General features: G+C 37.8%; 1 protein-coding gene across 1 annotated transcript; it reads right to left on the bottom strand.

Moving 5' to 3' along the window:
• Positions 1–12446: 12446 nt before the first annotated feature.
• Positions 12447–106719, bottom strand: Gda (guanine deaminase). Its single transcript, XM_027940113.3, has 14 exons — positions 106597–106719; positions 55607–55695; positions 48729–48900; positions 42827–42914; positions 40675–40780; positions 36330–36357; positions 34097–34204; positions 31701–31808; positions 29939–30036; positions 27006–27073; positions 19511–19657; positions 16049–16179; positions 13355–13382; positions 12447–12517 (listed from the first exon to the last, which is right to left on the bottom strand). The coding sequence occupies exons 1-14, from the start codon at positions 106717–106719 to the stop codon at positions 12447–12449; spliced, it is 1365 nt and encodes a 454-aa protein (XP_027795914.2).
• Between the last annotated feature and the right edge of the window lie 37460 nt (positions 106720–144179).

Raw genomic sequence — 144179 nt, forward strand, 5'->3', positions numbered from 1 at the left:
TTCCAATTTGACTGTGGGGGGTGGGTAACTGGGAATAAAACCAGGGGCGCTTAAAGACTGAGATACATTCCCAGACCTTTTTATTTTTTTATTTTGAGACAGGGTAGCTCAGAGCCTTCATAAGCTGCTGAGGTTGGCTTTGAACTTCTGGTCCTCTTGCCTCTGCCTCCCAAGCTGCTGGGGTTATAGGCCTGAACCACCCCACCAGGCCATTATCCACATTTTATTGTATAGTTTAAAACTTTATTTATTAATTCATAATTAAAACTATAAATTTTAGCAGTGTGCAATATGCATGCCTGTGATGCCAGAGACTGGGGAGGCTGAGGCAGGAGAGTTGGAAGTTTGACACCAGCCTCAGCATCTTAGGAAGACTCAGCAATGTAGCGAGAAACTCTCTCAAAATAAAAGGACTGGGAATGTAGCCCAGTGGTAAAGTGCCTCTGAGTTGAATACCCAGTACAAAACAATTTTAAAAAATGTGTATTTGTATTCTACTGAGTTCTAGAATACATTTAATTCAACTTCTTTCATTCTATGGGCTTGATCCTTTTTGAGGTAAGACTAATTAGTCCACGGTAGTCTTTTTAAGCATTGGCCACTAGGTGGTGCACTGGTTAAACTTTAGCTCCACCTCCCAGGACAGCTGGAGATCTCACCTTGCCCCTGAGAAATGCCAATTTCTATATCTTGTGCCAAAAGGAGAATTCCATTCAGTTGTATTGAATCTGGAATTTGGTTCGCATGGAACTCTTTCTTCTTTCAATCCGATCAATAATTTGGTAATGATCTGTGTTGTCCTATAATGAAATGAATTCCTCATCCCTGAAGGTGGCCAAGCAGAGGCTGGACACCATTTGGCAAACAAGTTGGAAACAGAAAGACCATTTATCCCTAAATACATTCATGCTTATTTTCCAAAAACAAAGACATTCTCTTACATAACCAGAGTTCAATGATCAATACAAACTATGCCCTGAGAACCACATCATACCCCCCGTCTGTTTCTGTAGGACCCACTAAGAATGCTTTTAAATAAGTAAAAATTATGTAATATATGACAATTAAGTAAAATCCAAATTTCAATGTTCATAAATTGAATTTTTCAGAACACAGCATGCAATCTGTGCAGACATTGTCCATGCTTACTTTCATGCTGTAAATGAAGAGGTGAGTAGTTGCCTCAGAGCTTTCCGAAGTTCTCTCATTTGGTCTATGGAGCCAAAAACTGACTCTTTGACCCTTTACAAAGAGTTTTCAGATCTCTGATCTAATCTCCAAACTATTAAAATCCTGCCAATTGTCCTGCTACTGTCCTTTATTTGGTCTAGAATTCAACCTAGTTTCTTCACTTCTGTAGATCTCAGTTTCCTCTTTCGTGAAGTTATGACATATATAGTTCCTTCCCATTCGATTTTTGTGAAGCTTAAATAAGTTGATTAAATACATCTTCTAGAATAATGCTTAGCATACAGAATAAAACACATTAAGTGCTGGCTATTAGCATTACTTCAATCTTAGTTTTACTTTTCATTTTAAATATATACATATAAACACACACACACACACACATATATATATATATAAACAATATGTATTCTCACTACAAAATATAAATACTACAAATGCAAAAGAGAAGGCTGTGAAATGGGGGTTACCCTCAGCTCTCCAGAAGTAACTGCTTTGGAAAACAATAAACAGCTTCATAGCAGGACATGAAGGGGTCCTGTCACGTGCCCTGTTGTTTCCAATCTTTTGTTGTTAAAATCACACAAAAAAATTCTTGTGTTTCTGTATGGAATAAATTCCTCAAAGTACAGTTCTGGGGCGAAGGACTGGAATGTCTTTGTTTTTGAGAGTTGTTACCAAATTTCTTCTCAGAGATGATTCCAATTTACAGTCTCACTAGCAATATGTAAGGGTGCTTGTTTCATTCAAATATGAATTCTTATTTTAGGGGTTGATAAACTTTTATTTTAATGTCAATGCCTATTTTTATTAGTGAAGATAAACTTCATTTACTATGCAGAGTCAATTGTGGGGTTGGAGATGTGGCTCAGTGGTAAAGCACTTGTCTAGCATGTACAAGGTCCTGGGTTTGATGCTCGACAGCGTGTACATACACACACACACACACACACACACACACACACTATCTCTCTCTCTCTCTCTCTCCAAAAGTCAATTGTATTTCCTCTGTGAACACTCTGTTCCTATCTTTTGATCAATTTTTAAGAACAATTGGACATTTTCTGATGATTTACAGACTTTAGAGTTTAAGAAAATTACTCCACCTGTGATGTGAGTTGTATTTTTTCCCATGTTGTCACCTTTGCTTATGATGTTTTAAAATCATGGGAACTTTAATATAAAGAATGTTAACATAATATTTTATGAGCTGTTCCAAACTGGCATCAAGTTGTATGTTGATAAGTATCTTGGCTCTGTTCCCTTCTTTGGGGGTCTGTGGCTGGATGATTCTTTACTGGAATCATTACCAGGTAGGTAGCGGAGGGGAGTCTAAGAACTTGGGCTTTGGTCTTGATATGCTGGGCTGCAATCTTGCATTTGCTGGCTCCATCTTCTTTATCTATAGAATAGGAAATGAAAGGTGGCAAAATATGCCAAATATGCCTCTTTGGCCTAAGGATTATTTTGAGTTGAGGTCACTTGAAAAAACAGCAAATGCAGGGGGAGGCTGTTTCTGAATTCCCCAAATCTGCGTGAAGATGGAATTTCTCAAAGGAACTTGATTGCCACCAAGCCCCTCTCCAGGAGTTTCTTTTCTCTGATTCTCCACAGAGATCTACCCCTGTGCCTATTTCTGTATGCAGGTTAAACCTGCTCACTCACCTCGCCCACTGATGGCTCCATACAGCACAGTCAATGGGAAATAATCCTGAATTCAAATGTCCTATGGACCCAGTGCCTCCAGCAAACCTACTCAGTTTGTTTGAGTCCTGAATTCAAATTTTAGGAAGAGAAAATTGATTGGTCCAACTTAGACCAGGTACTCCCACGTGGTCAATAATCTATGTTGATGAGAGACTGGGGTCCCACACAGTGCAGTGTAATCTCTCTAATCTGAGCATGAGAAACGATGGGAAAGCCAAGGGCGAGGCGTGGGCAACATGGAGACTGTAAGTAGCACATTTTGTAAGGGACAGTTGAGCTATGATTACCTGATGGTAGTGGAGGCCATGCAAGGTTTTTTTCCCCTATAACTTTATGAACTTATAACATTTAGAAATGTTTAAACCACAAGGAATCTCCTACACAGAATAATTAACCTAAAAATTACAAAGAAACTAATGGTTGAAAAATTCAGCTTCTCTAAAATAGCCTATGAATTTAGAATTAAACTAATAAAAATATTATCAAGTTTAGCTAGGGGTGTTGGTGTTCTTTAAAATTGGATTTTTTTTGCATTGTCTTTAAAACAAGTTAAAACTTATTGATGTAAATATTAAGTAACTTTTACAGAGTTCTAACAAATATTTACAGTCAAAATTTACAGTCTTTATTGTGTCAAAGCTTTTCATCTAGTTGTGTCAAACTTCAATTATGATATAAATTTAGTAGAACTTTTATTTTGATAAAGTACTGATGCATTTTAATTTTAGGAGAAATAAATGTGAAATTATATGTTCATTATATTAAAACCATCTGTATTTGAAAAATACTATCTTAGGCAATAAAAACAAATGTAGCATCAATTAAATAAAATAATTTAAACTAAAAATAAATAACCCAAAATTTATTCTTTTTTTCCCCCAAAATTATTCGTAAGAGAGAAAAGTCACCTGTCTTGCTGGGGTGGGCAACGTCTGAGGTATCCCTGCTGCAAACCTGAATCAAACCTGGGGGTGCCCTGATGCCCTGAGCCCTCACAGTTTAACCTGCCTTCTTCCTTAGGCAACTGATGATTCCAGGATCCCTGATACTCTTGGGCTTCTGCCCAGAGCTGCATGTGGAAAAACAGGGTTCTCTTCAGGAAAGCTGGAATTTAAACTCTGCTTGAGCCAAGGTTGTCGATTGTGACCATTTTCTTAGCTCACAGAACTGTCAGTTGGCAGAGCTGACAGCCAACTTCTTTGGGCTTGGCTCCTCATAACTGATAATCTGTCTTTGATGAAGGAAGTAGTTCTTTCTGCCATCTTCTGATGTAAATGGCTGATATTTTTGTATACTTTGGGGAGTGTCCTCTCTTTCCCTGAGAAAACGCCCTCCATGATTGATTTTCTGTGAAGCTGCATGACATTCTTGATGTAGCTCAAGTAGCATTTGAAGTTTCAGCTGAAACGTTTTTGAAGCTCATTTTCAAAGTACGAATTTTTACTTGTTCATATGATTGTTCAGGCTGGAAACTTTTTATCTGACCCATCAGCTCTTTATTCATTTGATTTCCTTTACATAATTTAAAAAGTGCCCTCATTTTACTCCTTTAGGCCATGGAATCAGAATCTCCAAGGATCAGGGCCTGGATGCCTTCATTGTGAACCTTGCTGACTTTCACGGCGACTGTTCAGTCTGCCTCATTCTTACCTTACATTATTAGAGGTGGTCTTCTCAATGACTGACTGTTGCTCATGCTGAATGTTCTGCTTGGAATAGCTTTTTGTGAGTCTTGCATAAAAAATAAATTCCTGTTCTTCTTCTAAGTATACCTTGAAAATGGTCACAGTGTCCTTTGACCTCTATAATCCTGTCCCCACAAATACTCAACACACTCTAGTTTCCCCATGTAAGCACCCTTAGCCCTCTGTATATTGGTCATAAATCCAATATATTCACTTACCTACTTATGCCCCCTCACATATCATCCCAAATCCCGAGTTCCTCAGAGAAATGGATGTTATTTTTAACCTCCAGAACTGATCTGTGTCTGATATCTATTGTGCACTTGATAAAAGTTGCATTAGTGGATATTTTTTTAAATTTACCAATCTCATGATTAGCAAATTAAATATGATTCAGTAGGGCATTATTTTGTACTTTCTGTATGAATAGATTTCTAGCTTAAAAGAAAAAAAGTACCTATTTTTAAATTTGAAATTGTGCCAAGACATAAAAAACAACAGAAAACAGCCATGTACATCTCAGGGCAACCTGATGGATTAATTACAATTTATTTTGGATTCAATTATGCCATGTTAAATAGTCTACAGCACCACAAAACAACATTAAATGAAGATTTTATGTGCATTTATATTGACTTCTTTATTTAATCAGGGCAATAATTTTATAGGAAAAATGAGAATTTTGTTTGACTTTCTACATGGTAAATATTCCCCCTGTAAGTTACAATAAAAAAATCCATCTACAAGAGATTGCCAAATTGTCCTGGATGACATAAGAAATCTCTTACTAAGCTTAAACAAATAACTTAAACTCCACATATTTATTTTACTCCCATGATTCTGAGCCACCACCCTGAGATTTTACTGGATGACACCATGTCATTTCAATAGGTCAGGACATGTATATGATACTGGAAGTTTTGTGTTGTGTTTATACAAATTAGCCCAAAATACATAAGTTGCCACACCCGATTCATCTTTCATAGTTCTGCTAAGAAGAAAGTGGTTATGAATTGAAAGAAGAGCCTGTGCTGGTTTTTCTGAGCCTCTTAATTTCTGCTCTGAAATAACAAAAGCTTCCCAGACCTTCCTCTGTTTATGTGATTTAATCAAGGTTTTCAAGCACTTTAGGAGCACAAAGCCAATCTACATTTGTTCCCTAGCTCAGGTGTGGATAGATCCAACTTTTGCTGAATGAAGAAGAAACCAAGAAAGCACCAAGGCTGTTAAGCCTCTCAAGTGCTTCAGGATAGGAAATTTAGAAATTAAAAAGTAAGACCTCCTTCCTTGGAGTTTTATGGGTTGTGACTTTATTTTATTTAGTTATGCAAAAGTGATCTGGAGATTGTTCAAGATTAAAAGGAGAAAAGCTAATTTCACAATGAAATTCAAAGTTCCAGTTTCTGAGCAAATCTATGAGAATTTCTTGTCATTGGACAGAAGGATTCTTTTTTCCAGGGCTTTATTTCTCTTATGTTTGATTTTACTGTTAACGACTTTGGATTCTCTTTCTACTGAGAGATGTCTTGTTTACTTTCATCAGGGCTAGGCAGAATCTAGGCAAAAGGAGAGGAACCAGGTGTTCAGCAAAGTTCCATGTGATTGCTCTATATTTTTTGTCTTTTTTTGCATTGTGGGGGGAACGTTTATTTATTTTCTGGTTATCTCTGAAGATCTTCCCAGTAAAACTTTTGCCATAGAGAATGCTTTCAGTTCCCTATTTACATTCCCACTTTAAAACACAGATTCAACAACTATGGAAGTACAACGATTTTTTAAGTTTGATACATTCGATGTAATTTTACAATGATGGTGTACATGAGGGATAGAGTTGGGAATAATAAGGAATAATTTTTAATTAATGAAGAAAACGTGTATTGCTCTTTAAAAATGTTGTCTTCTCCATTTAAAGGACAGAGATTACTTACTTTATCCTATTTTGAAACAAAACAAAACAAAACCTTTGCTTTTATTGGTGACAGTAACTTATGTGTTCTGTTTCATTGACAGAGCGATCTCTTCATGGACTTATAAAACACCCTACTGCAAGACCTGTTCTGCTAATACCAGGGATTAGTTTTATGTCTAAATCTTATTTTATTGAAATCCTGAATTTAATACCATGCAATAATTTGTACATGTCTATTAATTACCTGTTACAGAACATTATGCCCATATTGTACAAACTGGACACAGAAATATTCTGCATGTGAAATTTTCCTTCTAGGAATTTTGACTAAATTGATCTTTAGGAAAAAAACAAATGCTAAAGAAGTTGTTTGAAGCAGGTTCACCCCGCCCACTGCATTTGGGGCTGCAGTTTCTACCAGTGGCATGAATCTGGTGAGAAATAAACAATCACACAAGTTAAATGCAGCCACTTTAACTACTCACAGATAGGTAACAAAGAACAACAGATTCTTAGAATTTGAGGTAAGCTAGTCCCCCAAGGCTCAGGAAAGCTGCCCAGGGCAAATGGAGTCTTGTCTGCATTGAGCCCACATTGCACCACAGCTAAAGGACCTCAAGATCATACTGTGCTCTGGGCTTTATGACTGAGGGAAGTGGACTCACTGGGGTAGAGCATTGCAGGAAATCTTAATGTACAACAGATGGAACAGCTTGGGCTGCTCCTCCTTATTGCTAATGCTTTCTACATTCTCAGTAGTTATTCCGAAAATGATAAGCAAGGAAAAGGGAGAAAGCTGGGTCACCAAAGGCACCAGGGGACTTGTTGCTCAGCTAGGAGTCGATTTATAGAACAAATCTACAATTATATAATTCACGTTACAGATAAAAAATAATGAACATATAATAGATTTAAAAAGGCATTTACAAACATTTTTATTTATAAGGAGATCCTTAATGTTGTTTGATTTATATTAAAAAAATAAGCTGATAAAAATATTTCTGGGGCTGTAGCTCAGTTTGTACAGCGTTCGCCTAGCATGTGGAGGCACTGGGTTCCATCCTCAGCACCACATAAAAACAATAAATAAAATAAAGGTATCATGTCTATCTACAACTAAAAAAATATTTTAAAAAATTACTTCTTAAAGTATGTTTGTTTCTCTTTGGTCTACATTCATTTTTTAAGATCTACCAAATAGCAAGCACTCTCTGTGACTGGGTCAGGTGCTATCTTAAGTGCTGTCTATGTGTCATTTTATTTAATCCTCATGATCCAAAGACAAGCACTCATGATCCCAGTGTCACAGAGGAAAATATGAAGCCACTGAAACTGAAAGTGATTTGTCTACCACCCAGTGAGGCCACGCCATTGCTTAGACTCAAATATAGCTTGAAAGACATTGGAACACTGCTTCCAAAAAGCTGCGTGTAGTGATTCATTGGAGGTTCAAGAAACCAGTTTGGAGAGTCACCATCATCATTAAAAAAAAATAATAATAACAAAATAAAATTAAATAGAATAAAAAAGTACTGAAAATAGACCAGGGCACCACATATTTAAAAATTTGTTTTAAATATATAATAATATACATATTTGTGCACTGCTTCTTGACTTAAAAAAAATTACCTTTCTTACTCTGGGTTGTGACTTTGAAATATGAAAAATAAGCTATGCTGATATCAAAAGCAACAGCAATCTGATTCTAAAGGGATGAACATTAAAGTTTAATTTTCAAAAGTTGTATATATGAATTATCCATAGAATGGAAGACATATGTTGGCCCACAGCTAAATATTCTATTCATTTTTAAAATCCAAGCTAAAAAGAGAAAAACATATTATAAGAGTAACCTTCTTCTATCAGACCGATAGAACTCACAACAAAAATAGAACAGAGAGAACCCACAACAACAAAAAATAACGTAAACACAAAATCTCATTTATTTTTTTCTGAAGCACAAAGGAGATCACTCAGCACAATAACAATAAGCAAATCATACAAATACTGTGGGGAAAACTGTCCCCATGACTACATATATATTTATATATATTCTTAAGAGCAGTGATCAGGAGTTTAACAACAAGGTAAAGTGGTTTTCACTGAAGAATGCTTTCTGACAGGCTTCTGGATAGGAAAGGGACAGGCAAATCACTTTCCATATAACAAGTGAGCTAAGAATGACGTCTGTTACCCAAGCCACTTGAACTCCACGGACTGTGAAAGCCTTTTTCAAATTTGTGTTTAATTTCATCAATGGCCTGCTTTACGTTTGCATTTCCCTAAATTTGAACTAGATCCACAAACCAACCCCTCAGCCCTCTGTGTCTCACACTCCAGACTATTGGAGGTAGAAGGGGATGAGGTTGGGTGTGAAAGAGTCAGAATGATCAATGTCAGGGTTTTCTAAGAGTGTCCTTTCTTTTCCAGTCTTTGGATACATCTTCAATCTTTTTGTGTATTTCCTTGATGTCTTCAGGAACATTATAAAGTCTGAGGTCCAAAGTTGTACCTAAAGTAGCTACTAGATCTGAAATTGCAAACATCTCCCATAAGTCTTACAAATAATAATAAAAAATAAAAAAAACCCAACCCAACCAAAAAATTATTAAACTCATAACAATTCCTACAATTTAAAAGTAATTTCAAGTCATTGCCCATAACACACTTCTTAGTCCACCTTTTAATGCCTGAGAACACTCTTTTTTAAGTGTGTGAATGTTTCCAGCAACAACATCCACTTAAAAAAAAATGGACAACAATAAAAAAGATGTCCAATAGGTTCCAGAAGCATCCATTTCTGGATATCTTCCATGTGTACCACAAGGTAGAAATGATACAATGTGCTTTGGAGTTTGCCTTAAAAGCTTTCCATACGGCTGGTTCTAGGGTGAAGAGCTTTAAAAATAGGAAAAGTCTGGTAGGGAGTGAAGATTCAAAGTCCTTTGCTAGATCTCACACCCATTATGCTTCCTACGATCTCAGTTGCCAATAGGGATATTCAAGGGCACACTTCAAAATCAGCCAAGCATACAGGGAAGTATTTTCTACCATTCCCCTTCCTTTAATTTGCAGACTTCTCACTAGAAAAGAGATTCAGTGGGGTTCAATGCTCACAGAATCAACTTAGAAAAATCTCCTGGCACAACAGGAAACCCTCTTGGATTGTAAAACCTCTGACAATTCAATTAGAGAAACAGCAAAAAGGAGTAGCAACCTCCTTGGTCTCAGTTGATGGCTAGGACAATCTGTCACTTCCTATTTTTTTCTTTCACATGTTTCCCTCTCGTTTGAAGATCAAATTTACCTCAGCTGATTCTCCTACTTTTTGTTTTGGTTGCACACATATTTTGTAAATGTATGATAGAAGATGCTTTTAAATATGCTTTTACCTTTTGAAATACATTTCATGGAATAGACCATGAAAATGGGGCAAATGGTGCAGGATTGGGCTGGGGGACATCAAGCTTTTAATTCTTTCTTTCCTGTCAGAGAGCAAACCATTCCAACATAAAGGGACAAACAGGACTGGCTTGGAAGAGTGCCTCTCCACAATTCAGAAAGTCAACTCACATTAGGCAAAGGCAACATTCCAAAGTGCAAAACATCTGGCCCCATGTATGGCTAAGGCCTGAAGTACTGAAAAAAAGCATATGTAACATTCAGGAACATTGCACTCGGGGAAATAAAACACATAAGTTATAAGGGATGCAGAGATCAAAGTCCATGTAAACATTTCAACACATTCTATTTTACTAGAAAAGTTATTCAGGTCTTAATAATACTACCAGGGCTAAGTTGAATGGTTGCATGTGGCCACTATTCCTGCTTCTGATACTATTACATTACTGTTTGTGAATCCTGAATCTATATGAAAACTGACTTCAACATCAAAATGTACACCCTTAAAGGAATATAAAATGTAGGATCTTGCAAAGGCTGGAAGCAGCTCTCCACTATTAGAAGGACTTTCACCTCATCTGAGTTCCTAAGCCCATATTGTGTAATCAAGTTTCCTTGGCAGAGACTGAGTGAGCAGGGAGCATCTGCCAACATTGTAGAGAAATGGGGATAAGTTTTGTGGAGCATCTTTGATGTTGCTCAGGAATCAGAAATACTAGAAATACACACAGAGAGTAGTAATTGGATTTACCGAGTTACTTAATATCCCACAAAACAAACTTTTTGTTAAAAAGATCAAGAATTTGTTCCATGTTTAAATGTAGCATACATACAATTAAATCTAAAAAGGGGGGTTGGGTTGTGGCTCAGTGGTAGAGTGATTTCCTAGCATGTGTGAGGCACTGGGTTTGATACTCAGCACCACATTTGATAAATAAAATAAAATAAACAAAATAAAGTTAATTTTTTTTTTAACTCTAAAAGAGTTTCTACCACTGGGGAAAAAAACTGGGCAAATTACTGCTGAATTAAGATGAATATGTAAAAGTAATATTTATGCTATAGAAAAATCATGTTCTTAGTTTTGTAGGTATGGAATTAGTTATATAAAGTTTTCTAATGCAAGGTAGCATGAAGGAGTCACACTGGAGCCCCAGGAATGAATGTCATGTTGAGAAATCTGTTCCCTTTCCTGGTTTATTTATAATATTTGGAATAAATTTTAAAAATATAGGTTTTAAATAAGACTCAGTAATTTTAAGGTTTTATCATAAGATTACAATTTGTTTTAATTCTGAGTTTGGGGAAAGGACACTGTATAATTAGGAGCATATAATGCTCTTCACTTTGTTTAATATTCCTAGATGCCTTGTATATATCAGCTCCTGTTCACAGAAACCTTACGTGGGACATCTACACATTTTTCATTATCATAAAGTTCTAATGTCCTGAAAATTATAAGTAATCAAATGGATAATTGGATTAAGATTAGAAAATGGAGTGTTTTCAATATGTAGGGTTTTAAAATATTTTTAATAATATTTCTTTAATGAGATTTGTCCTTCATTTTAAAATTCTAGCAGATTGACATCTGAGTATGAAATTTTCAGCAACTGTGGGATATGGTTGGGTAGAATAGGCCATTGCAAAGAAATCTGTCCTGTTAGTATCAATAGCTAATGGACACCCAGTACTTGCCCTGATTTATTAAAAATTCCATTCTACACAACAATGGTGTATGGAATTTGTTTCTCTTCTAATAAAATGGAAGCAATGATAACATCACACAGGTATAAATTAAGATGATTTTAAAGTGCACCAAAATACAGTTATTTATGCCATGTAGTTATATAATATTCCTAAGAGACTTTAAATCTTTAATACTTAACTTCTGTCAAACACTTTGAAGCACAGAACTATATTTAAAAAGCATATGGCATTCAATTCCTGACATCCATCCCTAAAGAAGGCAAAGCACAACAAGAACACATCTGTGAAACGCAGATTCCATTAAGTGCAAATTTCCAAAACACAAGGTCAATCTAGAAACACATTTTAAAATTCAGTAAGTTTATGCTCAGCATATAATTTTCAAAGACAATCTGAAGTGATTTTTTTTCCAACATTTGTTCACTGTCTAATTTTTGTTCCCTCATAAAAATATGGTCACTGGTTAATTTTTAGTTCCATAATTTTCATACTTGTTAGCTCAAAATATCTAACCTTATAGGAATATCTTTGCTCTCCACGTTTCCACATAGGAAAAAGATTTCACTTCAATCTCATAATAGACATAACTGCCAGCAATAATATCCCCTTCTGTTTGAGCTTGAAGTAAACCTGAACAGGTCAAAAGGGAGATATTTTCATGAAATTATGAAACCTCCCAACCAGAGTTGGGAATTACTGCACTTCCTTCAAGCAGTTTACCAAGTGAATACTGTAACTAGACACAGAAAGAGATAGTCATCCCAAGAACAAGGTACTGATTGTGACTTTCCAACCACGCCTGGGCACAAGGGAGACGCAGAGTCATGTCATCCCAGGAGAACTTCTTACACTGAGCTGGAAAATGGAACCACCTGCTTGCCACCCACATAAACCTCCTCAATATTTCGATCATCTCCTGAAAGAAAAATCAAAGAATCAATTTATAAAGTGGTTTGTGTCAGTAATTATTTTAATTGCCATGGAGAGATTTAAAACAAAATATTTGCAAGAAAGGAAACACAAAAAAGCTGATTTCTTTTTTTTTTTTTTTTTTACCCTCTCAGATTGCTTATAATCTGGTCAGGATAACATGGATCAGCAGAAGATGCCATAGCTAATTTGAGATTAGAGTCTGGATTCTGCACTCAAGGTGGAAATCACATGAATCGACCCCCATCCCCATCCTTTTAGCTCAAGTGCTTGGTTATTCATTTCCAGGCCCAGTTGAAAAAGAAACCGTTATCTTAATAGTGCATGGTGAAATGAACAATTTGCAGAAACTGAGATCCACATGAAATAACATGTGTCTCTCCCATCTCAAGTTCACTCAGTACTGAGCTCACTCAGTGGAAGGAACATCAGAGAAGAATCTTCTGCATTATCGTTTCTCTCAGTGAATGGAATTGAACATGAGTACACTGGAAACACATGTGGGGAGGGTCTAGTAGACCACAAGGTAGGACGGAATGTGGGTACAGATGAGGGTAAGAGGTTTACACATGGGATTTCTTCCTCTATGGGCTTTCATTCTCAGCTTGGGATTTGTGACTGTATGTTCTAGTGGGTCATGTGTATTTTGAACAGTACTTTAAATATTGTACTACAAACGGACTTGATGCTGAGGAGTATTTAAAAAATAAATCAAGGCAAATTAACACAGATAACATTTAAAATATGTTATAACAAACACAGAGAGCCATACCCAAGAAAAAGACAAAAGACTTATTTAGCGTAGAGATGTATATCTACCTACCTAGATAGAGGAACTTCTGGATAACAGCCTAAAATGGAAAATAAAGGTAATAAGAAATAGTATTTTGTACATTTCATAAAGGAAATTAATAGGAAATAGTGTTTGGTAAAGCCCAGAAATTGAAATGTATTTCTCAAAAGTGAACTACTATTAATTAAAAAGAAATTGTCTATTAATTCTATTATTTAAACTTCTATTAATTAAAATAAATTGTCTTTTCAGATAAAAAGAAAAGCATCAAATAAATAAAATACACAACCTGTTGTCTACTAATAAATGTTTGTTTACTGCTAGAAAGTTCTTGGGATATAACCTTCAATTATTTGAAGGAAAAGCATTATATAAATTAAAGAAATTAATCTAGTGAAATGATTCAAATATTTTAAGAGGTGTATGAAATAAGAAAAATGACTAGATGAATGGGATTAAGCCCTATTCCCAGAAAGTCCCTCTACTAAAAAAGTAAAAAAAAAGTAATATGAAAATAATGATGGACTCAGGATACATTTCCCCAGAATCAAAGGCAGGAAGGTCACTGTGACCTTCCTCTCACCCTTCTCCCCTGAAGCAGATCCTAAGACCTTCAAGTCAGAGGTGCCCTCCTACTACCCAGAGGGAAGGAGCATCCTTGACAAAGGATCACAGAGAAGACAGTACAAACAGGCCCTGTTTGCCCCCAGTTTGGTACCATTAGAGAATGCTCTTTTCCCAATTTTCCGTTCTTCATCAAACCTAGCACTCAGGTTAACCAGCTTCTTTGGGTCGTCATTTCATTATGAAGGCTCTCGTGCCATAAATAAATTTGTATGCTTTTTTTTGGTTGATCTGTCTTTTGTTATAGGAAACTCAAGTCTTGATCCTAAGATGGCAGAGGAAAGATCTTTTTTCTCCCCAATAACAAATGATATAAGCTTCAAATAATCCAACATTTTTCTTTTAAAAACTTGAATATATTTATTTTCACATTTACTTTCATAAGTAGATCAATTTATAAATGATAGTAGTTAATTCTTTTCTAAAAACTATCTTATAAACAATAATTATTAAACTAAGATGGATTTGTTTATTATATTAATAAGAAAAGATTTTATAAGAAGAACAAAACTCATTTTCTTATATAATTAAGAAAATTGTCAAACCAAAAAGCTTCTTTACAGCAAAGGAAACAATCAAGAACTTGAAAATAGAGCTTAGAGAATGGGAGAAAATCTTTACCACATGCACCTCAGATAGGAGCATTAATCTCCATGATATATGAAAAATTCAAAAAATGTAACACCAAAGCCAATAACCCAATCAATAAGTGGGAAAAGGGAACTGAATAGACACAAGAAGAAGAAAAGCAATTGGTCAACAAATATATGAGAAAATCTTCAACATTTCTAGCAATTAGAGAAATGCAAATCAAATTACATTGAGGTTTCATCTCACTCCAGTCAGAATGTCAATCATCAAGAATACAAGCAACAATAAATGTTGGCAAGGATGTGGGGGGAAAGTTCACTCATACATTGCTGGTGGAATTGCAAATTGGTACAACCACTCTGGAAAGAAGTATGGAGATTCCTCAGAAAATTTGGAATGAAACCACCATTTGACCCAGTTATCCCACTCCTCGGTTTATACCCTAAGGACTTAAAATCAGCATACTACATTGACACAACCACAGCAATGTTTAGAGCAGCTCAATTCATGATAGCTAAACTATGAAACCAAGCTAGGTACTCTTCAACAGATAGATTAAAAAAAAACGTGGTATATATACACAATGAAATATTAGCCATAAAAAATAATGAAATTATGGCATTTGCCATTAAATGGATGGAACTGGAGAATATCATGCTGAGTGAAATAAGCCAGTCCTCCCAAAAACCAAAGGCTGATATTCGTATGCTAATTCACAATAAGGTGGGGTGGTTAGGGAAGAATAGAAGTCCATTGGATTAGACCAAGGGGAATGAAGGGAAGGAAGGGGAAATGGGAATGGGAATAGGAAAGATAGTAGAATGAATTGGACATTACTATCCTATGTGCATATATGATTAAATGACCAATGTAATTCTACATCATGCACAACCAGAAGAATGAGAAGTCAAACTCCATATATGTATGTCAAAATATATTCTACTATAATATATAACTAATTAGAACAAATTTTTAAAAAGAGAAAGAAAAAGAAAATTGACAGAGCATAGTGTCAAGAGCCCAATTTCTGGTGGTCAGAAAGTCTTCCCAGTTGAATCCAAATACTGCATATTAATTACTGGTCATGAGTCCTATGTAAATCACGTAACTTTCCCTCAGCCTCACTGTCCCTATAATTAGTATGATAATATGAATAGTACCCATTTCTCTTGGAGTTGTTCTGCTAATTAAATAAAATTATGTATGAAAGGGCTTAATCCCATGCCTACCTAGCACATATCAAGTGTTCAATTAATACTAGTTATGTATGGCTGCTTATAGAAAAATATACCCAAATACACTAACACATTCAAATGCAAATATTTTGCTAATTATAATTATTCTTAACATTGCTATCATAAATTGAACATTATCAAAGGCATCAACCTTCCCTTTAAGATTCTCCTCAACTCCATTAAATTGTTTCAGTTTCTATTTACTTTTCTACAAGGAAGCTATTTTGACTTCTTTATGAAATAAATGTCTTTTGATTAACTTTGTCTTACTTACCTCAGAAATATCACCAGCAAAATCCCCATAAAACATATCAATGGGAGAGTCAGATGCTTTGGGGTTGATCAGAAGGGCATCAAATTCTTTGCCCACTTCAAAGTTTCCAATCTCACTCTCCAGCCCCAGGGCTGCAGAAGAAAACAAGTTTAAACCCAGTCAGTACTGCAAGCCATCAGACCATGCTAATGTCTCGGTTTGCAGGGATAGAATCTGCCAAAATATCACTAGGAAAAAAATGAATAATCAATAGTGAGGCAGAAAAGTGCTCTCATTCCAGTAGGACCCAAGACTTCCACTTACAAGAAGCAGAGTAAGAAAGCAAAATGTGAAAATAAAAATGGTTCCCCCCAATCATAATTCTGAAGTTGTCATTCAATTTCAGCTCTATCAGTGCCAGCTGGCCTGTGCTTTTTATTTATGGCTCTAAGAATAGGCACGATACCTATGAATACCTAAGAATTGGCATAATACTGATCTTCTTCCCTTCTCTTTCCCCCCCAAAGTTCCAACTCCTTTCCTTGTCTTTTTTTTGTTCTTTATGTTCCATGAAACAGCTAACAAGATCTATTATTATGGTAGTGAAATGAACCTCTAATAAATAAAAAATAATTATTCTTTTGTGTATTCGCCAATGCAGGTCTCTCTACCGTAACTTCATGCCTTTGAATAGAAAACAACTCACTTCTCAAAGTGAACAGATCCTCATAACTCAAAAGACACAATGATTTGAAAACAGACCAATCTCTTTGTAACCTCAAAGCTTTTTCTGGTTGCCCAAGAAGAATGATTTTCTAAAATAAGGCATAGGTCAATAACATCTATTGACTCCGCTCATCTCAAGCTATAATTCATGTACTAGGATTATTAAGTGCCAAGGAAGAACATTTCTCATTTCTATGATTTAGTTTCAGAAGATGGAGGTAGTTGGATTTCATGATCAGTGAACATGTTGACTCTAAATCTCCTTAAAGCCTATAACATGAGCAAAGATATACACTGAGGTAGCAAATGGCACATACATACAAGGAAGGTTAACTGGGGTGCAGCATTGTCTACTTTAATTTTTACATGTGTTTTTAGCATTTTGTCACTGGCGTCATGTCGTCTGCTGTGGAAATCGTGGATAGATCTTCCCTGCTAGGCAAAATCTGATATGTGATATTTCTGTGCACAAAAATCCAGAACACTTGGCAATTCTCAAAGCACTTCCATGTTTTTAAAAGATTAAAGGACAACTTTTCTCAAAGAAAAGAATTCTTTAGATTTAGTATTAAGAGAGGAGTGTGAAAATAATTAGAAATATTAAAAGCAATTGGTGACTTCTATTAATTGTCAGGGGAAGGTCTGAATATGATAGAAAATCAGTAAAATTTTTTTCCTCTTTCACTGTTTATACACCATTCTTTTTGTCCTTGGCAAAGAAGCATAACAAGTATGAGTTTTCAATGGCTGTATGCAACATAAACTTGTTGTGTGTTTAATAGGCCAGAAAACCAGTTACAGTTGCCAGGGTCCATACAAGTTTGATAAAGTAACTGGGCTAGTCATTAGAACACAAAGAGTTCAGGGAGGAATTAACCCAAAAAGACACACTTGCTTCTGAAGAATTTATAAACAGTACATTCAGATTGTTGCATTTGGACCCAGCTGGGTTGGTGAGCAACTCAAATGCATTCCAGGAAATGTAATTTTTCTGTCTTTGGAGCGAATGTTGGCTCTGTGAAGATGGTTAAGACACATTTTTTTTTTTTTTGTACTGAGGATTGAATTCAGGGGCACTTTACCACTGAACCACATCCCTAGCCCTTTTTTGTATTTAATTTCAAGACAGGGTCTCACTGAGTTGCTTAGAGCCTTGCTAAGTTGCTGAGGCTGACTTTGAATTCTTGGTCCTTCTGTCTCAGCCTCCCAAGCTGCTGGGATTACAGGCGTGCGCCATGGCGGCCAGCTTGCTTACACACAATTTGATCTTCATGAGTGTGAGTGTCACGGCTGTGGCAGAGCTGGGAATATGCCACAGGGATTTACTCATCCCATTTCACCCAGACCATAGTAGAGACACAAGCTAAGGAGAAGAAATTCCGTAACAGTAAGCCCAGTGGCCCAGAAACACAGTTTTAAAAGCTACATTGTGCGGCAGAAAGGATTTGGTAGGCATTCCATGATGGCTTGTTTAGAACAGGATCCTGATGGGGCAATCACAGACAGCCTAGAGTAAAAAGGCACCACTTAAATTCAGCTAATTTGTACCATGAAAATAGATGGTAGAATAACTCAAACTCAGGTGTGCAAATACAATGATGGTGCAGGTGAGAGGGTATCACGTTTAAAAGAATGGGTGGCTTGAAACTGGGAATTTTAGAAAATGAAACCTCAAGGCTTAGAGAACTGCAAAGAAGAGAACCATTACTTGTTTTTCTTAAAATGTTCTTTAGGGCACTCATTATAGTAATTGAACCTTCAAAGAAGAACTGAGAAATTGCTCTTCCCAGGGTTCTCCTGGCCTTGATCTCCATCCATGTCTAAGGCTGGGGGAATCTATTGTAAATCTATATCTCTAAATCCTTATCTATATATTTTAATTTCTCACCAGCTATCTCTGATTTATACTATTTTCATTATCATCCATTCAAATTACACTATATTTCTAAAGTGACTTAAATTATGATTTCTATTTTTTTCATAAAAATATTGTTACACATGAGAACGAAGAAAAGCTAATGAATATTTGTATATCAACCAACTATTTTTTTTACATCTTTTTCCTCTTAAAGAGACTTTGAGTAATTAGCATACTTAAATATATAAACCAAGCACATGGTCTAGGTGGGAATTAGTATAGGCAGTTATAGTGGAGAGTAGAAGCAAATATCTGAAATTTGGCATTCGATTTTCTGGATTCAATCATGGCATGTTATAGCTTGACAGCTGTGTAAGCCTGCACAATTTCCTTGTTCATAAAATGGAATTAACAGCAGTGTTATGAAGGTACCATAACAACATAGTAAGGTGTGTTGCATAGTGTCTGTCATGGGTCTGAGCTCAGCAAGTCTTGGCTATGGCTTAGCATATGGCTATTATTATTAGTATATGGTTATTATTATTACTCAGGCCAAGAGAAGAAAGTACTTGACTCAATGGAACAATGGATTATTTTAAAGAACCAGAATGCATGTGACCAATGCAAATATCCACTAAAGTGACCAATTTATCATAATTTATGACAATTGTGTATCAAACATCTATTCTGCCAGATAATGAACTCATCGAAAAACTGAGTTCTCCACCATATACCTGAACCTATATTTTGCTGGCTAAAAGCTGGCTATGCCCTGTGAGATGTGACAGTATGTGTATTGGATTCCCCTGATTCCACTATTATGCACCTTAACACTCCATTCAAGGACACGGATTCGCACGGTTGTATGTTGTGTGAGAGAGAAATAAAATAGTCATTACCTTGGCTTCCTCCAAGAGTGGCTAGTCTGAAGACTTCTCTGAGGCTGAGGCTTTTCTCGTTTACCTTATTAATTAAAAGGATATTGGAAACCATCACTGCTCTTCTGATGGCATCAAGCATGGATGAGGAATAACCACCAGCCACATCTGTGGTAGGCAAAACAAAGCCCAGACAGTAACTTTATGAGGATAAACAGAATAATAGATGTATAAGGTTGTCTTTTGCTTTTAGTGATATAGTCCATATTTAATTAAAGAAAGGTCTTATCCATAGAGATGCAAATCAACATTGATAAGAATTAGAATTTTCTATTAGGTTCCTGGAGCTGTTGCCACAAACTGCCACATATTTTATGGCTTAGCACAGCAGAAATTTCTTCTCTCGTAGTTTCAGAGTTCAAAAGTCTGAAATCACAGTGTTGGCAGGGCTGTTACACCTACAGAAGCTCTAGGGAAGAATCATTCCTTGCTTTTTCCTGTTTATGGTGGCTCCTGGCATTTTGGTTTACAGCAGTAGAACTCCAGTCTCTGCCTCCACCTTCAAATAGTCCTCCTCCCTCTGTTTTCTGTCTCTCTCCTTTTCTGCACTGATCATTGGATTTAGGACCCACTGCACTTCAGAATGACTTCATCTTGAGACCTTTACCTTAATTACAACTATAAAGACCTTTATAAGATCATATTTATAGGTTTTGGTAGACATTTGGGGCCACAGTTCAGCCCACTTCGATACCCAAATTATTAATAAAGGTAACAGAAACATCTCTGAATATTCTCTGAACTCTCACAAAAACTGTTCAAATACGCCTGCATAGTTGTAAAGATGATTTACATGTGATTTAAAACAAGTTCACAGTTTTATATTCAAAAACCTCGTCCTAACTTTATGCTAGTCCAGATGAGAACTTCAGGAAATTAGATAAAGTTACTTCTTTAAGATAATTTGGCAGAAAGAGTGTTAGAATAAACATATATTTTGGGAAATTAGTATAATAAAAAGCAATGCTGATTCAGATAGCTTTATATATTGGTTGGCATCATTAAATGAGGAAAAAGATTTTTAGTGGCTTAAATGAAATCTCTAATCATAATTCAATTGAAACACTATCTTTGAAAGAAACATATATAGAAGTTATTAAGTGAGTTCATATAAACATCAAGCGAGTTAGCAAGTTTTATTAGAGTAAAATACATTTATAGCTAATAAAATATACTTTATATCTTAAGGGTTCCTTCTGTCATTTCTAGGTAGACATATATAATTGTTAATGCCTATATATACTGCAAAGATCAAAAGTAATTGCCTATTTAATAGTAATTATAGATTGCAGCTCAATTTCATGTTCAACTGTCTTACTTGTCCTTAGGTAAACTTGTAAGGAATTTTTTTTTAGAAAATGCTTTTCTTTTACCAGAACAGTATTTCCAAAGGATCACTCAATTCCCTGAAAAGTTTTATTATATCCATTTAACTTATTCATCCATGTTAATAGACAGTACTCTTCAATTTTGTACATTACATGTTAATTGGAAATAAATTAATTAATTTCAAATAAAGAAAATCAATGCCAAATACCTAATATTAGTCAAATAGTATTCAATTGTTAGTCTATGTCAAGAATCTTTCTAAGAAGATCACATATTAACTTATTTTTCCTCAAAGCAATCTTACAAGGTGTCTACTATCATCAACTCCATTTTAGAGACAAATACCAAAGCACAGTGACAAGGTAACTTGCCACTAGGTCAAGGTGGCTAGCTTTGCCAGCCAGTGGCAGAGAAATTGGACCCAGCTTGTTCTTAATATGTACATAGTACTCCCTCTGCAGAGCCGAGGTTCCCAAACCTGGATCTTTGTTAACTTCTAGACAGATCTCTTGAAACCCCATTGTGAAACTGCTCACTCAGGATCTATGTATCAAGATTAAACTCAGGAATCTGTATACTTTATTTATTTTTTAAATTGATGGGCAAAAGTTGTATATATTTATGGTGTGACTTTTTTGTCTTATTTTTATTTTGCAATGATGGGGACCACATTCAGGGCCTCAGGCATGCTAGGCAAGCACTGTACCACTGGAGATGCTTCTTCAGCACCTTCCAGATGCCCAGGTATGTGCTCTGAGAAAGAGGAACAATAAAAGAATCAAAGCCTGGGCTTTTGCAAAGTGAACACAAAGAGGGATCAGAAGCCATTTTTCCAGTGATGTCCACTGGCATCCAAGCAGGGTAAATCAGGGAGGGAATAATGGGTCTTGAGAAAGCATGGAATCTGGATTGGGTTCCACAAAGAGATCAAAGAACGAGTGCTTTGGGAGTAATGGAAAAAACCAAGTCAGGATGGGTAATCATCACTGCAAAATGAAACACTGCTACATGCAGGTCATTTGTTTTAATGAATTTATATGTATTGTTTATGTAAACTTGTTGTATACTTTCAAATTTTTCTTTCATATTACTGTTTTGGGGTTATTTACTATGTTTGCTTTGACTTCCATGCATCTTTCCTATTTTAGACAGGAAGCATTCTGCATAATTCTGCCAGTAGTTATCTTTAATATAGATCGAGGATTCCTAATCAAAAGATATAAAATTTCAAATGCTCCAAAACATGATGACACCACAGTGGAAAATTCCACACCTGACCTCATAAGATGAGCTGCTGTCCAAAATGCAGGAACACTAAAAATAGTGTCTAAAATTACATTCAGTCTATGTATATAAATTATAAATGAAACATAAATAAATTTTGTGTTTAGATTTGAGTCCCTTACCCAACGTATTTCATTATACATATGCAAATATTTCCAATTTTTAAAAATCTGAAATCCAAAATACTTCTGTTCCCAAATATTTTGGATAAAGGCTACTCAACCTGTATTTTTATATTGCAAAGTCAAAATCAAAATATGATATGCAACTCACTTTTTTCTGAGACGAGAAGTTTTATACACTTATAATTTGGCTGCCACTTGCCAAGTACATCTTACACAGACGCTACAACTTGGGTTTTGTTAACAAAATCAGAAGACAGAAGAATTTTTAGTACTTAGGAAGTTATTTCTTGCAGAGCATATATTATTTAAATTTCTATAACATTGAAGACATACAAATCATATAAAGAAAATATAAAATCAAAACTGAAGGATCTGACGCTCAGTTTCAAAAACAAGTATGTATTCAGGACCCAGGAGCCTCTTTCTGATTTATGTTGCCATTCTGATAGTTTTTTAATATACATTACTTTTAACATCATACACGTTGAGATGAATTTTGGGCTTTTGCTTTTATTTTTTTAAAATCATTTCCACATTTTAATCTTATTTCTACTTTAACTGATAACAGCTTTACTATAAATTTTATTGTTCTATTTCTTTCTCACATAATGGCACTTCATTTTGGCCCACCAATAAATAAATGGTATAGATTTTTTACCTAATACTAGTCAACAAGTATTCAATTGTTAGTCTATGTCAAGAATCTAAGAAGATCACATATTAACTTTTTATTTTTTCCTCAAAGCAATCTTACAAGGTGTCTACTATCATCAACTCCATTTTAGAGACAAATACCAAAGCAAATTGACAAGGTAACTTGCCACTAGGTCAAGGTGTCTAGACTCGCCAGACAGTGGCAGAGAAATTGGACCCAGTTGTTCTTAATATGTACATTGTTCTATTTCTTTCCCACATAATGGCACTTCATTTTGGCCCACCAATAAATAAATGGTATAGATTTTCTAGTTATTTTTTTCAAGGGGTTCAGAGAGATTACTTTCCAAGGCTTTGTCCAGCTGAGAATTTTGTTGCCTTCACATATGAAGGAGAATTCGCCAGATATAATATTTTCGGCTAATGACTGCTTCACCCCCATATTCATTTTTGACTTTGGTTTTGTGTGTGCTAGCAAAAAACATTTGAATGAAAATTGTTTTAATTGTTTTGTTGACAACTGAATTTTTCACCCTACATCAATGTTTCCGGAAGTGTTTTTGTTCTTTGTAATTAAAATATTGTGCAACAACATGCTCAGGTATAATTTAACATAAAATGGGGCAAGCACTTACAACATAGCTCCTTCTTAAGCTCAAAAAAAATATCCTTTAAGATTTATTATTTGTTCCATTGACTCCAGGACCTCCATCAGAAGGCCCCTGTGTTGGCACTATGCCTTCTGCCCTCCTCATGGATCATCCTCTAACACCCTCTTCTGATCTTTGCTCCATTTTATTCCCCACATCATTGAATTCGTTTTTTGCAACAATTCTGTTTCTTATATCCGCCTACATAATTGGTTTGTTCTTGCTTTAATAGAGATATAATTAAGATATTATAAAATGCATAGTACTTGGATATCCAGTTCAATAAATATTAACAGTTATACACAGTTTTAACTACCTTTCCAAAAAAAAACAAGATATCCATCATTTCCACTACTCCAGCAAATTCCCTATGGCCTTTTCTAGTTAATTCTCCTAACATCACCTCCAACACTTAGGACCACTTCCTGATTTCTGTGAACACAGGTTAGTTCTGTTGGTCCCTGGATTTTATACATATGAAATCATACAGTATGTGCTTGTTTTATCTTTTTTTTCACTTAAGATATTTTTGAGATGTACTCACGTTTTGTATGTATAAGTAACTTGTTTTTTAACTTCTGAGTAATATTCCATTATGTGAATATACCACAGTTTGCTTTTATCTATCCTCCTGTTGACAGATGCTTGGATTATTTCAAAGTGGCAGCTTTTATGAATACAGCAGGTATAAACATTCTTATACAACTCTTTTTGAAAACATGTTTGTTCATTTCTCCAGGATAAATATCCAAGAGTGAAATTCCTGGGTTATATGTAGATGTATATTTAACCTTATAAGAAACTGTAAAACGCTCTTCAAAATGATTATACCATTTACCATCTCTCCAGCAGTGTGAGTTCACATGCTTGTATTTCAATTTTTTTGTTTTCTTTTTCCACTTTGAAAATTTGTATTTTCATCACCATTTGCTATATTTTCATAGTGTCATGTCTTTTTAAACTCTAAGGATGATGACAATTTTTAGAGATTTTCTTCTGGATCAGAAGTAGATCATTATTAGATGTTTGCTCTCATTCCTAAACTGCCTTTTCTTGTTTTGCAATGCTTTTTTTGACAGGCTTCCTGCAGGTTTTTAATATTTGAGCAAGTCAAGATTTGCTCATATTTGTTATAGACACAGTGCACAAACTGTTCTTGGGCTTCCTCTCTATTCACAGTATGAGGCTAAATATCTCCCAAACTCTATAAACAAAGGGCAAATTGATAACATAAACATCATGTCTAGGAAATAGTGGATCCCTAGGTGGCTATGGCGATAAAGACTGTAAAAATGAAACAACATTCTCCAAGCTAATACACTAATATGTCACATTTAAGCAAACATTTGATCAATATGTTTGCCAGAATGTTCCCTATGCTTTTTCAGCCACAGTGATACAACCCAGTAAAGAACTGAAGAAACTGCATGATGAATTTAAATCATGGGAATTTTCCTAGAAAAATTGAGAGCAATACCTACCTGATTTTTTATGTCTGCTAAATTTTTCATATTAACTAACTGTAGTGGGTAGCAAACTCTTGGCCATTTTTTCCCCTAACCTTTAAAACTTTCCTGTGAAAATAAAGAAACTAAATCACTTCCTTTAACATCAGTGATGATATCCCAATGTTATCCCAATCTTAATAATTTACGACTTAAATTAGAATTTTTAAAAATCCTAACTACTTTGATTCTATATAAAACTGGAAAAAAATCTCTAATTTAACATACCTTTCTTGATAATTTTAACAAAATAATAATGAATATTATTGTGTTTTTCTAATTAGTTGCTTGATGTAAAATATCTCATTGTAATAAACTAGAACTTGAGTTGTTGCAGAAAATGGTGAGAACTACCAATTTCAATATGCATGCAGCCTCACGTTCTGAAATATCAAGAAGACAAAAGCATCAGGAACACAAAAGAAAGACAAGTACAACATAAGTTCACTCATAATGTGGAATCCAAAAAAAAAACTTGACCTAATAGAAGCTGAGGATAGAATGGTGGGTACCAGAAGCTGGGGAGAGTAGTAGGGAAGGAGATGTGGGAATAGGTTAATGAGTAGGTACAAAGCTACTATTAGGAGAAATAAGTTCTGGTGTGCTGTTGCACAGTAAGGTGACCATAGATAATGATAATGTACTATATATTTCCAAAAGGCTGAAAGAAAGGATTTTGAATATTTTCACCATAAAGAAATGATAACTATTTCAGAAGACAGATATGCTTATCCTAATTTAAATATCATACAATATATATCACAGTACACCCCATTAATATGTACCATTTTATGTGTCTACTTTAAAAGTTTTAGAAAAATAACCTCTTGTGCCCAATTTCATCTTCCTTTAAAAAATTTTTAGTTCAGTCATACACAGTAATAAAAGAAGGCTCACAGTGGATGCCTAGACGTTTAGGCTGACTCTCATTTTCTAAGTGAGCAGCAGTGCACACACTCAGGAAAAACAATTAAAATGCATTGTAAAGAAAGAGTGCATTGCTAACCCAGCTGCCACGTAGAATGTCCTTCAGCTGGGTGAGCATCAGACTACCTGTCGAAAACCAGGAGTCCCATTTTGGCCAAACAAGGGTTAAAAGCAAAGCTGGTTCTTATAGTGTCTCAGAATTCTCAAAGTTGACAAAGATGGAATCTGACCTTGCTCACTATGGCAAAGTCAAATACATTTTCTTATGAGACAGTATTTGATGATGAAGTTACTGAAAACACACACACACACACACACACAAATCCAATCTTATAATAACCTTATAAAAACCTAGCCAGAAGGACAAAACAATAAGGGCGGGGGAAATAAAGAACCTTTAAAATACTTTAGAAGCAATGGTCCTTTATCGCCTAACCTCTAAACCACAAACAGGGTTAATGGCTTTCAGGGTTTAGTGTCATAGAAACATCTCTCTTCACAGACAAGTTCCCATTACTTCCAACCTCACTATTCAGTTAGATACTTTTAACAAAATAATAATGAATATTATTGTGTTTTTCTAATTAGTTGCTTGATGTAAAATATCTCATTGTAATAAACTAGAACTTGAGTTGTTGCAGAAAATGGTGAGAACTATCAATTTCAATATGCATGCAGCCTCACGTTCTGAAATATCAAGAAGACTACCAATCAAATTCATGTTTCTTAAACATAAAACTGTTATCTGCAAATTAGTTGCATCAAAAGTTTTTTTTAAAGAGAGAGAGAGAGAGAATCTTTAATATTTATTTATTTATTGTTAGTTTTCGGTGGACACAACATCTTTGTATGTGGTGCTGAGGATGGAACCCGGGCCGCACGCATGCCAGGCGAGCACGCTACCGCTTGAGCCACATCCCCAGCCCATCAAAAGTTATTTGCTGATTGACCAATGCCACAGTTTCACCAGTGAAATACTGACCTGTCCCCAGCCCTATCTTCACTTCATGTTTCAGGACCTCAAGCACATTGAGAAAGCCACTGCTGAGTCTGTGGAGAGAGAAGATTTCAGAGGAGATTCATGCGATTCCAACAATGGAAGGTCACTTAATAATAATGAAAAGCGATATCACTGAAAATGGCGTTTCCCATTGGATCATCTCTCATGCTGACACAAATACACAGTCAAACCAGGCCATCTGAGTCCTGGAGTACAAAGCATCATCAAGAGCTGAAGTTAATCTCAGGAAGATACAAAGCATCAAGAGATAAAGGGAAAGTGGAGAATCACTTATATGAAAAGAATAAATGAAGAAGTTAAACCTTACAATGAGTCCAAAAGTCTTATCAATATTAAATTTGGTGGTGGTGGTGGGAGAGGGGCGGGGGGACAAGGATTGCTCAGGATTGAACCCAGTGGCACTTTACCACTGAGCTACACCCCCAGCCTTTTTTAATTTTTATTTTGAGAAAGGGCTTCACAAAATTGCCAAGGGTGGCCTCAAACTTGCCATCTTCCTGCCTTAGTTTCTCAGCCATCTGGGATTAAAGGTGTGCACCCCTGCAACTGGCTCTTAAGTATTTTTTAACTGACCCACTCATCTATATTAGGAAATAGAAATTATAAAGCACTGCCCTTCCTCTACTTGCAGAACAATTTGTAACCCTGAATAAGCAGTGATTCATATTAAGGCTCAGAAAACAAGACCCCAAAGAAGCAACCTCAAAAATCAAAATCTTCCTCTGACCTAATCCTGACCCCTTTCTTCTCCACAAGACAATCCATAGAAACTAGAATTTTTTAGGCCTAGAGGGTGTAAATCATTGGATCCATGGCACTAAAACAGAAACTAAAATTTCTCTTTCCAAAAGTGAATCAGAAGCTAGAACCCCCGTTCTTCAAAGTAAGCCATAAAGCCTAGAAATATTACTCTTCCCCTGCTTTTTTCTTTTGAAGCTGGCCATGGAGAAATTGTCTGACCTGCTTTGTTCGATAGAAGGTCATAAGACCCTCACTTCAGAAAGGATCCTGCCCCATACCTGGGAGGGAAAAAATACTACACAGAGAAGCCAAGAAGAATCTGCCCAGCAGAGTTCACTGGGTTTCCCACTCAGCCTCTTAGCATTAGATCAAATCCTTTTTGTCCAATTATGTTCCTAAATGGCTGTCCGTGCTTCATCAAATCAAAGCATAAAAATAGAGAAAGTTCTCTATATCTTTTGATTTTTTTTATTCTAAAACATTCCATGCATGTAAAACTTTGCTTAAATAAATTTGTTAAATTTGTCTCTCTTTTGTTATGGAGGGTCGGATATGACTCTCATGATAGGTGAGAAAAAGTATTACCCCATTACTCTCCTTCACTCTCAAGATAAATGACAGGTGGGAACAACTAGAAAAGGGTTGCAGTCTGGTGAATCTGGGTCTGAAATTTCAAATGCTGCCTCTGAGGGTGCAGCAACTAGGAGAGACAGTTTCTGGGCTGAATTGTGGACCTCATGACTCTGAGCTTAATAGATGTGCTGCCTGTCTAATAAGAGAAACTAAAGCACATCCTTAGAAGTCCAAGAAGATGCAAAGGCCAAACTAGTCTGCTCAAAAATGCACATTCCAAAACTCCAGTAAACACACAATAAACCTCTCAAATTTGTTGGAGAATGGTATTTAAGCAAAAATGTTTCCTTCAGAAATTTAACTTCACATCCAAATTTGCAAAACTGGATGAGTTTCCATTTAGAGTATGTTGTGCAGTGCATTCAAACACGGGATGGTAATTCTTCTCATATGGGGTCACTAGACCATAATTTAGGTTACAGAGGAAAGATGCTCTACCATGTGACTATATCTGAAAACTCCTCAAAACAGTCCAGAAAAATGTCCTGTGGCTCTAAGTCCCCTTCACATACTGCCACTGACACATACTTGTGCCATTTGCGAAGTCCCTAAGCTTCCAACTGCCAACACCTCCAGCCCTTGCCAAGGAACTTCTCCTACTAGTAAAGTCCTCTCTGCCCTTGTTTGGGGACGGTCAGAAGTTCCAGGGAGTTAATGGTTCTTCACCCCCATTAGCAGCCCTCTCCCAATCACTATTGTTTATATACTCACTCCCTGAGATTTCTTAAAGAATTAAACTTCAGGAGCCCATAGTGATAACTCGCTTGATGATGCATTCCTTACTGACTTCCTCTTGTATTACTTCTATAATGGTACTCTCTAAGATCACTTCTTAAATAAACTTGTGCAAGCATGGATTTTTCACCTAGTATCCATTGGTCCCCATCGTAGGATCTATTAATTTACTGAAAATGATGCAACATTTTTATGTTTATGTTTTTTTCCCCAGAGATACAAGCCAGAAGTCATCTGAATCACTTATGAATTCATAATCTTTCAAAAGGTTAAGACCATGTTATAAAAATATTTTATATTCTAGGGAATGACAAAAGGAAAAGGTCCCTCCTGGGCTGCCCTATGTGAGCCAGTACCCTGTCAGATCCAGCACACTGTGGAACATTGGCTTCTACTGCACTGCACTTCCTCCTGACTCCAGAGCTCCAAAATGTGGCAACACTGCCTCCCTGGAGCACTGACTGCCATGTGCATTCTTACAGTCCCCGGCTCTAAATCCTGAATTTCTGTTGTATTTCCCATTATTCATTTTTTGTGCACATTTCAGAGATTTTAGGAGATGTGTTTTCAAATTCATACTCTGCAAAAAAAGTCCTCTTTTATATATTCTTCTTTTCCTCCACTACAATATAGGCAAATGTCCATTTATCTAGTTCCTGTCCCACTAAAACATAAATATAAGACAGATCCTGGAGGAATGAATGACTGAGAGAACAAAGGCTTTTTTGACTGCCGAAATGCAACATGCACATTCATAATCTTGCAAGCAATTATTGCCTACTCACGATAAATTAGAATTGGGACAATGTGAGATGGATGCTCCTCGTTCATTGAAGATGTTAAGTTCTTCTGCAGAAAGGTAGCAGCCATGCGCCATCACTGTCTGGAGAGAAGATTGTCCTACATGGAGTTTATCATTCAAAAATGCTTACATCAGTATTGACGCAAAACAAGATAGTATAGGGAGAAACAGAAACTGTGACTGGTGGTCACCACCTTTATAAGAACAGTTGCAACTGTACAAAATCCCTAGGTATAAATCTTAGACTTCAGAAAAGGCCTGTAAAACATTGTAATACAAAAGTCTCAGCAAATTCATGAATTTCACTAGCATTTCTTTTGGTTGATCCATAAAATAATGAGGGTTTATAGAGATGATGTACAGCATAGAGTGTCCAACCAATTTGAGGAATTATGATTCTATTATTTCTACTCTAGAAAATTGTCAAACTGCTGCTTTCTTTTCTAAATCTATGTGGTGAGCTACCTATAGAGCTATATTCACCAGAACTTTCTAGAAGTAAGTTTTCCCTCCTCAGCACATGAAAGCTGTGAAAGTTACCCTGCAAAAAATTGTTCTTTATTTCTTTTCAGTTTTAATATAGGCAACTATCTTGATACCATCAAATAATTTTTAACTCACCAATTTTACATTTTTCATAAAAATTAGGGGAATGTACTATCTAATAAGCATTAATTCAGAAGGCAAAATTGGTCCAAGAAAGCAGGTACCGAACACATATGAAATATCTTTCGATTTTCAGTCTTGGAAATATTTGTGTGTTTTCTTGAAAGACTTTACTCTCAAGATTATATTTTTCCACAGTATAAAACCTATATCTAAATAGCTTTCTCCTTTGGGAGGCATGGTACAGTGACCACAGAATTATAATTTAAATAAAACTTTCTCAACCTCTGTGCAAATAAAATTAACATGCAAATTGAAGTTTAATTTATTAATTATATGGAAATATATGTAAAGAAGGATGAAAATTATAATGTAGCATTTACATGATTTATGCAGAGTGTTAACCTTTTGAATCATCTCCATTCACATAGTAACAAAGAAATTATTTGCTGCAATAAACTCTACCTGCAGTTTGTATATTTGCTTGAAGGTCAAGGCCAAAGGGTATATTATTGTAATGAGGTCTCTAGTCACTCATATTAACTTTAATTAATTATTAAATTAATACATACTCATTTTTTTCAAATCTCAGAACTTTAAAATAACAAGTAGAAAGCTCTGCTTTCTCCCTCAGGAAGAATCATTTTCAACATTCAATATGTGTCTTCCAGCTAGTCTTTTCCAGGTGAGAATCTATTCCTTAATACACCCACATGCATCAAACTGGATTGCACATTCTTCCTTGTAAGCCTGGACACTTCATTCTTCGTGGATGTTGAACAAAATTCTAATTATATATGTTCTATAATGCAACCAATGCCCTCCTGATAACCCCTTTTAAAACTTTCATATGTAAATTAATATCCCTATTCATATTTCTTACACAAAGGATCCTTAGAAATGCATCTGCTGACTTAAAGAAAGGCACATTTACATCCTAATGGAGCTGTACAAGTGTCCTTGGACCAATGACATTCCCACCCTCGAACGAAGCCTTTAAATTTATCTACTGAGAGGAAGCTTCACGTCCATATTTAGCTACACACACACACACACACACAGACACACACACACTAGGTTTTACTCTGGTTTGGTAAATGTGTGCATTTACTTAGATTGCACCATGATACAGCATTTACCTTATTTGTCAGAAGATTGTTTCTATCATAAACATCTGTGTAGTGTTTATAATTGGGATATAAGTTTTTCACAGCTTCAACTTCATCACAATTTTCACTTATATGGCTCTAAAAGAAAAAAAATAATATTTTCATTTTTTTCCAGAAAAATAATAGAAATTCTATTTCCTGCCTCAAAATGGTGTGCTGGTTTCTACTTACTGTATAAGGAACCTTATCAATGGACAACAAAGACTGTGCATGAGTTTTATTTAAAACAATTATATGCATCATATACACCAATATATGACAAATGGAATAGCATGAACATGGTGTGTGTGTGTGTGTGTGTATGTGTGTGTGTGTGTGTGTGTGTGTGTGTTTGTGCATGCACATGTGTCATCTCAAGGCAAATTTTTCCAATCAAGTCTTTTCAAATTCCAAACTGTAGCAAGAAAAAAATGCAAAGATCTCCTTTAAGACAGTCAAGAGCCTTGCTGCTTATACTAATTTTTCTCTTCTGGTGTTGACTTTTAAGCAAGAGTTCAACAGCATGGTTCACTCATAAGAAAATTGAGAGTTGAGTTTTAGCCCAACGTCTGACCCTGATTATGTGTCTTAGGGCAAGTCAGTTCTTTTCTTTGAGTCTCTATTTTCTCATCTCTTAAGGAAAAACTCTAGATGAGTGATTTTCCAAATTCTTTTAGCTGTGAATATTTTAGTCAGGTTTTATGTTTGACAATCCATAGCAATCCATTATGTGGAAGGCATAAACAGGTTCAGAACGAAGCAGCATTGGGACCCTGGGACCCTGACTCCAATCTGTCTCCTTTGTTGGCTTTCTGAATGAGTTCTGCAGCAGAAAACAGTTTGGAAATAACTGAGCTGGACAATCCTGCAGTCATCGAGAAAAAGTCAATAAGAATTCAAAGCAAGCGAAACAAGTGAGTCTGGGACTCCCACACCAATCCTTCTCCAAGGTACCACAAAAGTGTTTTTAAGATGCTAGACTGGTATGGCAGTATGTAAAAACGTGGATGTGTAACTGATGTGATTCTGCAATCTGTATATGGGGTAAAAATGGGAGTTCATAACCCACTTGAATCAAATGTATGAAATATGATATGTCAAGAGCTATGTAATGTTTTGAACAACTAATAAAAAAATAAAAATAAATAAAAATAAATAAAAAAATAAAAAAGATGCTAGACTGTAGAGTAACCACCCCAGTCCCAAGCCTAAAACAACAATCATTTCACACCAATTGGTTGTAAGTATATATTATAGGAAATAACTCATGAGCAAATGCAATGCCATTTCTCTCTGTGTGTAAGGTAGAATATACATAGCCAGATAATTTTTTAAATGATTTTCTAAAATAGCTACTCCACTTATAGAGAGAGATCTAGTCCCAATCTTGAGGAAACAGACAAATAAAATACATTGGCATAGGAAAAGAAGAAAGGACAACCAGACGATACAGGTCATTTTGGAAAATGTGAGTTTTTCTCATTTAATTTTTTTCATATAATTTTAAATGTCATTTGTATTTTATTCTTTGAGAAAGAGAAGTATTCTGTTTCCAAAGTAGAAACATCATCTAAATTTTGAATGTTATGTCCAGGAGATCATTGTGTGAGATTGAACCCAAAACTCAATTCTTATAGATCACAAATAATAATAGTATTAATAATGGGGAAGATGAGACTAGTTAATGGGACTTAAGATAGATCTTTAAAAAAAAAAAACTACAATATGGCAAAGAATCAATGTATTGCCTTTGCCCAACTTGACCTTTCCTATAAGATAGTCAATTCTTAAGAGGAGAAATTTTAGTGCAGTGTGTAATTAAGTCTGAATGGGGGGAGGGGAAGCTCCCAATTTTAACCCAGCTGTTAGGTTTTAAAAGTGTTATTCCTAAATTGCAACAACTTAATGACAAAGTAAGATATACTTTTTTTTTGTTCCTGATTTTAAATTAGAAACTAAGAACAAAAGGGCTTTTAAATGCATTTTTGTAAAGCGGAAATTAGGTTCTTTTTGGTTTTCAAATAATAGCTGGTTCCTCCAAGAATGAAGACATGGAACACTGAGAAAGTATCAAATAAAAGAGAAGTAGGAAATAAAGGCATTAAATGTATTCTACAGAGAATAAGTAACCAGTTTGTCATTGATCTTCCTTATCAAGATGTGTTTGTCTCTTGAAGACTGATGGAAGAACATTGGGAATAAAAGGAACTTCAGGCTTCTTACTTGCAAAATTAAAGAACTGGATTAGGTGACCTTCTGTAAGGGCATTTCCTGCCCTGTTATGACTGGACTCTAGGAAATCTCAGTAGAAAAAAATGGAAATTATGATTTAGAGTACTGAAAAATCTTGCTGGTCAGGACAGAGGCACAAAACAGAAGATACCTACCTGAATGTGCAAATCATGGGTTTTAGCGATGTTGCCAAGTTCACCCATCAAAGTCTCAGAGCAGGAAAGGGAAAAACGTGGTGTCACTACGGGCTTCACTCTAAGATACTGGAAATGACAAGAAAAAAATTGATGAGGAAAATATGGATATTATAAACATGTAGCATACTTGAAAATGCATATTTGATAGCAAGGTGACTTTACTTCATTTTTGAGGACAGACCCTGATTCTAAAAGTTGGTGGAGGCGCTGGGTTTCATGGAAACATCTCACCATTGAGACTACAGCATGCTCTTCAGCACCAAGTTCAGAAGAAGAGGACTCCGTCCCAAATGACAGACACTCCTCTTCTCCCCTCCCATCTCTTCCCCTCCTCTCTCTTCTCCTTTCCTCACATCAATGTGCAAAGATGAAGTCTAGAGTGAATGACCTTTATGAAGAGCATTGGAGGCAGAAAGAGAAGTTCTTTAAAGGAGAGTACTGGAGAGAAGGCAAGTGTGCTGGGGCCTATTCCTCTTTCTACATCTTGAGGAATGTGGTGGCTCCAAGCTCCCTGAGAACTATTCTCATGCAGGAGCAGCGTTGGTGCCACCAGAAGAGAAAAGCCTTTTTTCTCTTCTGGGAGGGAGAGAAGCACTCATAGAGGGTTGGTGGGGATAAGGATCTACAAAGTTCCACCTAAGATTTCCAAGGTTAAATTGGAAGAAACTCTGAGGAATCCTGTGTGTTCCATTCAGATCATAAAAGATGGTAAGGGAAGGGTCAGGCTTGCCAGTCTAAGAAATTATCCCCTGGAGCCACGAACCGACCTGCTGCAGTAAAGGCAGGAGGTAGCATTGTCTGCCTAGGTTCACCAAGGCCAGGGCACTGCAAAGGGGGTGCCTCACTGACTGGTCACACAGAGAAGAAGGCAGCATCGGCCAGGGCACTGGGGCTGAACAATGCTTGCTTTTTAGACCAGACCAGGGTGTGCAAGTGACCAGAAGCAGTGGTGAGGTAGCCACCAAATAGTCCCATAGCTTCCAGGTTCTACTCATCTGCCCATAACATGAAATCCTCTCCCCCATTTCGAAAGACCAGTTCTGTGAAAGCGAAAGGTCCCAGAGGAGAAGGAAAACCACCAAGAATGGGAAAGTTGCCTTGAGATGGTGACTCTCAACTGGGCAGTGACTGAGATTTTCATACTTGAGATCCACTAAAAGCTTAGGGGACATAGGATGAAATTTACCCAGCTTACTAAATCTAGTTTTTCTGTTGCACGTAAGCAAGGGCGTTGGGAGCCAAGAAAAGTACATGCAATTGTAAGAATGAAGCAAACTGCACAATTTTCACATATCTGAATAGCGATCAATCAAACCCACTAAAATCAGTTAACAGATTCCGATTTCAAAATTGTGTCTTAAACAAAACACAGTGTTGAGCAGTGTTGCACAAGCCTTCAGTAAAAAAAAGCAAAAAAAAAAAAATGCCCAACTTTTGTTTCTAAGAGTTCAACTTTTGGGATTTCACAAATAAGTGAGTTCATGTAGTATCTATCTTTCTGGATCTGCCACATTCCACTTAATATAACATTCTACATATTTATCTATTCTGAACCAAATGGCAGAATTCCTTTCCTTTTTAATCACTAAATAATAATTATGTGTGTGTGTGTGTGTGTGTGTGCAGGCACAAATATGAGTTGTATTGCATTTTTTATACACTCATTGATCCATGGACACTTAGATTCTTTCCGTATCTTGACGATAGTGAATAACACTGTAATAAAATGGGGGTACAGATATCTCTTTAACATACTGATTATATTTCCTTTACATATATATCTAGAAGCAGGAGATAGAGTTCAAAGGGTACAAATTTTCAGTTATAAGATGAACAGTTTCTTGGATCTACCATACAGGTCAGGTGATAATGGATGTGTTAATTAATTTGATTGTGAATATCATTAAACAATTGTATGCACATATCAAACCATCACATTGTGCACTTTAAATATGTGCAGGCTTCATTTGTCAACTGTTTTAAAATTTTAAAAATATTTTAAAATCTTAAAAATGCTTGACCTCAATGAGTTGGATTGACAGATCCTCTGTGACAACAATTTAAGGTTGTAAGGAAATACTTCTTTATGCTTGGAATAAACCAAATGCACATGGACCAAAATCTATCAAGCAATTTAATAAAGATGAATAGAAAGGCAATTCAAACTCAAGCTGTGAACACTTTTACTTACATTCCTTTGAAGCATTTCTGACACAAATCTGAAATGAAGCAACAAATGGGAATTTAGAAAAATTTAAGCATTTTCAAATAAATGTTTTAAAAGGGTGAAAACAAGATCCTTACATGTCCTAATTTCCATGCAAACATTTCTAATGCTGCACATGTTTCACCACCACCAATTAAAGATTAATAAGTAGTAATTACTCTGCTCTCTCATTTGCAGCCAAAGATGGGAGGCAAAATCACAGGGAAATGTGATGTTATCATCTAGCATCAGTTGGGCTGTTCATGAGTATTCCCATAGCACTCAAGCTGTTCTACCAGCTCCAACTCTGTGTGGGGGAATATTGCAATATGTTGTGCTCCACGGATATTACCAGCATGGTGTCCTGTGCACCTGGAAGCATTTAGAAGTTATGGGATTCTCCACTGCTAATTCCCCTAAAGTGGAAGCTACTCACTCACATGATATCACCATTTATTCCCAAGGGCACAGTCTTGTTGGGGGAGGGTGGATATTGGAGTAAGGAATAGACCAGAGGTGGCTATAAAGCATGCAGTGAATGGGACACATGGTGACAAGTGTAAATAAAGCCTACGGAATGGCTCCTTCTGCTCTGGCTGGAAAAGTTTACTAGCTATAATTTCCTTTCTTCTGGTATACTCTTTCTTCTAAATAAAATATGAATTAAGGTTTACAACAATGAATAGAGGAGTTGAGCATACACCCAGAGCTAAAGGAAGGTGGGACCTTTCTCCCCTCTGTGAGTTTGCAGCACCCCCTATCTTCCTTTTCAGGGGACACACTGAAAGTGAGAGAGGCCCAGGGAATGGAAACAAAGTTGGGCTTCTAAAAACTTGCATCAGGATAGGTTATTTTTGGGTAAAGATTTATATCCAAGAATTTTCTTCTATGTCTCTTTGATGTTGAATATGATATAATGAAATTCCTTGTCAAGTACTCAAGGTACTATGGAAAAGCTACAGAAGATTATTCAAGAAAATACTTATTTGTTCAGTAGAATTTCTTTGTATTGAGATGAAATGATAAAAACCCGCGATCTCAAGCAATAAAATTACTTACAACCAAAACTAATCTAATGAGCAGGCCACACATACTTAAAACCAAATCCAATCTTCAGGAGAAGCACTGATCCATAATACAGGATAGGAAAGCAGTAAATTTTAACAAAAAATCCTTCATTTTACAAAGGGATTTACCTTAGGGGTCCTACAGCAAGTTCCTAGAGGCTTTAAAACATAACTTTATAGACAAATGTTGACATGAAAAATTTTTTAAGGAATATGCCAGTTTTATCTAGTTAGGTAACCAACACAGTGACCTCGGCAAATGGGAAGAGGAACTAATGCATTAATTTGTCTTCCAACTTTATTATAAATCATATGAAGACTCCACAGTGTGTTGACACATCTTGAGATATATCTACAGACTGTATTCTCAGTCTTTTAAATAAAAATTCTGCTTCAACTGTGTGGAATTAGGGGAGAAAAGTGAGAGGAAGGATGCTAAAAGCTTCTATAGAAGCGCTATTGTACCACAGGAGAAAATCATGTGTGTCTGGGATCTCTGAAAATATGCTCTACTTTAAGCCTTCAAAGTCTTTGCAAAAGAAATTATTCCTTGTGAATTTAGAAGCAACCCTTTCAAAAATATATTTACGTTGAAAAAAAAACCCAATCACTTTCTGCTCAACTCTTATTTTAAGGGATATGAGCTAAAAAATACATATTTCACAGACATTTCTATTTTCAAAAGCTGTTTTACTAAAATATAATTTACATACCATAAAATTTACCTGTTTTAAGTGCACTGTTCAATAATTTTAATACATTTACTGAGTTGTGGAACTATCATCATAATCCAGTTTTTTTTTTTTTTTGTGGGGGATACTGACCTCAGGGACACTTGAACACTGAGCCACATTCCCAGATCTATTTTGTATTTTTTTTTTAGAGACAGGGTTTCGCTGACTTGCTTAGCGCCTCACTTTTGTTGAGGCTGGCTTTGAACTTGCAATTCTCCTGCCTCAGACTCCCAAGCTGCTGGGATTACAGGTGTGTGCCACCACATCCAGCCATAATCCAGTTTTTAAACATTCTCATCGCCCCAGTTAGATTCCTTGGGCCCATTTGCAATTAATGGGCTTTCCTACCTCTAGCCCCCGACTTTCTGTCTCTATGGATTTGCATTTTCTATGCATTTCACGTAAATAAAACCATATACTATGTGGCCTTTTGTGTTCGGTTCTTTCTCTTTGCATAATATATTTAAAGTTCACCCAGGATGTAGCATATATCAGTACCTCATTCCTTTTATGGCTGAATAATATTCTATCATATGTCACATTTTATTTACTCACTCACTAACTGATGGACATTTTGATTGGTGAATGACAATTCCTAGATGGCCTTGGTGATCTGACTCTTACCCTTTTCTTGCTTGTAGTTGTCATAGTTGAAAGCGTATGCTGAAAATTCTACATCCTGAGATAAACCTAGGCTCTGTGCTTTTTTGTTCTAGGCAGGATGTCCTGGAATTCTTTAGCCCAGTGCATCAAGTTTCGCCCAGGTATAAAAACCCAGACGGAGCAGAATATCAGAGTCCCTCAGCTATAGTGAAGTTTGGGGCATATATAAACATGAAGCCACCCATCCTGGGTTACTCCTGAGCCTTGAGGACCAGCTTATCAAGAATCCTAGGCTTCTATTATCCCTTGCTAAGTATCTGTAGGTAAAAACTTGCTTAACTTTATGCATTCTGAAATGTTCTGTGTCTCACTGGACTCACTCAATTAGATTGACATGGTGCAAGGTATTGATGCGGTGTATGAAGTCCTCTGCTAGACTGATGGTGTGCATTGTGAAACCTGCTTCATATTTGGCTTCTATGAATAATATTACTATGAATATTTGCATATGAGTCTTTATGTGGAAATAAGCTTTCATTTTCTTTGTACATATCTAAATTTTATGATTCTGTCTGCATATGCCATCATATTATTTGAGGTGGAGATCTTTCTGAAGTTCATAATCCCTATTATATGCTCAGAAGAGCAGCAGAGCAGGCCTTGGTACCTTCTATGTTTTCTGTTTTGATTATGTGTCACCATTGAAGGTCCTCAGAACCTTTGTAGGTAGTACAGTGAGCCCACAGATGGGGAAGCAAGAAAGGAAGAGGAATCAGTATTCCAGCCTATATGTCTATACCTCACCTTCAGAAGATAACTTATCATGTCACGAGTTCATTTTAATGTTTCCACCATATAGCTAGAAGAACTACTTTCCTCTTTCTATGATAGGACAAAATGAGAGTGAGGGATGCATAGAACACTTGAAAAAATACTACAAGAATATAGGGGATAAGTATATTGGCAACTTTAGGTGGTTTAGTTATGGAGAATATTTTTCTTTTTTGTTGTGGAACTTAGTGATTCTCTATGTTTCGTACAATGCTCTTGTATGCCTTCTGTTTTTGTTGTTGTTGTTGTTGTTGTTGTTATTATTATTATTATTATTATTATTATTATTATTTTGTATTGAATTCAAGGTGGGATCCTCATCATCATAGAAAGAACTCAAAATTCAGAGTCATAGACCCTGGTTTTAAGTGTTGGCTGTGCCACTTAAAAGCTATGTGATTACTATGGTCTGGGTGAAGCTCACTCAAAGGTCCACATGTTGAAGGCTTGGTCCCCAGGGTGGCAATGTTGGGAAGTGGTGGAACCTTGAGGAGGTTGGACCCTGAGGAAGGTCCTCAGGTCATTGGGGACATGCCCCTGAGCAGGGATTGTGGAACTACGGCCAGTTTTCTCTTCTTGGTTCTACTTCCTGGCTCATGAGGTAAGTGACTTTCTCCATCACCTACCCTTGCCAGGATGTGCTGCCTCATGAGAGTCCCAAAGACATGGAGCCACTCGGTCAGATACTGGAACCTTCAGAAACTGAGATAAACCTTTTTTTTTTAAGTTTATCATCTCTGGCATTTCATTATACTAATGGGAGGTTGACTGATGCAGTGAGTGTGGGCAAGTCACTCAGACTGTGCCACACTCAGTTGACCTAAGACAGACACCTCGTAGAGATTTCTATGGGGAACAGTGTAGCACTTCAGAGGAATGCTCTTTATAAATCATTAAGAATTACTAAATAATTGAGCAGATTCACTGTGGGCTAGCTGTGGACACTGCATTAAACAGAACACTCTGACCCCAACTGGGATCACACAGATCCCAACTGGGTCCTAAAAGTATCTGGTTTCTTCTCTCCATCTTGAACTCCATCAGTGCAGCAGAGGACTCATCCAAAAGACAAATCAAGACAAATGGATGTGTTACCTCTCTGTTTCCTTGATTGATTCCTCTGTGGTTTCCTTGTATTCTGGAACAGCATCATTCAAATCCATGCATACTTTGCCCACAAACGCCCGCTGCCCAAATTTATCTATGAAACACACATGAAAAGAATCTGAAGGCATGTTTCTTTTTCAAAGAGTGTGTTTTCTGAGTTTTTAAAAAGCACCTGTAAATTAAAATCACTATGACAAACACCACTCAGAATGTAAAGGATCATCAGTCATCAGGCCACTTAAGAACAACAGTGCTTACCATATTCTGTCAGTAGTAAAGTTTCTTCCTTTCATTCCACATCCCCACTCCCAGACTGCCCAGGTAATACTTGGGTGTTTCGTACTTCTTACTCAGCTTTTCTTTTTGCATGTACACTTTGTCTATATTTTTACTAATGACATAGCTTCTTTGCTCTCATTTTATCGCAAAGGAGGAAACAGCCTCATATCCCAGAGAAACATTCCAATACTCTTTAAAATGCCTACCGTCCATTTCTTCTTTCTCTTTCTTCTTTTTCATCTACTCACAGTCTGCCTCCTATCTCCTACTGTACCACCATCCTCAGGATTGAGTCTCTCTCTATATATATATTATGATCCTCTTCTAGGTAATACACAGTACAGTATAGTGATAAAAACTTGAGTGCTAGGGTTTTGGCAGATTGAGGCAGGAGGATTGTAAGTTCCACTGGGATTTCAGATGTGACCCACTGCACCCAGCTATGTGCAGGATATTAAGAAATGTACACAATAACATGCATCAGGTGACTGGCATATGGTACTCAGTGGCCATACTGCTATTCTTCTTAACTGTAGCCATGCCGGTATTATTGTCTTTTAGCTAATGCTACTAGCAAGGCTGTACTGAAGAACCTAGTCCTCATCAGAGGTGCTAGAAGAAGCATTCTGTTTCAACTATAATGTTGAAGCTACAGGGACAATTGTTTTTATAATGTCTCTATTACTATCATAAGAGTCTTTCAAAAATCTTTCTGTCTCTTTCTTTTCCCTGTAATTTATTTTAATACCTGGCCATTAGATTAATCTCGCTTAAAAATACCACTTTCATTATTTCACCCACCTGTCTCAAAACCATCTTTGAGTCTTTGATGCAAAGTTGAGCTCCTCCACAATCTGAACCATCCTATCTGCCCAGCTCCTCTACCCTCCCACCATGCAAAGAATCCTCTGCACCATTGAACTCTTCTATTTCCTGCTTCCTGTTATCCACCCACCATTGACATTCCTGTCCTCTTGCTCCTGTCCATCTCATTTCCTCCCCCTGGCAGACACTTTAGTCTTTCCCCATTTTGTCTCCTCTCCAGAGTCCAGTTTAAAAGCCTCTTCCCAGATGACCCAATCCTGGGCTCTCTTTGCTTCCTCTGAAAACTGCAATATTATTTTTAGTGTCACTCATTAGGCCTCTGGCATAAACTACCTTGGCCACCAGCAGTGTCATAAGTACATCAGCAACATTATTTACTGAGTGCCTGCTGTGTGCCAGGCAGTGTGCTGGGTACAAATTTGGAATCATCAACCTAAATCCAGTCTCAGCTCTACTTACTAACCATGAAAACCTGGACAAATTATTTAACCTCTCTGAGCAGGAGTTCATCCATCTGTGCATAGAGAATATCAACACATATCTCAGAGGGTTGTATACAGATGTATTCATCCATATAGAGTGCTTCATACAATATCCGGCCACCTCGTAATAGAACCATGGGTATATTTTCTGTCTGGTTCTTCAAGGGCAGAGATTATTTTCTGTTTCATCTAACACCATGCCCTGAGTCTAGCCAACAGCCAAAACCTGCCTGTTGATTATGACATAATAACTGTTGCTACAGCTCAAGTTAATAAACTGCCCTAAAAAAAAGCCCAAATTAATACACAAAATTGAGATCCATAAACATTATTCTGGAACCAGAAGGCATAAGTAAATAATAAAATTATTTAAATAATTAAAACACCATTCAAGGACCAAGGTTATACACAGACACTTAATTATTTGCAAAACAATGCAATGCTCAAATTCTAGCAATTAAAAGGCAGGACTGCCACCAAGCATACATTGTTGCCAGGCATGGCCTGGCTGTCTTCTCTTGATGTGCCCATAAATTGTGCTTTCATCTACTCACCTGTAATTTCCGCAAGGAGCAGAGATGAGTCAGTGTGAATTGTTCCAAAGTAACAAGCTGTGGTTGTTCCATTCTTTAGCGTTCTCCTCTAAAAATATATCACAAAAAAACCCTGAATTGCATGTGCTCAGGAAAGTCACATGGCATATGCAGACAAAAATAGAATCCTAGTTTTTAATTTTAAAGTGTTTTTATTTAAAGGTATGCCATCTTGATGTGGAATATACTTAAGTGGCAAGAGTACTTATATTCCAAAAATTTTAGCTGGAGAAAAGGGTGATGCTTTTGATTTCCTAGATTCACACAGTTCTGTTTCAGAATTCATAAAATGTGATACTAATTAATTCTGTATTTCCTAGGATTACTTAAAGATATCCAGATTTTTATCACATCTGGGAGTGCATTAAGAAAATTTTCCCATTACAGAGTAAAATTATTCAGCTAGACTTCCAGTTCAACCTGACAGATTGATCACACATATCTGTCTTTTTTCCTTAACAAATTTTTACTAACATAACAGTAAAAAAAAAAGAACCAAATTTACTAACCCACAAGAAGAACACAAGAGGAGATGGAAGCAGAGGAGAGATTTCAAAATATTTTAGGAAGACAAAAAACATGGATAATAAACTGGAAACAAATTAGGAAGAAGGTAGGAAGCACATGGGCACCAGCTGGAAATTGGCTGGAAGTCTGGGCAGGGTCCTACTTCTCCCCATGGAAGTCAGTCAACCACTCTAACCTGTTCCTTGCAGGAAAGATTTATTCTTAATAGAAAGTGGATAGTACATAGAGGGTGCAAACCCCCAAACACAAGGTGAAGAAGTGGTTTAAGTGGAAATTTGGGGTCCTCTGTCTTCTTCCCACTACTTCTGAAAAGGGACTGAAAGATTATTTCCTAAAGAAAACAAATGGCTCTACAAGAAAGATATCCTCACAGTGACATTTGGAAACTATTCACTGCTGCAACTCTTCATCCTAAAGTGAAGTTCACCAATCAGAAAGTGCTACCTCCACCAGCTCTTCCAACCAGCCTCTCAGAGCACTGCACTTAGATATGAATGCATACCCAAAGTTCAACAGCTACTTGAGGAAACCTGCTATAAACAAGAGGAGGGAGGGGGGGAAAGAATCTAAAAAAAGATAAAAGCTTGGAGGAAACATAAAATCTACAAGTTCAGAAAAAAACCTCTGCTAAAAAAAGCTGATTAACATCTTCAAAGAAATAAGATCAGATATTACATGCACAAAACAAGAAGAGAATGCTATGCAAACCAGAGAAAAAGAGCTCTCCAGAAGCAAAAAAATAGTATACATTATATTTTGGAATCCAGTAGAAGGGTTGTAGGATAAATTAGAAATAATATCTTAGAAAAAGAAAGATGAAAGTCAGGAATAAAAAGATAAGGAAGTTAGGCTCAATCTCAGAGGTCTAACATTTAGAATAAAGTTCTAAAATTGATTTTTAAAGAAAATGGAGGTGGGGATGGGGTTATGGCTCAGAGGTAGAGAGCTTGTCTACCATGCATGAGGCACTGGGTTCAATCCTCAGCACCACGTAAAAACAAAATAAAGATATTGTGTCCATCTATAACTAAAAAATAAATATTTTTAAAAATTTAAAAAAAGAAAATGGAGGTATGAAATTACCTGAGATATAATATTGGTTTTCAAACTGAAAATCCTTACTGAATTCCCAGCACAATGAATTAAAAATAACCCAAATAAGCTATATGATTGTGAGATATTAAGTCCATAAATACAGAAAGAATCTAAAAACGGCCAGAAAAAGAAAATCAACCATAGACAAAAGACAGAAACCACAGTAGCACTGGGTTTTTCACCTACAGTTCTAGAGGCAGAAGAAAAATGCCTTCAAAATTCTGGAGAAGTTATTTTTAATGTAGGTAGGATTTATAGCCCGGTAAAATATCAGCCAAGTGTGGTTGTAGCATAGAGACATGATTAGATATTAAAAGTCTTGAAATCTTTACCTCCCATGAACACTTTCTTAGGAAGCTTCTAGTAGATGTGTTTTAGCAAAATGAGAGTGCCACAAAAAAAAAGGAATTCCTGAATTCAAGGAGAGGAGGGGTATTGGTCCAAGGGCACAAAGCTTCACTCATGAAAGATGATTCGCTTCCAGAGATTTAATGTACAGAACAGTGGCTGCAGTTAGCAATACTATGCTATTGTATATTTCAAAATTGGCTATTATATATCAATTATATTAAAATTATATTATATATATAATATATTTAATTATATTAAAAGTTTTTACCACAAAAGAAAAAAAAAGGGAAGGGAAACAACTTTTGGAGGTGATGATATCTGTGTTTATGATCTTGACTATAATGGATTCATGGTTGTATTGTGTGTTCATCAAGTTATATTGTATATTAATTATGTACAGTTTTTGTATGTCAAATTGTATGTCCATCCTACTTCAATAAAGTAGTTAAATAAAAACTGAAGAGTAAAAATAAAAACCACCAAATTCTAGCTAGCAATGGAAACATTATACAGACACTGTCTTGGGGTCAGGCCTGGATGAGAAATTGTAGTTTCATATTGGACTAGAATGAACTAAAAAGACTAGAAAGTTCAGGAATATTCCCAAACTAGAGTCAAGGGACAGGACAGAGATAGCCCAAAGAGAAGGGAGGAAGGACAGATGAATGGAAAGAAGGAGGAAGGGAGGAAGGGAAAGAGCGAGAGAACCTTAAAGCTACCCATGTTTGTTCCCACTGAGCTCAGCTCATTTAATAAACAGGCCACACAGTTATTACTTATGTAACAAAAAAGAAAATAAGAGTTTAGCTTAAAATCTCACTAGCCAAGCTATCTTTTTTTTTTTTTAATTGGTTGTTCAAAACATTACAAAGCTCATGACATATCATCTTCCATACATTTGATTCAAGTGGGTTATGAACTCCCATTTTTTACCCCAAATACAAGTTGCAGAATCACATCGGTTACACATCCACATTTTTACATAATACCATATTAATGACTGTTGTATTCTGCTACCTTTCCTATCCCCTACTATCCCCCCTCCCCTTCCCTCTCATCTTCCCTCTCTACCCCATCTGCTGTTGTTTAATTCTCTCCCTTGTTTTTTTTTCCCCCTTTCCCCTCACAAACTCTTATATGTAATTTTGTGTAACAATGAGGGGCCAAGCTATCTTAAATGCAGCTACTTTCCTTCTTCATCAGTTCTGTGTTTGGCCTTCCCAGGTCCCAATTCCACCCTAGCTTTTCACAAGCTTTATAGAGAACTATCAATGACTATTTTGTAATTTTTCCATGTTTAAAGAAATCTGTCAGGAACAACATCAAATTATGGGCTATGTTTCCCAGCCTTTCTTCGGCTTCCAATTCTTGACGAAAAGAATTTTGCGACTAAGTTTTATGAGCTGAAAAGCAATTCCAAACTCAAGATGACTATGAGCTTCAAGGCCAGTAGCAATGGCCTTTTAAAAGGTGGCGGCAGGGGGTGATTCCCACTTTTTTTCACCCTGTACTATAGTGACTTCATATTTCTTTGGAACTGGTTGAATTCCTCCCTTATGCATCTGCCCAATTGATGAAGACCCCATAGAGCAAGTATGTTGATTGTATTATGAGAAGAACAGTTTCAGCTAGTTTGTCTCAGTTCATTGACCAAAGAAAGATCTTATTCTCTTTGTCCTCTAACTGTAAAATAGGCTGATTCCTGAACTTTCTTGTCATTTTAGTTCATTTCAGCCCCATTTGAAATTGTAACCTCTCATTCAGTTTGCAGTACTGAAAGGGAAATATTATTTTTAGGTTTGGCTTACTAAGAGTTTTTTCTTAATTTTAGGAGACATTTGCTAACATATACTTTATTTGAAGATTGTCACTACTGGCATAACTTATGGAGCAAATTGGCTGATGTAGATCTATGACTGTTTCTGGGGGAGAGAAGAAAAAGAGTAGAATTATTGGTTTTACTCATGAGAACTTCTTTTATACTCCTTTGCATTGCCACAGGAAAGCTTAAGCCAAGCGACAAGTTCTAATGAGCAAATCTCAACATTCTTAAACAGATGTCAACCTTACTCTCAGCTCATCCAGTTGTTAATATGTGAGCCTATTCACAATCTGAAATATATATGTATACATGCATCAGGAATTAAGCCTATTTTGTACTCACTAACATCAAATACTTAAATCTCTGATGTAAGAACTAATATTTGCAAATCATTGCCTGAAGGATATATAGTCCTTGATACCCATCCCTCTAACAGAATAGTTTGATACAGCTGGGCCTTTTGATTCCATAGCTACTTTATAGTACATATTTTGACAACACAGAAACTATCCACATTAAGGTATTTGGGGATTTATTTTCTTAAATTTCATTGTAAGGAATGGACATGCTTTATTTTAACAAATGTGATATTTTTAAGTCACACGCAGAAGGTAAATTTCATGGATGATTTAGTTCTCCGGATCAGGTACTAGACATTTAAAACCTAATTTTTGACAAACTCTAAAGAGTGTATCCAATCCCACACTCCCATGGTATACATTGACTTTGTGACTTTATTTTATTTTTCCACTTTTTTTTTCTTCACTGAGATTTGATGACTCATTTTCTTTTGCTGTATACCGTGCAATTTCAAGCTATCTCAAAACTGTTTTAGAACAATGAGGTATAAATAAATTTTGAGAATAAAGACTTGGTGTGGTTAACACAACTCATTAAGACAATGTTCCAGCAACTTCTTCCCAGTTATCCTGGTGTTACATAGATGCAGGCTAACTATGTGAGACCCACAATTACACTGGATTTATAATTAAGCGAGTCAAGTGTATAAATGTTACCACTTGCTTCTGCTCTTTAAGGCTGGGATGATGCAAGACCAGGGGAACTGGTAGGGTGGCTAGGCCAGTCACTGTGGAAGGCATATAATACTGTCACTACCACGCAATCGACACCTTAGGTGGAAAACTATCAATGAGTCCAACAAACAGTGGTGTACAGACCAAGTGTGCTGAACAGCAGGAAGTGGTGGAAGAAGAAAATACACCTGAAGTTCTACTTCTCTGCTGCGGAAGCTGTTTCTGGTTGCTCAGTGTGGTCTGGTTCTGGGCACAGGGTTGGATAGAAAGAAAGGAGCTGAACTGCTTGAAATTGTGGAAGGAAGGACATTTTCAGAGTTTTCCATATGTGATTGGCACGAGACAAAGCTCATTGACTAAATAGCCCCAGAGTTCCCTCTAGTGGTGCTAATGCTCAAGTCACATCCTTGCGGGTCTTTCAACGTGGCAGCATCCTATTTTCCCTCCTTTTAAGCCTACCAAAATGCATGATATTCTTCTAAAGGTAATTTAAAATTTTAATTTCAAATTTCTTTGGGTATTTTTTTGAACAGACACATAGAGCTCTTACCATGTACTATTTTAAGAATCTCACAAATATTAACTTGCTGATTTATCATAACAATCCTATGAGGTAGATACTATCACTATTATTTACAGATGGGGAAAGTGAGTCACAGAACTTTCCAAAGGTCACACAACTATTCCATATGATCCTGAGAACAGCATTATGAATTGGCAAGAATAAGGGAATACAAATAAGCATTTAAACCTAAATTTGGTAATGTAAAATATGAGGCATAAAAGAGAGTAATGAAAAGTCCACCAGATTGAGGATTTGGAGACTTAGATTCAAACTCTCTTCTTGCCACAGTCCAGCTGTGTAGAGGAGGTGGTCACAAACTCCCTGGATTATGGAAAAACTTTTTTTAAAAAAATGCTATAGTCCATCAAAGCCTTAACTGCCTAAACTTTATAACTTTAAATCTGGCTTGGAAAGGATATTTCTATAACCAACCAAGCGTAATACAATACTCACACACAGGATACTTACGACAACTCTGGTGTAGACTTCTTCAGCAAAATCCATGCTCTGGAATCTCCGCTCCACAGGAAATGTGTAGTTGGTCAGCCACTCCAGAAGTGGCAGGTCTACATTACTTCCAGCAAAGAAATACTGAGGGGCATGAATGTGTGTATCCACTAGCCCAGGCATGAAGAACTCACTGGAAATTAAGATGACAGGAAAGGCATTTAATAACATCTTTATTCATTTTGCATATCTTCAAAATCACATATTGTCTTGACAATGATTTAATTGTTCATCCTACACGGGTTTATGGCTGATGCAATCTGACAACTGTGCATTGTCAGGAAATGGGAATCAGGCTCTGTTGAGAGATATAGAGCTCTAAGTTGAAAGGACAGGTACGAGGGTAACCAGAAATCACCAAGGGAAGGGAAAGCACAGCGCTGAGCAGAAGCAAAGCAGTCGTAGCACAAAAAAGGAGGGAAGTTATGACCTAATTCAACTATTTAGTTCTCACAACTCTTAGTTGTAAGGCAGAGAGCTAAGAAAGGAGAGGAGATCTGTGAAACTTCTAGAGCCATATTGAGGAATACACAGAAGTCACTGAAGGTGACTGAAGATGAGAAATATTGGCTGCAATTTTAGGTGCAATGTCATCTTGATCTTGGCGGGCTGCAAGGAATCTTGTCCTTGGCCATAACCTCAAGGGGCTGAGTTCTGAAAGGAAGCAGCAGACTGGGGCTGGCTAGGGACAGGTGAATTTAGAAGACAGAAGTTTGAGTGGGTCATTGATCTGAATGGCTAAGTGAAGAGGGGACTGTGACTATCATTCCCTAGATGTTTCTGTTTATTGCTGCTGTTACCCTCATCCACCAATTACTTTTCACATTTCTACTCATTATTATACTAGAAAGTCTTGGAAAGATATGAAGAGTTTTCAGAAGCTATCTGCAGAATGAAGGCAGCCCAGTGCCGGCAGACACTCAAAGCTCTGCTAAAGAGCTAATTTAGTTCACTGGTGTCTATTAAGTGTCTAAACTTACCAAACAGATACCTGTTAAAAGTTGATACGCAGTACCACTGCTACCACTCTAACCAAATGTCAAATCACATAAGGAATTTGAACTTAAAACTTGACATTGCAAAGAATCTCATTTCCAAATCGAATGCATAGATATACTCAGATGGAAGACAAAGGATCCAGGAGTCACTCTAAAGGTCTTATTTTAAAAGGAGAGCTGGAAATGGTGATGAAGATGGCAGTGGTGACAGCAGTTAGTATTTCCTGCATATGTATATGCACTGGGAACTGGACACAGCATTGTGGGTGCATGATGGCATTTGTGGGAGACAGGCTAGGTATAAAAAAAAAAGAAGAAGAAGAAGAAGAAGAAGAAGAAGGGTTAGGTGTGTGCATTCTACTCTCAAGACTGTCTGGATCTGAAGCCAGGCCCCACGGTCACCCTGCAGTGGGATGCCTGACATGTTATTTAAACTTCCCTGCATCTGTTTTGCCTCCCATAAAATGAGGACAGGAGCAGCACGTAGCATTGTTGTGAGGACTAATACCTGTGGGTAAGAGCAAAAGCTAGATGATGGACAGCATCAATAAATGTTAGTAATGACGATGATGTAACCTCACCACAAACACCAGGGGTATGAAAATAATAACCTCATTTACACTAGGGTAAATGTAAGCTCAGGAAATTTAAGAAGATTGAAAAAAGTAATCCTACACTATTCAGCTTTGGAATAGAGACTCAGGTTCAGCTTCGGAATTTTGAACCTTTTATTTGTCTGAAGCCTCCTTGCTCTTGGCCACTATACCCCATGTGACAGAATTGTTAACTCCCTAACAATGGAAATAGAGAACAGTGATTACTTTCAATCGAGGCCAGAGGGCAGCATTAAGTGAGTCTATAGTGTGCAGAGCTCTGGGCAGTGGGGGTGGGGGGGTTAATTCCTCTCAGGTGTCAGTCACTGACCTCTCAGGGTTTGTCACTTCTCAGGGCTGTTGCTTCTTCCATGACCACAAAGTGGAAGAGCAGGGTAACTTCTTCCTACAGTGAGATGGTTCAATCTAATGGTATTTCCCAAGTATGTTTAAGAAGCTCTGATAAGCCTTTGAGGGGAGTCCAAAGAGATTTAAGGCATTTTCTTGTCCTCAAAGATTTATATAATCTTATATAATCCAGTTGGGGATTTTAGGGGTGGTGTGTGTGTGTGTGTATGTGTGTGTATGTGTGTGTGTGTGTGTGTGTGTGAAAGAGAGAGGGTGAGGAGGGGGAAATAGAGAGATAGGTAGATTGCTCAAACATTAAGTTGTCCTAGTGAGCAATTTCACTTCTAGATATATACTCAAATAAAACAAAAGATAAGCTTACAAAACAGATTGTACAAGAATGTTTGCAGCAGTTTTATTCATATTAGTCCCAAATTGGAAACTACAGCAAAAATAAAACCACCATAGGAAAAATGGGTAAACAAAGTCAGTACCATGGAACTCTTCAGCATTAAAAAAAAATAATCAACACCCTTAACTACAATGATACAGAAAGATCTCAAAAACATGATTTTGAATGGTAGAATCCAGACACAAAATAGGATATATTGAGTCATTCTATGTAAATGATGTTCAAAAACAGGTCAAAGTAAACTATATGATGGAAATCAAACAGTGGCTGCCTATGAGGGGTTGGAGAGTGACTGACTTGCAACGGGCTTGAGGGAACTTTCTAGAATAAGAGCAAAATAAGCCAATCCCATAAAACCAAAGGCCAAATATTTTCTCTAATGTGCGGATAGTAATTCACAATAAGGCGGGGGTGGGGGGCACTAGAGAAGAATAGTGTTACCTTAAACTAGGTTAAAGGAAGTGATAGGAGGGAAGGGGAGGGGATGTGGGGATAGGAAAGATAGTACAACAAAACAGACTTTATTACTGTATGTATATATGTGACTGCATGATCAATAAGATTCTACAACATGTACACTCAGGAAAATGAAATTATATCCTATCTATGTATGATATATCAAAGTGCATAAATGCATTCTACTGTCATGTATAACTAATTAAAATGAATTTAAAAAAATTTTTTAAAGAATATTATATATCTTGATTGGCATATTGGTTACAAGGGCACATATATTTGTCAAAACATCAAATTCTATACCTGATATCTATGCATTTCAGTATATACATTTTTTTTCTTTAAAAATATTTTTTAAATATAAGGTCTTGAGTATTCAATTTACTGAATTATCATACATCTGTTGGCCAAGATAGAAGGGATCACAGGGATTTGTTTCTTTTTGTTGTTGCTTTCTTTGGCACATTGTGATAGGCAGGGTTTGCAATGATGAAACAGGAGGTGGTAGGCAGGGTTTGGGGAGAGTCCTATAGCTTCCCAAGCATGAAGTTTCTGAATAGATTGTGTTAATGGGAATAGAAAGGAAAAGGATAATTATTAGAAAAAGAACCTGATCTTTATTAGCTCTAGCATACAGAATGGGTGCATTGCATGGGGTGGCCTTGCTTTATTAAATCAACTCTCATAAGAACTCACTTACTTTGCAAGATCAGCATTAATCCATTGCAAGGGAGGTCATGACCCCAAAACCTCCCAGGAGGCCCACCTCTTAGTAGTTCCACCAGCTCTCAACATTGCCACACTGGAGACCAGGCTTCCAGCACATGAATTTTTGGAGGACACACTCAAAACATACAGAGCAAGAGCACATGAACTCCAAGAAGTTATTGGAGATATGGGAGCGGAGATCATGTGAGTTAAAAATGGGATTCAAACTTGAGAGGCTTCTTTTATCAGTTAGTGGGGCCAGAAATTTTTGTGAAAGTAAAAAAAAAAAAAAAAAAAATGAAACCTTGAAAAGTAGCCTCCACCTAATGAGGAAGATGGAGGAAGAGAAAAGGTCATGATCCATCTTGGCAGAGATGTTGTCAGGATAAAAGGGACCCAGGACACAGAGGTGTCAGGAAGAGTAATGAAGTGGGAGTTTCAAAAAGGGTCAGGACAGTGACCCACGACAAAAACAGCAAGGGTCAAAGATATGTAGCTTCAAGAAAGATCCTGAGACCACTCCCCATGCAATGATTGGGGGAGATACCAAATTTCAGAGGAATAGAGTCCTTCTTTTAAAAAATACTCACCCACTGATTCTCTAGCACGTTTTAGTTACTGCCCTAGGTGCTGAAGACAGTATTAGTGTTAGAGAATGTATGAAATGGATGGAGAGCCCTTTTACCAATGTTTGGTAGTGAAGGGCAGGATGGGGGAAAATGCAGAAACCATGTTCATGAAGAGCAGAGATGCAAGAGTGAGGGAATAATTCAAGGCATAACAATCTTTAGAACCAACAGAAGAGCAGGAACTTATTGGATCTAAAGTATGACTTTCACCCAGAAAAGTTACAAGCCTTTTAAGAAAATAGGAAGCCCTGTGAAATGCTCATTAATACAAAGATTGGCATAGTCAAGGTTGAAGTATGGGCTTTATTACAGATATCGACGTGCCTGTGTGAAATGTGAGAGAGGTGCCTGTGAGATGTGAATTATCAAGCCTGCCCACTCATTTGACAAAACAAAGGAAGCTGGGAATGGCAAGCTTATTTACAGACTTGTAAACCGGTGGCCCAGCTAGGACTGGAACTCAGTTCTGCACTTATGACATCACTGACAGCTGAATGATAGCACCAAGAGCCAAGTTATAAGCAAAGCAGAGAGGAGGTTGAAGGCCACAACAGGAGGGGAAATGGCTGTCCTTCCTCCCTCTGCTCTTCAGATTTTCTCTTTCTACTTAATTACTGCAATAATTCCCCTAGGAAAGCATATCAATTTCACCAAAATAAAAACCATCAGCTTCATATTCCAAACCTGTAGTGTTGGCTAAGATATCTTATAACCCAAGGAAAAAGAATAATACACACCCATATGTACACTTATAAGAACATCCCAGTGACTCACATGTGTTAGGCGAGCACTCTATCACTGAGCCACAATCCCAGCCCTCCACCCATTTTTTAACCAAATGGAAAACATTAACAGAAGATCTACAATCAAACCACAGTACTGTAGCTACAGGCCTGCATTGCCCAATTTCTTTGCATACCATTAACACCCTCATTCACTTGCCCTGCCAGGGATGTGGGGATGCAATGGTCCCACAAGTTTGGAAACCCTGGACTGTCTAAAAGAACAGTTCCATTGTGCAAGAAAACTCAAGGTTACAAGCTATCAAAAAACACCTTGTCTTTATTTTGTAAATGAAATTTTGTAATTTTGTTCATCATGAATTTTCATTATATTTTTAAAAAGATTGCATTAAAGTATTATTTATCTTGATTACTAAAGTGTTTGCCCTCCCCATGATCTTTCAATTTTGTGATGAAGGTAAACACTTCACACCCCTCACCCTAATTCCAGCCCTGTGAACTTTCCTATATATGGTTTATGATCACAATTTGACCCACTCCTACCCAGTGCTGCTTAGGCTTACAATTTCAGTTGTGATTTTCTTTTTATAAAAATCCACATTGTACCAAGATATACCTGTAGATACACTATTAGGACCAAGCTATTAAAAAAGAATATCAGAGATATTATTTTCTATGATATTTTAATGACTTGGAGCAATTCTACCGTATGTATCTTGTGTGTATGATAATGAGTTATTTTGCATTTTAAATATAATTTTTCTTCAGATATTTCAGTCTCCCATTGAAATTTAAATTATGTCTTGCCTTACGACTTCTCTGTGTGTAATGCCTATAGGGGCCTCAGAATCTGAATTTTTAACGAATTTAACTCCAAAGCAATCTCATAAAGAGGGACAAAAGCATTTGAAGATCCACAGGGAGGTAGACCCCACCACCCCATCCTCTTGTCTCCCCCAGACCTCCACTTTGTCCATTTCCTAGCCTTCCACAAAACCCTGTTACAAAGGCAGACAGCCTTTGTTTCTCAAAATAGATGCTTAAGAAAATCCAGCAAGCAGAAGAATCAGTAAGAGCAGAAGTTGCTGTATTAATGTCCCTGCTTATTCCTCACATACTTTCAGGTTACCAAGAAGTAGAAGGAAAGGGAAGGAGGGAGGAGATGTGAACGCAACTGCAAGGGCAACGAAACTGTATTAACAGTCGCCCAGTCTCCGGCCTTGCAGCAGAGATGAGCTTAATAGCTGAGATGACAGCTGCAAAGCTGTAGCATGAAGATTCACACTAGGTTCTTCTTGCTACATTAGCCTGAAGTCAATTTCTAAGCATTGAAAGCATCTTTACAATGAAAGTGCTACCATTCTTATTGACCTTGGAAACATAGTTGGTCTGAAACATGATACAATTTTTGAGCTTAAAATAAGTATTCCCATTTCCATAAAACAAAGCAACCAGGCTGTGAAGAAAGTGGGCCCACCACAGGAAACACAGCTTATACAAATATTAAAAATCACCTAAATTGCAGCTCAAATGCACTTCTGGGCATTGGTCTTCCCTAACCATGCTGTCAGAGTGACTGCATCTCAAATGCTACTCCCCAATAGTTTATCTGTCATTTGCCTCCTCCCCCCATTTACTTCCTGACAGGAGACCTGACAATCTGCTATTGTCATGCTTAAGTATCTCTTTACATGAGGCTGTAAACCCCCACGAGACTTGGAAGATAGTGCTACAACAAAAATTCCCAGAAGAAATAGATGGAAAATGGCAACTTCTGGTTCTCAAAGTTCCTGTCCTCCATCTTCCTATTCTCCGTGTAACTCCTCCTTTCCATCTCTCCCATTATATGACTAATTAATTAATTTAAAAAGCCTTTCTCTCAAGGCAGGTTTCATGTCATTTGAGCCTAGCCCATGGCACCCGGTGAAAGGGAGAAGTCGGTGGTGACTCACTGGTGGCTCAGCTCTCTTATTTCACACGGCTTGAAGCACCATTCTTTGGCCAGTTTTTCTTGTTGAGATGCTTCTTCTAAAAACACTATCTTTAAAAGAAAGAAAGAAAAAAGATTACATATTTATAAATCACAGTCATTCGTTGTCATTAAATATATAAATCTTTTTAAAGGAGACCACACTGTCACTGAGTTAATTTTAAGAGGTATTTGATACTAAATTGGAGAGAGTTGAAAGGCAGAAAAGAGAAGGGTTTGTTTTTGGTCATCTATAGATGAAAACTGTGTGAAATTTCTCCTGTTCTGTCACAATATAAGACATATGTGAGATTTCAAAAAATTCTAACTTGAAGAAACAGCATATTAAAAATGGCTTATTGGCATGTTTCTCCCCCACTCCTGAAAATGATTAAACAAAACAACTGTTATAGAAAATGTGCCTTACTCCAGATGCGTAAATTACTTTTGTGAAGCTGCAATAGGAAATCCCAGCTCATTGCGCAGAAGTAGTGACATTGTGGGGCAGAGTATTAACACTGAATTTAACTGCACGTAACAATTGCCTGACAATTGAATCTTCATTTGACCTATGTTGATTTTTTTAATTATTTTTTTGTAGCTGGACACAATAACCTTATTTTATTTATTTATATGTGGTGCTGAGGATCGAACCCAGGGCCTTGAACATGCGAGGCGAGCACTCTACTGCTGAGCCATAACCCTAGCCCCCGACCTGTGATGATATTTGAATGCAAAACATCTTCTGAAAAGAGTTCTGCTGCATTTTCCTAGTTTCATGTGTGTTCTGCTTTGGATGTGAGATGTTCTCCAAAAGCTCACAGGTGAGACAATGCAAGAAGGTTCAGAGGAGAAAGGATTGGATTGTGAGAGTCTTCACCCAATCAGTGCATTCATTAATCCCTGATGGGATTAACTAAGTGGTAACTAGAGACAGGTGGGGTATGGCTGGAGGAAGTGGTTAATTGGGGGCATTGCTATGGGGTATGTATTTTGTATCTGGAACTGGAGTCTCTCTCTACTTCCTGTTGTGAGCTGCTTCCTTCTGCCACCCTCTCCCACCACAAGGCTCAACCTCACCTTGAGCCCTGAGGAATGGAGTCGGCCTTCTATGGACTAAGACCTCTGAAACTGTGAGCCCTCAAACTTTTCCTCCTTACAGTTGTTCTGGTCAGATGCTTTAGTCACAACAGTGAAAAAGCAGACTAAAACGATGTGTAAGAAGTAGACAGGAAAGACACCTCTCCTCACGTAAATAAGAAAGTGAACTCTTCATTTAGACTTGTGAGGTCTGAAGCCCAAGGGCAACAGCCAGGCAACTGTGCATGGATCTTGTACTACTTTCTTGATCTGGTTTCCCCGTCTGCACACTGGGGATAAAACTAGAATGTACTTCATAGGATTAAGTAGATCATCAGGGCCAGGAATTAGCATGTACCTGAAACATAAATGAGACATTATATCCATTGTTATTCCTTTTTAAATTATAATTATTTTCTCTATAAAAATAAATTATAAAGCAAGAAAGGATAAGAACTGAGATTCCTATGCAGAAAAGATTCTGGGTTTTATTGATTTGTTTGTTCTTGTTTTTGTTTTCCTGTAGTGCTAGGGATTTAACTTGTGGTTTCAGACATGGTAGGCAAGTGCTCTACCACTGAACTACATCCCTAGTCCCCTCCCATTTTATCTTTAACTGGAATATTGTGAGAAAAAAAAATGTTTCATTGAACAGGAAATATTGAGAAAAACTTGATATTGATAAAATGTATGCAATTAATTAGAAACAAGTCAATATGTATAAGATAATTTGTAGAAATGAAAAGAAACTAAAATATTGACTTCTCACTTTATTGAGATACCCTTTTTAAAAATGAAAATCTGATCAGAAAAGAAAATGGAAGTATAATTCATACAATTATTAAAAATTAATTTGATTTAAAATATATTAGAACATATAAGTATTTAAAAAGGAGAAATCAACAAACATCAAAGCAGATATGTAATTAATCAAAAAACAATAAAAGCAGAATTTATCAATACATCTCAAAAGTAATTCACTGCAAAATCCATAAATAAATAAATATAGATAAAATTTGTGAGGCACTATATTAAGACATCTGAAAGAATTTGAAATAAATGGTCTTTGAGAAAAACATACATGATCAAAGTTTATTCTGAAGAGAGGAAAACCAAATGAACCAATAACTCCAAAAGAAACTGAGAGTTATTAACCCTTTAGGATTGCACACAGTTCAAAACAATGGTAACTAGTAGAAATATAATGTCTGGTAAACAGATATGCAATGTAAAATTTTCTGCTAATAAGATGAAGTGTTAAAAAAGCACAGGTGAATTTAATTTCAATAATATTTTATGACAATGTATATAAAAGATTATAATTTCAACAAAAGAAAAATTAGATTAAATAAAAATTAATTTTATATTCCCTTTCCTTTAAAATTATTTAATTTTTATTAAATTGTTATTTAATAAATAATTTTATTATTTATCAGAATGTTTCTTTAAAATTACATTTTTCATTTTAAGTACATTTCAATCTCTTCCTAAAGCTTTATCCAAAATACTTCTGAATATTTAGATGGCATATAACATACAAACAGTAGACTTACACACCCAGGTTGTTCCAAACACATTTACAAGTTTTTCAAAACTAAAATGAGTATTTGCTTTTAAATGTAAATTTAAATTAATTTAATTAAAATTAGATGAAAGGTAAAATTCTAAAATTTAGTTCCTAAGTCTCACTATCCACTTTTCAGGTGTCTAAAATACAGATATGGCTGGAAGCTACTGTATTAGATAATGTAAGTTCAGAGAGTTTCATAGTAAAGGGATGAACTTCTGTGCTAGGCAAAGAGCTTCAAAATATGGAGGAAAACAAAAACCTCTCCATTTCTACAAAGCTAAAACAACCCTCCTACCAAAACTTACCAAAGATTACACACATGCATAAACACAGATATGCAAAAACAGAGAAAGACAAGCCAATGTCTTTTGTTATTTAATGATACAGATGCAAAGAAACAGTCCTGATGTCATACTGGCAGTAAAAAGCAAAAATACATTAAAATAATAATTCAGCATGTCTGCAGCATGTCAGCCTCCATTATTCTGACAAAGTGAGAAACATTTATCAACTTGGGCAAATGGCCAACTCTTCAAAGACTGCTGGAATAAAGCCACCTCTCTCCCTTTGTGTTTTCCTCAGTCAACACCCAAACTGGAATGCACTGGCTCCTCCCATTCACACCAGGGATCTTGATTTGTATCATTATCTTCATATAGCAAAGCTCAGATTGTGCTTAGCAAAATCTCCACTGTGATCTCTTGTTACTGTGGCCTTCCCCTATAAGCAGCAAACTCTCCTATGTCTTCAATATCAGCTCTGTTCCTCTAAATTAATAAAGGGGACTCCCTCCTGATAATGTGGTTTTTCAAAGGACAGATGCTCATACCTCAGGGTCAAGCAGTGAGTTTGGAACTGTCTGTTCCCCATGGCCATTTCCAAACTACTTTCCTCCACCTTAAATCTGAATCCATAAGACTTTCCCCCTTTTGGTTTCAAGGGCATATTCCTCTCTCTGGGGTCCTCTTTTTCCAGCCTTTCCCTCTTTCTTCAAATTCACTAATGTCTGCCTCAGGCTTCCCCTCCATTCCACACTCTCTTCCATTCATTATGGTTCCAACCTTTCTGACAACCATGGTCACCTGTTTCCATGAGCTCATCTTCAGTAATTTGTTCTGCTTCAGCTTCAGCCACAAAACCCGTGACCATCCCTTGGACATGTTCATGACCTGTAACTGCTCCAACTACAAAGTCGCCAGATATTGTAGGCAACCATTTTGCTTTTTCCTCTGTGCCACTTCAATGATTACAACCAATATTCTATCTTAAAGGGTTTTCCCTTTACTTTCTATTCTACTTTTCCCCAGCCCGTTAGCCTTCTTCTTTCACCATTGTGAAAGAATTGTCCAGGTTAGATCCTACCATTTATTATTTCGTATTTCCTGTGTCTTTTAGTGCGAGCACATCTTGGTTGGTACAATTCCAACACTGATGAAACTAAACTCCCTTTCTCTAGGCTGTACCTGAGGAGTAAAGCAGTGCTGAGGCCAGGCATAGATGGACTGTCCCTATGTCATGGACTCAAAGTGTTCCCACCAACACTTGTTTCTGGCACACTGTGGTTTTTACTGTCAATCAAACTGACAGGTAACCTAACTGCTTATCAACTGACAAATCATTAAAGTTTTTTTATATTTTTACTTTTTAGTTGTAGTTGGACACAATACCTTTATTTTATTTGCTTATTTTTATGTGGTGCTGAGGATTGAGCCCAGGGCCTCGCACAGGCTAGGCTAGCCCTCTACTGCTGAGCCACAACCCAGCCCAGATCAGATTTTTTTAGGTGATACATTAATATACAATTTTTATCAAATAATTAGGAAGGAGTTCAAAGAATTCATCAAGTTTTGCTATGATAAAACTTTTAGCATTCCCATCTACTTGATTTATGTAAAAATGTTTCTTAGCATTCATGTCTATAAAACTGGGAAATAAAAAAATAATGCTGTCCCTATTTTACTCTACCAAGAAGTAATAGTCATAGGTATATTATCTAGTTAGTAGAAAAAAAAAACAGCCTTTTTATTTTACCTGTAACAAATTACCTTTCAAAATTTGTAATATACATTTTTTAATTTCTCTGTGTTCCCAGCAAATTTTAGACATTTAAATTTATGCACACTAATTTTATTTCAATGATTGATCAATAAGAGACTTTCAAGTGTAAAAATATATTGCCTTAGCTAAAAACTAGAATACAATTAGTAGTTCAAAAAGAAATATATAAGATTTCAGATCAATAAAAACTGAGCTAATTCATGATTTTTAAAAAATATATATATTAAGATGGATATCAAATCATTATATATTGATTCTTTCCAAAATATTTTTAAGTAATACCTTGGCTGAATTTTAACATGTGTACATTTAGAATTTTCTAGAAATTATGGACTTTACATATTTAATAAAAATAATACACATTAACTTTTCAAAATACAAAAGATTATAAGCTTTTTCAAAATTCCTTTAAGGATCACATTAGTAAAAAGGTGTAAAGAATATTTCCTCACTCAACTCATGTTTCAGCTGTCCGTCACAATGCTAACTTTAAATCCACTCTCTCTCCAAATCCCTTATCCCATCTACCTGCAAAGTACAAGAGTGAAAAATCACAAACAACCTCAGTTAGTCAGTAAGGGATTAGCTGGATACAACTAAGCAGTGCAGTTATTAAAATAAGAGTGAAGGACTAGGGATGTGGCTCAGTTGGTAGAGTGCTTGCCTGCCCTGAGTTTGATTCCTCAGCACTGCAGGGGGAAAAGAAAATAATTGTGAAATTATATTTACTGAATGGAAAATTATTGTTGATATAATGTCAAGGCTTTTTAAAAATGCATGTTACTAAATAACATGTATATATGATCACATATTAAAAAATATTTTTAGTTGCAGATGGACACAGTATCTTTATTTTATTTATTTTATTTTTATATGGTGCTGATGATCAAACCCAGTGCCTTACACAGGAGATCATATATATATATATATATATATATATATATATATATATATATATATATATATATATATATATTATTTAGTAACATGCAGTTATTTAGTAACATACATGTTATTTAGTAAGATGCATTTAAAAAAAAGCTTTGACACTGTATCAATAATAATTTTTCATTCAGTAAATATAAGTTTCACAATTATTTTCTTTTCCCCCTGTTTTGGTAAGAGTATGGTGTGTGTGTGTGTGTGTGTGTGTGTTAAGGCAGTATGTCTAGCTATTTCAAGTGATTATCTCTTTATAGAAGAAGTTGGGAATGATTCCACTTTTATCTTGCACTTCTTTAGATTCAAAATTGTTAGAATAAATGGCTTATTCTAGCCAAAACAATAAGGCTAATTCCATTTAAAATGTATGTGAAAATGCAAAGTCTAAAATATAGAAATACATAAGTCAAGTCTGCGTGGAACTTATGGGTGAAGAGTTAAGACACATAGGTAGACAATGAATAAGACAGAAGGGGCCAATGGTAGAGTGCACCGGGCCCCCCCCCCCCCCCCAGGTTCAAATGGAGAGTGGATGTGGTCATTGAAAGTTTCAAAGAAAAGGCAGAACTTGCTCAACCATAGGGAGGAATTGGTACTTGAAAAGTATCCAATGGGGAAAGGGGAGGAGGGTAAATTATGGTAGAAACAGAGACACAAGAAAAATGCTACAAGATGTATTATAGACAAGAGTGTACTTTATTAACATTGAAGTACTGGGCTGGGAAGAACTTTAATTCACAAATCAAGTACTTAATAGATTTTTTTTTCTTTTTCATGTTTCATTAAATACTTCCAGAATATCCCTGTGTGAGTAGCATTATTTCAGGAACTTGGAACAATAAACGGAAAGATAAATAGATACATTGAAGATAGTAGTGAGTGCTGTGATTAAAAATAAAGGAGGTAAATGCATGGACTATAAGAGGACAGTAAAGTCTCTCTGACAGATGATGTTTGAACACAGATTTGCATGAAAGATTTGGCTACTGATACGGTTTAGATAAGAGGTGTCGCCTAAAAGCTCATGTGTGAGACAATGCAAGAAAGTTTAGAGGTGAAATGATTGGGTAATGAGAGTCTTAACCTAATCAGTGTGTTAACTGGGGGGGGGGGGGTAACTGTAGGCAGGTAGGGTGTGGCTGGAAGAGGTGGGTCAGTGGGGTGTGCCTTTGGGGTATACATTTTGTCCTTGTTGAGCACTGGCTCTCTGTTTCCTGGAGCCATGTCCCCAGCTGCTTTCCTCCACCACACACTTCTGCCATGATGTTCTGCCTCATCTTGAGCCCTGAGAAATAGAGCCGGCTGTCTGTGGACTGAGACCTCTGAAACTGTGGGCCCCCAAATAAACTTTTTGTTCTCCAATTGTTCTTGTCAGTTTTTTATTGTTGTTGTTGTTGGTGGTGGTGGTGGTGGGTTTTTTGTTGTTGTTGTTGTTTTTTGTCACATCACTGAAAAAATCTGACTCAAACAGCTTTGTATCATGGAAGAAACTTTCCAGGCAGAGGACACAGCTAGTGCAATGTCCCAAGAGCAGGGGCTGCCTAACATGTTTTGAAACCCTAGAGATACCAGTGGAGATTCAATACAAGGACCAGAAATGAGAAAGATAGGAAATGGAATCAAGGAGATAGCCGGGAGTTATAGGTTATGGTTCAGCTTTCTTTTTAGGAATTCTCAAAAATATTTTAGAAAACAAGTATATCAAAATTACAAAATATGATTGATGCTTTCTTCATGGAGTAATGGCTTTTTCATAGCAAGATTGACTAGGTTCATGTGGGCCATTAACTCATTTATTCACCACTGATCACGTGCCTGGCATGGCCCATGGGCCTTTCCTTTCACAGGCCATAGGCTTAGTCTAGGTGGGCTGTCAATTTTCAGAAAATCATAAATTCACAGATGGTTCCAGCTGGCAGGGACCTTCTCATCTGAACCCCTTATTTTCCAGATGAGGAAATTGAGTCCCTTCTGTTAAGTAAACAACTCCAATTGCTTTCTTATTTGAAACTAGGACTTTTAGGATGAGCAATAACAAGAATACTAAAGCCAAAGCAGATGAGTAATGACTGTCAGCTAATGAAGCAAATCTCTGCAAGATAGAGGCTTCAAACACCAGATGGCAAATTTGGGCAAGAGACTTGTTACCATGGAACAGAGTAAACTGCATTGTGAAATTGCTCAGCCATCCAGCAATACAAGGAAACATATATCTCTACCCATCACACAAAAACTACTCTGAGCTGCTGTGATAAGAAATAAAACCTGATAAAAACATGAGATTTTGAAATTTTCTGAAGCTCTTGAATAGAGATGAAAATTCCCATATTAGCTCAATTCACGTCAAACAGATATATGGAAAAGAAAGATAATGTGAAATTACCTTAGGAAGGAAGGAAGGAAGGAAGGAAGGGAAGAAGGAAGGGAGGGAGGGAGGAGGGAGGGAGAGAGTCCATCAGCTTGTAAAGACAGAATAGAGTGAATAATGTTACTGATGCTCCAAAGAACATCATGAGGGACTTAGAATTTTAGGCCCAATATTCTCATCTTATAAATAAGGAAATAGATCAGGTTATGTGGATTAGTACAGGGCAAGCCAGGAGGATCTGGTGGATTTTCACAGAGATTCTTCTAGACTTCTATTTTTGCTTCTTTGATAGTATAAACCATGCATCACCAAATTTCCCCCAAAGGGCCACAAAGAAAGTTTTTCAGACTTAGAGGGTATATTATCTCTGTTGTACTAATTTGTCATTGAAGTCAAAAGTATCCATAGACGATACACTAATAAATGGGTGTGCCTGCACTCCAACATAATTTTATTTATTGAAACCAAAATTTATTTTATATAATTTTCACTTGATACAAAATATCATCCTTGGGCTGGAGATGTGACTCTGTGGTGGAGCACTTGCTGAGCATGCATAAACACCTGGCTTCAATTGCCACCACCATAATGAAATAAAACTATTTTTCTTTTTCTTTTTTTACTTTTTCCCCAACCATTTAAAAACTATAATTAGTTCATGGACCATATAAAATCAGGAGTAAGCCAGATTTGACCTGTGGGCCATAGTTGCTGACTTTTGATGAAGACCACTAGACAGCTATATGTAAATCAAACTTATATAACTGAAAAACCATCCCGGTGACTTACAGTAGCATGTATTGGAAGTTTTGTCTTTACTTATGATTTTCAATTGGTAATAATTTTTAACAATTTTTCCTTTAACTTTAGGGCCTGATCAAATGCCCATAGGGAATAAAAATTGTGGTTGTTTACAAAGCCAATTTTGCTATAGAAACATTTATTGATAGATTAAAAAGTCACTTTAGGAAGCAACCAAGATGTCCTTCTTATTTATCCTTAAGTGGATAAATAAACTATAATATAACACTAATACATGGAAGAAATGAAAAATGAGCATTTGGCAACCATCATTATAATAAGTGAATCATGCAGATATCGTCAATAAATGTTAAAACTAGTAGGTGGATTTGTTTTTGAGAAATAGCACATCTGTGTAATTTTCACAGTATCTTCCCACAAAATTTATTTTACAAAGACAATAACTACAGTGGAGAAACATGGCAAACGCCACCTTAACCAAGTGACCAAAGTTAATGTCACCAACAATGGGAGAGATCAACATCATGTGGCCCCTGGTGTGATGCCCTGAGAACACAGTGTTACTTCTGTGATATTCCTGCCCCAAATGCATAACCTCAGTACAATGAGGAAATATAAGATGAACCCAAATGGAGGGTCATTTTAAAAACAGAGCAAAACTGTTCTGTATTCTTGAAAATTAAGCAGCACATGAAAGACAAAGAAAGACTGAGGACCTGTTCTGGGTAGACAGCAATTTAAAAACTATGACAAGTAAATGTGACTTGTGGTTCTGGAGTGGATTCTGGACCAGAAAGTGGGAAAAGTCCTTAAGGGCATAAATGGGCCAAGGGACAAAGTCTGAAAGGGGTTATGGATTATGTGGTAGAATTCTATTAATTTCCTGATCTAGAACATTATATGTGCTTGTGTGAAACAGTGCCCTTAATTTTTAGGAGGTACAACTGAAGTCTATAACACACTCTCAGTTCAGAAAAATATAATTGTGTGTGTGTTTACATATATCTAAACCAAGTGGGGAAGAATAATGAAACAAATTTTATAAAATGTTAGCTCTAGGGAATATGGGTTAAGGATATACAAGAGGGTATTTGTTGTTGTTTTACTATTGTAAAATTTTTATTATTTTTCATTGTGTTGCAACAATTTAAACAAAAATTTTAGGGCTGGGGATGCAGCTCAGTAGAGCACTTGCCTAGCATGCTCAGGACCCTGGGTTCAGTCCTCAGTACCTCAATAAATAAATAAACAATACAAACTTTAGCTGCAAAACCAAAAAGTATATTACTTAGAAACAAATATATAAAGAAAAGCAAGAGCATGTAAACACAGCATTTAGAATAACGGTGGGAAGGGAAGGAAATTGGATAGGGAGCTCACACAGAGAGCTTCAGAGATAACCTGGCTCCTCGTATTGCTTGTCATTACACTTTACATAGATATGGGGATTGTTCTTTCCCCTTGTTCTATGAGTTAATTAAAAAGAAGAATCACCTCTAATAAATAAATAAAATTATACCAAAATCCCAATCAAAATAATGAACAAAAGCAAATTATTAACTCACAATAAATGTTCTTTTTAAAAAACCAAAATTTGTATCATATGAAATGCACGCCTCGGTCATCTATGGAACATCCACCCAAATGACCAAGAAGAAAAGCCACAGGAGTGGTGAAGGGAACAAGGACACAGAATGACACAGATTAATGTTTATAGCATCCCAGCACCACTGATCTAAAATTAAGTCATAATTTGTCCCTTGGTTTTGTAGTTTATAAGTTTATAAGAGTAGTTTATAAGAAGCTTAACAACCCTGAAATGTGCAAATCATTTTAAGATACAAATTGTTACTCACTCATTTTTGTTTCCTAGATTCAGAATCCCTTGATGCCTTAACTGACTTATGGAAGAAGGAAACTGCTCAGATGGGTATAAAATGAGCACCAAGCCCTGAGTAAAATCCACCACAAATCTCAGACCCAGAGTTAAATGACACATTTGAATCCTGAAGCCATTAAACAAGTGAATAATTTCAGCAGCTACTTCACAAAAGATATCTTCAGAGATTCAATTCAGCAAGTGGACAGCTGAGATTTAGGAAAAGCACTCATTCTTGTCTCTTGAAAACTAAGTTAATGTCAACTAACCACAGTCCACCTCAAAAGACTGCATCAGAAATGATGATACTAATATAAAAATTCAGTCAAACAAGAAAAAGTGGATTCCCTGCACAAGCCTATTCCTTTGGTCATAAAAATGTGAGAAAACATGAAATTTGCCTTAAAGACCTACAATAGTTTGAATTTGAATGTTGAAGTCCTTATGCTCAGTAATTCAGAATGGGACCTTGTTTAAATGTAATATCTTTACAGAGGTAATCAAGTACAAAATGAGGTCACTAGCATAGGCCCCAGTCCAGTATGATGGATGTCCATTTGGACATAGAGACATACACAGAAGGAAGATGATGTGCAGAGACATAGAAGAGAGCCATCTGCAAGTGAGGAGAGGAGCCTAGAACAGATCCTTCCCTTAGGGTCGGTCCTCAGAAACAGCCAACCCTGCTGACACCTTGATCCCAGAGCACCAGGCCCAAAACTATGAAACAATAAATTTATATTGTTTGAGCCACCCAGTTTATGGTATCATGTTTCAGTAGTCCTAGCAAACAAAGACCCTATAGGAAAGGAAGTTAAAAGCTTGGTCTATTCTAATAAATCAGCAAAAGAAAAATACTGCAAGAAACACCCTTTTTCTTGCCTAGAGGCTCCCCTGAGATAGCCTGGGGAGATGAAAACACACGGGGTTTACTGAATAATCAAGATTCTGCTATTTGCTAGCTCTGTATTCAAAGGCGAATCCTATGACCTCTCTAATTTATTATTTCTTGAAAAATCTAGTAATAACATCTGCCATATCTCTTTTGACTTTAAACATAATAACTTAAAATGAAATATATCAAAGGCTCCATGGACTTTAAAAGTTCTCTGTAAATATAAGTTATATTATCAGTATGTTAATTTTTGATAAGGTAAGAAGAGTGGGATTTTAGGACACCACTACTGACACAGCCTTGATTTCAGAAAGACATTTGATGGCACCAAACAGCTTTGCAGGACAAGCTCTGCCAAGGCAGAATGAATGAATGAGATCAGCATTGAAGAAATGCAACTCTGGTTGTATATTCCTACTCACTGACATGTGTCTAACTCTTGGAGAGTTAGACACATGTCAGTGAGCTCCGCTCAGCCATGTTCTTGTTAATGGCTTAGATGTGACAAGGATAAGAATTTGGAAAGGAGAGTTTGTTCCCTAAAAAAGCACAATCCAGTTTTCTTTCTGGTGTTCTTTGTTGTTTTGTTTTATTGTTTTGTAGTAGAGAGGACTGGACCCAGGGGCATGTTACCACTGAGCTACATTCCCACCCCTTTTTATTCTGAGACAGGTTTCAGTAAGTTGCCCAGGCTGGTCTGGAACTTATGATGCTCCTGCCTAAGTAATTGGGATAACAGGCAGGCACCACAACACCCAGACTTTTATATAGGTATTAAAAGATAACCACAAGCTAAATCCAACATGATGAAGTTTAAAAGAAATGTTAAAAAACCCTACATTTACATTTTATAAAATTGAAATGCACAAGGCAAAGATGTATGAGACTTTATAAGAACAAGGATCATGAGCTTAAACTAAACAGTGTGAAAAAGTTGTTCATCAAGGTGGGTTCCAAATAATGTTAAATTTGTAGTAATGCAGAACCTTGCTTTGTTTGGTTCTTACAAATTTCTGGTACTGTGGCTCATTTAGATAACACCAGTCCTGCAACAACATGGTTCAAGTGTCAGTTACTATAGCATCTAAATGTGAGTAAGTACAGGAATACAAACTTGGCTTCCAGAAATTACTGTATTACTTCCACAAATTACTGTATCCGTAACATATGTGCAGCACAGTTAATGACCAATCACATGCTGTCTTCCAAAGCCTGTGGTGACTGGTCATTGTGCATCTGCTATTCAGTTCACACACAGACATCAAAGCCTGTATTTGTGTTGCTTCCTTGTCTCCAGCAATAAATGCATGTGGTATTTGACAAAAATAGATAACTGAAAAATGGAATTGGTCAACAAGGATAAAAGTGCACAAAGAAATGAAAAGTGATGAATTAGGAAGTAAAATTGGAATCCAACATAAACAGAGCTATAGAAGAAACATCTAAGAAGAGCTCAAATCATCTCTATTTGCTGACAACATGATCCTATATTTAGAAGACCTAAAAACTCCACCAGAAGACTTCTAGAACTCATCAATGAATTCAGCAAAGTATCCAGATACAGGTTCAACACTTATAAATCAATTGTGTTCCTATACTCCAGTAATGAATCTGCTGAAAAACAAAAAATCTAGAAACACATTCACAATAACAATAACAGAAAGACCATTCACAATAACTTCAAAAAAAAAAGATAATTGGGAATCAATCTAACAAAAAAAGGTGAAGGACCTCTACAATCAAAACTATAGAACACCAAAAAAAGAAATTGAAAAAGACCTTAGAAGATGACTAGACCTCTTATATTCTTAGATAGGCAGAATTAATATTGTCAAGATGGCCATACTCCCAAAAGCACTAAATAGATTCAATGCAATCTTCATCAAAATATCAATGGCATTCTTCATAGATCTAGGGAAAAAGTTCCAAAATTCATTTAGAAAAACAAGAGACCCAGAATAGCCAAAGCATCCTTAGCAAGAAGAGTGAAGTTGGAGACGTCACAATACTGAACCTCAAAGTATACTACCAAGCCATAGTAATAAAACCAACATGGTACTGGCACCAAAACAGGCATGAATACCAATGGAATAGAATAGAAGACCCAGAGACAAAACCACATAAATAAAGTTATCTGATACTAGCTAAAGGTGCCAAAAGCATACAGTAGGGAAAAAAATAGTCTTTTTAATAAATGGGGCTGGGAAAACTGGAAATCCATATACAAAAGGAAATTTGACTCCTACCTCTCACTCTGCACAAAACTCAATTCAAAGTGTAAAAAGACATAGGAATTTGGCCAGAACCTGCAGTTGGTAGAAAAAAAATGTAGGCACAATACTTGAGCACATCAGCACAGGAACCGACTTCCTTAACAAGACTCTTAAAGCATAAGAAATAAAAGCAAAAAATCAATAAGTGGGATGACATCAAGTTAAAAACTTCTGAACAGCAAAGGAAACAAGAGTATGAAGACAGAACCTACAGAATAGGAGAAGATTTTTGCCCCCTATTCCTCAGACAGGGCATTAATATCCAGAATATAAAAAGAACTCAAACAACTTAACACCAAAATAATAATAATAATAATGATAATAACCCAATCAATAAATGGGCAGTTTATTCAGAACTAAACAGGCAGTTCTCAAAAGAACAAATACAAATGATCAACAAGTATATTTAAAAATGTTCAACATCTCTAGCAGTTAGGGAAATTCAAATCAAAACAACATTGAGATTTCAACTCACTCTGGTCAGAATGGCAATTATCAAGAATATAAATAATAATAAATGGTGGCAAGGATATAGGGGGAAAGTTGTGCAAATTAGTGCAACCACTCTGGAAAGCAGTATGGAGATTCCTCAAAAAACTAGGAATGAAACCACCATATGATCCAGCTATTTTACTCATTGATATACTTTCAAAAGATCTAAAATCAACATACTATAGTGACACAGCCACATCAATGTTTATAGCATTCACAATAGATAAGTTATGGAGCCAATCTAGGTGCCCTTCAACAGATAAATGGATTTTTTTAATGTGGTACATAGACACATTGGAGTATTATTCAGCCATAAAGAAGAATGGACTTTATGGAATTTGCTAGTAAATGGATGGAACTGGAGACTATCATGCTAAGTGAAATAAGCCAGTCCCCAAAAGCCCAAGGTATGTGGAAGCTAATCCAAATGAGAAGGGGCAGTGGTACAGGGAGAAAAAGAGAAAAAGAAAGGGGGAAAGAGGAGAGGGGATTTCATTATAATAGAGGGGAAATCAGTAAAGTTGACAAAAGGGACCAAAAGGGAGTAAGAAGAACAGTGGGATGAGTGTGACCAAACTTTGATATGTACATACATGAATATACCACAGTGAACCCAATATGAAGTATATCCACAAGACACCAATTTTTTTAAAGATTATAAATAAATCGCAGAACTATCAGTAGAGTAGAGGGAGTGGAGCAGGGTGGGGTAGGAGTAGGGAAAGGGAAAGTGCTGGAGACTGAATGGGAGCCAATTATATTCCATGCTTTTGTGGTTATGTCAAAATGTATGCTAATGTTATATATAACTAAAAAGAATCAATTAAAAAAGAAGAAAAAAAGAGAAATAGCCTGGCAATGTTGCCACTGCACCATCTGAAAAACTCTAGATCTATAAACAGAGAACTCAGCAACTGAGAACTTAGGGACATGAATGTGGATACTGAATGAAGACGTCCCAGAAGTGACACCAGGAAAAAAAAAAAAGAAAGAAACCACTAAAGAAATTCTCCAAAAAACATCTTAGAGATGTTTCATGACATTGATGGTCAAAGGATATAATGTTAGAGGCTGATCCAAATTTCTAAAGCAGGATGACAATTTGACAAAGAAAAAATGTTCCCTGTATTATAAATTATATGAGAAGAAGGCAGCCAACACTCTTCAAACTACTCTTAGATTTTTTTTGTTTTTGTTTGACATTTAAGTCTCTTTCTTATGTTTTAAATTACAGTATACTAAGTAAAGAGTGGTTTCACTAATTTTTGCACTTAAGTCTGAAATTGGGTTCAATGCTTTAGCAGAACTTTTTAAGGTCACAGACTAATTGTAATTTTCTTCATTGATGACTAAAACCGTTTTGCAGGATCCCAGCTTTCTCAGGCGTTCCTTTCCATTCTCTACTACTATGTAAAATGAGGAATACAGGAAGATGGTCAGAACGTGGGGAAAATCCTGAACATGAAGCATGAGACAGTGCTCTGAATGGACCTGACAATATTTTGTCTGAAGAAAAGAGATGTCAAGAAGATACAATAGCTGCACATACTGGAAATCAACTGAACCAGCTTCAGTAATGGAATATCCACCAACAGAGCTTTTGACTTCATGAATAGAAGAAGTGTCTAACAATGGGAAATGGATAAAAATGGAATTCATTGACTCACAACACAGTGAACTCCTCATAGTTAGAAGTGCCAAGCAGAGGCTGGATGACCATCTGTCAGAGATATTGAAGCAGAAACCAGTTCTTACGTGGGGTCAGAGGGGAGGCCCCATCCACAGCTCAGACTCAGAACATCCATGTGGTGCTTCCAAAATACACTCAGAAATTCTTTGACATTCCTCCTTTCAGAAGGTGGAGTCTAGTTCCCGCCCCAACCTTGAAGCAGGCCAAGTGTGTTACTTGCTTGGAATGCGACACACCTACACTGTGACTTTGAAGTCTGGCTCATAAAAAAGACAGTGTCCACCTGGCTCTTTTGTTCTTGGATTGCTGCTGTTTAGTGAGGTGGTAAAGACATTAGACCAGCCCTGAGGAAAGCTTAGATGGGAAGAAACCAAAGATTCTTGCCAACAGCCAGCAAGATTGGAGTCATGTGAATGAACCTGAAGCTGAGGAATGGATTCTTCAGCCCCAGTCAAACCATCAGATGACAGTAGCCCTACACGCTGAGATCTCATAAGAGATCCAGTGCCTGAGCCAGTTGTCTAAATTTCTACAGAATCCCTGGCCCATAGAAACTGTGAGGATAATAATTTTTATTGTGTTTCAAGCCCATAAGTTTTGGGATAACCTGTTATGCAGCAATAGCCAACAATCACAATCCATTTTGACCCGAACATTGAGTCTTAAACTGCTCACATGAATTTTTGATTTTTTTCTCCCAATTTCCTTTTAATAGATTTCAACTACAATTTCCAAAAACTAGTTCCAATCATTGAAGGATGAATGATTATCCACTGATATTCTGTTGTGAAAAGCAGAGAAGCAATCTAAAGTTAATTCCTCCCACTCTGCCTGATTTTCATCCCCACATTCAAATCTGCTACAGAAGATTAATGCAGACCTCACAACTAGGGCTTCAAGTTATCTTTAGCAGAAAAGAAGTTTTCCACAGGTTTATCTTTCAGCTGCAAAAAGTCAATGAAGCAAGAGCTGAGCCCTTCTACCCTGCTTGTTAAAAGAAATGCACCACCTGCTCACCCAAACTTAGAGGGCCAGCCCTGCCTTCTCCTGTGATCTGCAGGTCCACATGTTGAATGTTTTCCTGGATAGCTCATTTATATTTCTCACACAGCATCTCAACATCAATGTTTCTAAAGTAGAGTCCACAATCTTATTCCTGAAGCTAGTCCCTTTCCAGGTTTCCTATTCTGGAGAACAAGACCACATCAATTGAGGCACGACCCAGAAAGCTTTGACACATGTCTCTTTAACCTTCTGCATAAAACCTCAACAGCTTCCCATCACATACATCCATTATTTATTTATATATGAGTGCTGGGGATCAAACTCGGGACCTCACACTTTTGAGGATAATACTCAACCACTGAGCTGAACTCCCGGTTCTGCACTGCATTTGATAAAGAAAAATACTTATGTAATATGACCTACAGAAAAAGCAGGTGGTTTGGTACCTACCTTCCCCCACCCCACCCTAATCACAAGCCTTGATCCTCATTCCTTTTGCTCTTTCTGCTCCCCCACTTGGTCCCATTTGAAACCTCATAAGCACCCTGACCCCCACTATAGGGCCTTAACAAATACCTTTCCTCTGGATGGTTCCCTCTTGCCAATTCACCCCAACTCACCCTTCCTATTTCAGTGTAGCTGTCCCTTCTTTAGAAACCTCTTCCCTCAGTGAAAGTGCCAGAACCCTCATTCATCCTGCTACTCCCCATTAACAATGGGGAACTCCCCATTCCCACTGCACAACACACTTCACTTTGCAGTTCCATGCACAAAATCTAGAACCAAGCTGCTGCCTGGCTTACATCCTTTCCAGCTGTGTGAAACCAGGCAATCAAACTCTGCCCCAGTTGTCTTATCTATAAAGTGGGAGACATAAATCAGGACTAAATAAGACAGCATAGGAAAACTTACCAGAAAAGGGATGGACACGTGCCAGGCGTTATACAAATCTGAACTGTTATTTTATTATAGCTGAAAATTCACAAATATTCACAATTATTGTATTCATACTGTCTTCCCCATTAGACAGAAATTTTCACCGAAGTGTAAATGCCTGTTTTCACTCTCTGTCATACTATGGTGTCGGCACAGCCTCAACACGTGAGAAATCCTGATGAGCATTTGGTGAGGGAGTGAATGAATGTGAAACACGAGGACCCTGAAGTGTCATACTAAGTAATTTACAATGTATTCTCTAGACATTTTAAAACAAGATTCATATACAAGAAGTATTGAAGCAGTGATTTTAAGATATGAGGAGGAGAAAGCTTAGCGAGGGACAGAAACCTCCTCCATGTGAATGGTTCATCTGAGTACAGACAACAGTCAGTGCAAGAAGAACAGAGAGAGAAGGAAAGAGGTGAGCAGAATGTTGAGGAAGGACCTACACAACTTGGTGTGCCCAGTCTGGAGGGAACTGTTGAATTGAACATATCTCTGGATGAGAAAAGAAGGCGAAGGGCAGAACTGCAGAAGCCAAGGGGAAGGCTGGTTTGGAGGTCTGGAGGACAGGTGTGTGGAGCAGAGCTTGCAGACAGAGCTGTCCAACAGCCCATGTGGAGACAGGATTGCAGTTCTCAAGCAGGGCCAGGAGTGGACACAGAGAGAGGAGTCTTCTCTCCAGACATGAATGTGAACTCCCTGTAAGAGGCTGATGTATCTGGAGAAAACAAGGCAGAGGAGACGGGCTGACAGGGAAGTCTAGGGTAGAGGGCCAAAAGGTAATACTCAGAGGGACACTCAGAGGGACTGGACTGGGGGTAACAACACAGAGGCTCACTCTCTCCTACTGTGTGGAATTTAGCTGAAGGTCAGCCACTTCCCCTGGAGACTTTTTAGACTTTTTCCCTCAAGCTAAATGACATGTCCTTTGGGCACTGTTCATGTGCATTTGCCAATATCACTGTAGTAGGTGGAATAATGTCCCCTAAAGATAGCCAGGCCCTAATCCTAATCCTTAGAACCTGTGAGTGCTACCTAATACTTCCTTAAAGTGTCTTTACAGATGTGGCTAAATTAAGGGTTTTAATGTGAGTTTAGGTGGGTCCTAAATGCATCAGAGTTTCCTTAAAAGAGGGAGTCAGAGGGAGAAGGCAATGGGACCATGCAGCAAGATGCTGCAGTGATGGAGGGAGGTGCCCAGAACCTGGAATACAAGGAATGATACTTCAGAAACTGGAAAGGGCAAGGAAGTGGCCCCTCCCTTAGAGCTTCCAGGGAGATGAGCCCTGCTGGTACCTTGATTTTGGCCCAGTGAACCGGATATCAGGCTTCTGACTACAGAAGCACAACAATCAGTATGTAGTGTTTTAAGCAACCAAGTTTAGGGTGATTCGTTACAGCAACCATAGGAAACTAATACCAATCACTTCATGCACTGAATTCTAATTTGGAGGTAGGATTATTTTTCTCACCACTAAAGCCTCTCTTCCTCAAAAGACAGTAATGCTTTTGTACCTTGATGTTTCTAGGACCCAAAAAGGTGCTAGACACACAAAGGCACTAAAGTAAATGTTTTCAAGAAGGTTGGAAAGACTAAGAAAAGAAGAAAAGAAGAGAGGAAGGAGTTTCAAAATAGAAGAAGAGGCTGACAAAAGCTCGTCCTTAAACATATGAAACCAACCACTTGGATGCAGAAAGCTGGTGTCTGTGCCCCATTCTAGGCCCCAGAGGCCAGCAATTCTAAATCAAATCTCTGCAGGCCACATCCAGAGGGGAGATTCTAAAGCAAATCCTAACTCCAGCCTCGACCTGACCCTCTCCCTAACCCAGGGCAGAGGAGCTTGGGGTGTCAGCCGTACATCAGCTCCCTCTGAAAACCAACGCATGCATGCTCAGGAACCCTGAAGACCTGATTGCACCCTCGCTCTGCTTCCTGCTATCTACAAACCCATGGGCAAGTTACTTAACTTTTCTAAGGCTCAGTGTCTCTCCTATAAAATAAAAATAATAGTTCTCAAATGAATAAAGGAAGTAACAGATGAGAAGTACCAGGCATGGGCTGAGTATTCAAAGAATCTTTTCACTTATGTTATTTCTGTTTTTCTAGAAAAAATAAACATATAATGGATAATAAATATCATATATACTATTTTATACAGTATGTAATGTACAAAAAAATCATCTAATGTATTATGTATGTTACATGTAAAATTATATACTGTATTACATGTTATATTTACATATATAATATAGTATATATGCATATGTATATAACATGTAATGCAGTATATAATTTTTATATGTAACATATAATACAGTCTATACTATGTAATTATATATATGTGTTCAAAAGCTTCTATATTTTATATGCTGTATCAAAAAAAATAGGCTGAATGTTTTCTTTGATATGAGGATGCTGACTCATGATGGTGATGGGGGAAGAGTGTGGGAGGAATGGAAGCACTTTAGATAAGGCAAAGGGGAGGGAGGGGGTGATGGGGTAAGAATGATGGTGGAATGAGTTAGACATCATTACCCTAAATACATGTATAAGACATGAATGGTGTGAAAATACTTTGTGTACAACCAGTGACTTGAAAAAATGTGCTCTTTATGTGTAATATGAAATGAACTGCATTCTGCCATCATGTACAACAAATTAGAATAAATAAATAATTTAATTTTTTAAAAACAGTAAAAACCTGTTGCCTCCTGGAGGGCAATGCCATGTTCAGGGAATAGAAACAGGAAAAGGAAGAAGACTTACCACCTGTCCTTTTGTACATTTTAAATTTCCTAATATGTATATGAATTTTTTGAGATACTTTTTTAAAAAATTCTAGCTTTTTCAACTGTGTAACATTGTCAACAATTATTCAATCACTGCACTGCAATTCCTTGTCTGAAAAATGAGGGAAACAAATTTCCTTTTCTCATAAAGTTGTGTTAAATGAGACAGCATAAGTCAAATGCTCAAGAGTGCCTGGAACAGAATAAGTATTTAATAATACAGCAATTTCCACTTCTAGAAATACTGTGGGCAAGATGTCCTAAGGGGCCTTCCAGCTACAAAATAACTACATGCTGCTGTGTAAGATTTTTTAGGGAGCACTTGCAGGACTTAAGGGGAAGTATCAAAATTAACGGGGCGGGGAAAGAGCCTCTAAATGGAAAGAGGAGCAGTAAGCAGTCAGCTTAGATTTAAAAAAAAAAAAAAAAAAACATGGTGGGCCCAAGCATCCCTGGCTGCCAACATGAAGAAAATAAAATCTTTTCTGGAAGACCACATCTTGAATTTAGACCCCAGGTTCTCCCAGATTAAGATTAACCAAATTGAACCCATAATCAAAAGTCCTCAGCCAGGCAGGGATTACATGCCTGTAATCCCAGCAGCTTGGGAGGCTGAGGCAGGAGGATCATGAGTTCAAGCCAGCCTCAGCAAAAGCAAGACACTAAGCAAGACAGTGAGACCCTGTCTCTAAATAAAAAATACAAAATAGGGCTGGGGATGTGGCTCAGTGCTTAAGTGTCCCTGAGTTCAATCCCTGGCACCAACAAACAAACAAACAAACAAACAAACAAAGTCCTCAAACTGAAACCAAAATAAACTATCATTAGTAAAGACTAGTAGAAACTACAAAGTCTGGATTTAGAATCTCAAAGATTTCAGATATTAAAAATATCTGATACAAAATATATACAAGGTATTACTTAACAAAATAAGGAATGGAATCATAAAATAGAGCAAACAAAAGATAATTTAAAATGATCAGATAGATTTGAAAAATCACTTTTAGAAAAGGGAATTTCAGTGTTGCTATAACTAAGTTAACAGATGGAATACACAACAGTTAAGACTCCACTATAAACTAAAGAATTGCCATGGGAGTAGAGAGTAGAGCAACTTCATCCTGACCAGGCTGTTCCTGCAGAACTCCCCACAGAATGGTGGCATCAGAAGACCTGGGAAAGCAATCCCAAGGTGTTAGGAAGAACATCAGCAGAGTGCAGAAGCCATACATGGCCTGTGCTGGGGAGGGTATGTGGCCAGATAGGAGGCCATGGGATAGAATCCATGAACAAGAAGTTAAGAGAATGGAAGACAAAAGAAAGACTATGACATATCTCACCAATGTCCTAAAGAAAAGAGGAGAGAGAAAGAAGAGAGGCGATATTAGAAGAGATAATGGTTGAGAATTTTCCAGAACTGATACAAATGCCAATCCACAGATACAGAAAGCATGATACATATTCAGTAGGAAGAAAACAAAATGTACCTAAACAAATCATTCCCTTAAAGAACAGATATTTAGGTTGACATCAGACAGCTCCTAAGCAACCAGGGAAGTCGGAGTACAGTTGCCAAATATTTTCAATTACTACAAGAAATTGTCAGCTTAGAATTCTGTCTCCAGCAAAAGTGTTTTTCAAGATAAAGACTACAGAAAGACACTTTTAGATTTTAAAAGCTATGAGAATTTTTAATCCTAGAAAATATAAACTAAAGGAACTCTCAAGGATGGGTTTCAGAAATATCCCCCAAAAGGTTAGAAATGCCAGAAAGAATAGTGAGAAAATACACCAATCAATAGGTAGTTGCACTGAACCAAAAAAAAAAAAAAAAAAAAAAAGTCAGGCAGATCTGCATAAGAACCAAGTAGAAACTTCTTAAGAAATGAAAGTTATAATTGTTGCTCTGATGTTAATGGATTGAACAATAGGTTAGACATAGCTCAGAATAGTGTCAGTAAACAGCCTGTAGAGAATGAGAGTAAGACTTAGGTTACATCTGTAGGATTTCACAAGCCCCTCTTTCAACCTCCTATCCAGCCACTTACCTCCCAAGCAAGGAACAACTTCTACTCTCTATGCCCATGGCAATTCCTTAGATTATAGTGGGGTCAACTCTGTTCAATTACATGCAATAAGCAGGTAATCAGGGAGTCCTTGATACTTTAATGGACTCACAAAAATGTTTTAATTTCTTTTAGAAACAAAAAAAAAAATAAATGAACACAATCTATACAGATTTATTTTTATACTTTATACCAACCCAGTAATGTGTTGACCACAAAGATCAAAATGCAGCCCTAGTCCACAGCACTCTTATTTGACCTTTATTTTAAAAGTTTTAAGGTTTACCACACATTTCCAAATACATTGCCTTACTTCACTATTAAACCACTGATCACCAGCTTCCCATGTCATGGCTACTGCAATTCACTGGCCTCCTAGATCTCATGGGTCGAGTCAATGTGTTTTCATCTTTGTAGCTCTATTGCCTATCGTGGCCTGGCAACAGAAAGCTCTCAATAAATATTTATTGACTTAAAGCTCTTGCTGAGTTGTTCGTGGTGGAAGAGAATTTCTAAAATGTAAACAAAGATTTCCGTAGAGATCCATTTGAAGTGGCTAGAGAGGTAATAGTACCTTTTCCATGTCCACTTTACAGATGAGGAAGAGACACACACACAAAGGATACTGCCTAATCCATCGGCCCACAGTCCTTTAAGTAAAGAATCCCTTCCATAGTTCAGGGATCCCAAGTTGTAGCTGTATATATTATTTTAACATCATTTAACTTATAAATCTCCTTTATATTCAACTCCACAAAAATCCAATTATTACATACTAAAAAAGATCTGTATTAGCATGAAGTCGGGAATGAGCTTTATTTTTCTTTTGGTCTTCTGCTTCTTGCTTTACCTTTTATATAGTATCAGGAGAGTCATTCTTGCCAACCAGTATTCTATTTTTAAAATTAATATGTATAAATACCCCCAGGTGCTACTGCAGTTGGTTCATCCCAAGAGCTCAAGGATAATTATGAGAACAGCATATTAGTGCATATACAAGCATATTCATGAGCCTATCATTCTTAGTCAAACCTGTGGGTATAATCCATCTTTTCCTTATATTTTTATGCAACCAGAAAATGATCTGGGATGTCATATCCCCTGATTTTTAATGTCAGGGGATTTTAATTTTAATTTTTTTAATGCCAAAAAATATGTTTCTTTCTGTTTATTTAGTTTACAATTGATCTCTCTTCATCCTTTTTGGTCACTAGGACATAGCTGTACAGAATAACAGGGAAGACTTCCTCCTGGAAGTTCAGATGCAGGACATGGGAGTACAGCGTAGAGGAACTTCCTTTCCTGAAAGCTGAAGGACCTATTTTTAAATTACCATTTTTTTTTTCCGAACATATAGTTTTGTTAGCTTTTCATTGCTATAACAAAAATACCTGAAATAATTTGTTTACAAGGAGAAAAGGTTTGTTTTAGCTAATTGATTTAATGGTTTCTGTCCATGGTTGCTTGACCCAGTTGCTTTGGGCCTGTGGTAAGGCAGAACATCATGGTGGGGAGCACAGGGCAGAGGAAACCCATTCAGTTCTGGTGGCTAAGAAGCAAAGCCACCTCCAATGGCACCAAAGATTGGGAACCAAGCCTTCAATACATGGGTCTTTGAGGAACACTCTAGACCCAAACCATAGCAATGGTGTAATTAAAAAATCCTTGTTCTGTTTTTTCCTCTATCACATTAATTACAAAGCCATCCTCAGATCTCCTGGAAAACCAAATGTTTTACCATGTCTAATTCTAACACAAGCTTGTTTTCATCAGCTTGACTGCACAGTAGGAGCTGAAAGATAGCAGAGAAGCAAAATGTTGGTCCAAAACAGAACTCCCAAGACTTCATACCTATAATTTGGGAAAACTCTTTAAATAAATCACACCAGGAAACTTATTCCACAGTTTGATTACATTACCTACTTAAAAAAAAATCAATAAGAACATGCACAGAAATGGTGGTGGCTATCTACAGAGCGAGCCTTCAGAACAGCCAAATTAAATCAGCCATGGCTTCATTTCAAAAGAATGGATTTAACCAATAAAATCTGAGTCCAACAAGAAGTATTCCATGGAACTGGATGCTCTTTTGCCCCTTGTTTCTTTATGTTCTCTTCATGGTGGCTCTAAAATAGACTTGGCATTAGGTTTCACACGATCAACATATTATGAGGTTTATTGAATTGCCTGCTTAGCTCAATCAACAACTCCTGGAGTTAATAAAAGAAACTCTGAACAAACCTGAGCTACTGGCTTTGCAAATTCTTCTTGTGTATGAAGACTGCCAGTCATACACAAGTCCTACTTTACTTTTCCTACTTTCAAAAGCCGGGGACCGTACCTCACCTCCTTCTAAAGCCTTGACATAGGGCCAGGAATGTAGCTCAGAGGTAGAGCACTTGCCTAGCATGGATAAGGCCCTGCATTTCATTACCAGCGTGGCAAATTTAAAATAAAATAAAGCCCTACATGTAACAACATGAACAGTGATGGTAAGAACTGATTAAGAATTAGGAATTTGGTGATCTTGGGTCACATCCTTGCTTTAGAAAGTTTATAGACAAATTGTCATAATTCCTTAGAAGTGTGCTTTGGCAAGACAAAAGGTCAAAAGAAAACAAAAATACACAAAGGTTAGTGACCATACAATGGCATAAGACTTTCATGTATCCCCAAACACTAGAAACCAGTATAGCATTAATTTCTCCCATAGCAGAACTGTTAAAAGTTCTTTGGAACCTGACTTATGGATTTAAATCCTAACTACACCAATTACTAGTCACATGATTTTAAACAAGGGACTCAAACTGTTAATGACTCAGTTTTCTCATCTGCAAGATAGAAATAAATAGTACTTCACTTACAGGGGTCCTTCAAGAACTAAGTGAGTCAAAGAACTTGTTAATGAGTTAAATGAAATAATAAGTTTAAAAGACTTGGAACAGTTCCTGGAATATGGTAAGTGTTTATCTTAGTCAGCTTTCCATCACAGTAACAAAACACCTAAAATAATCCATTTATAAAGATAAAAGGTTTATTTTGACTCACAGTTTTAGAAATTGCAGTCTACGGTCTCTCGACCTTGTTGCTTTAGACATATGGTGGTACACTATATCATGGCAGAAGCATGTGGTGGAAAGGCCTGTTCACCCTGTGGCAGCCATGAAACAAAGAAAAGAAAAGAAGGGCCAGGGCTCTAACAGCCCTTCAAGGCATGTTTCCTAGCTTTCTTCCACTAGGCCCAATCTCCTAAAGGTTCCACCACCTCCCAGTAGTGCTACAGGCTAGAGACCACATGAGCCTATCAGAGACAAATCTAAACTATACCAGCATAATATCATGTTTTACCTTTATTAGAAATAATCCTTTTCTTATTCATCCATTCCATACATATTTGCTGAGGACATTTTATCATCCAGGTGATGTGCCCCAGTGCTGGGGACACAATATGAGCAAGCCATGCTGTCTTCCTCCATGGAGGTTACAGTCTAGGCAGAAGCAACACTCATTAAAAGAAACTTACTTTGATAAGACTGTATCTTCACCTATTCAGCAATTTCCTCAAGAACATTAGAACGTTTTGTGAAAGCACCAAGCACTTGAGAGATACTGCATATATGACAGAAAAAGAAATCACAGAGGTTTTTTTGCTGATGGGCAGCTGTGCACACTAGCTGCTAAAGGACAGTGACCAATGTACCAACATGTAGCTTTCAGAAGTCCAACACACAACCTCCAAAAATTACAAATTATCTTCTAGGTTCATCTGTGAAAGTTACACCTGTGCCTGATGGCCAGGGACAGGATGTCTGCCAATCAAATCACCACATACAGAGGCTGGGAGTGGAAAGACCAGGATTGCTTAGAATGGGCTTCTTGGACTATAGTCTGCCCTACTCAGAAAGGCAGCATTTAAGTTGATAACACTTGGAGGACCTGAAATTGTCTTGTATACATTGACATGTATATCATATGTCCATCAAACCACTAAGCACTCAGGAAAATATATAAGAAATCATTCTTGCTTTTCAAGAGTTTCTGGAAGAGGGAATAAAACTTACATGCATATAAGAAACCAAGAACAATGCGTGGCAGTAGGCTTTCATGGGCCAAATTCACACTATGGGTTAAGCTGGGAAAACAAAAAGAAAGGAAAATAACCCATGGGGTCTTTGTTTGTTTTGGCTTTGGTTTTGGTTTTTTGGAGGAGGTGATGAGCAAAGTGTATATAGTGGAGAAATAAGAGTCAGGGCATTAAGGGTGTGGACAAAAAGATGAGGACATTTAAAGACGTTGAAGAAATCTACATTGCTGCCTAAATGTGGCATACAAACCTTTCCTTTCCAAATCTCATCCTCTTCCTGTCTGCTCACCCAAGCTATCTGACCAATGACTTGACACTTCAGAAGCATCCAATCTGCCTAGAACACAGGGATAGTTTTCCTTATTCTAATTTCATTTGCCATAAATAAAGCCTAAATCTTCTAGGTTTTCTTCTACTTCCCACTTGATTATCTGGATGGAGGGGGGGATGATTGTACAAACCTCCATTCACACATTTAAAAACTGTAGTTTTCCTTCTTAATATGAGTCATTGATATGTGTTTGTTTTTTTTTCTTTCCACTGGATTAAATTTTCCTTGTATAGTCAGGAGGGAGGGAGGTGGTAAGGGAGGATGAGGATTTTCTCAGTGCCTTTAGGGAAGGACTTCACTGGGATTAAAATGCATTTTTGAGGGAACTGTGACCACCCACAGAGCAGGCCCAGCGGCCTGCTGAGGGGCAGAGCCGCCCCCCACCCCCCGCGCCTGCCAGGTAGGCGGAACTGTGACCACCAACAGAAAAGGCCCAGTGGCCCGCGGCGGGACAGAGCTTCCAATCACTCCTGCAAGGTAGGCGGGCCTGCGACCCACCGGCAGAAGAGGAGCAGCGGCCTGCAGAGGCTGAGCCGCCCCCTCCCCCTGCGCCGGCAAGTTAGAGGGAACTGTGACCACACACAGAACAGGCCCAGCGGCCTGCTGAGGGGCAGAGCCGCCCCCCACCCCCACGCCTGCCAGGTAGGCGGAACTGTGACCACCGACAGAAAAGGCCCAGTGGCCCGCGGAGGGGCAGAGCTTCCAATCACTCCTGCAAGGTAGGCGGGCCCGCGACCCACCGGCAGAAGAGGAACAGCGGCCTGCTGAGAGGCAGAGCCGCCCCCTCCCCCCGCGCCTGCAAGGTAGACGGAACTGTGACCACCATCAGAACAGGCCAGACCTGCAACCGACAGACAGAACAGGCCCAGTGGCCTGAGGAAGGGTAGAGCCGCCCCCCCGCCGTGCCTGCAAGGTAGGCGGACCTGCGACCCACTGGCAGAAAAGCCCCAGAGGCCTGCAGAGGGGCAGTGCCGCTGCCTGCGCCTGCAAAGTAGGCAGAACTGCGACCACCGACAGAACAAGCCTAGCGGCCCGCAGAGGGACAGAGCCGCCGCCCGCGCCTGCAAGGTAGGCGGACCTGCTACCGACCGGCAAAGCAGGCCCAGCGGCCTGCCGGCGTGGTAGGCACATTGCCCCAATTGGAGGAGGGGCAGAGCCGCCGCCCGCGCCTGCGAGGGAGACTTTGCAACTATACAAGACCAATATAAATATATAGGGGGAAAATTCAATAGCACAACAGTTTCACCAAGTAGAAAGGAACGCGAACAGTATGAAGAGACAAGGAAAGAAAGGACCACAAGCAATGCAGGTCAACTCAACGTTGGAAGAGGTAATAGCTGCAGCAGATGGAATGTCAGATAAAGAATTCAGGATATACATGCTTCAGTTGATCTGGAGTCTCAAGGAAGACATCAGACAGCAAAATCAGACAATGAAAGATCACTTCAACAATGAATTACATAAACAAATCCAAGAAGCAAAAGATCAACTATACAGGGAGATAGAGGTTATAAAAAACAAACAAACAGAAATCCTAGAAATGCAGGAAGCAATAAACCAACTTAAAAACTCAATTGAGAATACCACCAGCAGAGTAGAACACTTAGAAGATAGAACATCAGACAATGAAGATAAAATATTTCAACTTGAAAAGCACATAGACAGCTCAGCAAGACTGTTAAGAAACCATGAGCAGAACATCCAAGAAATAAGGGATAACATCAAGAGACCAAATTTAAGAGTCATTGGGATACAGGAAGGGACAGAGTTTCAAACCAAAGGAATGAGCAATCTATTCAATGAAATAATACGAGAAAACTTCCCAGACTTGAAGAATGAGACAGAATCCCAAATCCTAGAAGCCTACAGGACGCCAAATGTGCAAAATCATAAGAGACCCACACCTAGACACATTATAATGAAGATGCCCAACATACAGAATAAGGAGAGAATTTTAAAAGCTACAAGAGAAAGGAAGCAGATCACATTTAGGGGTAAGCCAATCAGGATAACAGCTGATCTTTCAACACAGACTCTGAAAGCTAGAAGATCCTGGAATAACATATTTCAAACACTGAAAGAAAATGGGTTCCAACCAAGAATTGTGTTTCCAGCGAAATTAAGCTTCAGGATGGAAGATGAAATTAAAACCTTCCACGATAAACAAAAGTTAAAAGAATTTGCAGCTAGAAAACCATCTCTTCAAAACATCCTTGGCAAAACATTACAGGAAGAGGAAATGGAAAATAACAATGAAAACCAACAGTGGGAGGTAGGACAGTAAAGGGGGGGAAATAATCAAAGAGGAAAACAAACCATGTTTAGTAACATAAATAAACAAATATGGCTGGAAGAACAACCCATATCTCAATAATAACCCTAAATGTTAATGGCTTAAACTCACCAATCAAGAGACACAGGCTAGTAGAATGGATCACAAAACAAGACCCAACAATATGCTGCCTACAGGAGACGCATTTGATAGGAAAAGACATACATAGGCTGAAGGTGAAAGGTTGGGTAAAATCATATCACTCATATGGACTTCGGAAACAAGCAGGAGTGTCCATACTCATATCAAATAAAATAGATTTCAAGCCAAAGTTAATCAAAAGGGATAAAGAGGTGTACTACATACTGCTCAAGGGAACCATACACCAACAAGACATAACAATCATAAATATATATGCCCCAAACAATGGTGCAGCTATGTTCATCAAACAAACTCTTCTCAAGTTCAAGAGTCTAATAGACCACCATACAATAATCATGGGAGACTTCAACACACCTCTCTCACCACTGGACAGATCTTCCAAACAAAAGTTGAATAAGGAAACTATAGAACTCAATAACACAATTAATAACCTAGACTTAATTGACATATATAGAATATACCACCCAACATCAAGCAGTTACACTTTTTTCAAAGCAGCACATGGATCCTTCTCAAAAATAGATCATATATTATGTCACAGGGAAACTCTTAGACAATATAAAGGAGTAGAGATAATACCATGCATCCTATCTGATCATAATGGAATGGAACTGAAAATCAACGATAAAAGAAGGAAGGAAAAAGCATACATCACTTGGAGAATGAACAATAGGTTACTGAATGATCAATGGGTTATAGAAGACATCAAGGAGGAAATTAAAAAATTCTTAGAGATTAATGAAAACACAGACACAACATATCGGAATCTATGGGACACATTGAAAGCAGTTCTAAGAGGAAAATTCATTGCTTGGAGTTCATTCCTTAAAAAAAGAAAAAACCAACAAATAAATGATCTCATACTTCATCTCAAAATCCTTGAAAAAGAAGAGCAAAACAACAGCAAAAGAAGTAGAAGGCAAGAAATAATGAAAATCAGAGCTGAAATTAATGAAATTGAAACAAAAGAAACAATTGAAAAAATTGACAAAACTAAAAGTTGGTTCTTTGAAAAAATAAACAAAATCGACAGACCCTTAGCCATGCTAGCGAAGAGAAGAAGAGAGAGAACTCAAATTACTAGCATACGGGATGAAAAAGGCAATATCACAACAGACACTTCAGAAATACAGAAGATAATCAAAAATTATTTTGAATCCTTATACTTCAATAAATTAGAAGATAGTGAAGGCATAGATAAATTTCTTAAGTCATATAATCTGCCCAGATTGAGTCAGGAGGATATAGACAACCTAAACAGACCAATATCAATTGAGGAAATAGAAGAAACCATCAAAAGACTACCAACTAAGAAAAGCCCAGGACCGGATGGGTATACAGCAGAGTTTTACAAAACCTTTAAAGAGGAACTAATACCAATACTTTTCAAGCTACTTCAGGAAATAGAAAAAGAGGGAGAACTTCCAAATTCATTCTACGAGGCCAACATCACCCTGATACCTAAACCAGACAAAGACACTTCAAAGAAAGAAAACTACAGACCAATATCTCTAATGAACCTAGATGCAAAAATCCTCAATAAAATTCTGGCCACTCGGATACAAAAACATATCAAAAAAATTGTACACCATGATCAAGTAGGATTCATCCCTGGGATGCAAGGCTGGTTCAATATACGGAAATCAATAAATGTTATTCACCACATCAATAGACTTAAAAATAAGAACCATATGATCATCTCGATAGATGCGGAAAAAGCATTCAACAAAGTACAGCATCCCTTTATGTTCAAAACTCTAGAAAAACTAGGGATAACAGGAACATACCTCAATATTGTAAAAGCAATCTATGCTAAGCCTCAGGCTAGCATCATTCTGAATGGAGAAAAATTGAAGGCATTCCCTCTAAAATCTGGAACAAGACAGGGATGCCCTCTCTCACCACTTCTGTTCAACATAGTTCTCGAAACACTGGCCAGAGCAATTAGACAGACGAAAGAAATTAAAGGCATCAAAATAGGAAAAGAAGAACTTAAATTATCACTATTTGCAGATGACATGATTCTATACCTAGCAGACCCAAAAGGGTCTACAAAGAAACTATTAGAGCTAATAAATGAATTCAGCAAAGTGGCAGGATATAAAATCAACACGCATAAATCAAAGGCATTCCTGTATATCAGCGACAAATCCTCTGAAATGGAAATGAGGACAACCACTCCATTCACAATATCTTCAAAAAAAATAAAATACTTGGGAATCAACCTAACAAAAGAGGTGAAAGACTTATACAATGAAAACTACAGAACCCTAAAGAGAGAAATAGAAGAAGATCTTAGAAGATGGAAAAATATACCCTGTTCATGGATAGGCAGAACTAACATCGTCAAAATGGCGATATTACCAAAAGTTCTCTATAGGTTTAATGCAATGCCAATCAAAATCCCAACGGCATTTCTTGTAGAAATAGAGAAAGCAATCATGAAATTCATATGGAAAAATAAACGACCCAGAATAGCAAAAACAATGCTAAGCAGGAAGTGTGAATCAGGCGGTATAGCGATACCAGACTTCAAACTATACTACAGAGCAATAGTAACAAAAGCAGCATGGTACTGGTACCAAAACAGGCGGGTGGACCAATAGTACAGAATAGAGGACACAGAAACCAATCCACAAAACTACAACTACCTTATATTTGATAAAGGGGCTAAAAGCATGCAATGGAGGAAGGATAGCATCTTCAACAAATGGTGCTGGGAAAACTGGAAATCCATATGCAACAAAATGAAACTGAATCCCTTTCTCTCGCCATGCACAAAAGTTAATTCAAAATGGATCAAGGAGCTTGATATCAAATCAGAGACACGCCGTCTGATAGAAGAAAAAGTTGGCTACGATCTACATACTGTGGGGTCGGGCTCCAAATTCCTCAATAGGACACCCATAGCACAAAAGTTAATAACTAGAATCAACAAATGGGACTTACTCAAACTAAAAAGTTTTTTCTCAGCAAAAGAAACACTAAGAGAGGTAAATAGAGAGCCTACATCCTGGGAACAAATCTTTACTCCTCACACTTCAGATAGAGCCGTAATATCCAGAGTATACAAAGAACTCAAAAAATTAGACAATAAGAGAACAAACAACCCAATCAACAAATGGGCCAAGGACCTGAACAGACACTTCTCACAGGAGGACATACAATCAATCAACAAGTACATGAAAAAATGCTCACCATCTCTAGCAGTCAGAGAAATGCAAATCAAAACCACCCTAAGATACCATCTCACTCTAGTTAGATTGGCAGCCATTATGAAGTCAAACAACAACAAGTGCTGGCGAGGATGTGGGGAAAAGGGTACACTTGTACATTGCTGGTGGGACTGCAAATTGGTACAGCCAATTTGGAAAGCAGTATGGAGATTTCTTGGAAAGCTGGGAAGGGAGCCACCATTTGACCCAGCTATTCCCCTTCTCGGTCTATTCCCTAAAGACCTAAAAAGAGCATGCTACAGGGACACTGCTACATCGATGTTCATAGCAGCACAATTCACAATAGCAAGACTGTGGAACCAACCTAGATGCCCTTCAATAGATGAATGGATTAAAAAAATGTGGCATTTATACACAATGGAGTATTACTCTGCATTAAAAAATGACAAAATCATAGAATTTACAGGGAAATGGATGGCATTAGAGCAGATTATGCTAAGTGAAGCTAGCCAATCCCTAAAAAACAAATGCCAAATGTCTTCTTTGATATAAGGAGAGTAACTAAGAACAGAGTAGGGTCGAAGAGCATGAGAAGAAGATTAACATTAAACAGGGATGAGAGGTGGGAGGGAAAGGGAGAGAGAAGGGAAAATGCATGGAAATGGAAGGAGATCCTCAGAGTTATACAAAAGTACATACAAGAGGAAGTGAGGGGAAGGGGAAAAATAATACAAGGGGGACAAACGAATGTCAGTAGAGGGGGCTGAGAGAGAAGAAGGGAGGGGAGGGGAGGGGAGGGGGGATAGTAGAGGATAGGAAAGGCAGCAGAATACAACAGACACTAGTATGGCAATATGTAAATCAATGGATGTGTAACTGATGTGATTCTGTAATCTGTATATGGGGTAAAAATGGGAGCTCATAACCCACTTGAATCAAATTGTGAAATATGATATATCAAGAACTATGTAATGTTTTGAACAACCAACAATAAAAATTATAAAAAAAAATAAAAAAGAAAATAAAAAAGAAACTATAGTATATTAAAAAAAATGACAAAATCATAGAATTTACAGGGAAATGGATGGCATTAGAGCAGATTATGCTAAGTGAAGCTAGCCAATCCCTAAAAAACAAATGCCAAATGTCTTCTTTGATATAAGGAGAGTAACTAAGAACAGAGTAGGGCCGAAGAGCATGAGAAGAAGATTAACATTAAACAGGGATGAGAGGTGGGAGGGAAAGGGAGAGAGAAGGAAAATTGCATGGAAATGGAAGTAGACTCTCAGAGTTATACAAAAGTACATACAAGAGGAAGTGAGGGGAAGGGGAAAAATAATACAAGGGGGACAAATGAATGTCAGTAGAGGGGGCAGAGAGAGAAGAGGGGAGGGGAGGGGAGGGGAGGGGGGATAGTAGAGGATAGGAAAGGTAGCAGAACACAACAGACACGAGTATGGCAATATGTAAATCAATGGATGTGTAACTGATGTGATTCTGCAATCTGTACATGGGGTAAAAATGGGAGCTCATAACCCACTTGAATCAAAGTGTGAAATATGATATATCAAGAACTATGTAATGTTTTGAACAGCCAACAATAAAAAATTTTAAAAAAAATTAAAAAATAAATGGCATTGTACATGACCCCCGCAAAATAAATAAATGAAAAGGAAAAAAAAATAAAAATAAAATGCATTTTTGAATGAAAGAAACATCTGCTTCTATTGTCTCACCTGGCTTTATCTGTTTGACTATTTTGATTCAAAGCTATCTCTTATTTGTAGAAAAATCATGCCTTACCTATTTGATCTTAATAAAATAAATTTCAGTATTGGCATCCTGTACTATATACTGTATACACTAACTGTATGCTGAGACTTCCAGTGACACTGAGATGCCAAGTTTACTCCTGAGATAAAGTGGTAAAATGATTCTTAAGAAAGCTGAGACTATTTCTAAGATCCAGCATATATGTGTTTGCCAGTACTTTGGCATCCGTTTAAATTAAATATTTGCAAATGGGCAAAAGCAGCATGCTTACATAACTCTTGCAATGTACAAAGAGAGAGCTAATCACTATATAATAAGGCAGGCTGAGAAATATTGTTTGCACAAGAGAGTATGAACCCAAGTGAATTCTGAACCAGCAGTTTGTGTTCACTAAAGTCCCCTGAAATGTAAAGATCTACAAAAACCTTACCAGAGTATTTGAAAACAGGAGGACATCGAGAGCATTATGCCCCGAGAATGCTACAAGAGCAAACATTTGTATAAATATCCTCTGAGAGCTTAAGCATTGATGGAATAAAACAAATGTAACTTATTTGTAGGTACTTTGCTATTTTTGTCATATGATAAATGAAAATATCATATATTTATTATCTTAAAAAAGGTCACCTATCATTATTGTCTACAATAATCTGCTAAAATAGCTTCCTAGGGTGAACAGTGAGTTGCTAATGGAGTTGCTAAATTTACTATACATATTTGCAGGGTTCTTATGGTTGCTGCTTAGTAACTTCTGACACCTACCCTTCTCCCTCTGTTTTAAAGCATCTTGCCTTCCAGACAGCATGGTCTTCTCTGATCTTTGGGTTGCTTTCTCATTCTATGTTGTTCTCTTGAACTCCAGACACAACCACAGAAGTTAATCTAGCTCCTGTTCTCTTCTCAGCCCTGACTCTACACTTCATAACTCCTGCTCAGACATCTCTTCTAAGCCCCAGACCTGCAAGCCAATGCTCATTTGATATCTCTACATAGATGTCACAGAGGACCTCAGCTCAGGATGATCAAATCTGATCTCTGGAACTGTCCTCCCTGGCTGGAGCTCTCTTCTGCTCCCTAGCTCAGAGATGCCACCCCATCTATGCAGTTGAACAAGCCCAAAACTCAGGGGAAGCATCCTCTCTCATATTGTAGTCATTTGTTATAAATCCCATCGGCCTTGCCTCCTCCTTGTGTCACAGATGTGCCCACTTCTCCCCATCCTAACACCACCTACCTGTCTCTTTCATGGTCCACTGAAATCACCTGCTAACTCATCTCTCCTTCAGCAGCCACTCATGCCTGCTCCAGTGCACATATTATAAATGAGCAGACCTGCTCTACCACTCTTCTAACACCCTTCATTGGCTTTGCACTGCCCTTCGAGTAAAGGGGAAGATCTACGAGGACACTCCATGTGGCTACTGCTTTCATCTCTGGCCTCATCTATCTCCACCACCTACTGCTTCTCATCCTTCATCACACAGTTCCCGGTTCTTCCTCACTCTGGGTCTTTGTGCAGGCCCTTCCCATTCCTTCTCTGCCTCATGAATTTCTATTTGGCCTTCAGACAAAGCTCAGATGTCACTTCCTTAGGAATTATTTCTTGAAGTATCTCCTCAAAATAAGCTGATTTCTATCTCCAAAGCATTCGGTATATTTTCCCCTTTTAGAAATTATATATTTATACATACTCATTTGATTGTTGATTCCAAGTGCAAATAAGACAGGGGCTGCATCTCTTTTGTTCATTATTTTATCCTAGCACCCCGAAGTCCTCACTCTTCATCAGCTATCATCAGCCCTTAAGATCTCCAAGAATAACAGCTCCATCTAGCCATTGAGTCCAGGCTCTGCTGGAACAGGAGGTGGTATGAATACCCACGCTGCGCTAAGGACACCGAATGACTTCTGTGTGTTGTACTTCAGAAAGGGGCTGTGGGTTGCACGAAACCACACTTCAGATGCAGGAAGAAAACAACTTTTATGTGAAATAGCACAGGAAAAAAAATCTGCCCTGCTATGTGGAAAGCACAAGTAGGGTTACTTCTTGGTCTCTAAGTGCATTGACTACAACCAGCTGAGAATGTTGATCAACCATTTCTTCTCCATACAGAGCAAAACAGTCCATTCGATATTCATTCTTTCACTTAAACAAACAAAACATTTATCGAATGCTAGTTTTGTGCAAAAGCACTTTGTAAAGTACTTTGAGGAACAGGAGATGGATAATAAGAGCTATTGTTTATGGAGGGTCTACCATGTTCCAGGACTGTAAATTGTAAGTAGCAATTTACATGCAACATTCCAAGTAAATTACCACTTTATGAAGAAGCAAACCCTTAACCACAATACAAAACCAAAGGCAATAAGCAGGCCTCTATAATCCCCATTATTCCAAGTCCTTAACATAGGCCAAGATAAAGGCATTGGGAACTTTATGAGGTCTCAGAGTTTTAATTAAAATCTGCTTTTCCAGGCTTCTTAATTATTCACCAGGACATGAAACTAGTTACAGCCTGCTGTGGTCAAATACACAGTAGCAAAATATGTTGTTACCAAACATCTAGGCTTAGAAAACCCAGAGTTCTTACTCAAACAATTAGTTATTTGGAAGCTATTTTAAGCCATTGCCCACGTAGCTGGCTCATGAAGTAAGAACTTTTCCAAACTGATTAACCTGTAGTGAAAATCATCCAGATGTCATTTATTCAATACACATTCATCAGACTGCCTACAAAGTGCTGGTGTTATGGACACCAAGGTGACAAAGTGAAGGACCTATTTTCAAAGTTAGGTCATTGGGGAGATTCTTGAGATAGAGTATGAGCCATAAAGAGATGCTGAGTGGAAAGTGGGGTACAAAGAAGCCAGCTGTCAGTCCTGCCTGTGAGCTGAAGAGAAGGAGTAGGGTCAGCAATGACCTCATTAAGAATATGGCTCTTAAATTGAGCCTTAAAAGGATGGAACTGGAGACTATCATGCTAAGTGAAATAAACCAATCCCCAAAAACCAAAGGCTGAATTTTCTCTCTGATATGCAGATGCTAATACACAAGGTGGGGCAGGGGAGGTTTAGGGAAGAATAAGAAGTACTTTGGATTAGATAAAGGGGAACGAAGGGAAGGGAGGGAGGATGGGAATAGGAAAGACAGAAGAATGAATAGGACATTACTTTCCTATGTTCATATATGAATACACATGCATGTATTCACTCATGCAGCAGGTGGCAAGTAAAGAAGGAACATGGACAAAGACACAAAGACATAAACCAATATGGAAGTTTGGGCAAATAGTAAGACCAGGCCTATGGTTAGCCCAAGGTTAGGCAACAGGGAGCCATAAAACAATTTTAAAAAATAAATTGGATTTCAAAACCTGGGCATGAAATGTTCATAACAGCACTGTAGAAAGCAAACAAAGTATAGAAACAACCCAAATGCCCATTTGCTGATGAATGGATAAATTAAATGTGGTATATCCAAACACTGGAAGAGTATTCAACTATAGAAAGGAATAAACTCTTGACACCTGCCACCAAATGGATGACACACAAAAACATTATGCTAAGTGGAAAAAGTCAGACACAAAAGATCATGTGTTGTGCATGTACATTTACTCAAAAAATCCAGAATAGGCAAGTCTATTGATTGAGAAAGCAGAATAGTGGTCGATGGTGGGGTGAGAGGAGAGGGTAGGAAATGACTGCTTTAAGTTAAAGAGTTTCTTTTAGGGTGATGAACATATTCTAGAACAAGATAGTGTTGATAGTGTTGTAAGTGTTGATAGTGTTGCATTATACAACTTATTGTATTATGACCACAATAAATGACACTGAATCTTACATTTTCATTAATTTATTTTTTTAGATGTACTAAGGCTTGAACCCAAGGGACTCTACCACTGAGCTATATCCTCAGTCCTTTATTTTATTTTGAGATGGGGTCTTACTAAGTTTTAGAGGCTGGCCTTGAATTTTGCAATCATCCTGCATTGGCCTCCCCTGTAGCTGGGATTATAGGCAAGGGCCACCATACCTGGCGAATCTCACACTTTAAAATAGTGAATTTTATATTATGTGTATTTTACCACAATTAAGAGAAAATTCAATTTTAAAAATTGGTTTTAAATTATAAAAACAAATAACAAGGAAACAAAAAATAGTAATACAAAAAAAGTTTAAATTATTCTCCACACCACCCACTCTCTACTCCTACTCTGCAAAAGTTAGAATTATTTAGGGTTTATTTTTATACCTCCTACTATAAATGTAGTTTGTATATAAGAATGTGGGAGGGTGAGAAATGTATGGTTATTTGATAGACTTTTTCTTTCCATTTAAGTTGTTGGGGAACCTTGAAATTTTAAATTTCTTGTATCATTATAGGTAACCTTAGAATTCACTTTAAATTACAATTACCTTGTAATTGCTTTAGCCTTCATAGATTTCTTTTTTTAATTCATGAAAGAATAGCTTGTCAATAAACTGAGGCTTGGAACACTTGGGTTTTAAGTTGCAGTTTGCTCAGGAAGGTGCACTTCTGTCCAAATAATTTTTTAAAACCCAATGATAAGGCTGAGAAGAGAAAGAGCACTGTGACCATAGCAACAGATCCTATGGTGATGCCAACCTGAGCAGACCATGACAGGTAGAGAAGACATGAGCTATATTTGTGGTGAAATGGTCTCAGGTAATAATGTGCCTGTAGCTAATTCAAGGGAAGAAAACAGTGTTTCACAGAGACACCAACTTCAACAGTCAGAAAGGCTTTGAAAAACAGATATCAATTTAAAGTTAAACTTAATGTAATTTATCCATTTGAGTTAATAAGTTAGTGTGATTAAAGTTAACTAAACAATACTTTCTTTTTTTCTTAATATATATTTTTTTAAGTTGTTGATGGACCTTTATTTTATGTATTTGTTGTATGTGGTGCTGAGGATCGAACCCAGTGCCTCACATATACTAGGCAAGCGCACTACCACTGAACCACAACCCCAGCCCAAACAATACTTTCACTAAGGAAAAGGATAATAGGTTTTTGTTGTTGTTGTTCTTTTTTGAAGGTAGGATCTAAGATCAAAGCCACGCATGAAACAAAATCTTTTGAGAGATGCTTAATCAATTTTAGAATCTGTATCAGAAGAAATGTATCTATCTTTATTTCTTAGTTAATTATTTTTATTGGTGCATTACAATTAAATGTCATAGTGGGGTTCATTGTGACATATTCATTCAAGCACATAAAATAATTTGGTCAATTTCATTTGAGTCTATCTTTAGTCTTGGGAATTAAATTCCTATTAACAATTTAAGTAAGGAAAGCTGTCTTGGTTTAGATGTGAAATGTCTCCCCAAAGGCCCTGTTAATGCAGGAATATTCAGAGGTGCAATGATTGGATTGTGAGAGCTGTAACTGGGTGTGAACTATAGGCAGGTAGGGAGTGACTGGAAGAGATGGTAACTGGGGGCCTGCCCAAGAAGGGTTATTCTTCTCTGTGGCCCCTTCACTTTTCTCCCTGACAACTTTCCCCTGCTGCAATGGAGTTGGTCACTTATGGACTGAGACCTCTGAAGCTGTGAGTCCTAAATAAAACTTTTTTTCTCTGTGTTGTTTTTGTTGGGCATTTTGGTGACAGTAATGCAAAAACTGACTAAAACAATAGCTATTTGTAAATTTGCTGTTTGACTGGCAAATCAAACAGCTACCTAATGACTTCAAGAGACAGAAAAGTCATCCAACTGATCATTAGATGTTTGTTGCACAGTCGGGCACACTGGTGCATGCCTATGATTCCAGTAACTCAGGAAGCTGGATCCTCGAATTTGAGGATAGCAAGCTCCAGACCAGCCTCAGCAATTTAGCAAGCCCCTCAGCAATTTAAGGAGAACATTTCTCAAATAACAAATAAAAAGGGCTAGGGATGTAGCTCACTCGGAGTCTCAGTTTCCTTGTCTATGAAACAAGTAAAGCTATTTCATCTCAATAAGTAGCCACAAGAGCTTCTGAGATTATGACTGCACAGCATTCAGCATAGGCCCAGCACCTAACAAGCATTCAGTAAAAGTTCAATATTATACTGTTCTCAATATCATCACCAAAATGCCTTGTATCTGTGAGTTTATAATCAAGTGTCATAAACAAGAAGCCAAGAACAATATACAAGGATAAACTGCACACAATATTCCCTTTTAATAAAAGGTGGGGACAGCTCTCATAGCAATCAAAGGGAGGTCAGTAGAGGAAAGAGATCAAGGGATGGGAGGTGGTGAGGGAGGGGGAAGTGCTGGGGAGTGATACTAGCCAAACCATATTGTTATATGGTGTGCATGCACAAATATATAACCACAAATACCATCATTATGTACAATATAATGCACCAATAAAAAATGTTGGAAAAATTTATTCCTCTTAAATTATGTTGAAGTATTTTAATGTACAACTACAAAACATAAGAAATGTGCTACCAATATTTTAATTGATCAAACTTTTTAAATATATATTTTAGTTGTAGATGGACCTTTATTTTATTTATTTATTTTTATAGTTGCTGAGGATTGAACACAGTGCCTCACATGTAAGCACTCTAGCACTGAGCCACAACTGCAGCCTCCATAATTGATCAAACTTTTTAAGTCATATTTTAAATGTACTGTGGAACTCTTTTAAAATTTACCATTATAGTTAAGAGACCAACTAAGGATTCATCTTGGACTTTTTTTTTTTTTTTTTTTTTTTGTTAAGTATCTTAGACACACCAGGAAAGAATGGAACATTGAGCCAGGCGCAGTGGCGCATGCCTATAATCCCAGCAGTTTGGGAGGCTGACACAGGAGGATCGTGAGTCCAAAGCCAGCCTCAGCAACAGCAAGGCACTAAGCAACTCAGTGAGACCCTGTCTCTAATAAAAATTGGACTAAGGATGTGGCTAAGTGATTGAGTGCCCCTGAGTTCAATCCCTGGTACCAATACATAAATAAATAAAGGTATGAAAAATAAATAGAACATTGATCTTCTCCCTAAAAGGAGCCAAACATAAAGACCAGTGTGACCACAAAAGTTCATGTAAGTTGTTTTAGAACAAGCTAAGCACAGGGTGTGGAGTGCCCCTTAGCTGACCCTGGGGAAGGCCCTTTCCAGTCTGGACAGGACAGAGTTGTACTGGCCAACAGATGGTTTGGGTCATCACCCAAGTGCAGCATCAGACTGCCACAAAGAACAAGGGTAGCAGTGACCATGGACTTGGAGGTAAGGGGTTGCCCGTATTTAAGAACCTAACATCTGGAAGAGCCCTGAAATAAAACTCCATGTCAATGGCTGCTTCATCTTGTTCACAGCTGCAGCCTCAGAATAAGAACAGCAGCTGGGACCTAGTAAAGACTTGATCAGTATCTGTGAATGAATGAAGGCTTAGATTATAAACTCTCCAGGAATCCTTGCACAGTGGAAGGAAAAAAAGGAAAGGTCCCAAAACAAGTATCACTGAGCATTCCAATAATAGTAGTGAGTGGAGCTCAGATTTGTTCTCCTTGGAAGAGAGTGACATTATTAGCACCTGATTGGAGAGATCGATACATTTCTAGTGTATTGATCACTTAAAGCCAAACAGGGATGTTGTATAGGTGAGACAGTTCTACCTGAGACTCAAGATTGGCTAGTCTAGAAAATTTTGTCTCTTATCCTTTCAAGATTTAATGAAAGTTATTTATCCCCTCCATGAAAAACAAATCCATATGCAGACACTGGAACATTTATGGGGACAGAGTTAGAGATGGGTGTAGGAAAGGAGTAAAGAGTAATAGATAAATGGCTAAAAAGAAAAAAACAGGATAAGAAGAATCTGAGGCCCCTTTTGAATCTTTCAATTCATCTATTAAAACACTTCTGACCAATTTTTCTGTGAAGTATATGTGTATCCTTCCTCAGCCAGTTTTATAAATTCAGATTCATGCACATTGATTAGATTATATTACAGTAACCATTTTTGCATTGTTTGGGGGATATCTGGGGTTGCTAGAAGGCTGTGGACTTGGAGAGACATCCAGACTTGCTTAAGTTTGATGAGTGCTAGGAATAAAGACATAAAAACAGCTTCACTGACAAGAGAAAGGGGGAAAAAAACAGCACTGAAGGAAAAGACCGAGAAAGGGAGGACAGTTTCAAGTGTGAAGAAACCAGGGGGTGAATAATAGGACAGAGAAATAGATCTTGGACACAGCCACAGAATGAAGAATGGATTTTCTGTCTGAAACTCAGAAGCACAAAACAAAGGAGACAAGACTGAGAAAGAAAGTTAAATGCTTTACTTGGATGAAATGGAACCGGGGTCTTTAAATCAGATCCAGAGAGATAATAATGGCTAAAGAGGAAACAGATCTGGATCTAAATCCCAACTCCATTCCTTCTTTGGGAAAGCCATTTTATTTCTCTGAGCCTTGTGTTCCTTGTCATTGTAGTCACTGATAGAGTTAATTCTCATGTACAACCATTTACCCTGAGCGCTTGGCTTTAAATGGTAAATCCATATTTCACTGCAGCTGGCACATGCTGCTTGTAAGTGAGGCCCTGGCCATACATCCCAGGTAGTCAGTATTAGAATAAATGTTTAAAAGCACACTAGCAATATTTATAGGTAGTAGAATGCAAGAAAGTAATCTCCAAAGACACTAAAACCTTCAAAAGTAACATCATTTTCAAACCAGAATGAATTTAATTAAAAGAACAACTGTAGGGCTGGGACTGGGGCAGGGGCTGGTGCTCAACGGTAGCGCACTTGCCTGGCATGTGTGAGGCACCGGGTTCAATTCTCAGTACCACATATAAATCAATAAAATAAAAGTCTATTAAAAACTAAAAAAAAAAATAAAATAAAAAAGAACAACTGTGAACATCTATATTTTGTGCAATAAAAATCATTCTTGAAAGGAGATTAAGTTACATGCAATATTGTATTTTCTAAGGTACACACAAATACATTTCGGAACTATTACTAGCAAAGATTAAGACAAATTGTGCAACAGTTGCTGTAATTTTTTCAGTGTTCATTCATTTAATAAATATTTGCTGAGCACCTATGCTATTTGCAAGATCTTATGTCTGTTAGGGAATATTAGATATTCTCTACATTTTTTCAAGTCATGTGAATAGGAACTTTTATAATTAATTTGAGTAAAAATAGACACAAATAAGGCCTGGTCAATGAATGTGAGCAAGTACTCTGTAAGAAAGACAATGAGAGAGACGTCAAAAGTAGGGAAAGATCACTGTAGAATACAGAAATAATAAAAAGATTTTGGAGATTATACTTAAATTGATTCCTAATGGCTTGAGCACAAGTAAAATTATAGACAAGTAGCTCAGAGGCAGTAAACCTTCTCTCTTAATCCATTCTCTGTTGCTAATAATGCAGTACCACAGACTAGGTAAATTATAAAGAGGCTTACTTTGGCTTATGGCTCTGGCCCAAGGCCAAGGGTCACATCTGATGATGGCCTTCTTATTGGCACAGTCCTGAGACAGCACATGGCCCTGCATAGTGAGACAGGGTGTGTGTGTGTGTGTGTGTGTGTGTGTGTGTTCTGCTCTCTCTCCCTCTGCTTCTAAAACCACCAGTATTTAATCATGGGGCTCCATCTAGATGACCATATCTAATCCTAATCCCCTTCCAAAGGCTTCATCTCTAAATGCGATGATCAGATTAAATGTCTACCCTCTTAATACCTCACAGTCAGGATTCACCTTCAACACACCATCCGTTGGGTGTGGAGACTCTGATACATTAGGAATTTCTCCAAATAAGCAGTAGAGTTGAAATTGGAAATTCACAGAGTCTGGGTCCAGAAGCCATGTTCTTAACCACTAGAAAAATATTAATTTGAAATACATGCAAAATTGTATGGGATCCAAACACGGTGGCACATGGCTGTAATCCCAGGACCTTGGGAGGCTGAGGCAGGAGGATCACAAGTTCAAGGCCAGCCACAGTAACTTAGCAAGACCCTAAGCAACTTAGCAAGACCCTGTTTCAAAATTAAAAGTAAAAATGGACTGGGAATTGGCTCAGTGGTTAAGAGCTCATGAGTTCAATCTTTGTACAAAAAGAAATATTTATGAGAGGACAGAGGAAGGGGAAATTTATTCCAATCAGGGAATGATGGCTAGAGAAGGTTTGGAGGAAAGGGACAGTGGAGCTGTGCCTTAACATTTGATAAACAATGGAAAATGGGTTGTAAAAGGAGTTCTATGCTAAGCTGAGAGATTGATACCAACAACATGGAAACATAAAAGAGCATGATGTGCTGGGAAACTGAAACTTTTTCACAGATCATCTCTTGGTTCATGGGTACATTGTGGTGTGAGCAGCCATAGTAAATTTATTCCCATTTGCCAGGTAGGGAGATGAAGTAGGTGGAAGGATTGAAAAAACAGATTAGGTCCAAATAATGTCAGGTCTAGAAACTTCCAAGGACATTTGGACCTTGGGGCACTAGTGAACGAGCCACAGATGACTACAGAAGAGGAGACATATGATACTACTCATGAAAATAACTGTCAGTAATGTGGAGGAAACATTGAAATAGGGATGAGATACAGGGGGTTCCTGTAATATTTTATCTAGGAGACACCAAAGGGTTGAGCTGGGGCGGGGAATGACTATGCACAGATGTCCCAAAGGAAAATTGACTGGACTTGACTAATATGGGTGCCTAAAAAGACACTGATATTTTGGGCCGACAAGGAGAAGATAAAAAGAGGGAAAGCAGAAGGCAACTAGCAGTTCTTTGAAAAATATGATTCTTTGAAAAGCAGTGTAATAACATATGTATGTCAGGCTGCAATGAACAGAGTACCCAGCTAACAGCAGTTTAGACAATAAAGACACTTCATGATCTCAGCAGTTCAGAGATGTCAGAGATTAGGTTGGTGTCTCTGGGATCTTCTTAACCTTTTCCTCATGGTCCCAAATAGTGGCAGCAGCAACCCCAGATATCCTGTCTTTAAGTGAGAGCATCCAAAGAAAGGAAGAGGGGTTCTCTTCCCACATCCCAGAAGCTTCTTAACGGATTTTCTGTATGCCAGAATGTCAATCACCAACCACGCTTAGTTACCAAGGAAGGCTGCTCCACCATCTTGCTTAGCCAGGAGTTCTGTCAGTCTGAATCACAAATCCTAGTGGTTCTGTGTCATCCTTTCCTCCTGCTTGGAAAGGCAAAGATCCACCTTCCTGCCAAGCTCAGGAACTCAGAATATCCTGGTCCTGGAGAGGGAGGTGGGCTAAGCTGTCTCTTCTGAGAGTGCTGAAAACAAGTATGGTAAGTGATAAGTGGGAGTACATTACCATGGCTGGCTCACACTCGGAGGTAGCCTGTGCCAAGTAGATCACAGGCCGATCAACTTCAGGATGTGGTAAGAAAGAAAAGGTTATAGCTATTGAGTGGGTAGCCAGCTGTGTCTGCTATGAACATTCTGAACAAAGAAATCAGCTTTCTAGAAAATCAGACTTCTCAGAGTTATCCTGTGATACTTGGGCATGAAAAGCATCTTTTTATGGAAGCAAATTTCCTAACAACATTAGAATTGAAAACCATCAGCCTTTGCCAGAGCCTTTTAATTCTGTCCTGCATGTTCAGATCCTGTCTTTTCTTTAAGGTTCAGTTCAATGACTGCTTCTTTCAAGAAGCCTTTCCTATCACTGGTCAATTTGTGCCACCACACAGTGATATACACTTGGTTTATATTATTTACATACATTGAAATACATTTCTCTTGATGCTCTTGCCTTCTAACCATACATTCACAAGTTATCAAATCCAGCTGACTTGATCTAAAGAGCCACCAAGCCTCTTTCCATCTCCATTGCTGACAATAATTGCTGATGATTACTAAACATGTATTACATGATTGGCATTATTCTATATATTTTACACTTACAAAAACATTAATCCTTTCAACAACCCCATGATGTATATTAAATAATTTGTGTGTGTGTGTGTGTATGGAAACTTGGGAGTAGAAATGCTAAGCAACAAATCTGCAGCAGTAGTAAGTGATAAAGGTATTCTTAGGGTTTCATGAATTGGCAGGCCACACTGCCTCCCTCATCTAAACTCCCTCATCTAAACTACATCCCATTTCACCTGAACTCCTTACTGCAACATGCTCCAATGTGACCTCCTTGCCTGCACTCAACTCCCTTCCAATTCATTCTTTATCCTGAAGTTAAAGTGAACTGTACAAACTGCAAACTATAATCACAGTTCAATCCCTCCCCCACTCCACGTACCTTCCAAGATATCACCCAGTCAGTCTGTCCTGCCTTACCTTACGTTATCCTTTTCTTGAACTTTTAGACTCTAACCACTTTGACCTTTCTTTCCTGCCTACCCAGGACCTTTGCATAATCTATTGCCTCTGCCTAGAAGATTCTTCTCTACTTTGAATCCTATCTGACTTACCTAGTTAACTTCTACTTATTCTTCAGAACACAATTTAAATGTCATTTGATACTGGAGAAAGCCTTCCCTCCACCCCCCAGACTAGGTCAAGTTCAGATAGGTCATAGCAGATTTTGTTAATGTACCACTAGATTACCAACACCACCAAGACACTTTGTTCATCAATTTATCTCCAGTAAGGAGCCCCCTGTTTGGCTCAGGAATCAGCCCATTTTTGTTATACCAACAAATCTTGGCTCTTTTAATAAAGGGCAAGTTCTTTAAAGGCACACATCGTGCCTTGGGGAAGCAGCCTGCTATCATAAAAAGAACATGGCCCTTGGGCTATATTTCAAAAGTTGACTATTCCACCCCAATCTCTATATGCGTGAATTCTCAAATCTCAACTCTCTAATAGGAAATAATCACACTGTGCTGACTAAGAAGTATGGAAAATAATGTGCAGTAAATACTTCTGTTATGGTTTGGATATGAGATGTCCCTCAAAAGTTCCTGTGTTAATGCAGAAATATTCAAAAGTGAAATGATTGAATTATGAGAGTTGTGACCTAATCAGTCCATCCTACTTTAAATGGACTGAGTGGGAACTATAGGCAAGTGGGACATGGCTAGGTGGGTCACTGGGGAAGTGCCCTAAAAGGGTTCATCCTCCCTGTGGCCCCTTCCCCCACCCCTGCTTCCTGGATGCCACACAGGGATCATTGCTTCTCCACCATGCCCTTGCACCATAATGTTCTACCTCACTTTGGGACCAAAGCAATGGACTTGGCCCACCACGTACTAAACCTCTGAAACCCTGAGCCAAAACAAACTTTTCCTCCTCTCAGTTACTCTTGTCAGGTAATTTGGTTGCATCGGTGAAAAGCTGACTAACAGCTCCTCAGATCTTTCTTCCCAGGTGCATCTTTGCATTCCAGTAGATGAATGACATGATCAAGAGGATGCATAGCTGTTGCCACGCTGTCCCATACTGTCCCTCCCAGGCCCTGGTTTCCTTCTCTGCTGCTTGGCCTGCACGGTTGCCACCAAGTGGAAACATGAAAAAATGCTGCAGTGAACAAGAGCTTAAGAATTTGCTAGGAGCAAAGAAAAGAAAGAGGATGGAATGAACATGGTATCTGTCAAGTATCCACTAAGTGCCAGGTATTTTTATTCATCACTCATTTAATATTTAGCAAAAGGAAATCAAATTCTACAAATGATAAAATTGGCTCAAAAAAGGTTAGGTGTTTCACCCATGGTCTTAGAGCAGGAAAACTAGTGTCAACTTTCAACCAAAACTCAGGTCTCTGTTTCTCCTTAGGATTTACTACAGCTACCCCAAGGCATTGCCTCCAAAATGATTTTCTTCCTCACTCTTGCTTCTGCCTAAGTGTGCATTAAAAGTCCCAGGGCCTCTTAATGTATCTTAAAAGTCAACCTGACCCTGTTGTATATGAAAGAATTAGGTAACTCAGTAATATTTGAGTACACTGTGTCTCAAGATTAATTAAACATTTTCAAATTAATTAAACTTTTTAGAGTCTTATTTTAAAAAGCTACATGATGTTCAAGTAAAAAAATTAACTCTGAATTCAAAATGCCCAAAACCAAAATGTTGGCTAAAGAATAGTTTTAATTAAGTTAATTGAATATAAGCTTTAATTATTGAGTTAAACATAGTACCATTCTCTGAGCCTACATGAAGTTATATGGAGTGAGGGACGAGGCATATAAGAGAGAAGGAGGACATAGGAAGTTGTGTCCCTTCTCTTTGAGATGTTATCTCAGACCTGGCTTTGAAACAAAACTGAGCTCCCCACATCTCACTAAAGTGGTCCCACCACACAACCAAAATACTACAGTTACTCAGAATGTCATCCACCCACTCCCTGTGTCCAAATCCTTCAGGATTCTCATTAAAATTCCACTTCCTATGTCCCACTCCAGGCCTGTGAAATTCAGTTCTCTGCCACTGGTGCTCAGGTATCAGCATTTTCACAAGCAACTCTGATGCTCATGATTCATCTGAAGATTCATCCCAAGAACAGCATTAGGAAACCCAATAAAACTTAAAGATCATGATTATTTCACATATTTGTTGTTTCAAGGGGACACTATTTTCTTTTTTCAACTGTAAAATGTTTTAAATAAGAAATGGACAATTATCTCGGCAATCCCAAAGGTGAGGCATTTCCTATTTCAACATGAGGGAAATCAAGATTTGAAATATATATAGCATGCCCTGTATTAAACACAGGAATAAACTGTCTTGCACCGAAGATAGAAAGAACAGTTACCAATTCACTGATTAGGGAGTTTCATTGGGAAAGCTAAACCCCTTGAATTAACACGCCTTTGTAGTCAATTCCTAGTTAGTTATATCTTGTGAGGGAATGGCCTGTTTTCTAAATTTACAATCCCAAATATGCTTCTTAGTTAGGAATAGACTCCCTGACTCAACCACTAATTGCGTGTTCAGGACACTCTTTAATTCTTTTTCTGTATAACCCCTAGGAAAGGTAATTTTTAAGGTAATTTACTTCCTTTTTTACTCCTCTCCAGTGTTAAAGTCAGTCCCCCAACCCACTCTCTTGTCTGCTATTCTACCAGTTAGAATTCTGGATATGGGAAATTCATTTTTAAAAGGGAATCTAAGAGTTGAGCAGCTCCTTGTGATTAGACCAACACCTCCATTCTTTCATAGTTCAGTAGTCTCTATACCTGGGCTTCCCAGGACTTGCCCCAACATGAGTTTCCTGTAACTTGAGGATCATGTCCCCATGCAAGGAAGCACCAATCTCAGGGTTCACTGCAATCTCTGCATTTAAGTGAACTCTAAGAGTTGTATCACCTCAGAAGCCCAACAACTTCTGAGTTATGCACAGATAATTTTTAAAGCACTATAATAAAATAGGGTTTAGCCCTCTCCCCAAATGTAAGAAGAGTCACTGATTTAGTAACATCTTTAGTCGTAGCTTGAATCTGACAAATCACAAATATGTGTACTTTTGCTAACCAAACTAGTAGTTGGAAAATAGCTCAAAAATATATCACCCCTGGATTTATTTTCTTTTTTCTCCCTCAAATGGAATGACTTTACTTAAACTGACTAGTCCATTACTAATGCAGTCATCATCTGTGTGTACAGAACGGAAAATATCAGACATTAAGTTACCAATGTCATTTGTAGAAATTCTGAATTTCGGAAAAAGAAGTGTAGAAGGTACACTCATAGAAGACATTTTGAACCTTAAAATGGAACTGCTTGCTTTAATACAAATGGCTGTGTGTGTGTGTGTGTGTGTGTGTGTGTGTGTGTGTATGGAGGGGCGGATACAGGGAGATGGATAATCTCTCTTCGACTATCCTTCTTAGTATTACAAGTTGTCTAACCTGTATCATTAGTACATTCTCTGCGTTGAGCCAAGGATTCGGTGAATGAAATCAGCTCTTTTGCTTATTCTATGTACTCAACGGGCAAATCAACAGCGATCAAATGACCCCTCCTCTGTTAATTCTTTCACAATAAATTCAAACCAAATTCATGATGCGCCTACCCTGTGCCCGGTACTGTGCCAGGCTCCAGAGATATAAAGATGAATGAAGCAATGTTATGGTTTATTGCTGATCTCTTAAGATTTGTGGGTCGGGGGATGGCTCTCCTCTTTTTCTAGTGCAACCTGGACGGCTGTCGAACCAGAAGTGGTGGGATTACCCCACTGCTCCTGGCTTCCGGAAACTCGATACTCCCTAGCCAACCGGTGAACCGAGTGTCAGGGTTCGCTTTGCGTTCCCGAGAGCCAAACGCTGAAGTTCAACTCCGGAGCCAAGCGGAGCGAACCCGGGACTCCGTCCGCAGCGCATCGCGCCAGCTTCCCTCCACCTGTCAGCCGGCGCGTCCGGGTGGCCAGACCCCGGGCCCACTCACTTTGCCGCTGTCGCTCACACCGAGGAGGTGATCCCGAAGCACTTCCATGGGGCAGGTCCAGGTGGAGTGGACGAAAGTCCCTCGGAAGATGTGCGCCAGGGGAGGCATCTGGGCGGCACACATGTCAGCGGCGGGACACAGCGCGGGGACCGCGGGCTAAGGAGGGCACACCGGCAGAGGCACAGCTGGGGCTCCCTGCGGCTGCCTGCAGCTGCGGAGCGGGCACCTGCTCCGGCCTCCTCCTGCCCCCGCTTCCCCGGGCGATCGCCTGCCCTCTGCAGGCCGCGCCCAGGGGCTGGCTCCCTGCCTTCTCAATGCCAATAGGATTTTTCTCCCGCGAGTTGGCTCCGCACTCCCGTGGGGTGTGGTTTTCTCCCCACCCCTGCGTTAGTTTTGGATGTGTTAACTCTTTGAGTTATCAGAATCAACCTTCTCTACCTTTCTTTAATTGGCATGCCTACACTTCTGTCTGCCAGTCTTCTCTGCCCCTTACACTCTTAGGGCTATTTATTTCTCAAGTTCCGGACAGGTGAAAGGTCGGTTGGGGACGTCTACCTCCTGACCAGTTTCATTTTCAATTTCTACGGGACTCAGAATATGTATTTGTCCTCCCTTGAGTTTATGGAAGCACATCTTAGAGAATCTCACATGGGGCTCCACCACAGGAGTCCATGTGGATCTCAAAGTTACTCTCTTTGCCTTAAGGTCAATGTTTTGGTCCTTGTGATTGTCCACAAACAATCCCAACATCACATCACGTCTGAATAAATGTCTTTTATTTACTTTCAGTTGTACCAGGGCAGAAAATTAAGTTCTCCCGTCAAATAGGGAATGGTAGCGGCCTATTGTGCTGGAATAGCAATCAAGGGACTGCCACAAAACAAGTAGGCCTCTTTGTAAAAATGGCTCTTGGATCAGGATATTGGGAAGCCTCTAGGTCAGCCCTTCGTTCAGTTCTTTAGAAAGGACTACCTGGTTTCCCTCAAGGCCTTAGAACACCCTGTTCCCTTCCTCTGCTCCTAATGCTTCCAGTGAATCTTGACGTAGCCACTCTTCTCTCACTGGTTTGCCTCGGGTTTCTTTGGAGTAACCAACCAGTAGCCCACCCCACCCCCTGCAGTTTCTATTCCACTAGTCCATGTTTTCTTTTTTCCTGCCACAGCATCAATCATATCCATTCTCATTTATTTCATGTTTTTTCATTTATTCTTGTCCCACCCACACACTAGCAATAGAAGGACTGGAAGAACAGCAGAAGTGTCTTGTGCCTGGAACAATGCCTGCTGTTCTGTACTTGTTTGTTGAATAAATGGATGAATGGGTTTTCCTAGAGCAGCAGAGTAATCTGGATGGACATCTGTTTTGACTTCTACATAAAGGGTGAGGTCTTCCTTGCAGTACCTGCACAGGCTTTCTCTAAATTGCTGCTTTTATAACGCAGGACTGGTCTCTATAAATGATTCATTCCCTTTTAGGTTGCTTCTCCTTATTTGTGCCATGGTTTCGAGGAATGACATCATTCTAGTTTGTAGGGGACTTTCCTGATTTCATCCCTAAAGTCTCAAGATCCAGGAATTCCTCAGTCTCAGCCACCCAACTAAGGTTGGTCACCCTATCAAGGACTCAGAATTAGAAATTCCTGAAGTTGATGCCATTGTGCTTGTACTTCTCTTGGAGACTTCAGCCCCTTCTCCTTGATTCTGCAGACCACAGTCCCTCCTTGCAGTCCCAATAGCCATCTCACTGAAACATTCCCTTGACCTCAGCTTTTCTACACATCAACCTCAGGAAGAAGCAAGAAGGAAGTGTCTGCCGTTAGCTGTAAAGAAGGTTTAATTAAATGTTTCCAACATATGTATTAGTTCCCTAAAACAGATACAACTAATAATTTTTTAATGAAAGCATCCCAACTGAGGCTAGTTTTTTGAATTAGAATATTTTTAATTAGGGCATTATTGTTATACATAGTAGTTGGGTTCATACCAACAAAATCATGCAGGCATGGAATCCAATTTCAGTTCACATTTTACCACTTTTTTCTTCCCCTCTCCCCCCCGCCACATTCTCTTTCCTCTACTCTATTGATCTCCCTTTCACTCATATATTTATTTATTTTTATTGTACTTCCTATTTATACATAGAGGTAAAATTCACTGTGATATATTTATATATGCACATAGCATAACTTTTCAAAATTCAATCCATATTTTCTCCCCTTTCCTATTCTTTCTCTCTCTCAATCTCCTTCTTCTACTCTACTGATCTTCCCTATGTCTTTATGATATCCAATCTTCCTCTCTTTCTTTCCTTTTACTTTAGTTTCCACATAAGAAAGAAAACATTTGATCGTTGATTTTTCTGAGACTGGCTTATTTCATTTAGCACAAACTTCTCCATTTCCAACCATTTATCAGAAAGTATCATAATTTCATTCTTTGTGGCTGAGTACAACCCCATTGTGTATGTATACCACAAGTTCTTAATCCATTCACCTATTGATGGGCATCTGGGTCGATTCTATGATTTGGCTATTATGAATTGTGCTGCTAGTAAACATTGAGGTGGTTACATCACTATAGTATGCTGATTTTTGTGATTTTTGTATAAATAGTAGAAAGTGAGATAGCTGAGTTATATGGTGATTCCATTCCTAGTTTGTTGAGGAAGCCCCATAATACTTTTCCAGAATGGTTGTACTTGTCGGCAGTCTCACCAACAATGCACTAGTGAGGATACAGTATACATTGTGACCAGGCACAGTGGCGCACGCCTACAGTCTCAGCTACTTGGGAGGCTACCGCAGGAGAATACCTTGAACTCAAAAGAGTTCAAGGTTCAAGTCTGGCTGAAGGAATTCAAGATGGGCAAGACACCATCTCAAAAAAGAAGAAGAAAAGAAAGGAAAGGAAAAAAGAAATAAAACCACACAGTATATTATATAGTTATTAAAAACAATAAGGTAAATATGTAGCCACGTGGGAAATATATATACTATAATATTAAGCTTTTAAAAATGGTATTTGTATGGGTCTGGGGATGTGGCTCAAGCGGTAGCATGCTCGCCTGGCATGCGTGGGGCACTGGGTTCGATCCTCAGCACCACATACAAATAAAATAAAGATGTTGTATCCACCGAAAACTAAAAAAATATATATATATTAAAAATTCTCTCTATATATCTCTCTCTTAAAAAAATTATAAAATGGTATTTGTGCTATAATTAAAATCACAAAAAGCCATAAGCATATTAAATGGAAAACGTCCATCAACAATGGAAACCGTTTGATTGAGGTAAGGGAATTGCTCGTGAATTTTATGTTGATGTCCACTAATGCTGTTATAAAGTGGCTTATGGAATGAATAATCATTATGCAAATTTAAGTGAGGTTAATCTTCTTAAACAGAAAGAGTGACCATGGGCCTCCATGTGACATGGCAGTAACACTCCTAGGAAAAAGAGTTAAGCATTAGCCTTTTTGAGAAATGCAGAGTTCCACTTTCATTACTAATCAAGTTGTAGGTACCTGGGCTCAGGATCTAGAAACACAGGCACCATGCTGCCAATTAGCCCTACTCAGTCAGTCACAGGTCAGAAGACTGGATTTCCTCACACTACTGTAACTGGTTCTCCACCCTCAGACTTAGTGACTCTTAAATTACTGATCCTCCTGCAATGTGACTCCATCCTGATATCCCCAGGGAAAGGTTCTCCGGGCTCCTGAGGTTTGGAGAAAGAAGGGAGCACAAAGCTTTCACATTCATTTTCAAAACACAGCTCAAAGCTGGGCAAGGTGGCACACACCTATAATCCTATTGACTTGTGACTCCTCCGAAGGCTGAGGCAGGAAAATCCTAAGCTCAAGGCCAGACTGGGGGCCTTAGCAATACCTGCAGCAATTTATAGAGACTCTTTCTCAAGATAAAAAATGAAAAGGGCTGGGGATATAGATCAATGGTAAAGCACTCCTGGATTCAATCCCCAGTACCAAAAACCAAAACAAAACAAACAAAAAAAATAAGTCCTCCACAGGGGACATTCCTAAGGTAGCATCCTGAGCTTCCACAGACCCAGCTCCCCTGCTCTCCCAGTGACATGGATCTGCTTTGCTCATGCTCTTGCCTCTTCCCTTGACCACCCAAGCCTGCCTCTTTTTCCCATACACCCCCAACCCCTAAATGCCTCAGGTTTGCCTACCTGCCCCACCCTCATCCAGGAAACCTTAATACCTCTGCTTCCCCCCCAGATGTTGTCTTCCTCCTTTGAGGTCCTGCAGGGTGTTGTAATTGCTCCTTTACTCTCCCCCAGAAGGTTGTATAAGGGTTCTAGTCTACATGAGGCACTAAATAGACTTTGAATGCTAAATTTCAAAAGATGGCTTTCTTGCCTATTTATTTAAGTGATAAAAACTCAACAGACTATATGGTGGGTATATGCTAATGGTGAGCAATTCTTTGGTGTGAACTTAAGAAAGAGTTCTATTTCATTTATGTGTTCTTCTAACATTTTATAATGAGAATTTTCAAATAAAGGAAAGTAGGAAAGCTTCGTTTCTCAAGATCACAACTCTTCCTACACCAGGTAGAACCAAGTGGCCCTCAAACTCCCTAACAACTGGTTAGGACCAGTATGTGCTAAACCTCTAAATGCCTGAGGCAGAGGACTATCCACATTAAGATCGGCTTTGATATTCAGGTCATCTTGTCAATGTAATTATTATCCCTGCAGCTAGTCAATCTCTCCTGCTAGGTAGAACTTGACTATTTAAAAGGATCTGTCTTCTATTGTCCTAATTTGAGTCTCAGAACAACACTATGAAGTAGGAAAAGGATATATTATAGCCATTTCATAGATGAGGAAACCAAGGTTCAGGGAGGTTAACTTGCTTATCCATTTAAGATAGGATGGATCTGGGACCTGACTCTCATTGTCCTCACACACTGTCTCATTGGGGTAGACTGTAAGACTTGTATATTCCCTTCTGCCAGGAACCACTTGGCCACTGTGGTGTGGTTGTAGTCATCTACAACTTCCACAATATATATGGTTTCCCAACAGTTGCTGGTGACGCACAGATCTAATCCGAAGTAACACCGAAGTGGTAATAATGGACCTTGAGGAGAACAGGAATTCAATCAGTATAGGTCAGTAGAGTGAGCCAGTGAGAATAATTCATGTTTTCATGAGGCACAGAGAGTGAGGGGCAAGCAGGTTAAATGAGAAAACATTTTTCCTCTCCTGTCTAGGAGAGAAGTTGTCATTGCACAGTGAAATAAATGCCTGCCTATTTTATTTATTCTTTTAGTGTAGCTAAATCTATCAGTTTCCATGGTGCCCTGTGTTCACCATGGAAACTCTGACAAGCTCGTTATGCTTTAGGGGGGAAAAAAGATACACTAAAATTTTGAGATGGGATAAATGCATTCCTTTTAAAACTGTGTTCTTCTGAGTGGGAGGCTTTGATGGGTAGCAAATCATAATGGTCTTGATTTTCAGTTCTTAAGTGAGAAAACAGGTTTGCCTTTCCATCAAAAAACACCCTTGCCTGCCCCTACTTCCCATTATTTTATCTTTATAGCAGTAGATATGTCTTTATCTCACTTATGTATTTACTGGCATTAAAGAGATGGCCCTAATCCTCATCTTCTCAATTTTTATGAGAATACTATGCAGTCCCTATATTTTCTTCATATGTTTGTTTATTCAACTAAATATTTTGGAAGCCTCAATATTATATTAGGCACTATGCTAAGCACTGTGAATGCAACTACAGGCAGACACTGTCTTGCCTGTGTGGAACTTACACTTATCTTTTTTTCTGACAGTGCTAGGAGTAGGAATCAATAGCTTTTTAGTATTACCATAACAGTTCCCTAAAATGAATGGTGAATGGCACTTTATCATAAATATTACACATCAAAATTTCAATCATATAAATATAAGAACATGCACTTAAGACTAACACTGAAGAGACACATATTGATAACAATGTAGACATATACTACGTGTTCAGCATTTCTTGTTTTTAAAAAGTCTCTTGACATAGCTACTCTATTACTTTTGCAAAAATGACATTTTTTCCTTAAGATTTGAGCAATAAAAAAAATACCTAATAGCTCACTACCCAGATACATCATCACCATTAGCACCTTGTGATTTTTTTAGAAAAGTTCAAAGTCAGAAAACACAAAAGATAATAGACAACCTAGAAGTTTGTGGAAGGAAAAATCAAGCTAGATAAAAGCCACCTCTTCTTTAAAGCAATTAAATGTGTAGAGATGCATACATTTTACCCAAATTTGAATGAAGAAAGGAAAACTTCAAGACGAGAGGATTGAGTCACGACTTGCATGAGGTTTTATGCCACCCAGGTGCAGAGAGATTTTTTTTCCTGGCTGAAAGGCTTTAAGTACCGTGTGAGCAGCTGTCTCCTTCGCCCACTCACACTGCTGATCCCTGTGATCACGTGGCTCCTCAGCAGACTATCTGATGCCACTTTTCCACCATAGTAAGCTCAAAACAAATCCCAAGGACCTGGAGTAACTTGGTCTACCTTTCTGCTCTAACATGGATTATCACATCATCCTACCTTACTCTAAAGGAACAAGCAATAAATAGAATCAGTACTCCTGGACCTCTGTTCCAGCTTGACCACTGGCCAATGGTATCTTGGGAAGGTCCTTCTACTCCTTCAGGCCTAGGTTTTGAGTTTCTGCATCACAAGATGAAAGATCACATACTATATCACTGGTTTCACTTTCTTTATCCTAGTGATGCATTTTCTTATTTCTCCTGCTTAGACTTTTAGTTTTTAAAACATTATCAAAGCAACTAATACAAAATAGAAACTAATGCAAGAAAAAATGGTTAAGTGAAAAATTTCACCATTCTATTCTTCATTAATTAAAGACAAAAATGACTACCAATCAGTGCTTCTGGTCAACATGATCTCTCTGGTGTTATCCCGTTGACTTCATACAATTCAAACCAAAAGCAGATCTAACATTTTACGTAGCCCACACAATCTATCTCAAGTTGGACAAATCTGCTAAGACTTTGAGAAATGTGAGAAATAGCTAGGGAACATAATTCGAATTTGTTGACTAATCCTCCTTAGCATTCTGGGACTTAGAATGATCAATACCAAAGTAGGGCAGGGAAACAACTAACATGGGAACTAGTTGGTGGGAACTAGTTGTCAAATTTTCTGCCTTAAACTAGAAGAATTTCTACGTTTCCATCTTGCCACATTTGACAATTGAGACAGAAAATGGTAAGAATCCTATCAGGTGCCAAATTTTGAGACTATAGTCAAAGACTGGTTTTTCTGAAAGATATGTGCAGCTCAGTGGTTTGCACTGACAATGGTTCCAAAGTGGGAAAACACTTGCACCAACACCATTACCTTGCTAACAATGGTTGCATGTGTCTTTCTAGAATCCACGTTCCTAGAATTCATATTCCTAGAAACTGTGCCAAATTTGGAAGCCAAATATTGTCATTATCCAAGCCACACATTTAATGCCCCTTTTAAGAGGCATGAATTTTGTATGGAAAGTAAAGATTAACTGAAACTAAACTTAAATGACAAAGTCACGTTAGTAAAGAAAAAAAAATTCTGAGGAATTTTCAGTATGTAAATTTGAATATGTAAAATCAAACTTAGTTGAAAAACTATAAATGAATTTTCTTCCTGTCTTTATATTTCTGTAAGGATAATTTTTAATAACACATATAAATGAAGGAATTTACCACTTACGGAAGACTCTTAAATGTGAAATGCAAAAGCAACTAATAATATTTATAGGGGCTGGGGTTGTGGCTCAGCGATAGAGCGCTCGCCTAGCACATGTAAGGTACTGGGTTCAATCCTCAGCACCACAGAAAAATAAATAAAATAAAGGTATTGTGTCCAACTACAACTAAAAATATATATATATTTTTTTTAAATAATATTTGTAAAAAAATCTAACCCTAATTGGAGGGGGAAAGCATTTCTAAGAAGCAATTTTAGTTGTTACCAGAAAGTGAAATGCTAGAAAGAGGAGAAGAAGGTCACGTGTGTGATATTCCTAGATATGTTCGGATGAGGGACAGTAACTATAAAAACAATATCATGAAACTCATGGAAAGATAAAAAAACAAGCTAATGTTTCATAAGATGCAATAAAAACTTAATAATGTAAATTTTACTCCTACCCTAATCAAATCTGTTTGATTTTGTTGGTGGTGGTGATGTTGCTTAGTGGACTATATAGATTACCACTCCCCAACTTTATCCAATTGCTCACCCTCTCATTTATTTAGTCAACAAACATCAGTTGAGCATCTTCCGTATTTCAGACATTCTTCTAGGGCCTGGAAATCAAAAGATTAAAAAGACATAGTTCTCTCCCTTAAGAAGCTCCCAAAAGGGAGGGAGAATGGGAATAGCAAGGTAGATGGTCATCATTATACAAAATTCATGTATGAAGATGTGAATTTGGTGTCAACATACCTTATATACAAACAGAGATTTGATAAATTGTGGTTTAAAGATGTATTAAGAATTGTAATGCAAAAAAATTATGAATGTAATGCACTCCTTTATTGTGATGTATGTAAGAAATAATAGATAGATAGATAGATAGATAGATAGATAGATAGATAGATAGATAGATAGATAAGCAAGCTCCTAAGATAATGGTGGAAACCAACAGGCACACAAGCAACTATGAGAACATGCAGGTTTGTCTCTTCCCCCTCAACCCTGGCACACCCATCACAAGGCTTTGTGGGGAGGACTGGGCCTGTCCTCTAGTTCTTTGGCTTACTTAATTCAGTACCTGGCATGTTATAGACATCGATAGATGCTTGCTAGATGTATTAAGTACAATGATAAAGACGTGCATGGGATATAAATCTTTAAGGAACTTATTGATTCCCATCTCAGAAGAGTAGCTGCATCAGGAGTTATGAGTGGTTCTGCTCCCCATGGGACATTTGGAAATGTCCAGAGATATTTTTGGTTGTAATAGCTGGGAGTTGTGACTAGCATCTAATGTGTAGAGGAGAAGGAGGTTGCTGAACATCCTATGATGCAGAGGACAGCCTCCGGCTGCAGAGACTTACACGGTCCTCAATGTCAGTATTGCTAACTTTGAGAAACCTTAGTGTGGGATGATTCTCAGCTACAGGATTGTTATGGTACAGATATTAGGTGTCCCCCAAAAGCTCATATGTGAACTTTAGAGGTGAAATAATTCGGTTATGAGAGTTTTAACCTCACCAGTGCAGGCAGGCAGGTTGGATATGACTGGAGGAGTTGAGTCGCTTTCACTCTCTATCTCCTTCTGGGTGCAATGTCTTGAGCCACTTTCCTCCACCACATTCTTCTGCCACTATGTCAACCGTCTATGAACTGAGACCTCTGAAACTGCGAGTCCCCAAATAAATTTCCTCCTCCAAAATCGTTCTTGTCAGGTCTTTTGGTCACAGTGTGTTCAGTGATCTTTGAGCTACTAGAAGCATCATATCATCTTTGAGAATTCTAGAGTTTAAAATGATTTGAAATTAGACTCCAAGCTCCCAATCAATAAAATCATTTATTTTATTTTATTCTTGGATGATAATCTGCTATCAGTTTTCCAGGGCAAAGAACAGTGACCATTTCCTCGGTTTGTTTTAATGTTTCTTTTGTATATTATGTTGAGACAAAAGTTGCCTTTAAAATGTCACACAGTGTGTCCTAGTTTGACCTTCTGGAGCAAGAAAAAAATTAACAAATCAGTACTTTCTCCCACATCAGTCTCCAGGATTTGCAAATGGTGGTGATTGCCCTGAGTTTTCTTTTCTTTCCACCAGACTCATCACCCCACTATTCTTCAAGGAAATTAGGAAGAATGAATGACACAAAGCACATTAGAAAACATTGGATATGAATGACTTGTGGAGTGTAAAATGACTCTAGAAGGTTTAGAAGGTGATGTTAGCTGTCTCACAGATACTACATTAAACAGTATTGAATTATACATAATCACATAGTGATAATATTATTTCCATTTGAATGTTTTAATACTCCCTGCATCAAGTACATCAAGGAGATAGGCTCAGTTTGGTATTAAAAAAGTCTTTAACATCTCTATAACCTTGCTAATTTTTTTTTTAGCAGAGAGAGGAGACATTGGGGTTAGAACCTTCTCTAAGCCTCTAGCTGGAATTCAATAGCACCACATTATTTATAAGGTATTTATGGTTTCCTTCTTCTCATGACAAGGGGTGATGGCTTTTCTTTTACAGGTTTGGAATAGCTGGTTACTCATTCATAGTTTTGTATGCTGTTTTCTAGTTAAATAATTGAGTTTATGTTTCAAAAAGCAAGATTTAAATAAAAATTAAATAAATTATAGTACAGATTTTCATTTAAAGCAAAGTCAACACAGATGCCATGTATAATATCTGAAGTTGGGAAAATAATGGCAAACAGTGGTTGCAGAATCAAACTAATAAGTAGTTTGATTCTGAGGCCACTGCTTATTTATTATTTGATCCGAGGTGAATTATTTAGCTCTTTGAACCAGAGTTTCTCTGTATTAAAATGGGGGTTATGATAGACGTATTGAGTCTTAAATACAATTATTCATGTAAAGTATCTAGCAAATAGTAGATGCCTAATAAATGTTAAGTTACTTCTCTACTCTTTGCTGTCCCTATTCATCCCCACCCCAGGTCACTCCCTTTGGTGTGTGGTATTGTTTTGGAGAGTGATGTAGTGGCATCAAGGGAGCCTGGAAGTTATATCAATCTGAGATCAAATTGCAGCTTCACCATAAACAGCTTTTTAACCTACAGTTCAGTTTTATAACCTTCTTCAAAAGTGCTTTTCAGAGTTGTTGTGAAATTTGAATGACGTAGATGTGAAGTCACCAGACAGCTGGGTACATAGGTTAAGTCCTAAATAAACACTCCTTCTGTCATTTCTCACTTCTTGGTCAATATCTGATTTAAAGTAAGACACCCGAAACTTTTGCAATTTTGTTTTAAAAAGTACAACCAGTGCTAAGTCCACTGAAGCTTATCTTCATTGATTGGAACAAGATGCCATGTATAATTGTAGCCTATGCTCACATGTGCTCCAGTAGCAGCACTATCATGTTAATTGAATATACTGTTTTTTCATACTTTTTCCTTTTTTTTCATTTTACACCAACTTATTGCAGACTTGACTTCTTGAGCCTAAATCCAAAGATTTGCCTTATCCTTAATGAGGGTTACCTTGCTAGTTTTTAATCCTATGTGTCAGTTATTTCTCAAAATCTCCTGGCAGTCACAAATTTACTGTATGCAAATCAATGACCTAAGGCATTGTTAAAAGATCTCAGCAGGGCTGGGATTGTAGCTCAGTGGTAGAGCACTTGCCTAGCATGCGTGAGGCACTGGGTTTGATTCTCAACACCACATAAAAATAAAATAAAAGCCCATCAACAACTAAAAAATATTTAAAAAAAAAAAAAAAAGATATCAAGCCAGGCATGGTGGCATACACCTATAATCCCAGCAGCAAGGGAGGGTGAGGCAGGAGGATCGTGAATTCAAAGCCAGCCTCAGCAAAAGCAATGTGCTAAGCAACTCAGTAAGACCCTGTGTCTAAATAAAATACAAAATAGGGCTGGGGAGGTGGCACAGTGGTCGAGTGCCACGGAGTTCAATCCCCAGTACAAAAAAAAAAAAAAAAAGACATCGACAGGTCAAGAGCAAAGAGAGCACACAATGGCTCACCTCTAAGACCCTGCTACAGTGGCTTTGACCATTTGTAAACACATTTTGGTATGGGAGTTTAATCACTCTAAATTCTTTGAATTATATTATCATGCATTCTGTATTTCTACAACTCTCCCTCAAAGTTTTTATGAAAGATGGTTTGATACCTTGCTGAAGTCAAGATATGCCATGCAGTCTGTTATCACATTTATTATTTAAATGGTATTTTCCCCTCTGTTTTAGTCAGCTTTTTCCTGGCTGTGACCAAAAGATCTGACAAAGACAATTAGAAGAGGGAAAGTTTATTCGGGGGTTCATAGCTTCAGAGGTCTCAGTCCAAAGGCAGCCAGTTCCATTCCTTGGAGCTCAAGGTGAGGCAGAACATCATGATGGAAAGTGGCTCAGGACATGATCAGGAAGCAGAGAGAAAGAAAGAGAGCTCCACTCAAAAAGGACAAACTATATACCCCAAAGGCATGTCCCTAGGGACCCACCTTTTCCAGCCACATCCCACCTGCCTTGTTACCACTTGGTTAATCCCTATCAGGGGATTAATTCACTGATTGGTTTAAGGCTCTCTTTACCCAATCATTTTACCTCTAAACTCTCATGCCTTGTCTCACACATGAGCTTTTGGAGACACTTAATATCCAAACCATAATACCTCAAATCGTAAAATTTATTATTACTACAAAAAATTATAGTAACCCTTAATTTCATTGATGTATGCCCCTCAAGAATAGCTTTTATAGTGCTCATTCAAATGTTAAATGGAGCTGGATGCAGACAAAGGTATTTTATTCATCCTCTATTTACAGTGCACGGCAAACTTTCCATAAAGTGCATGCTCTAAGGTGAAGATAGACAAGCCAAGAGCCTGGGATTCAGAATCAGATGAAGCTGGGTTCAAATCCTAGACCTGCTACTTAGGACTAGGCAAGCTTGTCATGTGACTTTATTTTCGGTCTCACTTTCTCAAAATGGGAATATAAAGCTGATTCTTTCACACTATTGGAATATGGAATAATATTTATGCAGAACTTTTAGCACAGTAGAAAATGCTCAAAAATATTACTGCTATTTTTTTTTTCTTGGTGCTGGGGATTGAATCCAGGACCTCAGGGATGTTAAGTACATGCTTTACTACTGGGCTCCACCCCAACTATTATTGCCATTTTTATTATTTGCCCTTATTATTACTTTTGTTGGCTGAAACTCTGTGTGTACTTGCATGTATATACATACAAGTAGTCCATGAAGTTTAGGAACATACTTTAATTCATTCTTGGTTTTAAAAATGTATATATGTAAATATGTATATATGTATTTGAAAGAGGATATAAAAATGAACCAGTTTGCCAATAAATAGCTAAATATCAAACTATGGATGTTAATGTAGGAAAAATCAAAAAGTGAGCAGGCTACATCTAGTTGATGTTGCAGTCACAGAGGATCATGCAGTTACAAAGAAGTGTTACTCAACAAGGAACTAACTGACAAGAAAGTGCAGAGTTATTGCACAGCATAAACCAATATGATCTGGACCAACCACTCCCTTTTCCATTAACATGATTCCACCAAAGAAGTGTGGTTGACTGAATAGCCTCAGCACCATAACAGCAATATCAGGACAACTGTAAGACAAAATTATCAAATGGACACTCCTCTGCTTCTTGATATGACTGACAAATATTCCTTCCTTGTAACCAACTCCTTTCCCAATAGATTTAGAGGCAGAATTTGTGAGTGCTTACCATATCAGAACAACAACCAAGTGTTTTCCCAGAGCACAGTAGGCTTTTTGGACCTCTTCAGAAATCAAAGTTTACAGCCAGGGAGGTAGGCAGGGCAGTTCTGGGAACGTGCATTTTATAGATGAAGTAATTGAGATTTTAAAAAAAAAAATTTGGGTGTCATGTTCAAGATCACAACACCAGTTCTTTAAGATCCTTGGACCTTTGGCAAGTAGTTCAACACTATTTTCAATATCCTTTCTGGTCTTTTATATGATCAAACTATTTTAGCCCAAAACTAGTATTTACTCCCTGAACCTTTCCCCCTCCTATTCCCTCTTCTTACTCTCTTCCTGCTCCTTGGTATACCCATGGTTTTTACTCTTTGATAATGAGTAAATAGAGAGACCAACAGGTTCTTACACACTAAGTGAGAAACACTGGGAGACTTTAATGTGAAACCCAAAGCTCAGATTGCTAAGCATTGAAGTTGGATGATAGCACACTCCTGTGATCGCTCAAATTCCAATATAATGGGATTTCAGATTGACTTCAGTCCTCACAGCAGGTCTCCTGGCGCTCACCTTGGACCTTGCATTAAAGCAGTGCTGCATTATAGACACAGTGACTATTTTAGACCCTTTTCATGGAGTTACAGCAGTGAGATTTCTAGAACCATTTGGGAGAATATTTATAGGAAGAAATGAGGGAACTTTCCTAATTCTCCCTAAATTGTAACCAGAGTGAACATCTGTTCTGCCCATGGGAAATCAGAATGACTGAAGGCCTCGGAGTTTAGAAAAAAAAATATGATCTGAGAATAATTGCTATGTGGGCTAAGGTCACTAAGCTGATCTAAAAGCAAGCATTCTCAGCTTGACATTCCCAAAGAACAATGTTCACACAGATAAGGGGAGTCCAAGTCATATCAAAACCATACACATTGCTGATTTTTATAATGGAAAAGAATTTGTGTAATAAAATAGCTGATATGCTGGAAACTGCAAATCAATAGATAATATGGATTGAGCCAGAAAAAGAAAGCTTAGAGATTGCTTTCTAAGCAAAAATTACTTCTTGTTATCAGAGAAGAATAGTTTTGCCAAAATTGTTTATCACACATGGGGCACTCGGCTGCCTCTTTTTCTTCCCCTGGACATCTTGTCCTTGCAGAAGATGGAACCCATCTCTCAGGTGCACATATGCAGGCTGTCCTGTGTACTAGGGTCTCAAAAGTCAGAGCTGATATCTGGACAGCTGAGTTAGGTGATCTGAGTTATTGTTTTGATTGGGGTTGGGGTGGCAGGAGGTAAGGGAAGTCTAAAAACTCTAATGACTGAGGGTTTAGCAAACCCCCAGAGGGCTGGGAGTCTCTCAGTGTTCCTGGACTTCTGTAGTAATTATTTATGGGGCATCCTTGGGGTACTAGTTTTGACACCAATCTGCAGCCTCTTGACTAATTTAGAGATGTTCAGAATGATATTACACCAATCAAAACGGCTGAGATTTCTGCCCTTGTCATTTACTGTCAAAGAGGGCCAGGGAGGAGAGATGCCACTCTTCTCTCCTCTCTACTGTGCAACAGTATGCTACAGCATTCCATCTGTTTCCATCTCCCTTAGTTTGTGACAATGCTTTCTCCATGCTTCTGGAGTCATCCTGCACATGTTCCCACCCTCTCTCGGTCCTTGTCAGAGCATTATTACCTCCTGTGGCAGGGAAGAGTGTTCTCATATCAGCAAATTCTCTTGTATCCAAATTAATCTTCCATCTATCTCGGTCAGGCACCCTCAAAATCCAGCCCCAGGCATGTTCTCTCAGTTGAGGAGTATTGAAATGGGACTAAAGGAGGTATGTGTGTTTTCCTCTCTTTATCAACCCCAGCATATTCATGGCAAAATTATTTCATGACTTAACTCTGATGTATGTACCCAGTGGTTGAGGGAGAGATGTGGGAGAATCCAAAGGGAGTGCATGATGTAGAGAAGAGATCTCTGCATTTACATCAATGTGAGTATGCGTGTGTGCGCACGAGTGTATGCATGTGTACATGTACCTAGCCTTTAACGGAGAGGAGCAATGGGCCATTTACACAGCCTCAGACGGTTCAGGCTCACCTGCAAGACTCTTGAAGGGGAGGCATTAATATAGATGTGCTCATCTCTTGTGTGAAAGGCCCATTCTCCTTAAGGGGGCCATAGCAGACCTGCCTCAACTACTCACAATTATACCCAGAACCTGATTTTCATATTTAAATACCTCTTCTCCCAATTCAAGAGATGAGAGCCTATATTAGCTTCCCATTGCTGTGACAAAATATCTGAGAAAAACAAAGGAGGAAAGATTTGTTTTGCCTCATGGTTTCAGAGGTTTCAATCCATAATATTATGGCTCCACTGCTCCGGGCCTTTGGTGAAACAGAATATCATGGTGGAAGGGTAGAGTGAAATAAAGCTGCTGACTTTATGGCAGCCAGGAAACCCAGGAAGGATCTGGGTCAAGTCATAGACCTCAAGGGCATTCCCCAAGGACCCACTCCCTTCAGCGAGGTCCCATTTTCTACAGTTTCCATCACTTGCCAGCAGTTCATTCAGCTTTGAGTCCATAAATGGGTTAACTCATTGATGAGGTCAAAGCTCTTATAACCCAATTACAGTCCAAAAGCACTACCTCAGTATATTTCTGCATTGTCAACCAAGTCTTTAACACAAGAGCACTTGGGGAACATTCCAGAACCAAACTCTAACAGAGTCCCTTGGGATATTTCCAGGGAGGCCCTCTTCCTTTACACTTAGCATTCAGTTGCTGCTTAATCAATCTCAGCCTTTTGTTATCTTTTTCCAGGGTGTTCATGGCACCTAACAACAGCCGGCCAATTCCACTCTCCTTTTGGTTACTATTTCCCTTCTATTTCTCAAATGTCTAACTTACTGCTGTAGCTAGTGCATTTCCTTGCATGGAAATACAACCCAGGTCACCAGTGTTGACAGTATTAATGACTGCACAATGGCCTAGGCTCTCTGAGTTCCACCAATCAATGACATATCTTCTCGGGTATCCTGGAACTAGTAATCAGCTCCGAGATCCCACCTGGGTGTCTGTACCCATCAGCCAATCCTGGCATGTACTGTCACAGGCTGGGATCATTGAATGTAGACCCTGAGAAGGAGCTTGGTATGCAAGACATTTATTAGGGAGTGGCTTTGGTATTCACCTCTGTGGAACTGGTGGGGAAGAAAGCAGGAGTGGGCACAGGGAATGGCTGGGTTGCCATGACCCATGGGGAGCCTGAGGGCTGAGGCAGCTTCTCAGAGTGGACTGAATGAGGGGTTGGGGAGCCAGATCTTTATCCAGCCCAGGGTAATAAGTCATTACATGGGGACTACCCCAGGAAAGAGTAATGAACTCAGGTGAAATTTTTTCCCAGCACAACAAAGATAACATGTAAGTATGGAGGAAATAAACCCTTACTCTGAAGAAAAATCAGGGTGGCACATTACAGTGTCCAACAAAGTACCTCATTAATCACTGTGAAAATATAATGCAATTCGTATGATGACTGCCATGTTACTGGTAAGAAAATTGGAGCACAGAGGGGTTCAATAGCTATCATCTCAATGACACACAGCTTGAGGGTCTTGTCATCACTGAAACAACTACTCGATTCAACTGTGAATGCAAACAAACAATACTTCAATGAATGAGCATGGCTATATTCCAACAAAGCTTTATTTACAAAAATGTAGTGGGCCAGATTTGGTTCACTACCCTCAACCTCACAACCTCAGTTGTACCCTTGGTTTAAAGATCAGCAGAGCTACAGCACAGGGTTCTTGGAAACCAGGGATGTGACAGAATGGGGTATTGGTTAAGGTCATGGTGAGTGTGGATAGGAGGTGAAAAAGATGGCAGATGAAAACACTGGAAACTTCAGAGTGTTTACCCAGGAATTTGTATCTGTCTGGAACATATCCCCCATATCCTTTGCCTAATTAGACTCTCTACTAATCCTTCACAACTCAACTCACGAAAGAATCAATTTCACTCTAAAACCTTCCTGGACCTTCCCTGCCACGAGACCTACCAACCGGTTCTAAGATTACAGCAATGGAGATGCCTTTAATAGCTGTTTCTGCACCGGCTGGATTTCCATCAAGTCTACTTGTTCCTACTAATGTCTCATTCTCAAAAAAGGGCCATCTTGGGACCATCAATGGCAGAGCACTTGCCTCAAGTGTGTGAGGTACTAGGTTCAATCCTCAACACCACATAAAAATAAATAAACAAAATAAAGATATTGTGTCCATGTATAACTAAAAAAATATTTTTTTAAAAAAAGGGGCATCTTCTCCATCTCTCTCAAACTAAAATCGCCTTTTCTTATTTGCTGCATATCCATGAGATGATAGGAAAAACATAATCTGTCTGTACTTAACTATGCAGAAAGCTTTGGACTGAGAGTTATGAAGATCTTGCCTCAGCAAGATGCTGAGATACGAGGTCTTAGCTGTATTGTATGTAATGTTTTAAATTATAATTTTCTGTAAACCAAACATTAGATTCCATTAAAAATGATTCACTTAGGTACACTGTGTTGTATTGTCTTAAACCTCCTGCTAGTATCCATTTTGTAAAGCAGTTCTTATCTACATAAATAGGCCATTAAATGACACTGAAAAGCATCCATTTAGGATAAGCCTCCTTTCCATATACACCTTTTCCCCCTTATCTTAACCTGTGACTTCTATTTCCTCCCAATGAATAAAGGAAAATGACGTGGCATCTTATTTCAGAAAGACAATTACTTCCTAATGTGAATGTAGAATTTAATTAAGGGCATTTCATGTCTTCAGGCCATGAGTATTTGTTGTCTAACCATCTTTGTCTTAGGAACTGGTGAAGGCAGTGTGCTGGGGGTGGGGGAGGCCAGGGGAAATTTTCCAGTGCTCATCCAACAAGGTCTGAGGAGCACAAGTCATCTACAGGCCAGGAAATTTCCAGGAGCAGAAACGTTCTGACTCAGTAATTTCCCTGATCCCATGTTGGTGGCAAGATGAGAGCCTTGGCCCTGGTCTGACCTAACCTGGGCCTTTAAATATTCAACTCTTTCTGCTCAATCCTCTGGCCTGCTTTCATGCTCATAAAGAAACCCTCTGATTAACATTTATCTTCTCATGTAGATTTCACTAGCAGAGGGTCTTTGTGGGCTATATACCCTAGTGGATTTAGTTTTCTATGGAATCTATTGTGAGCTAAATAAATATTTATCATTTATTTGGTAAATTCTAGGGCCCTGGCGATATCACATCTGAGGAACTGTAAGCCTGAAGACCAGAATATACATTGAGAAAAATATACTGCCATCTATATCATGAGCCCTGTGTGTCAATCACTAATGTTTTTCCATGGACTCCTTGACCTCATCCTATGTATGATTCAACACTCAACAATTCCTGGCTGATGTGGAACCAGAGGGATGGCAGTCCTCTCTGGGGACTGGGGTCCACCATGCGGCCTGCACAATGGTTTCATTAATGAGGTTCTTGGCATAAAAGTTAGCTAGAAGAGATCAAAATAAAACACACAGACTCAGTTACCTTATTTCTATTGCCAGGTCCGAGACGGCTCCCCTCTCTGGCTCCAACCTCTAACCGCCCAGCAGGGCAGCAAGGATTACTCAGGGCTAGCAGGAGAGAGAGAGAGTGAACACGCCTGGGAGTAGCCTTTTATTGGGGAACAAGAAATTCAGGGGAGAATTCCATCCAATGAAGGTTGAGGGGGGACTGCACTCCAAGGTCAGGGTCAGTGATTGGGCCCCCAGGGTCAGTGGTCAATCACACCCCCACACGGACGGGTTCTCTCATCAGGAAAGGGCCGGGAAAATTCCGACACAGCCAGAAGCCTCAGACCCAAACCGGGAGTCACCCAGTCACGCATGAGAATGGCTTCCCACACTGGGGTAAACAGTCAGCATGCCCAAGGGTCTGGAGGTAGAGTCGGGCATACTCAATATGCCAGGAGCAGAGAAGCACAGTCAGCACAGGATCCACTGTGCCTGATTATCCCCTGGTTTACTCATGGAGAGACACTGCTGGTTTGTTCTGTTGAAAGCCAGAATAATTTTCTTAAGCAATTTTGTTCCATCTCCCATTGCCAGGCAAAGTCATACTTAAGACATCCTAAAAGAAAGTCCGGTGAAATCCCACTCAATCTGAGAAGTGTATTTCAATAGCTGTGATTGTATTGCTTTTCACCATTTTATTTTTACTAATTTGTATTATATTCTAAAAATAAGTGAGATGCTAGGCAAAAAAAAAAAAAAAACCCTGAATCAGGCTCAAGTCCTGCCTTGATAAAGATGCTGTCGGCCAACCATCTCACAGCACACACGTGGTGTACAGAGCTGTCTTGAAAACTGGTAAAGAACTCCCTCAAGGAGTTGTCAAAATATTAACGCAAATAATTAATTGTATTAACATTATATGTTCATTATCTCTCATTATTGTTGTGAAGATAATGGATATAAAATACCTAGCATGAGGCAGGTGCTAAAAAAATGATTGTAGTTGTTCTTAAATTATCATTATTATTATTATTGCAACTTACAAATGTAATTTCAACATAAAGCAAAATTTTCCAAAGAATGGCAAGAAAGCTACCCAACACCCCTACCACTACCAATAATTCTACCTCTCTAGTGTTTGAATCACTTATTTGGAAGGTCAAGCATGCACAAAGGAACACAGAAGGGTAAATTAACAAATTTGCTACTTTCCACTCGTTAAGATATAGAGACAGCTTTATAAATAGGTCAAGGGTAAAATGGTGGCATCAGATCCAGAATCAACCACACAACTCTTATTTACTCTGTTTCTTTCTTCACCACTTGCATTCATAACATTCTGATACAAAATAATTTCCCACTTATCATAAGCCCTCTCTCTCTGATAACAAAATATAGGTATCAGAAAATCTCAGAAGTCTTTGGCTGAAATGAAACCACAAAATAGTTAACAGGATCAAGATAGGATTCAAAGTCCTCATTAATACATGGTTTATAGTCTTGCATAGATAAGAAAAAGAACAAACAGGCCACAGTAAAAGATAAAAAATTGCATAAAAACTGAAGGGGAACACAGTCCAACTTTTTTTTTCCTTTGAACAAATACCTTCATCAGTTGACAGTGACAGCACCTTAATTTTGATAGAGCAGCCTTATAACTCCATCTCATAATTAATTTCCTTTGATCTTCACAAAAACAGTGTACAGATAACATGAGAGAATTTCCAAGAATAAACCTAAAGGGAAAGAACATATATTGTTATTCTCCCAGGAAGGATTTTCTTTCAGATCTTTTTGGGTTGTTTTTGTTCCTTTCTTTCTTCATTTCAAAAGAGATTTACTTTCCTATCAACTAATTTAAATGAAACAAAAAACTGGTTTGATTCAACCTGATTCAAATACTGATTGATTGATTGATTGATTTTTTAAAGGACAGAATATGTACTTCACTCCAAGTTGAGCAGGCCATTACATATAGCAAGTGTTACGCACAATGAATAAGATCCGGCTAAAGAGTGATATAAATGCATATAAATTAAGGAGGCAACAGATTCCTCAATGATTTTGAACTGTGTCAATGGCTGGTTTAAATTATTAGGGTCTCAGATAAAATTTTTTATCCTAGGAAATTCACTAGGTATAACTGATGACTGTATGTTCTTCCCTGGTTAATCTATCACAGGCTAGTAATTTGCTAAAATTACTAGCTATTCTCTAGCCAGGTACTTTCAGGTGTAATCATGTGCTTTCCAAGGTTGGGGTAGGAGGTGGACACTGCCCCTTAAAATGACTGTATACGTTCCTTCAAAGTCATTTTTAAATTTTTGTTTCAGATAAGGCTTTCCAGAAAAACTTACAAGGAACTTGATAAAATCATGGAGCCACTCTGACTTATTCTTTTTTGGTAACCTAGAGTGAATTTTGCTCATTATAATACTAAATTCTCCACCCAGGAGGTAAGCCTGTTTACCATTTTGAACTGTGAAACACGACCTTGAACTGAGCAATGCTCAGAGGTGCCCACCTCTACTCATGATGAACAGCCTTTCCCATATGAATATGTATAAATTTTCCCCATAAAAGCCCCTTGATTTCTTTGTCTGGAAAGGTACTGCTTGGGGAATTATCTTAGTTGGAAAATGATCAACATCTCTTCACTGATTTCCCTCCTGGTTGTGTTTATTGGTTATGCACTCACCAAGGCACAAACCCTCTGCTTTCAGATACTGTCCAAAAAGGTCAAGCAGTTAAAAGAAAAATTCAAAACATAAAGCAAAATATTCACCTCTTCTTCAGTATTCCTTTACATTATTATTAATTCTAATTCCTGCCTTGTTCTAACTGGGCAAGCTAATATAGTCAGAATTAAGGTTCAGATGCCGCCTGCCTAGCACTACAGGTCATAACTACTACTCAACATCTGGCAAGTTTGTGAGTTGTTAACATTTATTAGATAACACAGCACTGTGTCTGGAATTTAATAGGTGTTCAAACAATGTTTGCTGGATGGATGGATGGATGGATGGATGGATGAATGGATGGATGATGGATGGATGGATGATGGAAGGAAGGGCAAACTAGGTACTGGAGAGCCCAAGAAAGGAAATATCACTCCTTTCAACCAGATCACAATACTCCAGAGAGCCTTTATTTTAAATTATTCCTGAATCTGCCTTTGGACTTAGGACTTTGAGGATGAAGTTATAACTCTGCCAGAATTTTTTTTTTTGGAAAAGGGGATGAAGACCATTCAACCAAAGAAGCAAGAGGAACTAAAGGGCCCTGAATTCAAACCATTTCTCTAATGTGCAACATCACGTCCATCTTCAGCCCAAGCTGCCCAAGTTCACAATTCTGCCATTGACCTGCTGCTAAATCTTGGTGTTGAATGTATTGGTAAACATCTGTATCACTATCTAACAAATATTTATTCCTTTACTATTTTAATAAAAGTGTGCCACATAATTGGCCTCCTCTATAATTCTAAGTATTTTACTTTATGCATATTAAAATGTTATGTTAAGAAAGAAATCCTTTTTTTGGCTTCTCTGGGCTGCCAAAGGGGCCCATGGAACAAAAGCCATCAGAAACTAGTCTTTAAAAAGCAATATTTCAATTTGAATACAGCATTTCCACCCTCATCTAATTGGTTAGAACTTAGTCACATGGCCACTCCTTGCTGCAAAAGGAGACTGGTAAATGTCATCTTTATCTGGATCAACGCTGTTAACAATGTTTGAGTCCTCTCTCCCAAATCATCCAGGATTGAAACATAAATATCAGGCAGCACTAAAAAATAGTAGAATTGGTTCTAAAGAAAGTAATGACTATTTTACTGTATTAGAGGTTAAAACCTACTCATCAGTGGTTTCCAAATAAGATTGGATATCAGAATCAGCTGATAACTTCATAAAATGCATGTTCTTGGCTACCATACCCCAGAGATTCTGACTTAGTATATCTGGGGAGAAATCCACAAATATATTTTTTTAACTTCTGCAGTGATTATGATGATGTTTAGATTTGAAAAACACCACTCTTTATTTTTGTTTACTAAGAACTAATCTGCCTGAATGCAACAAGTCCCTCTTAATGAATAATTTATAGTAATTATCTTATTTATACTAATTATCTTATACTTAGTATTTATTAATAAGTAGAAACTTATTAAAATTCAGATTTTTGTTCTTTCTTTAAATATTTTTTTAGACATAGATGGACCTTAATTTTATTCATTTATATATGCAGTGCTGGGAATCGAACCCAGTGCCTCATACATGCTAGGCAAATGCTCTACCACTGAGCCACAACCTCAGCCCCACTCTTTCTTTTTAAATCCAGTCATTTCCCCTACTCTCTCTCCACACTTCTCATACGCCCTCTCTTTCTTCTTTTTATTTTTTGATCCATAATAAATAGGGGAGTAGAATATTAAAATAAAGTGCATAAACATCTTTTTCCTACTTGATAGAGTGACAGGTGGATGCCCTGCATAATAGTGATGAAAAATAACCTGAAAATGTATCATAGTGTTAAAGAGTATTTTTCTTAAAACACACACACACACAGAGTCAGGGACATGTAGGTATGTGTATGTCTACTCACACATCATCACAATTAACACTCAGCAATCCTTCAATGTCAGTGTGACAGTTATCACTACCTTATTTTACAGAAAAAGACATTCCTTCTCACATTGGTGTAAGAAGGAATGAAAGACATGACTAGGTATTGATTACCTGATAAGTGCCAGGCAATTTCCACCTGTTTATCATCTTGAAGGCTCCCAGCAAGGCTGTGAATTAGGCATTATTGTTCCCATTTTATAGAAGAGAAAACTCCTCTGAGGAGTGATTTAGTGGAGGTAATGAGCCTTAAAATGGGCCTAACTTGGAAGGGAGCCTGTTCAATGAATGATAATATCCAGGCGCTTCCATCAAGAAGTCTCAACCCGCTTCAAGATGAAAGTCCCTTCTCCCAAAGAGGATGAACATCTCTCCACAATCAGGAAAAACAGAGAGGATACTAAATTCTACTAGCTCCATACACATACATACACCACTGAAATTTGAAGGTAAATTATAGTCCATGGAATATTATAGCTTAATTAGCAGCAATTTTTCCTTTCGTAATAGCACAAAAATAATGTTGCATTTACAATTCTTAACATCTTATATGTAATAAATGTTGGTCCCCAAGAAATACTGTACTATTAATATTTTTCTCTCCTTGATACTGCTGTTAATAGCTCTCGTAGCTGCAAGAAAGAGGTCATGACTGATTAAAAGAGAAGTAAAGGGCATTGATAGATGCTACCACTAGGACCTGAAGAAAGCTCTTTTCTTTTCCTTTTTATCTTCCTGCTGCCACAGGTTGGCTTTGGGGCATGTCCTAGTAGATCTTGTACTTCTTTTCTTCTGTGCACACTGTGGCATACTAGCTCACAAGTGTCCCACTCAACCAAAGTTAGCATGACCTTAGATGTTTAAATTTATTCTCACTGTCTTAGTCCTACTCAACCAGAGTCATTTGCACACAAACAACTGCCTGATACAATTTTAATGAAATGAGCATTATTGTTTTATTGCACTTATTTAGAGACAGTATAATGCCTACTTCACAATAGCAGATAGAAAGCAAAATGAAGAAAAAAACTCTCACAGTGGGAAGTATTTTTTTTCATGGAGAGATAAGCAAGAATAACCAACTTAAATAATTAGGGAAGAGAAGAAAACTTCTAAAAAATTCTAGTGTTTTGGTGAGATCTGAGAAGACACATTCTTAAAATAAGAATGCACTGTTCAGGAAAAGAACAATTAAAAGAAACAAGCTGCAATCCCAGAGATTGATTAAGTAGGAGGAAAACTAGCAAAGTGGGTGGTTTATGAAAATCCATAGAAGAGAACACTGCCAGGCAGTTATTGTCAACAGTCAAGGGGTGACATAAGCCCAGTGAGAGAGGGCTTTAGCAGATCCTTTGAGTTTAGAAATAAGAAGATGATTAGTGGTGTTGCCCAGAGCAGTTTCAGTGATAACCTGGGGCATACATCAAGCTCTCCTGGTTGTGTGGGTAAAGTGAAGGGAGATAATAAGTAATGCATAAGTCTTAGGGGAGTTGGTCTATGATGAGGTAGAGAGATACCAATTGGGTTCAAGAGAGTTTTTCAAAGACAGACAAGGGCAGAATAACATAACTGTAAAGACACAGTCCATAGTCTTGTATTCATATTGACTTTGGTATGCATCCCTGCTTTATTCCACATATAGCATACAATTGTATAATCTTGGACATGCCCAACCTTTCTCAGCTTTATGTAATCTCTGATGTGCGTATATGGAAAATAGCACCAACCTTAAGAAGAGATTGACAAATATAAGTTAATATGTTTAAAAGATATTAGCATCATGCCTGGAATAGACTAAATGCTTGGGAACTGGAAATTGCCATTTATTTACATGTTACTCAAAAGGATATTGCAATGTTCATGGTTGAAGCAGAAAGCTAAAGATAAAGGAGAGAGGGTTTATTGGTGGAGTACAGTCCTCCAGAAAGCAGGGCAAGATGAGATCCAGAGCACAAGTAGACACATTAGCTATAGAGAGGAGAGAAGATTGGTGGGTGTTGAAGTAGGTAGGTCTGTAGGTTCAGTGAGCAAAGTAGACTCACTTCCATTTTCTGAATGATGCAAGTGTTGGGGTTGTGTGTTAGAGTAGGAGTAGAAGCATAGGCTTTGTAAGATTAAAAAAAAAATTTAAAAGATGTAAATACCTCCCATGGAGAAGTCAGAGAGCAACCTGTTTCTGATCTTATAGCACATGTTAGAGAATTTGGAACATGATATCACATGGGTATGTTTAAAATGCCGTATTTTATGCTTACTGAATCACATGATTTCTCACAGTGAAATGGATTGACAAAAAACAACAGCAACAACAAAAGACCCTCCTGCTTCTAAACAGCTCCTAATATCATTCAGACACATTAAAAATGTCATTTTGCCTAGAGGTAAAAAAGAATAAAAGGCTTCGTATTTTTGAAAAAAGTATTGCTATTGCTCATAATTATTGATGATGACTCATGCATCCTATTGATAAGTGTGCTTACGTGGATCTTTAAATAGCACTGACAGGACTGGGAAACAGGAAAACAGCTTTTAGGACATCAAATTGCTGTTCTTGCTTATGGGATATACAAGGTTGAAGCTTAACTTCAGATACAATAGATTTAATTTTAAAGGTCAGATCTAAAAGAGGTGGTTCCACAATTTATATGGAAATTTGTGACTCTTTCTGGTAATCTTTATAATATCATTTCAAAACCTGTATCTTTTCTGTAGAAAAACATCCCACAATCTGTCACAAAAATATGACTAATTGGCTCTTTATGTTTAGTTTGGCTGACAAAGTATATATCTTTATCAAGCCATCGTTATTTACTGAAATAAAACAATGACGTTAAAGTAGGAGTGATTAAAGTAAGAGATTTTTTTCCTCAAATCACTCACTTGAACAAAAGAACCTTTATTTTCTTTCTCATTACAAAAACAATTCATGTTAAGTTCAGAAAGACATTAAAAGTCAACTAGCTCTTTTTCCATTGCTGTGAAATTGTGACTTGCACATTTTACAATATATTATTTATGCATTTTTCTAAGCATTTCACCTATTCATGTTTTTAACAAAAGAAATGATGCTATTCCAAAACCTTTTCTGATTTGACAATCTATACTGTGAACATATTCTAATATTCTAAAATAATTTTTTTCTGATGCCCTTTTTAATAGCTGTTATCATCTGTGTGTGCTAACATTTGAAAAGCTCGTTCCTTTTTGCTAACTATTGTTATTTTCTCCATGAGCTTTTTTCTTGTTGATACTGTAACTTTTGCAACAAGATTAACATCTTTATAGACAATTCTTGCTATATAACTCATATCTATAACTCCTAAACCCCTAAAAACCTAAAACTGGGTAAATAAAGCTATGCTTTCTTTTCAAAGCTTTTTGTTCATAAATTCAGCAAACATTTAATGATCATTGAATAAATATGTAAAAGTGAACTATACATTTATTGAATTATTAGTGGTTCAGGCACCAGGAATATCCAGATGGAACAAATACAGTTCCCACACTAAGTGATCCAGAAGGGGAAGGACACAATAAGCAAGCAATCCTTTGTCACACATTTTTAAGATGGGAAGCACAAAAAAGATAGGAAGTGCATTCCCACCATCAGCCTACGAGAGTGCCTATATCTTTCTAGGCTCACCCACCTTTAATAATAAGCTAAAGAAAAAATGCCAGATTAATGAGCAAAAATGTTTCCTGTGGTAATTTGCATTTCTTTGATTACCAGTGAAGCTGAACATTTCATTTTCACGTATTTATACTGTTCTGACATATTTTGGGGGAAAATGCTGCTTAAAAATCTGCAGAATTATTTGGCTTTTCTATGCATCTCCTAGAGTTTCGTTTTTCTTCTTCATAAAATTTCTGTAGCTCTTCAGAGCTAGAGCTGGAATAATCAATGTTGTGATAAAAATGTATTTTATAGTGTGATTTTATAGAGCTCATTTGTCTTTATTGCACCATAAGGAAGAATGGGGGAGGAATCTTTATACAGTACATACAAATAAGGATTTTCATAAATTATCATGGTACTTAGTGACTCTAAAGAAAGGAATAGGGAATCAATTTCCCTTCTCTCAATGCCTGAATTTATATTCTTAATGTCGTTCTCATGCATGCATATTTTTATTTTTATTCATTCAACCAGTATTTTGTGCAGTAGAAGGGTCCCTATAATTAGCCTGGAGTAGCTGATTTCAATGATTGTTCTGTTGACAACGATCATTCCCCCCATTCTTTCAGATTTGCAGGAACTGCTATCTACCCTTTAGGGGAAATAACCCTCAATTCAACTCAGTGATACCCTAACCAGTTGAGGATGCCTAATGATTTTGCCACAGTGAACAGGTCAGAGTCTCAGCATGTGATACATTTTTAGCCAATGAGTTAAGGGAAAAGTCCATAGAGTGGACTCTAGAAAGATCTTCTCACTTTTACAAAAAACAAATACAGATAGAGATTACCTCTTCCTGTGTTGTCAAACACTGGCATGTCTGCTTATGATATCTAGAGCGTTTATCCTGAGCGCACCTTGAAACCAAGGCCACCGGGTTGGACATGGCTGACCCTTGGGTTTGAACTTCACCTTAGAAACATTACTTCTGAGTTCAGTTTCATCTTGAGGAGGGGGTGGTTGGAGAGATTGTTCTGTATTTCTCAAACTTTGTATAAAGGTCATCTTAGTGTTAAAAAAAATAGAAAAGACATACTCTCAGGAAAAAAATTTGAAGATTGAAATCACTGAACCATTATTTTAAACCTCAATATTCTATCTCTATATTATTTCTTTTTTAAAAAATAAAAATTCCAGGGGCTGGGGTTGTGGCTCAGCGGTATAGCGCTCGCCTAGCAGGTGCAAGACGCTGGGTTTGATCCTTAGCACCACATAAAATAAATAAAATAAAGGTATTATGTCCAGCTACAACTAAAAAACATTTTAAAAAAAGAATAAAAATTCCAGGGCTAGGGATATAGCTCAGTTGGTAGAGTGCTTGCCTCTCATACATAAGGCCCTAGGTTCAATCCCCAGCACCAAAAAAAAAAAAAAAAAAAAAAAAGAATAAAAATTCTGCCCAGCTTGGTGGCTCAGGCCTGTAATCCCAGCAGCTTGGGAGGCTACAGCAAGAGGATCATGAGTTCAAAGTCAGCCTCAATAACTTAGTGAGGCACTAAGCAACTCTGTGAGACCCTGTCTCTAAATAAAATACAAAAAAAAGAAAGGGGAATTGGGGATGTGGCTCAGTGGTTAATGCCCCTGAGACCAATCGCCTGTACCAAAACGAATAAATAAATAAATAAAAATAAAAATCTCTTCAAAATCATGTAATGAAATAAATCACTCATAAACTAAATAATGATAGGAATATATTTCCAGTCTATACAAGACTTCTGAAAAAAATAAGAAATCATTGAGGACAGGAAGACTGGGGAATCTTCAGAGAGGTGTAGAGGTATAGAGCCTTAGCCACATGGTCAGTAGGATATCTATCCATTTCTGAAAAGAAAGGGGTCAAGCATTCTAGGCAGATAAACTGCATAAACAATAATGCAAAATCAAGAATAATAAAGAATAAACTGACTTGGGGGAGAATTTCAGCTTGATTAGTTTGGGGATTTCATTTCGGGTATGTTTCCTAAAATTGGGATTCATAGACCTTGAAAATATGTTTTTCTCAGAAAGCCTTCTTTTCTTTTCTTTTTTTTTTTATTAGTTGCTCATAACAATACAATGATCTTGACATATCATACATTTGATAGACAATTTTTACATTTGACATTTTCTTTCATGGATAACCTAAAACATGAGTTTAATTGTAAGTAGGTTGTCAGGATGTCCACCTCACTTAAACCTTCCCACTGCTACAGGATTATGGGACTCATTTGGTATTTATGTTTATGATCTGGTTCATGTTAGAACTTCTGGTTCCCTAAAAATAAAATTGATTTTTTTTATAATGAGGAATATTCTGCTACATATTTATTGTTTCCATTTCCTTTTTTAGCATATAGCCAGACTATATTTATTAGTACCCCTTGCATTTGGATGTGATCAGGTGACTGAGTTCTGGACAATAAAATGTGGGGAGAAGTCATGTGTGCTATCTTAGTCCTTTTGTGCTACTGTAACAGAATACCTGAGACTGGAAAATTTATAAAGAATAGAGATTTATTTCTTATAGTTCTGGAAGCTGGGAAGTTCAAAGTCTATGGGCCTGTATCTAGTGAGGACCTTTATACTGTGTCACCCCATAGCAGAAGGCAGAAGAGTAAGACAGCATGAGAGAGAGAGAGAGAGAGAGAGAGAGAGAGAGAAACTCTCAGTTATAACAAACCTACTCCCAAGATATCAACATTAATGCCTTCATGTTCTAAACACTTCTTGAAGATCCTACTTCTCAATGCTCTTGCACTAAGAATTAAGGCTGGGTATATAGCTTCCTAGTAGAACACTTGCCTAGCATGTATGACCTCCTAGGTTTGATCTCTAGCACCACCACACACACACAAAAAAAAGAAAACAACTTTGGGGCTGGGATGTGGCTCAGTGGTAGTGTGCTTGCTTAGTATGCACAAGGTCCTGGGTTCCATCTCCAATAGAGCAAAATTAATAATAATAATAATATATTTTTTAAATGATTGGGGATGTGGCTCAATGGTAGAGCACTTGCTACCACAAACAAACAAATTAATATTGTGAATTAGATTTCCAACACATGAGCTTTGGGAGATACATTTTTTCAAACCACAGTATATGCCATTTCTAGAGCTGGATCATAAAACCCCTACCATGTCTCCCCACCCCTAGTCTACCACCACATACAATCCTCAATCTGTTTCCTCTTGTGCCAGCTGAACAGAAAGTCCTCTGTGGACTAAAGGCAGGCAAAACCACAAAATAGAAGTAGACAGGTCCTTAAACGACAGTATGAAAAGTCCTGACATTTCATGAGTGAGATGAGCTCTATTGGGTTTAGCCATCAAAAATTCAGGACTTATCTGTTATAGCAGCTAGCACTATCCTTACTACTGTACAAAACTTTATAAAAGAGAAAAGTAGGCAGAAAATTGAACCATCATGGAACACAGCAGTACTGTTAGACCTGGTGAACCCAAGAGAATATGCTTTTTGAGGTACTATCAGTACCAGTTTGTAATTAGCAAGAATAATTTTGAATGGTAGTTAACATAAAATGAAAATGGTTCAGTTTCACCTTCTGTTGATAATCTAATAGATACTCTTTAATATCGGATTCCAAAAAAAAAGGTAAAATGCTTACTTTATTTTCAACTAAATACGATTTAGAGTTATAAATGATACCTCATTTCTCACTGCCTTGAAGCTATTAATAACTCCTGAACATTATCTTCATATGAACACTCACTTGCTGTGGACTCTGAATATCCACCGTAATGACTTTAATACCTTTTGGTATTTTTTAAGTGTGAGCAATTTAGTTTTAGCAAACAACATTTTCTGTCAAGTTAATGCTATTACTTAAATTTCATTGGTTTTATAATTTGTGTGCTTTTTATTTGCAATTTATTTTCACTTTATGCTGATTTAAGAAGTATGAGACAAAATGGGGAAGATATTTTGCACTTACTTAAGCCTTTTATAATTGAACAATTTATGTCAATACTGAGAATCCACATGAATTGTTCTCCATAAAAGGGTTAGCGCTTGAGGAACACTGGACTAGATTAATTCTAAAGTCTCTCTAAGCACTAACATGGAAGCAGTATAAATCAAGAATTAGGAGGAGGAGTTTTGCAATCAAGCCCATCTCAGCTAGAGCCTCAATTCTTTTGCCTACCAGATATGTGGCTTTGGGACAATTGCTTGACCTCCTCCAACTTAGTTTACTCCTTCAACTTTAGTAACTTAGCTAAAAAGTTAGAACAGTGATTTTTTTGAAGGCTTTTTATTATTTGTTCTAATTAGTTATACATGACAGTAGAATGCATTTTGACACAACATACATAAATGGAGTATAATTTCTCATTATTCTGGTTGTACATGATGTAGAGTTACACAAGTCATGTAATCACATATGCACATAGGATAGTAATGTCCAATTCATTCTATTATATTCTAACCCCCATACCCACCTCCTCTCTTCACTCCCCTCTGCCTAATTCAAAGTAGTTCTATTATTCTTCCCTAGCACCACCACCACCATCCCTTATTGTGAATTAGCATCTGAATATCAGATAAAATATTCAGCCTTTGGTTCTTTGGCATTGGCTTATTTTGCTTAGCATGATATTCTTCAGTTCCATCCATTTACCAACAGATGCCATAATTTCATTCTTCTTTAAGGCTGAGTAATATTCCATTGTGCATATATACCACATTTTCTTTATTCATTCATCTGGTTGAAGGGCATCTAGGTTGGTTCCCTAGTTTAGCTATTGTGAATTGTGCTGCTCTAAACATTGATGTGGCTGCATCATTGTAGTATGCTGAATTTAAGTCCTTTGGGTATAAACTGAGGTGTGGGATAACTGGGTCAAATGGTGGTTCCATTCCAAGTTTTCTGAGGAATCTCCATACCTCACTTTCCATAGAGGGTGCACAAATTTGCAGTCCCACCAGCACTGTATGACTTAACCTTTTTCCCCACATCCTCACCAACCATCATTTATTGTTGTTTGGATGCTTGATTATTGGATTCTGACTGGAGTGAGATGAAATCTCAGTGTAGTTTTGATTTGCCTTTCTCTAATTGCTAATAAACATTTTTTCATATATTTGTTGATCAATAAAACAGTGATTTCTGCTTCTTACCATTATGTTGTTGGTATAGCCTTGGCACGTGATGGTAGCTGCTCCTCTCACCTGCTGCATGCTCATTAGCCTTCTCCCTCATTCCCTAGCAGCTCAGCCTGATTGAATTTTGATTAACATTTGCACAAATTTCTGATTTTGTTAAATTAATATTCTATTCCAGATCAATAGTTTCCTCAAGAGGATTGCTTGTATTTTTTAAAAATCATGGTATTTTTTAAAGTATAATTTGGTCATCCTGACAATCAACAATACATAATTTCTACATATAAAAGCAGATTTAGATGAATGTCATCTTGGAAATACACTAACTCAGTTACACTTCTTTGATGTGAATATAAAAAACAAATGTTCTTTCTTATACATTATGTTGTAATCAAGAATTTTTATTAAATCTGCCTGGCCTCCCACATAACTAGCCCAAGTTTATGAGTCATACAAATTAAGAAGTCAATGTTCAGAAAGTCATTTTTGCTGTGGGATGCTCGAGTAGTTTTCTGAATTGACATTCTATTAAAACCCTGGTAGTGGGTTAGCTCATATCCTTTTAATCTGAGTTCACAATGTAACTTGTGCACTGTAGAAAAGAAATATTTTTTTATCATTAAATTGAGACTAATCAGAGACTTTCAGACACAGTGGGTTGTCTCAGCTGGGCCAGGCAACATTTCAAAGAAGGGGTTTCTATAGTCACAAGGAGGTATCAAAAAGAAAGAAAGTGCAACATAAAGAAATACACTGTCCCCTGGAATGGTATGGAACCCCAGGAGCTCTTGTCTATCTGGAACATTCAGCTTTACATTCTAGGGACAGCAGCTACTCCTTCTCAACTTGCGGGGTATTCATGCATAATTTCTTGTGGACAGCCTGAACGTCCAGAAACCCAGTCCTCCTAGGAGCTCACAGTGAACAGCCAGGGGCGTGAATGAAAGGCCTCCTGTCAGACAAAGGACTGTCAGGGAGTGAAGAGGGAGCACTTTCCTTTGGAAAAGTGTGTTCCTGGCCATTAGAATGCACAGAACTGATTAACTGAGGGCATTTTGACTTTTTGTTGAAGAGACTAAGAGGTGGTCATGCTGGGCCACAGTAGAAATCAGCCCCAAGAACTGACGTCCAGCTTCTTGCATTTCATGCCACAGCAATCTGAAGCAAATGATAGAAAAGATTTTTATACAGTTTTATATTCTTCAACTTCAGGAAGCTTCATCTAGAGTCTCAGGGTTAACACAGAATATGTGGTTATTCTTGTTTGTTTTGGTGGCCGTGGGGGGTTATAGTCTTAATTAACATTTACTTTACAGTAGAATGCATTTTTACATATTGTACACAAATGGACACATCTTCTCATTCCTCTAACTGTACATGGTGCAGAGTCGCTCCAATAGTATATTCATACATATATATAGGATAATAATGTCTGTCTCATTCTACCATCCCCACAGCCCTCCCCTCCCCTGATTCCCCTCTACACAAACCAAATTTCCTTCATTCTTCCCTATCCCCCACCCCACTATGGATCAGCATCTACTTATCAGAGAAAACATTTGGCTTTTGGTTTGGGGGCATTGGTTTATTTCACTTAACACTATCCTTACTACTGTACTTCAGTTCCATTCCTGCATATGCCATAATTTCATTCTTCCTTTAGGCTGAGTAATATTCCATTGGGTATATGTACCACATATTCTTTATCCACTCATCTGTTGAAAGGCATCTAGGTTGGTTCCATAGTTTACTATTGTGAATTGAGCTGCTCTAAACATTGATGTGGCTGTGTCACTGTAGTATGCTAATTTTAATTTCTCTGGGCATAAACCCAGGAGTGGGATAGCTGAGTCAAACAGTGGTTACATCCCAAGTTTTCTGAGATATCTCCATACTGCTTTCCATAATGGTTGCACCAATTTGCAGTCCCACCAACAGTGTATGAGTGAATCTTTTTCCCAAAATCCTCACCAACAATTATGAGTGCTTGTATTCTTGATAATTGCCATTCTGACTGCAGTGAGTTGAAATCTTAGAGTAATGAAATCTTAGAGTAATTTTTATTTGTGTTTTTCTAACTGATAGAGATGATGAACATTTTTTTCATTTGTTCATCAAGTGTACATCTTCTTCTGAGATATGTCTGTTCAGTTCCTTGGCCCATTTATTGATTGGGTTATTTGGTTTTTGGTGTTAGATTTTTTGAGTTCTTTATATATCCTGGAAATTAGTGCTGTATCTTAGGTGCATGTGGTAAAGATTTTTTCCCATTCTGTAGGCTCTAATGAAGAATATTTGGACAGGAAGTAGTAGAGTTGTAGTAATTAGCTGGACTTTGGAGTTAGAGGTGCATCTGTTTAAACCCTGGCTCTGATGCTAGAAGCTCAGTCATCTTGGATTAATTACTTATTCTTTCACTGACCGTTTTCTCATTTATTAAATGTGGATGGAAATGTCTATATGGTTCTTATTTTGTTTATTTATTTATTTATTTATTTTGAGAATAAATGCAGTAACAAGAAAGAGGTAAATATGGTGGGTATTCAATAATTACTCATTTTCCTCTTCCTGTTCTGCCTCCTCCGCCACCCTTTTCCCCATTCTCTCTCTCTCTCTCTCTCTCTCTCTCCTGTTCCCTCCCTCTTTCTTTCTCTATATAAGGCTGTGGCACCCCACTAAGTGTGTGATCCATACAGTGAAAAAGGCAAAGTCTAGAAAAGGAGATTTTTGCGTGAACAAATGAAGTATGATGATTTATTGATCTCCTGGTGTTGGGTTTCAACTTAATAGGAAATTTTAATCATGCAATATTTCCTTCACTAAAGGCTCAAGAGTAAGATGTGAGTTTTGCAGGGCTAAGCTTCCTCTTCTTTCTTAAGAACACTTTGCTTTCCAATATCCACTTTTAGCAATGCAAAACCTGAATTACCTGAGAAGGTAGGTGCTCTGAAATTTGAGGGACAGATGAACAGCCCAATTCTGGGAATAGCTGGACTCCCCAAGACGATGAGGGTGGTGGTTACATCAGTGGTGAACACCTGCTTTCTCCTCTCCTGCCACATCCCGAAGGTGGATGCCTAGAAATTCCACACTGAATATCATCCTGGGAAGCCACAGCCCTATCCTAGGAGCTGAGAAGGACAGAGAGGGAGGGTGTGCCAGTGCAGAGGAACTGCCCACCTCTAATGGATCAGGAGCATCACAGGACCTACCACCATGGGCTTGCCCCACCGTGCCGATTGAGCAAGCAGGAAGTTTTGTCTAATCCACAGGGAGGAGAGGGGGATGAAGGTTTTGAAAAACAAGTAATACTGTATGTTACACCAATGTTGGTTGGAGCAGACTGTAAGAAGGACAAGATAAAATTAATTAAATTAGAAAATTCAGAAATCCAACATGAATCCAACAGTTATGGACCAACTCATGCCATTCTCAAATAACCATCACCCAATATATCATGCACTGCACAGGCAGCATGCTCAAGGTATAATTGAAACCTATGAAATTTCCATCCAGCAATTTCCTGGGGTTTAATCTAATACTGTGGTAGCTCAGAGGAGGGCATGATCAAGGCAGATGGAAACATTGTGGCCCAATCGATTAAGTCTGGTTTTGTTTTTAACCTACAATATTTTTGAGAAATCTAAACTCTAAATGTGTTAAATTTGGGGATTGCACACTTAACACTGATTCCTGGCTTCTCTAGAACAGAAGAATATTTGGAAACGAAGGGCCCATGTTATGACATGGCAAAATTTTGCTGAAGCTGAGTAGTGAACACCCCACGTTAGCACATGTTCTCCAGTTGGCCAGTCCCCCCAGCTCCCTATGGTCTCTAAGACTGAGGTCAAGGATCAGTAGCACCTTTTTTTCTTACACATGGCCCACCTCATTCATTCACTTGCCTCTGGTAGGTACTCACCTCTGTGACTCCTGAAGCTTTCAAGGAGAGCTCCTGAAGCGGACACTACAGGGAGACAAAGTGAAAAGATGCTCAAAAGAAGGCCTGGCATTCTAACAGGCAGGATGCATGATGGCATCTTTCGTGGCAAAGGGAACCTGGAGTGGGTAAGAAAAGAGAGCTGAGGTTGACACCAGGGAGGAAGGAGGGGGCAAGACGTAAGAGCATTGTGTGTGATGCTGGGGCGCTTAGCTGTTGGGAGAGGTGATTGAAGCAATCAGAAATTGATTTTTTGTTGTTGTTGTTTGTTTGTTTGTTTTATGAGCTACACATGACATTACAATGATCTAGGCAATTCATACATTAGAATCAATTGGGGTGTAATTTCTCATTTTTCTGATTAAGTTTTTAAGCAGAAAAACGAAACCACTATGTCTGTAATTTAGACACATTGCTCTGTTGGTAACCAGACAGATGGACAGGAGCAGGAAGAGGGTGGAGGAAGGGAAGCCAACTTGCAGGCTCCTGTTATATTCTTGTTCCAAAGGTGATGAAGATCTGGACTACTGGGCTTTTTTATTTTTTTCATTTAAATGACAGGCAAGACATATATTCTGCCCACTTCCGCAGCTTCTCTTTCTTATTTTCAAAAACTCTTAAATATTAAGGACCTAGTTAACACTTGTGTCCAATGACCAAAATGTGCTGCAAGTGAGGAAATGGAACAGATAGAAAAACTGGAGCTGGGAATGTTGGAAGGGTGTGGCAGGTAACTGTCAGTTAGCAACATGTCTCTTCCTTCTTAACTACCAGAGCCCTGAGTCTGTTTGGGCTACAAAGTGCTCAGTCTCATCAGATGAATAAGACAGATTAAATCCATCATGGCGATCTCATCTGTCTTATGTTGATTGGACAAGGAGTGGATTTGTAAGGTATTTTCAGCCGGGAAGAAGAAGTCCATTTGAGGTCTCCTTGGAAAGATCTTCCTCCCTGCTAAGAAAGGTACATGAGGATAATATCTGTTTTCCTCCAGCACCCTTTTTCCCCCCAAGACACCTAAAAAGTTTTATTGAAATAATAAAACACAGAAACACCCGATTCTCATTTTAAAGTAAAAATGACAGTATCTTCCAGAACTTTCCTTGTACTACACCAAAAACAAACCAAGTTCCAGATCCAAAAAAAAAAAACATGAACCTGCTGGCAAATTTTTATCATGGTTCTAAGCCCTACCAAATTTTACATTGT

This window comes from Marmota flaviventris, chromosome 13 (assembly GCF_047511675.1).
Source record: "Marmota flaviventris isolate mMarFla1 chromosome 13, mMarFla1.hap1, whole genome shotgun sequence".
NCBI classification, from domain to species: Eukaryota; Metazoa; Chordata; class Mammalia; order Rodentia; family Sciuridae; genus Marmota; species Marmota flaviventris.

Bases quoted from the DNA above. Each gene is read 5' to 3' on its own strand.
- Gda (XM_027940113.3), bottom strand. From the start codon at position 106,719: ATGTGTGCCGCCCAGATGCCTCCCCTGGCGCACATCTTCCGAGGGACT. The intron at 42,915-48,728 runs GTAAGTATCCTG...ATATATTTTTAG, and splicing joins AAGTCTACACCAGAGTTGTC to AGGAGAACGCTAAAGAATGG. The intron at 19,658-27,005 runs GTCAGTATTTCA...TGCCTACCACAG, and splicing joins GAAGATAGGGCTGGGGACAG to ATGTGGCTGGTGGTTATTCC.